The 116,540-nt window shown below is 39.8% G+C and overlaps 1 protein-coding gene across 1 annotated transcript; it reads right to left on the bottom strand.

The window, feature by feature from the left end:
- Nucleotides 1–12,782: 12,782 nt before the first annotated feature.
- On the bottom strand, nt 12,783–111,882 carry LOC139708116 (proteasome adapter and scaffold protein ECM29-like). The gene is made up of 12 exons (XM_071620094.1): nt 111,544–111,882; nt 111,033–111,195; nt 93,113–93,172; nt 92,535–92,624; nt 83,188–83,254; nt 81,451–81,542; nt 80,659–80,725; nt 80,094–80,285; nt 76,088–76,299; nt 61,388–61,431; nt 14,079–14,271; nt 12,783–12,854 (listed from the first exon to the last, which is right to left on the bottom strand). Exons 1-12 carry the CDS (start codon nt 111,648–111,650, stop codon nt 12,783–12,785), a joined length of 1,359 nt encoding a protein of 452 aa, XP_071476195.1. The 5' UTR covers nt 111,651–111,882.
- Between the last annotated feature and the right edge of the window lie 4,658 nt (nt 111,883–116,540).

Genomic DNA, 116,540 nt, shown 5'->3' with positions numbered 1-116,540 from the left:
TAAGGTATGTAAGTTCATAGATACTCCGAGGGCTTGTCCACACGGGCAATTTACTCCGACCGGCTAGTCGTGGTAGCGAGATACTCCTGAGAAAAGTCAGGAGTATCTCGTTTGGAGGAAGAGGTCGTGGTAAGTTCCTCCGATCGGAGGAAGTTACCACGACCTTGTTCAGACGGGCACTACTCCGACCTATCCTCCGAAGTTACTCCGACCAAGCTTCCTCCGACCCTTCTTTTGAAGTTACTCTGACCAAAACTGCCTCCGTCTGAACGCAGCTATTATGCGTACCGGTAAGCTTGCCCGACATAACAATTCATGGAATTTGTCTTCAAACAATGAATGAACTTGGGGGCGTTTCATCAACGAGTTCGTCGGAGGTTTTCACCGACAAATTTGCGATCAGCCAATCAGACGCACGGATTTCAGTAGCTTTTAACAGTTGTCAGTGTAAATCACTGACAAAAAGTTTCATGAAACGGTCCCCTGGTGACCAGAATGGTCCGTCAATCAACTGTTGGGGAAGCATCCATTTCATTGTTTTGCATTGAATGCATTAAAAAACTGTTTTATTCATATTGCCAAATACCAGGTTTGCTGTCAGGTGGATGTACTGGCAAGCAACATTTACAAGGATTACATGAATAAATATGACAGATGCTTATCTCATTGAATTTAAAAACCAACATGCCTCTTGGTACAAATGACCTTTTTCTGCTCATGCGCAAAGTGGAACTATGAACTGGCTTATTAACTTAGCTCTATCACTTCTGGTTCTAGAGAAGAAGACTTTGAAACATTCCTTGTTGTTAAATGTTCCTTTCCAGGCCCACCCTCCCCCTCCCCGGAGCATGGTGCCCATTTGGGGGAAAAATGAAATGCTATCCCCCTAGGGATGCTACCTGCCAAGTTTGTTGAAAATCCATTTAAGGGTTTTCAAAAAGATGAAAATGTATAATTTAAGACCAAATTTGGACTCTTCCCCTAGACACCAAGGGGGCACCCTTGAATCCACTGCGAACAAACTTGACACTACAGACATCAATGCACTAACTCATAGTATTAACTTAGCTCTAGCAATTCTGGTTCTAGAGAATAAGATTTTTAAAGATTCTTTATTTTTGGGGTGTTGGGCCCCCCTGGGGGTCCCACAACCGAGTACGGAGATAGCTCATGTGCTCATGGGTACAAATGACCTTTCATCTTTCTCATTTGGTTAGGCACTTCACCCGATTCAAAGCAACATGATACATCAGCTTGCCCAACATAACAATTCATGGAATTCGTATTCAAACAAAGAATGGACCTAGTGACCAGAATGGTTCGTCAATCAACCTCAGAGGAGCATTCATTTCATTGTTTGGTATTAAGTGCATTAACAAGCTTTTTCTTTTAACATTGCCAAATACCAGGCTTGCCGTCAGGTGGATGTACTGGCAAGCACCTTCTACAGTATAGGGATTACATAATTATAACATCAAAGATGCTTATCTCAGTGAATATAAAAACCAACCTGTCTCTCAGTACAAACATGGACCTACTACACATGGACATTCATCGCTCGTTAATTAATTCGTGCACCTGTTTCTGTCAAAAGCGTCACAAAAACATTTTGAAAATGCTTTCCTGCTTTGATCCAGTGTTGTCCACCGACAGCCAGCCTGGATAAAAACAAGACGGCGCTTTGAGATATCTAAAAACTACGTGCGCAGAAGATATTAACTCTCTTAAATCAAGAAAAATGCATGTGCAGTTGTAGTGTGTATTGCGAAATCATCACTAAAGCAATTTCATTTGCGAAATGCCATTACTTTACAAGAAAAAGCAAATAATTAAGCAGATTGACTGTGATTTGTAATCTATTTTCCCCCATTTGTCGCACATTGTTTCAGAGTACATGGGCAGTGACAGTAGACGACATGCTTGTCTTGCCATTCAGGGATGTTACATGCATGGCCGCAAGTGGCCGCTTCAGTAATTACCAATTTTGTGACGCAAAATTTGTCCTTGTTTCAGGTTTGCTGCTCCTCATCATTGGTGTTTATTCAAAGGCAGTTGAGTCTGAAAAGGCACCTCAGCCAAATATGACTGAAATGTGGGAAACCGGGTTCTTTGGTCAGTGATGATGCACGATTACACAATTGTCATTGTCCGAACGTCTGAATGTACTCATTAAGATGCACAAAATCAGGTGGCGGTGGTGAACATTGGATCAAAGAAAGACCTCCGTTCATGGTCCGTATGTGTCCATGGTACAAATGACCTTTTTCTGTTCAAGCGCAGACTGGAACCCCGAACTGGCTTATTGATATTTTACTCAGATCGGAGAAGGTACCATCAAGACTCTCCCCTCTGGTCAAAGCATGAGCCTGGTACCTTCTGTCATGAGATTTTAACTTAGGGTGGGAATCTAGATACTACTAGCTGTGTAAGTTGTGTGACAATTGCTATTTTGAATCTCCTCACTGACCCCTGCAAGACAGATATCATGACTGTCCCTCTCTGTCATACCACCAGTTTACTGTAAAAGTGGAAATTTTCACGCATTTCGCGCAACCAGAAACTAGTGCGAAAATAAAAGCACGCGAATATTTTTGCTTGCCATATGTTCCTGTGCGTGATGTCTTGATTCCGCGGAATTTAAAACACTCGAAACTCTTCTTACCTGGCCAAGCGCGAAAAATTAGTCGCGTGAAAATATCCACTTTTACAGTAGTTACTATAATGACTAGCCCAATCACCACTCGAGGGAAGACAATAATTCCCATTTGGCTCCATGTCATTCGCAATATGATTTGCCTCCATGTGATTTGTGATTTGTGATATAATTCACCTCAATGTTGATTGCAATATCAGTCGCCTTCGTGTCATTCACGATATGATTCCTGGAGTGATCACATGTATGAATCTTCCCCACGCAGATTGTCATATGATGACCATCACTGGTGGAATGTTCAGCCACCACCCCTGGTCGAACAAATTCAGATTAGAACATGCAAAGTGACACAACAATATTTGACCTCAGTTCTCAAAAGCAATAGTTTGAATGCATCACTAAACAAGTGGATATATTGAAGCCCACTGTTCAGAAGATAACATCATCCTTTGCTCAAATTGACCATCTCCAGGCTTCAGTACAGGATATGAAGGGAACCCGACCAGGCCTAAAGGAGGCAATAACATTTTGATCTTTTCCTTTGCGTCGAAGAACATTGCCAGCTCTGGCAAATTCATCGCTTGGTGCAAGTGTAGTGTGCTATGGAAGTTGCAAGTTTGGACATTTCAAATGCAAATGCCATGAACGACTTGTAAAGACTGTGTCATTCCTGTGTGAAAGCACTCGGGATAACAACCAGGGATCGGGGGAGAGGGTCCAGCCCTCATCCAATCAGATATGGACCCTGAGCAACTGGATGATGGATTGGAGTGATGATGCACATATCAAACACACAGTGGTCAAGGAGTTACCAGCAACACAGGAGAAGGGTGTCATACTCAAGTATTTGGATATCCTCCTGCTGGATGACTTGCCAGTGTTGGATCATCAATTCAAGCAGAAGAGTGGTGCCCCCTGCTCTAGCACTAGCATTGCTGAAGGGCAACCCCCAAGCTCAGTTCCATCTTGGCCAACACCCTATGAAAAGAATGCCTATGATGATGATGAAGACAAAGTACATTCGTACAATTATATATACTTCTTTACAGAGTCATATCACCATCACTGTAGTGTTGTAGACCACCACTGTGGTCTAGCGCCCCCTGTTGTTGAAATGTAAGTGAACACCGAAAAAAGGCAGAATAAACAACCAGAAGTGAAATGTCAAATTTGCCGTGATATCTCTCTTTATTGGGTCATCCAAGCTGGTAGTCCGTAGATTTGTTAGCCGCTAACACGAATTACACAACTCTACAATGGCGACGAGGAGTCTGTAATGTGCTTATGAGCCCATGTTTGCTGCAGATTGGTGGGCCCCTACGAATGTTTCCATTACATGATAGCAATGAAGATGTTTGTAACTCATCCCTGTAGTCCCATGCTTTTTCCCATGCTCATTCGCTTTGAAAGGCTAATGGTGGCATTAGACATCTCCTCAGCAAAACGGAAGAGAGCACTCTTACTCCACTATGCTGGACCAAAAGTTGACGAAATTTTCGATACCCTCCAAAACGTTGGTGACGATGATTATGACATGGCAGTTGATGCCTTAAACAAGTACTTTCAGCCAAAATCCAACTCAATGTATGAGGTGTACATCTTTCGTCAGGGAAAGCAAGAACCAACCGAGTCCCTAGATCAGTATGTTACTCGGCTTCGCCAACTCGCAAAGAATTGCAAGTTTACAGACACTGATAGGGAAATAATGGCTCAGGTCATCGCTCACTGCCAGTCTCCGAAGCTCAGAAGGCAAGCCCTCAGCAAAGGGGATGATCTTACACTGACCAAATTGTTGGATATTGGGCGGGCTTTGGAAGCCAGTGAGGTACAGGCCAGAGTTTTCGAATCATCTGACACCACTCACAATGCTGTCAACGCTACCAGAGGTCGCAGTCTTCAGCGGAATAGGGGCCTCAGACCTCCGAGGGCGAATAAGTCATCCCAATTCAGAAGTTACAGACAGGACGGCCAGAAGCAACATGTCCATAAGACCAGGCGTCCACTAGGGCGCGGACAAGACGCGGACAAGCCCCGGAATGCAAATTTGGTATTCCGCACTCCTTCGGGAACCTGTCCGCACGTTCCTGAACGTGTCCGCTCACTGTCCTAAACATGTCCGGGCGTTTCCGCACCTTCGGGAGAGAGAAAAATTTCCGCGTCCAAATTTTGATCGAGACCAAAATTTGGACGCGGAAATGAACTTCCTGACACCTTCGGCGACTTGTCCTGACGTTGTCCTGAGGATGTCCCGCTTGTCCGGAACCCTTCCGCTCCTTCCGCACACGCTCCGGAAAGAATCCCACGGTGTGGGGAAGCTTCCCGAATGAAAGCGGAAGACACCAGGAATGTTTTAGGACAGCGCGGAGCCGATGCGGATCTATATATGCCAGTGTCCGGAACCGATGCGGAAATTTTGTGATCCAGACACGAAAATGTCGACACTTCATGCCAATGAAACGCAAAATGAGCAAGAAGGGAGGCGAGGCCCCCATGCAAATATCACCATCACAGGCACACCTTTCGTCTAGTGATGAAGAACAGGTAAATCTAAGGAATTTCCGGTCCCAGAAGGCAAAGAAGAAGGTAGTAGAGACTGTGCCAAAAGCAACCAGAAAGAAGTGAAATCAGCCCCCTAACTTCCTAGTAAGTTTGTTTTGATTTGATCTTTTCAGAAATTATTTTTCATCTGAGTGACTTTCCTGGTTCCTATTACTTACTATAGTACATTTTCCTTTATGTTGTTTTCGTATTTTATTTGCAAACAAACTAGGTTGTCCCATGTGACAGCCCAGCTGAAAAATCACAAAAGTAGGTGGAAGTACACTCAGAAAAAAAAAGCATAGAATTTTTGGCTAAATGTTAATGTATTATATAAACATGAACAAGTTGTTATTCATACGTAAATGCTTTCTACTGATACAACATATTAGAACAAAAGACAAATTTATCACACTACAAAGCATGAATTCAATTGCAAAGATATACCTGTGGTCTCATTACAATGTAATATCGTTGAAGCCCAAAATAATAATGAAAGGTAAAGATGATGGAGGAAAATGAAGAATTTTCTGTCATTTCAAAACTCAAGTGAAATGAGAGAAAAAGCAATAAATCATGAACTCGAAAAAGTGTTACATTTTTGTCTTTCTTTTGCTTTGTTTTTTGCTGAGTGTATATATTTAAGTACACATTAAGCATCACAAATCATTTCAGAAATATTCTTTAACTAAATGATTTTCGTAGTTGTTATTACCTAATACTTTTTCTTCTTTTTGTTTTAGTTGCAAACAAACTCGATGGTCCAATTTGACAGCCCAGCTGAACCCCCCCCCCCAAAAAAAAAGTAAAATAAAGTAGGTTACAAATATTTCCCCATTTTTACACTTCATTAGCAATATGCTAGTAAGCTCTAAGTATGAAAAAAAAAATTCTCGGACTTGAAAATGTTCAAAAGTGATCAAAATAAGAGAGGGTTAGAGATGCACAAGGGTAAAAATCAGAGAAAGAAAAACAAATTTAATGATTAGGATCATTTTGGCATGCTCTACAGAAGTATCAGACAAAACATACTTCACGATGGATAAAGCACATGTCTAAAAAAAGGGAAAAAGAATATATATATATATATATATATACATATACATTTATATATATATATATATTTATATATATATATATATAGTAACATAAGTAATAGTTAGTAATATAAGTAACAAAACTGCAACAAAGTTCATGCCGTATTCACCAACGGTTTATATCTTGTGAACAAATAAATCGTTGGTGAATACAGCATGAACTTTGTTGCAGTTTTGTTACTTATCTTTTTATCTTGCCCACACGTGGACTACCTTATCAACATGATTATATATACATATATATGTATATACATTTACATTTTTATGCATATTATGTATATATATATATATATATATATAGAGATATAGATATATATATATATATATATGGTTCAAACAGTTTGCGAATATCATCCATGTGACTGTAGGCAGAGAAAAAATTGTTCTCCCAGATGAGACAAATCAGAAATAAAAAAAAATGAGTCGTCAGCCGACATGCAGACAATCCTATTCTTCGACTTTTGGTGATCACATTTATAAGTGATATTGACCAATCATATTAATATAATATCAGCCGCTACTGCGGAAGCAAAACAAGGCGCATCAATGACGGCTAGCAGTCAAATGAGGAAAAGTTAAAGTCAGCGCCAAATTTATACCTTTCCATTTTCCTGGTATTGTCCGCAGTTTGTCCGCATGCCTAACTTTTGTTGTCCGGAAGGCATCCTGATTGTCCGCGTTCATTCCTGGTGTAATCCTAGATGTTTCCGCGATGCCCGGCTACGATTAGCATATTCCCAGGTATTTCGCGCTCTTCCGGAGTGATTCCTAGGAATGTCCGCAGTCAGTCCGCGGACAGTCCGCGGACAGTCCGCGGACAGTCCTAGGAATGTCCCAGGACAAGCCGATTCACAAAGTTATTCCGCGTTTGTCGTGGACAGGATGCCGAAATAACAGATTTTGCTTCCGCAACCCTTCCGGGGCTTGTCCGCGCCCAAGTGGACGTCCGCCCTAACCAAAATGCCACACGTCCTCAAATGACACCAAAGCCTTCTGGGACATGCTATTATTGCGGAGGCCCATACCCCCATCAGGAAAGCAGTGCAAGTCGTGCAACAAGATGGGCCATTTTGCCACAGTATGCCGTTCCTCATCACGGAGAGGGAAAATCAACAATGTAAAGGATGGTGATGATGCGACAGGACCCAGTGCCAATCAACCAGATGATGAATATTCATTCACCATTCGCGACAAAATTTATAGTGCTCAGAACGGACACAAGCACTTACCCACTACACAGCTGACGATTGGTGACAAAGGAATGGAGGCGATCACAGATTCTGGGGCAACAGTAAATATCACGGACGCGCCCACATTCCGTGACCTGAAAACCACGCACAAGTTCAAACTGCATAAGGCCCATTCACACATTTTTCCATACGGATCAAATGAGCCCATTCCAGTCATTGGCGTTGGAAATGTGCCTCTCCAGACGAAACAACACACATGCTGTGACGCAGAATTCTTTGTTGTGAAGTCACACACAGGCAATTTGCTGAGTTTTGAGACTGCATCCATGCTCAAATTGATCACCACATACCTGCCAACATTTCAAGATGAAATATCTTACTCGAGGATTGCAAAAATCTTATTTTTATGTTAAAAATCTTACTTTCAGTCAAATCTTCAGAAAATACACATGAAAGGTATATCTAAATATTTTTTTAAAATCTTACTTCTCTGACAGAAAATCTTATTTTGCTATTTCTAATGTAAAAAATCTTACTGAATCTGATAAAATCTTATTAGTTGGCAAGTATGTCACCGTCAACCAGGTATCTACCACTCTGACTGACGAGATCTTCACGAATTATGCGACTCTATACCAGGGCAAAAGAAAGGTGAAGGGCAAACAAATCAAGCTGCACATCGATCAAGAGGTGAAACCAAAGCAACAGAAGCATCGTCTATCCCGTTTCACACAAGAAAGGATGTGGAGAAGGAACTAGAGAGATTAGAGAAAGAGGACATAATCGAGAAAATCGATGGACCTACCCCCTGGATCAGCCCCATTGTTGTAGTACCGAAATCTGACGGACAGGTACGCATTTGTATTGACATGAGAGAAGCCAATCGTGCCATAGAACGAGAGAGACACCCAATGCCAACGCTGGATGAACTCATAGAGGACATGAATGGTGCCACAGTTTTCAGAACTCTTGATCTCACACCAGGCTACCACCAGTTTGAGTTACACAAAAGCAGCAGATAATCACAACATTCAGCACTCATGTCGGCCTCAGGAGATACAAGCGACTGATGTTTGGGGTCATTTCGGCTAGTGAAATTTTCCAGGCTGCAGTGGACTAGATGGTGTAAAAAATGTGTCAGACGACATAATCATCTACGGAAAAAATCAGGCTGAACATGATTATCGACTGAAAGCAATGCTAGATCGACTCAACTCTCATAATGTCACACTCTAGAGAAAAAAATGTCAATTCTCACAACCCTCTGTGACGTTCTATGGCCATGTCTTCAGTAGGCATGGATTGAGCCCAGACCCAAGGAAAATCGAGGCCATAATCAATGCTGACGCCCCTCAGAATGCCAAAGAGATGAAGTCACTACTAGGCCTGGCATCCTACATAACCAGATTCATCCCGGACTATGCTGCACTTACAGCACCCCTTCGAACGTTGACTCATCAGGATGTACAGTGGACTTGGGGAGAGCCGGAAATCAGAGCATTCGAGAGACTGAAAGAGGTACTGACAAACACACAGACAATGTCATACTTTGATCCAACCAAACCCACAGTACTACTGGTGGATGCGAGCCCCAAAGGCCTAGGTGCGATGCTCTGCCAAAACAACCCAACCAACTTCGCATGCAAGTACATCCTTGACAGACACCGAGACCAGATACTCCCAAACGGAGAGAGAGATGCTTGCTGTTGTGTGGGCAGTGGAATGATTCCACCTCTACTTATATGGTGCTCAATTCCAGGTCATCACAGACCATAAACCTCTGCCTAGGATCTTCGAGAAGCAAGCCCCTGTGTCTGCCAGAATCGAACGGTGGAGACTTAGACTGATGCCATGTAACTGCAAATTGGTGTACAGACCTGGCAGAAATGAGGAAAACCCAGTCGACTATTTGAGCAGACATCCAGACAAAGTAGAAGCACACTCACCAGACAGAGATAGCCAGTACCTGAACTATGTCTGTAGCCATGCAGTACCCAAAGCAGTGACGCAAGCCACATTGGAAGACGAGAATCTCCAACTTCTGATGACAGCCATCGAGACTCAAAGACACGAACATTGGAACAGGCCAGAACTGAAGCCATACCAGTCAAGCAAAGAGCAATTTTTGGTGCATGAAGGCGTGATCCTCAGAGGAAACAGACTGGTACTCCCAACACAAGGCAAGTGCCAAATTGTGTCTCGCCCACTCGCGTACAAGAAATTAATATTTTTCTAACTCCCAGAAGTTCATTGATCCGCCTATGACCTTTGACCTTGTGGTGACCTTCAACTCCCCAAGGGACATTTACCATCCAAGTTTGGTCACAAACGGACAAAGGGATCAAAAGTTATGAGCCATAATCGAAACGCGCCATAAAAACTTAACAACGGGCCTAAAAATTTGACCCCTTTCTGTGACCTCTGACCTTGTGATGACCTTTAATTCCCCAAGGGACATCTACCGTCCAAGTTTGGTCACAAACGGACAAAGGGATCAAAAGTTATGAGCCACAATCGAAACGCGCCATAAAAACTTAACATTGGGCCCTAAAAGTTTGTTGACCTCTTTCTGTGACCTTTGACCTTGTGGTGACCTTCACCTCCCCAAGGGACATCTACCATCCAAGTTTGGTCACAAACGGACTTAGGGATCAAAAGTTATGAGCCACAATCGAAACGCGCCCTAAAAACTTAACATTGGGCCCTAAAAGTTCGTTGACCCTGTCTGTGACTTTTGACCTCGTGATGACCTTCACCTCCCCAAGGGACATCTACCATCCAAGTTTGGTCACAAACGGACAAAGGGATCAAAAGTTATGAGCCATAATCAAAATCAAAAACTTAACATTGGGCCCTAAAAGTTGTTGACCCCTGTCTGTGACCTCTGACCTTGTGTTAAACTTCAACTTCCCAAGGGACATCTACCATCTAAGTTTGGTCACAAACAGACAGATACATCGAAAGTTACAAGCCATAAACGAAACGCGCCCTAAAAACTTAACATTGGGCCCTAAAGTTCATTGACCTCTGCCTGTGACCTTTGACCTTGAGGTACCCTTCATGTTTGGTAAAATGTGTAACTTTGTATAAGCACTCTTCCCTCCAAGTTTGATTGAAATTGAAATCCTCAGTAGAGAGTTATTCAAGTTTTTGTAGCGTTACGGACAGACGACAGACGGACGGACGACGGACGGACGGACGACGGACAGACAGACGCCGCAGGCGATCCCTTAGTCTCCCCACACCTCCGGTGGGCTCGACAAAAATTGGTCAACAAGGCAGTAGACCTGGCCCATGCCTCACACCAAGGAATAGTGAAAACAAAGAGCCTCCTGAGAGAAAAGGTTTGGTTCCCAAGGCTGGATCAGATGGTGGAAGAGAAGGTGAGATCATGCATACCTTGCCAAGCTGCCGTATCAGATGGAGCTGAGAGACCAGAACCCCTCAGAATGACGGACCTCCCAGATGGACCATGGCAAGAAGTGTCGGCTGATTTTCTCGGTCCACTAAAATCAGGTGAATACCTGTTAGTTGTAATCGACGAGTACAGCAGATACCCGGAAGTTGAAATAGTTTCTTCGACATCAGCCAAAGCAACTCTTCTTGCGCTTGACACACTATTTGCTCAACAAGGTGTGCCGGTTACAGCCAAAAGTGACAATGGACCTCCATTTAGTGGTTATGAGTTCAGCGCATTTGCCGATCACCTGGGGTTCAACCATAGGAAGGTGACTCCGTACTGGCCTAGAGCTAATGGAGCGGTTTAACAGAGCCCTTGTGAAAGTCATCAGAACAGCTCATACTGAGAGACGAACCTGGAAGCAGCAACTCTTCAAGTTTCTAAGAGCGTATCGAGCCACACCCCATTTGACAACAAATTTGTCACCGTGCCAAGCCCTGAAAAGACGAGAGATGAAGTGTGAGCTGCCACACATCACACTTCCCCTGCATAAAGTGGACTCAGAGAGCAACATGAGGAACAGAGACAGCAATCAAAAGAAAAGGATGAAACAGTATGCTGACAAAGCTATGAACAGCAAACACAGTGAGGTGAAGCAGGCGATGTCGTACTGGTCAGGCAGCCAAAGTCGTCAAAGGCTAGCTCTCCATTCGACCACAGACCACTGATTGTTGTCAGCAGAAAAGGCAACTCTGTCGTAGCCAGGAGAGGTAACTACGTCACAAAGAGGAACATTTCGTTTTTCAAGAAGGTGAATGCTGAGGTACGCCCGGATGACAACCCTCCTGACTCTGATGTTGACGACATCGCAGATCAACGAGATGACGACATCGATGCCCTACCTGCTGATGACGACGCAGAATGCCAGTTTGATTCCACGACTATGAGATGTGAGCACCACAATCCAGTAGATGACGTCAACTCCCGGTTCGATCCTACGACCATGAACTTTGAGAGGTTGCAGTATTAATTTTTTGTAGGTTTCAGACCGTTTGGTTTTACTTGTTTGGTGTAAGAAAAAAAAAACATAAGCAAAAATTTGGTGAACTAAAGAGTTTGAACATTCAGGAAAACTGAATGGAAACTATATGAAAGTTCATGCTGGACTTACGATTGCATGATATCAACTTTGGACTCCACATTCCGCAGTCATTTTACGCTATGCTGATCCGGTAGCTAATATCCAGCTCTGTATACCACAATATTGAACTCTGAACTCTGAACTCTAAATTATGAACTTTTTTCTGTGAACTCAAAAATTTGTTTTATTCACCAGACTAAGATTTATTTTTTACACTCTCAAAACATGGTGCTTATACTGGACAATTACTGGACTGTGAAGTTTTTGGAATGTGAAGTCCACCCTTATGCTGTCAAGTGTTTCAAGCGTTTAGGTGTTTTAAGAGTTATAGTGTTTTAAGTGTTCCAAGTGTTTTAAGCCAAAACTTCTGGAATTCTGGAGTTATCTGGAAAGAAACTTTCGGGGAAAAAAAAAGAAAGAAGAACAAAAAATCATTTGAAAAACATATTTCTGATAATGTGCATTACAGGCACAGCACAGATTTCATACGCTTCAGAAAGAATGGTTTTGCAGAAGTTTTAATACAAAAAAAAATAATAGGATGTTTGGAATTAAAAGAAAAAAAAGAAGGGAAAGGGTGATGTAGTGTTGTAGACCAACACTGTGGTCTAGCGCCCCCTGTTGTTAAAATGTAAGTGAACACCAAAAAATGGCAGAATAAACAACCAGAAGTGAAACGTCATGATATCTCTCTTTATTGGGTCGTCCAAGCTGGTAGTCCGTAGATTTGTTAGCTGCTAACACAAATTACACAACTCTACAATCACCCTGTGATCAGAAACATCACCTTGAACATGGCAGGATGGAATATGAAAATGATGTGGGTCCTATTCATCTGACAAATGGCCACACGAATTTGAGGAATTTGTTCATGTTGATGGTGATATGTTACTTGGCATATACCTTCTTTGGCAGCACAATTCATGTATAGACAATTTGGCGGCCATCTTGAACATCTCAAAACTCTCAAGAATGCGAGTGTTGAATCCATCAGATTCAGTTTCAGCATCCTTGAAAAAATATAACACAATCATTTTCAAATCATTCACCATTTTTAAGGAAACAGTTGTATTATAATTACAATTTTTGGTGGCCATTTTGGTAACCTCAAAACCCTTAGGGATGCAAGAACTGCCTCATCCAGATTCGGTTTCAGCACCCTCCACTAGGTTAACACCATCAAACTTTTCAATGTTTCATGATTCATAAGGATTCATATGGGAATTTTAATTTTTGGTGGCCATCTTGAATATCTTGAATATTTCCAGAGAATCTCTATTAGGTTATACATGCATACACCAAGTGTAAAAAAAAATTAATCCTGCTGGCATTGCATAAACATGACCGAAATAGTAAAATTTTGAAGTGTTGCCCTTGACCTTTGACCCCTTACCTTTGACCCCATGAACCCTAAATTCTCTAGATAATCACTGCCAGTCATTACATGTATATATACTATGTTCCATGAAGATAATTTTCCAAGGTACAGAGAAAAAAGGTGAAGTTTTAATATTTTTACTTGACCTTTTGACCTTTGACCTTTGACCTCATGACCCAAACTTTCACCAGAGAATCTTAATTGGGTAAAACATGCATACACTAAGTTTCAAGAAACTATCTTCGGGCATTGCATAGATATGGTGGAAATAGTGAATTTTATGTATTTGACCTTGACCTTTTGACCTTTGACCTTGAGCATGTGCACCCGAAAGTTGATAGGCACAACTTCACTCCCTAATACACATACATGCCAAGTTTCATTAGGATATCTCAAAAGGTTTTGATAGTTACCCTGTCCACAAAATTCATTACGGACGGACGGAAGGATGGACGGAAGGACAGACGGACAACCCGAAAACATAATGCCTCCGGCACCACTTTGTGGCGGAGGCATAAAAACCTACTACCATATATTGGATGGAGAGTAAAACAAGGTTCAGCCTCTGGCACCCAGACTTCTTCACCTGATGATTCTTTTCCAGTGCTAAAAGTACAGTCTACCTTAAAAAGAATAGAAAATGAAACATACAGTAGGTAATAAATGACACATGTCACTCACTTTACTGATGATTGGGTAGAGGATTTCAGCTAGCTCCACAAATCTGTCGGTGTTGTACTCCTGCAGCACTGCTGCAAGACAGTCTAGAGCAGAAATCTTGTAATCAATCCTCTCTTTGCGGCTCTCCTTGAAAAGGGCAATGATGACAGAGTCAACTGCAGGCTGACTGTCAACCTCATTTTGCAGGGTGGTCCTGATATGTGATACAAAAATATGAACAGAAGAAAGACAGAAAGAGAGAGATTGATTAGAATATGTTGGGTGATCTGGAAATGATCATGGATCACCTTCTGTTTCTGTACAAATTTCATTTCTTAACCAGCTTTTATTTCATTCTTCCTGTACAAATTCTTGTGTATCCACTATCCCCCAAAGTTCAATCTCTAATGACTTAAATCTTACATCATTTATTTTTCATGATATAAGGATGGTACAACTTTTTTTTTCTCTGTGATCACTCAATTGTAAAATCAGCATGACATCATTTTCTAAAATCACATCATTGTCTACATCTCCATTAAATACTGATCTTCATTTTGCAATGAAACCCGGTAGGTATATATTTCATATGATGATTTATGTGTATAATACAAAACAAGAGACCTGGGGGGTCTTGCCCTGACCCAAGTACTGGATCACAAGTTCACCTTCCATGCATTCTTGAAGACTATTACCTGATAACATAGCAAACTTGTGGGCAGCTTTGTAGGCCTGGGGGGGGGGGGGGGCATGGTGTCCATTTGTATATTCTATCACACTGGTAAAATACCTGCCAAGAACACTGTATCTAGAAAATCTGACTAAGCAGTTTTAAAAAAGCAAAAAGAAAAAGGATCAAGAAGTAAAAAGTGGCCCCTGATTCAGTTCCCGCCAAACCTCTGGATCTACCATATACATGTATAACGTTGAAAGTACATTTACTAATCAATTGGTGCATAATAAGTGTAAATACATTCACTAATGTACTTACTCTGAGTATTTCTGGTTTTAAACAAGATACTCTTTTTTTTTTTTTTTTTTTGATTCTCTAATATTGGGTTTTGGAGTATTTCTATATATTGCCACCCAGGTGATATTGCCTGCTAAGTTTGGTGACAAATTACTGAACAAGTAATAAGTTTTTCAGAAAATGTGAAAATTTGGTCCACCACCCCTCTTCAGCCCATCCCCGATCTGTAACGAAAAAACTTGAAACTACAGTCACCAATCTAACTTACTCATAACACGACCTGGTAACCTAGATTATCAGCTAATGTTTGAGAGAAGACTTGTAAAGAATCCTTTAAAATAAAGGAACATTAGAGTAGAAGCTCACTTGTATTGGAAATTTATATGAAATTGGTGTTAACTTTTGATCTCAATACAAAATATTTACTCCCAAAATTTTCAGCTGTTAGTGCTACAGCCTTCATCAGCAGAGTAAAAAGACTTTGCTTTGATCATGTGATGGTCACAAAGCGGGTCATAGACTTTTGGAAGTTTGTAGCGCTCACTCCTTCGATGTATTAAAGGGAGTATTATCTGTCTTTTTGATGGAGTTGTAGAGTCTTTGATGGTACTGGACTCTTTCTTCTTGGGTTGGCTGATCTTATCAAAGGTCCACTGAGGATAGCCACAGTTTGAGAGAGCCTTTTTTGATGTGGACTACTTGAGGGTGCTTGTACTCCCTTTAAGGACATTCCTCAGTTAAAGTGAAGTCCATGTCATTTTCTTCAAACTTTACATACCGTAACTTTGACCCATCCGCAGCCCAAATATGTAAATAAAACCACAGGTTCATTTGCTTGTTTTTCTTCTACGGGACTTTGAAGAATATGACAATCTGCCGTCCAGTACCAAAATGATAGTGTTACAGGATCAAGACCATGATTGGCAACAAAATCTGCAATGACAAACTTAAATTCCCATAATTCTTTCAAAATCCACATTATTTTCTCCAAATTTGCAAGAATTGCAGAGAAAGGTACCCAAAATGAGGAAAAGGTTTTAAAGTTGGGGTTTACACTCTCATTCTTGAGCAAGCAGACCCTCAAGCGGCAGAAAACACCAAAATCTCTCAAATCCTTGTCATGGACATTTTCTGTTAGGGGTGAGCTAAAGGACAAGGTTCATAAAACTTATGCTGTACCTTCAAAACCCATGTCATTTCTACAAAACTTGACCAAACTGTAGAAGAAGGCTTACTAATTCCAGAACAATAATAAAAAGTGGGGGTTCATGAGCTCGTTTTTGTGCTAGCAGTGCCCTCATGCGACATATATCATCATACGACCCCAAAATCTGGTCAGGAACATATGCAGGGATGCCCTGACAGGGTGGGTTCATTGTAAATCTCATGCTGTACTTTCAAAACCCATCTCATTTTCATGAAACTTGACCGAATTGTAGAAGGCTTACTAATTCCAGAAAACAATAAAAATTGGGGGTTTGTGTGCTAGTTTTTGTGCTGGCAGCACCCCATATGATAGAAATCATCCTAGGACTCCAAAATCTGGTTTTAAACCTATCGCATGGGTGCCCTGATTAGGTGGGTTTCATGAATGTCATGTTGTACATTCAAAACCCATGTCATTTTAATGAAACTTGATCAAATTGTAGAAGGGTTACTTAATGCAGAACAATTGTAAAAATGGGGGGTTCGTGTAATCTCTTTTGTGCTAGCAGCGCCTCCTTGTGACAGAAATCATCGTAAGACTCCCAAATCTAGTCAGGAACCAATGCAGGGATTTCCTGTTAGGATGCATGAATATCATGTGGTTCACTAAAAACCCATGTTTTTTTGTTTTTTTTTCAAAAAAAAAAAAAAAAAACATGTCACAATTGCAGTGATAGGGTGGAAAAATAGTCAGAAAGAAAGGTCCATTTGTGTTTTTGTTATTATTTCCCTTGCACAACCATAATGATATCATGTGGACGCAGGCGTGGCAAACTCCACATTGACATGCTTGCTTGTTTGTTTTAACCCGTTCCATACTGAATTCTGAAATCCCTATAGACTTAATACACAGGCCACCAGGTTCCCGTATGGAACGGGTTAATTGTTTTACCCACTTGCTGTAACCATGTGCAGAAAGTGATACTGGAGGAAGAAGAATAAACATAAGGAAATGGGAGTTTTGGCTTTAGTCTGACGGTCCTCGAAAGGAAAAACAAATCTTACGAGATATGAAACTCGTCACACTGAAGACGAGTTAGGTGATACGCTTGGGGTCATCAGATGTCGGTCATCCGTGATTGACAAAGAAAAGAATGTAATATAGCACCTTGAAGTTATAATGAGATACTTAGTTGAACTTTTTTGGGCCTACATTATTCAGATCACATTTGTTTTTCTGTCACACAAACTAAGTGGAAATTCTGTGCGTGTGCGACTAAGTCGATTTACGGACTTTTTGAGTACGTACAGTGCATAATAGTACAGGCTAGGGTTTGGAAGCCAGACTAAAATTGGCCGTGCATTTAGCCCAGTTTGCGTTTACACTGAGAAAAAGGCCGGGCGCGACCGCGGCTCGGCCGCGGCCGTGACCACCTCCAGAGCGTGGCCTAATGCGAGGCCAATTTTAGCCCCGCATTTGGCCTTTTGCGCATTTACACCGAAATGAAGGTGGACTGTAAATGGGGTCCAAGTGATCCTCGGCACGTACAAATAAAACATGACAATTAAGTGTTTATAACCATCCTGGCTTTAACAGTGGCCTTTTAAAACATGACCTTTGACCATTATTTCATAACCAATATGACTCCCTCTAATCTTGCTATCATAATGATCAGTTCAGAGAGCTCTTACAGCTATATACAAGCCTGTGAGATTTACCAGCAGTAAAACCAATGAAGCCTCCGATACTGAACAAGGGATATAGAGCAAGTGAGTCTGTTTACATGAGAATGTGATTTATCCTGGACGAAAGTGATACCTCAATTAAAGAGAAAAGGGCAAAAGAAAAACGGGCCAAACGTACGGCTCCAGCGAAAGAGACATCGCCTTTAACCATGTAACTATAGGTCACTTTGAACGTAAGCTTATACGTGAATGATAATTTATGACGATCTCACGTGATCGACACACATTCAAAGGGGACAGTTAGAAGTGGAAGGAGTGCTTAATCGTGTCATTAATTCCTAATCAATGACACCCCTACTATAGGCATATCATAATTTCTCATCTAAAATCAATGGCCTATAGGACTCATGCACCATTACTTGTATCGTGCATAAACTTTGTTTTTTAAGCTTTGAGTGAAACCTGTCATAACATAATTCTGTAATTCCATCAGCAGTGATTGACATAATAAAGAAGAGAGATATATCACCGTATTGAACGCTTAGAACCTAACGGGGGGGGGGGGGGGGGGGGTATTATAGCATGATACTCGGTTCTTTACTGCACAGATGCCAACAACACCCATCACCCACGGCCACGCATAGAGAAACAGCCATGGCGAAAATAAAACTTTGCTTTCTCATAGGCAGAATGACACAGAACCCCGTCAAACACACTTCACTTTAATTGGCAGGGATGGACATGAAAAAATTCATTACTAATACTTAACAGCGTATGCATTCCATTCATGTGGCGCGAGATACCTCTATAGCAACATAAAGCCTGTCTTCAACTCCGTTGGTCGAACAATGACAACCTGAAATTTCAAAGAGATGAGCGAGACGCTATATACACCTGGCCTAGAGTTAATTTATTCAGTTCTCATTCCTACTTCAAGTTGGGTTATGTTATTGTCATCATTCCCATCTGCAGTATAACAAAACCAAAGTGAGGGAAAAGGGGAGAGAAAAACGAGAGGTGGCAGAAGTAAAACTGCATGCACAACTGCAATCCATATCATTGCGTGTGACAAGTGAAGCAAATGTATTAGTTGTTATAGCAGTGTTTTATGAGCATAAACAGGCAAATAGACAGACAATGTCAAATACAAAAACCATCAATTTAATGTCAGAGAAGATGGTAAACAAGATGCATTGAAACTGTAACTAAATCGCTGCTCTTCTACTCGGTCACGGAACGTCCAACTTTATATTCAACAAAAAAAAAATGTTAGGGGAAAGAAATAAATTTAGATATAACATTCTTGAATTAAAAACAAGAAAAAGAAAATGTCCACGTCAGGATTTAAAAAAAAAACGCCGCACGAACATGCATTATATTCTAGATGGGAATACGGTCTTGATGCAAAGGTCCAATGATTGAAATGAAATGAAATGAAATGAAATGAAATTTATTAATATTCCACATGGTGGACATTATATGATAGAATATACAGGGTATAACACATAGTGGACATTATATCAAAACTATACACAGTATGTTACATGTATATACAAGATATAGTGATATTCTGAGATAGAATAACACCATATACAAATGTGGAGGGGACTACTTAGAAGCACTGCTTGTTAAATGTAGTCCCCCTACAGATTATAGACAAAATGATATCAAAGATAAGGCTGAGTGAAATATAACAAAAACACCATAATTATATACACTATTTACAAGGGCACATGAACCGTACTATGGATATACAAACAAGTCATGTATATGTTACAAAGCACAAGTTTATGTATAAAGTGTTCACAGTGTACATTATATACAGTGTACCATTAGAATAATGAATGAAACAGAAGATAACCTTCCGAGTATACTTAATGAAGTACTTCTAGAAAACATTGATTTAAATATACATACGTTTAATTACCATAAAACTGTTTATCATTTATCAAGAAACACATTTTTGAGCTTATACTTAAAGCTATTCAAGCTCTGAGCTTGTTTTAGTGAACGATCAAAGGAATTCCAAAGCTTAGGACCAGTAAACATAAAATTTCTGTTAGCAAAACTGGTTCTATTTTTAGGAAGATGATAATCATTCGCATACCTTGTTGAGTAATTATGTATAACATTATTTTTTCGAAACATTTCCTTAAATACAGCAGGAGTAGCGTTAATTTCTACATTGTACATAAAACAACCCAGCTGAAGACGATATAAATCAGTAATCTTAAGAATACGGTTTTCTTTAAACAAAACATCAGTGTGTGATCTATAAGCGGTATTGCATATCAAACGCATCGCTCTTTTCTGCAAGAGGAGCACCCTGTCCATTTTAGTTTGTATTGCATTTCCCCATGCCATTACGCCATAATTGAGGTAAGGAAGAATAAGAGTTGAATATAACATAAGAAGCACTGACTTGGGGAGAATCCGTTTAACGTGATTAATGATGCCAATATTTCTTGAAACTATCTTACAAATATTATCAATATGACAATTCCAAGTTAGCTTATTGTCAATTGTAATACCGAGAAATTTTGTAGTCTTGACTTCTTTAATAACAGAATTATCAAATATCACTTGGTCAGGAAGTTGTTTAAGTGAGTTACTGAATAACATGTAATTGGTTTTTTGTTTATTTAAAGATAATTTATTTGCCTTTATCCAATTTGTTACATGTGCAAGTTCTACATTTAAAACTTCTACTAACTTATTAGGATCACTGTGAGTATAGAATACGTTTGAATCATCAGCAAAAAGGATAAAAGAGAGAACACTCGAAGAACATCGAATATCATGTACATAAATAGAGAATAGCAGTGGACCAAGAAGGCTTCCTTGGGGAACTCCACACGTGATTGGTACCGTAGACGAATTATATCCATCAATGGTAACAAATTGCTTTCTTCCAGAAAGATAACTTTCGAACCATTCCAGAGCCTTACCTCTAATACCATAGTGCGCAAGTTTGTGTAACAGAATGTCGTGATTTATAGTATCGAATGCTTTAGAAAAATCTAAGAACAAACCGATAGTATGACAGGATTTTTCGATTGAAGCTGATATGGTATTTATCAAACTTAGAATGGCATGAGTTGTGTTATGTTTTTCTCTAAAGCCAAATTGGGAGTCAGATATGATGTAGTGAGATTCAAGGAAGGTAGTTATCCTTGAATGAACAATTTTCTCTAAGATTTTTGATAATGAAGTTAACAAAAATATTGGGCGATAGTTGCTGATACATAATTTGTCTCCTTTCTTAAATATTGGAGTCACCTTTGCGAGTTTCATTTTAGATGGTACTTGACCAGATTGTAATGAAAGGTTATATAAAAACAATAAAGGATCTGCTATACAATGTATAATGTCTTTGATAAGGACATTGCCAATGTCATCATAGCCAGGGGCTTTGTTTGCTTTGAGCTGAAGTACAATTTTGATTAATTCTTGCCTGTCAATTGGCTTGAAAAAAATTGAGTGGTCGTTTGGTGAGGAAAGAAATTCGTAAAATGATTTATCACTTGGAGTAATAATTTGTGCTAAGTTTGAACCTATCTTTGAAAAGTATGAGTTAAAAATCTCGGCAATTTCAGACTTGTCCTCAATGATAGTATTATCAACTTGAACTTTAGAAATGGGATTTACAGCCTTCCCTCTATTCAAAACGGTATTTATTACTTTCCAAGTGTGCTTGATATCACATTTGAATTGACTCAATTGGTCCGCAAAATATTGTTTTTTAGCTAATCTGAGTGTATTGGTAAGAATATTTTTGTACGAAATATATTTCATTCGAGAGGTTTCGTCACGGTTTTTGATAAAATTAACATATAAAGTACTCTTGCGATTTATTGAGCGTAAGAGTGTTTTGGAAACCCATGGTTGCTTGGGGATTCGTTTGTAATCCTGTGTACGACATTTCCTTAAGGGAATGCATGCATCTAGGCAATTATTCAAAAGATAAAGAAAGTTATCATATGCTTGGTCAATATTTTCATTTGCGTCATACACAATTGACCAGTCCACAGATTGAAGTTTTTCTTGAACGAGAGCGATATTTTCAGGGGTGAATTTACGACGAAATACATGCCTTCGAATTGTACTATGACTCCTTGGTCCAATATCAAGGTGACAAAATATCATAAAATGGTCTGATATATCGCTCACCACTATGCCAGATTTTGGAAAAGGTTTTAGGTTCGCAAAAATGTTATCAATAAGAGTAGCAGAATGACCAGTAATTCTTGTTGGTTTAGAAATAAGAGGCAGAAATGAGGCTTGTAAAATGTTATCAAGGAAGTTATCACAGGCAGCATTACTGCTTGACAAAAGATTTATATTGAAATCACCCATGATGATGCAATCCTTATTGTGGAATGCACCGTTTCGACAAATATCGTTCATAATATTCATAAAATCATCATAATTAGATTGAGGAGGTCTGTATATAACTCCAAGCAGAATGTTTTTGCCCTTACAGACAGAAATTTCAATAAATAATGATTCTATTACATCATTCATATATTTCAGTTCTTCCTTTATAGCGTAATTATATATTCGGGGAACATATATAGCTACTCCACCACCTGGTCTATTTGATCTGTTGTTAATGACAATATCATAACCAGCAAGAACATTAATTGGACCTGATGCTGGAGTTTCAGCAGACCACGTTTCAGAGAGGCCTATGATAGGCAACATGGGCAAATCAATATTATCAAGAAATAAGCGAAGCTTTTCAAAGTTTCGATTAACACTTCTTATATTCAAATGGAAACAAAATAATTCAGCTCGTTCTAGCGTTCGTAGATATTCTCTAAGGGTAGCTTCTGTAAAGTATGGCGATTGAGCAAGTTGACACGCTTCATCGTGGCTGTTAAACTCAATGTTAAGTTCATCTAGATTGTCGGCTAAGATTCTAGTTGCAGTCCTATCAAACTTGGTGTTTCTAGCAGGTACATTTTGGTCTTTTTGAAATAAAGTAACAAAGTCATCATCTGTTAAGAGATTAAAAGGAAAAATATTGTTATCCAGCATTTAGAGGTAGGATCATAGTGGTAGACAACAAACAAAGGTAATACGTATATTTACTGTAGCTTTGACAAGTCCTCTTTCCTGTTGATGACACTGATGGCGCCTCCGTCGTTTTTCTTCACGTAGATTCGCCCGTTGTGGGTCCACAGGTATTTGTATCCGGCCAGCCTCCTTGCTCTGTTTGTTTCCTTCAGCAGCTCCCTGGTGGACGCAACAAGGTTTTCGTTGACATAGATCCTTCCGTTGCCCTTAGAGTTGCTGCGGAGCCCGAGATCTTTCGTGGTGAAGTGCTGTAGCTTTCTTCGGCCGTCGTAGATCATGTTTCGCGAGCGTCGGTTGGTGAATCTCACGATTATCGGCCGTGGCCCCCGCTGATCATCCTCTTTTCCTATTCGATGAGCAATGTCGATGTCGCCAGCGCTCACATCTTCGGTGATATTCTGAGCAATCTTTAAGACGATCTTTTCAGGGTTTTCACCCTTTTCTTCTGGCACGCCGGCGATTTCAGGTTGACCCGACGGTGGTACTGGTCGAGGTCTTTAATTTGGTGTGTCAGATCGTCCATTCTTTTCTCCAGCTGCTGATTTTTTTGTTTGAGCTCGTGATTTTCTCCCTCCAGTCGCTCAGTGATCTTTTTCATCTCCTCGAATTTGGCATCGAGAAAAGTGATAGAGTTCAAAATGCCCTGCTGGCCCTCCTTCACCTCCGAGACCGCTTTCTCCAGTTGAGAAAATTTGCCGTTAAGAATACGTGAGAGATTTGCTACTTCATCCCTCAACGCGCTGAGATCCACTTCCTCAGCAGATTTCTTCTTCGGAGGCATCTTTTGATGATGTCACAAAGCTCCTGACACTAAGCGCGAAATAAAGGGATGGTTGCTATGCGCGATGAGGTAGTGATGGAAGAGTACGCAGGAAGGATGCGTGGCATACGCACCAGGTAAGTTTTGTTTGAAAAGTCTCAAGCAAAATATCTTCCCAAAACAGCGAAAATGAGTGAAATAACCGTACGATACGCGTAGTAGAAGCACTTAATGCAGATGTCAATCAGAATAACTAGATTCTCAGTCAAAAACGCCGTCATTTGATGTAAAAAACTCACAACAGGCAAAAACTGAATCTGCATATACCGAGTGTCACTTGGGAGCTCCTCAAAAACACGTCTTCCTATGTTGACCACCTAATGATTGTCTCATTACTTTAAAGCAATCTATGATTCCCTTACCATCACCAGTACCACACCACAATGACGTCTCTAAAATCAATGGTAGCAACATTTAATCTTTGCATCGTGCATTAACTCCCTTTTCCTAAACTACCAAGTGGAACGTGTCATATTATATTGTGTATTTCGATCAGTAGTGATTGACTTTAAAGAAGAAAGATAATGCAAAAAATTGACGCTTACCACATTGCTTATAGGGCTATTCAGTTTGGTACTGATCTGTTCTATTCTCCCAGATGCCAACAACATATATCACCTATGGCTAAACTAGTGAAACAGCCATGACGAAAGTAAACGACAGAGAACCCCTGTCATAATCACTACACTTGGAAAGGTGTTGCCGAAATTCCTCATTATGAAGCAAATATCAAGTCACTTCCTTCCCTGCCTGTCATTAACTCCGTTATTTGGTCAAACAATAACAACCTGGAATTCCAAAGAGATAAGTGAGACGCCATGCACCTGGACTAGTGTTAATTAATTCAGTTCCCATTCCTGTTAGTTATGTAACGTACACGTTCCTAAATATCCTGCTACAGTATAACAAGAACAAATGAAGAGAAAAGGAAAGAGAAAACGAATGGTGGCAAGCGGGGTACTGATTCACGGGGCAATTTACAACATTACGTGTGACAAAATTAAAGAAGCAAACCCAACCTCCAAACTCCAATACAAAACAAGGGAAATAGAGTAGCTGTGTTCATGACATCAGAGTGAAGCTGAACTGCAGAAAAAAAAGAAATAAAAGGAAAAAGTCCTGCGGGACTCGATTAACTTCTCTCCTTCCGGTCGGGCATTATAAACACGCAGCGTGCTAAGCGATTCTGCCACACGGAAGATCCGAAGATCTTCTGCGAAACTTAAATCTATCTATGTATGCTATACACAACACAAATTTACACTGATATTCAGTTTTTTGGCGATATACGTCAAGTGACTGATAGCGCTATTCAACTTCCCACGATTCGATCAATATACAGTTGCAAAGATAAATCGGGAATCGTTTCGACCAGATTCCATTCTCATTTTCAGTATTCGACAACGAAAATAATGTTAAGTAGCGACTTGAAGTAATATTGAGAAATATTCGTGAAGTCCAATTCTTTATACAGTCCTACATAATTCAGATGAAATTGTTTCTGTCATGCAACCAATTGAAAATTTCGTGTGGTGTCGGCGTGTCCAAGTAAGTTGATTGGAAAGGATATGTGAATGAATATTTACCAATAGGTCTTTAGATCGTAAAAGAAAATCAAACATGGCCATGCGGTCTTTTAAGAGTCATCTTCACTTTAACATTTGCAATTTCAAGTCCATGTTGCCAGTCAAAGCAATGTGGTCTCCAACACAAAACAAAGGGATATTGTGTGTGTGTGTGTGTGTGTGTGTGTGTGTGTGTGTACGTTTACATGAAAACGTGATTTCTACATGGACGAAGGTGAATACTCCATAAAAGAAAAAAACCAAAAGATGTAAATATTTTTGTTTTGTGCTCTTATGGGGTTCGAACCCGTACGTGTGCAACCTCACGTCTCTTGTGACGTCGCCTTTATCCTCTCGGCCATCTATGTCTTGACGATAAAATATGAGGAACGTAAGCTTATACGTGAAAGATGATTCAGGAATCGTTTGGTCCACATTCCATTCTCATTTTCAGTTTTTAGCTGCAAAATTATCAACCTGATGAGGAGATTTGAAAAAATAAAATGCATGTTTACTGCAGCGTATTGTCTGAGCTACCACATACCTAAGTTTCAGAGGAAATGGAGCAAAATCAGCTGAAATAAAGGTGCTTAAACGTTGTCAAGTCAATGCATGGTTTAAAAAAAAATCACCTCCCACAGACATAACACGTCAACTTGTCTGATTTTGAGTCTTTACCTTTAATCACAATTTGAAGTATGATGGTAAGTCTTCTCGAACTAAGAGTGTGGAACGGAAGCTTCTACGTGAAAGATGAATCATGACGATCATCCGTGACCGACACATCTTCAAAGGGATCAGTTATTAGAGGTGGAAGCCCTCGTGCCAAGATATTGTCTCAGCAATTCCAAAGCAATGATACCCTTACATTTAGGTATACCATAATTTCCCTCTGAAATCATTGGTATTATTCATGTACAATTGCTTGCCTTGTCCATAAACTTTGCTTTACAAACTTTCAGTGAAAGGCGTCATAACATAATTCTGTAACTCCATTAGCAGTGATTGACTACATAAATAAAGATATATCAAATTGAACGCTTAGCGCGTATAACTAAGGGGGATTTTAGCCTGATGCTGTGTTATTCACTGCTCAGATACCAACAACACTCATCACCTACGGTTACGTATAGAGAAATAGCCATGACGAAAATAAGGTTTTCCTTTTCTTTGGCAGATAGACAGTCACACAACCCCTTTGAACACACTATAATTGACATGGAGGGACATGAAAAAGTTCATTACTACTACTAAACAGTGATGCCTTCTACTCATGTGGCACAAGATACCTCTATAGCAACATAAAACCTGTCTACAATTCCGTTATTGGATCAAACAATAACAACCTGGAATTTCAAAGAGACGAGCGAGACGCCATACACCTGGCCTAGAGTTAATTTATTCATTTGCCATTCCTGCTCCAGTTGAGTTATGTAAATTATTTTCCGACCTGTCTTGTGCAGTGTAACAGGAACAAACGTAGAGAAAAGGAAAGAGAAAACGAAAGGTGGCAAGCGGGGCACTGTATACCATGGGCAATTTACAACATTACGTATGATAAATGAAGCAAATCCAACCTCAAGTCTCCGACAAAAAAAAAAGGGAACTTGAGTGACTGTGTGTCGTGGGGTAATGACATCGGAATGAAGCTGAACTGCCAATAGAAAAACAAAGATAGAGCAGAGAGAAAAAAAATAATAGCGTCCTGCGGGTCCCGAACATCTCGCCCTAAGGTAGTGCATAATGACCATGCAGCGCGCTAAGCGACTATAAAGCCACACGGCTGTCCCGAAGATTGGATGTGAAATTCATATCTTTATATCATTTACAACATGAAAAAGTTCATTACTACTACTAAACAGTGATGCCTTCCATTCATGTGGCACAAGATACCTCTATAGCAACATAAAACCTGTCTACAACTCCGTTATTGGGGTCAAACAATAACAACATGGAATTTCAAAGAGATGAGCGAGACGCCATACACCTGGACTAGAGTTAATCAATTCAGCTCCCATTCCTGCCAGTTATCTAAGGCTGCGTTCACATAGAAGTATACTATTCGGGTATTCGGGCTCGTTTTTCGAGGGCACGCGAATAGCTAGAATCGAACGATAGGACTTCCTCACACCGGTTCACATAAGAGGGCACTATTCGAAAGTACCGAATAGCTGCGAAAAGTATAGCAAAGTGGGAATCAAGCTTGTTCGATTTTCTTGCAGCGTATACCGCCTCTCGTTTATGAAATAATGACAATTATGGTCTGGATTTGCCCTTTAGCAAAAATGAGCATGTTGACTGACATTCTGATGCAGTTTAGAAATTGTTAATGAGATTTGCTGCGATGTAGGAGGAAGAAATCCTCACTACATGGGATGGTGAGTTGACGGTGCGGGTGATGGTGTATTCGGTGCTCGAATACCGAATACCGAATACCGAATACTTCTATGTGAACGCAGCCTTAACGTACATGTTCCTACCTATCCTGTTAAAATATAACAAGAACCAATGAAGAGAAAAGTGTGACAAAATTAATGAAGCAAACCCAATCTCCAAACTCCAATACAAAACAAGGGAAATAGAGCAGCCGTGTTCACGGGTTACGTATACTTGATAAAATAATACGATAAATCGGAGTAAAGCTGAACTGCTGAAAAAAGAAAGAAAAAGAAAGAAAGATAAAACTCCTGCGGGAGTCGAACTTCTCGCCTTCCGGTATGGCGTTATGAACACCCAGCGCGCTAAGCGATTACGCCACACGGCTGTCCTGAAGATCCTATGCGAAACTTAAATGTATGATAATACTCTCGTGACAGTGCTGACTGAGATGGCGCTATTCAACTTCCCACAAGTGGCCGCGTGGATTCGACCAATATACAGTTGCAAAGAACAATCGGGAATCGTTCCGTACAGATTGCATTCTCATTTTCAGTTTTTAACTACAAAATTGTCGACCTGATGAGGAGATTTGAAAATATAAAATGCATGATGACTGCAGCTTATTGTCTGAGCTACAACATACTTAAGTTTCAGAGGAAATGGAGCAAAATCAGCTGAGATAAAGGTGCTTAAACGTTGTCAAGTCAATGCATGGTTTAAAAGAAAATCACCTCCCATAGACATTACACGTAAACTTGTCCGATTTTGAGTCTTTACCTTTAATCACAATTTAAAGTATAGTGACGTCATCAAATTCCAAAATCATGACATGGACTTGAAAGGCAAATGTTCAAAGTACAACATATCTGAATTTGGGATAATATTGAGGTTAAATAACAGAGATACGAGCAAATGAATGTCAGAAACAGTACCTCAGAAAAATTAATTCCACTTTTTTGATTTCAGACGACGATATGATGACGTCATAATGTATTTAGGGAAATATTGATACTTGAAATGTTATTTACAATTCATATGCTTTTGTAATACGCAATAAAAACATAGGGTCACCGGACGTTTTAAAGAGCTATGGCGAAATAAACAAAGACATGTTTTTCGCTACATTTCAACATAGACGCGAACACGAAATTTCAACTTTGACGCCAGCGCATTCCTTTGTTATAGGTTAAAATTGATCGGAAATCAATGGATATTGTTACCTAATGTATCAGGAATCCAAATCTCTCAAAAAATGTGCATTTTCATGTTGCTTACCCAAAAATACGCGGACGGACGCGGACGCGCGGAACGCTTAAAATTGTCTGAAACTTCGAGATTTCCCATTGGAAAGTTGTTTTGAGCCTTTTTAAAGTTTGACGCGCGCGTAGGCGCACGTAATGATGTCCTAGGTAATTAGCATCAAAATGTACGATAGAGCGTGACCTGAACTTTATGTCCACCGAAAATGATACAGAAATGACCTTTAGTTATGAAGTTATGATCGATCATGTAACATGGTCCGAAAATCACAAAATGGCGCCTAGATGACGTCATAGATATGTTACTGTCATGAAAACCTTATTGTGGCTAGATTTTGTCATGAGACATGTTGACTGAAAATGTCATGTTATTCCGTAATGTCATTCTTGAGATATTGATGACACAAAATTGTCCAGAAAGAAAGAAGAATAAAAAAAATAAAGAGAGATTTTGACAATCACAATAGGTGATACGCTGATAGCGTATCACCTAAATATAATGGCGTTGATTGTAGATTGCATTTGTTGGTTGTTGCAATGGTTGGTAAAGTGCGTGTTGTAAACTATGGAGATGTACCTTGAGTACCCCCCTGAAAAAAAAAAAAATAATCATCTGATTCTCCTTTTGTTACACTAGATTTGGTAATAAAAAATTAATATCTGAATGGTGAAAGTGATAAATACATGTTTGGTAATGCTTTCGTGAACCTGTTTTTTGTAACCAAAAATTAAAAAATAACATTTTGCATTAGTAATGACAAGTTTAGATCTAATTCAGATTTCAACAGAGATACTCAGTGTTTTAGTTGTTAAACCTAAAGATGAAATGTGTGTCATATATTTGTTTTTGCTGTTGTTGTTGTTTTTAACAACTACTTAAGTAGTCTAGTAGACTAGTAGTCCCCGACTAGGGCCTATAGGCCCTAGGTACCTTAGCACTCAAATTGACCATGTTGATGAACAGATAATGAACTGCATGTCACAAAACAGATTTATGGATTGAAAATGGAAACAGCTCAGTTCCACTTCCAAGCTTCCCGATTCCGTCGATCAGTGTTGTGCTACCATGACCATGGAGGGTCTATCATGCGGCTCTGACCCCTGAACTTTGCGTAGTATGTACAGATTGTAACGCGTACAGTCGGCAAGCGAGCAGAGCGAGGTTGCCCAGTGTGGCCGTGGTGGGGAGCTGTCGGGTATCCGTACATACTACACTCTAGCTGGATCTACTAGCAGCTGCTCAGCTCAGATAGCTCAGCTCATCACTCGTGCGTGCACTTCTACAAGGTTTGTATGCTCTTTGTTACATCACTGACCAACCTGTGCAACTAGGATGCGCACAAACATAACTGAGGAACTTCCTCAATACAGCACAGCAGTTTCTGATGACTTGTGTAGAACTTCAACAAGTTTGGTGTAAGGGTTAACCCTAATACTCCCGGTGGGGGGCATTATGGCCCCCCTGTTGAATTGTTGTTGGTGCTTGCGAACGCCTTAATACTACTTCGAAACAAATGCAAAATTCATGGTAAGCGGACCTATGGTACGGGTGTCAGATTACGTAGAAACCAAACACATGTCGCTGAAATTTTGCTATTTCTACACATGACTGTATATAAACATGTGGACAAAATCAGAAACTTTTCCAAATTATGTAAATACCTTTCTAGAAAGTATCGTAATTTTCGTAAAAAAGATTTAAATGTTAAGCGCTTAGAAACTACTGTAATAAGCGCTATATAAATGTACATTATTATTATTATTATTATTATTATTCTCAAATAGTGTGAAACAAATGCCACACACACACTGACATACACACTGACACATACCCTCTTGCACATAGATGTATTACACACAGCCAAAAAGTTTGAAAAAAATCAAAGAAATAAATGAGAAAATTGGAAAACAATAAAATACATAAGAAATAAAAATCACAAACTTATATTTTCTTTAAGGAATTGATAAGGAAGTCACAAAAGACATTTGTACCACAAAATTGCTATTTCTGAAGCTTTATTCAGTGAGAAATAACTAAAGCTATATTTCTCGCATAATTAGCATAAATCAATTCATATAAAATGAAGGAAAATGATTTTCGTAAATTCAGCCATACCTAGCTCTGTAGATTGTTTCCTCCTCTACCCTGTAGAGCCCACAAGTGTCAAAATCGCCCATTAATGTCAAAATTACCACAAATGCCATGACACAGCAACCACAAATGTCAAAATAACCACAAATCTCATAATACATCGATCACAAATGTCAAAACTCATTGCTTGCATTATAATTATGACAAAATAGCGAACCAGACTATAATTTGATCAATGTTTGCTTGTCTGTCCGTCTGTCTGTTTATTGGGAGGAAACTTGGTGGGGGGATGAAGGTTGATCCCAGAATTATCCGCAAATGTCAAAACTCATTGTTTGCATTATAATAGTGGGAGAAATAATATAATGAAATGAAACGGATTAAAATACAATCAAATCAAATCAGTGCCTCTGTTTTATGTGTATACGGATATAATAATTGCCTGTTTAGAGCAAGAGTATTTTATTCATTTGTTAAAAGCCCTGTCACACCTTTCTGAGAAAGCCTTGCGTGTGATTTGCAGAGAGATTTTTTTGCTACCCAGAGATCCCCGCAAATGGCCTGCACATGACAGTACCTAGCACGTACCTCGCATGTAGTTGCCCGGATGTGCACACGCAAATCCTATTTGCCTGCAGCCATGTTTAGGCCCTGTCACACCCTTCTGGGCAAGCTACGCGGGCTTGTTGCATGCGGGGATTTTCCTGCATACAGGACAATTTCTGAGGGCACACAAGGATTTGGGCGAGTTTTGCATGTGTCGTACAATGTACCTACTGGACGGGTGCTACTTACAAAGTTCTACTTGCAGGTATTCTGTGTGACCTGTGTGCCAGGTGCGTGGGGGTTAATAATCAGTGAAAGAAATTCTCTGAAGGACTATCTATTTGGCAGAGGTCCCAGAGAATGTCACTATCCTGGCTGCAGCCGACTCTCAACTAACTAGCAGAATGGCAGTAACTGACCCTCGGCATGCACGTAATTTGCTCGTAATCGCTCCATGCCTGCAAAACTGACCTGGTACACGGATGTACATGTAGGCAGTATCGACACCGTTCTTTGCCAGTAAAACACCCGTATTATGCTGGTTAAATGTCGTCTGTGTGGACCTCTCTGCTGGCAATCTCAGCAACTCACCCGGAACAAGTTTTGAGCATGCTCAAGACTTGGCTGCTGGTAAATCGACTTGCGTGCGCAACTACAGGTGACTACAGTACGTGCTAGATACTGTCACTGTGCAGGCCATCTGCAGGGACCTCCAGGTAGTAAAAATTGTTCCCTGCAAGTCACAAGCAAAGCTTGCCTGGAAAGGTGTGATGGGTCCTTGAGCATGCTCAAACTTGTTCTGGGTGAGTCGCGGGGGTTGCCCGCAGAGGTCCACGCAGAACCCCAGTAGAAGGGCCATAGTGGTAGCACATCGCAGGCAACTCCTACGCAACTTGCCCGTAACTAGAACGTGAGTAGAACTAAGTAACACACATCCAACAGGTAAGAGGCACGTGAAACTCGCCCAAATCCTTGTCTGCTTGCATAAAATCATTGAGCGTGCTGGAAAATCCATACACGCAACAAGCCCATGTAGCTTGCCCAGGTAAGCTACGTGGGTTTGTAGCGAGTAGGAATTTTCCAGCACGCAGAAGAATTTTCTGCGGGCGGACAAGGATGTTGGGGAGTTCCATACTTGAGTCTTACCTGCTGCTAGACGCATGCTACTTACCTGCTACTTGCTTGTATTCTGAGTGACCTGCATGAGAGCTTTGAAACCGATCCACTTTCAGTTACGAGTGACATACGGGGAGTGCAAAGTACCCGTGTTACAGCTGCAAAGTACCTGCGTGGAAGTTGCCTGCGAGGTGCTGTCGCTAAGGGCCTCCCACTAATGTTCTGCATGTAGGCATACCTCTGCGAGCAAACCCCTGTGACTCACCTGGAACAAGTTTTGAGCATGCTCAAGGCCTTGTCATATCATGTCAAGCCTTGCGGGTTGATTTGCGGGGGAAATTTCTTGCTACGCGGAGATCCCCGCCGATGGCCTGCACCTGACGGTACCTAGCACATATCTTGCATGTAGTTGCCCGGAGGTGTGCATGCAAGTCCGATTTACCTGCAGCTAAGTTTTGAGCATGACCGAAACTTTTTCCGGATAAGTCATGGGGATTGCCCACAGAAGTCCACGCAGAACAGGCAGTAAAGGCAGTAACTGACCCTCAGCATGCACGCAATTAGCTCCAGCAGCTCGCTCTTCACCAACAGAACTGACCAGCTACACGGATATTGGTAGTTTTGTCACCGTTCCTTGTCAGTAAAACACCCATATTATGCCTGTTAAATGCCCGCAGATGACACACGCTTCCGGTGCATAAGCATTGATCCACGGGCACCTTACGTACTTTAAGCGGGTCAACTGTCTGTGACTTGGAGCAGCTACGGGCCTCCTACTGGTGTTCTGCGTGGACCTCTGCGGGCAATTCCTGCAACTCATAGGGAAAAAAGTTTTGGTCATGCTCAAAACTTGGCTGCCGGTAAATCAAGACTTCCATGCGCACTGCTGGGCAACTACAACATGCGAGATACATGCTAAGTACTGTCGCGTGTGGGCCATCTGCGGGGATCTCCGGGTAGCAAATAAATCTCTCCGCAAATCACACGGAAGGCTTGCCCGGAAAGGTGTGACAGGACCTTGAACAAATGAATATTGCTCTAAACAGACGATTATTATATCCATTTACACATAACACAGAGGCACTGATTTGATTGGATTGGATTTTGATCCGTTTTATTTCATTATACTATTTTTCTCACTATTACAATGCAAACAATGAGTTTTGACATTTGTGGGTAATTCTTGGATCAACTTTTGTGGTTGCCATGTTATGACATTAATGGGCGATTTTGACATTTGTGGGCTCTACATACCCTCATGTAAAATTTTGTGACAATCGGGTGATCCACAACCGAGATCGGGGGGGGGGGGGGGGGGGGGGGGGATAATAGCCCCTGTCGGTAATAACAAGACTAAAAATACCCCGTGGCCCTGTTTCATAAAGCTGTTCACAGAGTTACCCACGACTTTAAGAACCACTTTAATATGGCAAGACAAGTGGGTTTCCTAATCATTGTTAACTTTAATAGCTAATGTTGAAATTTGGAGATGATAATGATTATTCTTGAATTGTTAACACACGTTTTTGGTTGAAAGTGTATTTTTGCCCCAATGTAGATGAAATATTGACAAGCGTACTTTGTTAAAACGTAAGGAAAAACAAGAGACCCGGGGGTGTTGTGCTCCCCGGAGTTTCGCATGTTCACATTCCATGCATTTTTGCAGACTCTAACTGAGAACATTTGAAACTTGGAGGGGGGCAGCTATGAAAGCTGGGGCATGGTGTCCATTTGCATTTTCTATCACACCGGTAAAAATACCTGCCAAGTACACTGTACTTTAATAGAAAGTTGGACTTAGCAATCAAAAAAAAAAAAAGACTTAAAGCTCTATTATTTCTTATTCTAGAGAAGAATAATTTTGAATATTCCTTAATTTAGGAGGTTTGGGCCCTCTGGGGCCTCAAAGGGGAGTATGGTGCCCATTCAAACACATTGAGATCCTATCTCCCCTCGGAATGCTACTTGTCAAGTACGGTGAAATCTATTGTTGTTTTCAAGAAGAACTTAGGCCCCTAACGACTCCAAGGGGGGGGGGGGGGAGGCACCCCTGGATCTGCAATGAACAAACTTGGAACTACAGTCATCAATGTACTAACTCATGGTATCAACTTCGCTTTATCACTTCTGATTCTAGAAAAGAAGATTTACAAATATTCCTTAATTTCAGGGGAGGTTGGGTCCCCTAGGGGCCCCGCATGGTGCCCAGTTGAACAAATTAAGATACTAATCCCCTAGGCATGCTACCTACCAAATTTGGTGAAAATTCATGAAGGGGTTTTCAAGAAGAATATGAACATGACGTACATGTACACTGTAGGTCCCCATTTGGACCCATCCCACCCCCTCCCCTGGGTCCCGGGGGGGGGGGGGGGGGCACCCCTGATTCTGCCATGAACAAACTTGACACAACAGTAATCAATATACTAACTCATAGTATTAACTTAGCTTTATAATTTCTGGTTCTAGAGGAGAAGATTTATAAAGATTCCTTAATTTGGGGGATTTGGGCTAGGGTGGGGCAGGGTGCCCATTTGAAGGAATTGAGATTCCATCCCCCTAGGCACTCTCCCTACCAAGTTTGGTGAGAATTGGTCATGGGGGGTTTTCGAGAAGAAGATGAAAATGTACAATTTAGGCCCCATTAGGACCCTCCCATCCCCTCCCCTGGGTCCCAAGGGGGGCACCATTGATTCTGCCATAAAAAAACTTGAAACTACAGTCATCAAGAAGATGAAAATGTACAAAGTTTACGCATGATGGACGCTGGACGCTGGACCCTGGACGAAAAGTGATCACAATAGCCCACTCGAGCCTTTGGCTAAGGTGAGCTAAAAATGGGCACACATATTGGCACTTCACAATCCAGTCGTTCGTAAAGTCATGTGTAACTTTACAAACAGCTTTATGAAACAGGCTCAGGAGTGTTTGGGTTAACTTTAAGCCAACAGGGATACTACATCGGTGCTTACTAGCGCTGAAGGACAAAACTGAGATGGATATGACTGGTTCCGAGTATACAATTTGTAGGATTCCTTGCCAAGGGAAGACATTCAAAAGTGCTTGTCTGGAATCATACACTGGTGAAACAGAATGCTTACTTGGGACCAGATTCCTTGAACACAGATGCCCAGGCTTCACCTCCTCTGAAGTTTCAAAGCACATTCACATCGAATCTCCAGGCCACCATGTGGACCATAGATCAGGTGGAGGTTCTGGACCGAGAATCTTCATATTTTGAAAGGAGTCTACATCAGGGCCTACCAACCTTCTCTTGATAAAGACGGAGGGGGGGGGGGTGCTACAAACTTCTGAAAGTTTATGAAATGAAATGCTTATTGACTGTCTCGTGATCAAGGCGAAGACGGGTCATTCCGCTGATGAAGACTGCCGCATTGACAGCTAAAAATTTCTGAGGTAAATATTTTGTATCACGATCAAATTTTAACAACAATTTTGAATCCTTAAAAGAGACCTCCAGATGATTTTCAGACTCTTACATATGTGACCGTGCACCACAAAAGGAACAAAAAGTCGCACCCCTTGATTTTACGTGAGGGCTCAAAAAAGGTGAAATGGGTCAACTGAGTCAATCTTGAGTTTTTCATATTTTCTGAAAGAGCTATCCTTGTTCTACATTATTGTTTAGTTTGGGATCATAACATGCATGGGAAAGTGTGCTTTCAGAAGTTTTTCTGCAACTCTTTTTTTTTGAGAGAATAGAATGATCAGGTACAGTTGTATGTCTTAGGGTCCCCTTTTCATTTCTTGAAATCCTTTACACACTCTTCACTTTCAATTCTAATAACTTATGAAAGAATAACTCTACTGCTTTGGAAGTTCTCATTAATCATGGACAGAATGTGTTAATAGAACATGCTCAATCCCTTCATTGTTGTTGTTCCTGTGGTTAACATCCTGTGTTTTGTCCCTTTCATTGTACAGCCAGCACGGCTTGGTAAAGATTAAGCGCTTGAATAGACAGTTTACTTCAGAGCCTCTTTTCTCGGTTCACATTTTTCCAGAGTGTGTGCTTTCTTTCTAGTATTTAGATAGGTTAGGGGAGTCCATTTGAATTGAGTTTTACATCATTTTAAAGCTTAGAGTCTGCTCTTTAAAGGGAATTTCTCCCCTAAAATTTGAATTTGAGAGGTGTGAGAGCATGTCCTATAGCAGTCACACGTGCCAAATTTCAAGCTACTGTATATACTGTTATTTTCGCATAGAGATATTTTTGCGAATGAGGAGGTCACAGGCATTTTCGCGAGATATTGTTTTCGTGAATTGACACCAATGCCAATGTAAATATACTATTACTCTAGCATCTGGGGACATTTTTCGTGTGTTGTTAAATTGTGATCCAACTGTGATTAGCAAAATTCGTGAAAATAACAGCTTATACAGTATGCTCAAAGACTGAAGGAGTTAGCTGAATCGATCCACAATATTTTTGCATGCTTTTTAGTGAAAAAATGCTGTTACCATGGCTATGCATTGTTCAACATCAACAGAAGATGTGTTCTGCATATCTACAAACTGCATGATAAAGTTACATGTGCCAAAATTCAAGTCAACTACTCAAAAAGTCAGGAAGTTAGGTCAATCCACATTTTTGGGTATAATTGGTATAAAAAACTGCTGTTGCCATGGCAACAGATTTATTCACACACAAAAAAGTGTCTTGCAGAACTATACATTACATCGATTGTATTTCCCAGATTTCAACTGAATTGCTATAAAACTGAGAGTAGTTTGATCCACAACTTTTTTCAAAGATTAAAAAAAAATTGCCATTACCATGGCAATGCATGACGCAATGCTAATGAAAATGGTCTCTTGCACATCTTCTTTTGACAGCGGTCACACATGCTAACTTTGGGGTTATTTGCTCAAAAAAATGAGAGAGAAGTTTGATCCACAAGTTTTTATGAAAATATGCCATTACCATGACAACACATTATGTGACACAAACGAAAAGGTGTCTTGCACATCTACTTTTGATAACAGTCACACATGTCAAATTTGGGGTCAATTACTGTAAAACGAGGAATGTTCGCGTGCATTTTAATTTCACGAATTTTGCCAAGATTCGCGAAATTAAAATGCACGCGAAAATTCTTGTCTACACTATTACATGCATTGAATGCCAGTGGCATTTCGCGAAAATTTCATGCCGCAAAAAGAGCCGTCGGCTGCAATTCCCGAAAAATTCATGCCGCGAATATTGTTTTACAGTACTCAAAAAACGAGAGAGTAGTATGATCCACAAGATTTTGCAGTGGAGCGACTGACCGACCGACCGCCCGCCCGCCCGGCCACCTGACCTCAGAGTGATTCCTAGATATATCCCCATACACATTATGTGTGGATGGGGGAGGGGGGGGTACATGTATAATATACAAATATCAACTGCTTCAGAGGGGGATGGTAAAACTATTTGCATCGACGTGATTTCTCAACAGTGCTATGCCTGAGACGGAGTTGATGGGCATGGCACTGTTGAGAAATAACCGAGGGCGGATAGTTTTACCATGACCCGAAAGAAAGCAGTCGATATTTGTTTAATATCCCTCTCGAGCATTTTACTAGAGTGATGACAAGGTTCCCTTTTAGAAATGTGTAGGCTTAATGTTAGTTCTAAACCGTGGCAGTGCAGCAGTGCATGCAGCGCGAAGCGAACAACACCGCTGCGCTGTGTAATGTAATAGGCCACTGTGTATTCACTACCAACACTATTCGCGATGCTTTGACAGTGAAAACGCCGTCCTTAACTTGTGGTTTCGTTGTGAGTTAGTCGTGCAAAAGTCGTGCTTTTGCACTTACATTATTGTCCCCGTGGTTTTGCCGTGATTGCGTTGTGATTAGGTGGTGAACGAGTTGTGAAAATGTGCTGGAATCAATGTGAAATTACCGTGGATTAGTAGTTGTTACGTCGTGAAAAAGTCGTGCTTTTCGGGCAGAACAGTCACCGACATCCTGCCTTGCACCCTTGCCGGCTAGAGTGACTCTTTTGTTATGCAGCGTGAAAATCGAACAAAAGACACATGCTATTCATGGTGATAATCCGCCGATTGTTACATCGGCTTTTGTCCGCAGCTCTTGGGCTCCAAAACCACGACTTTTTCACTACTAGTTCACGGCCGAAGAACGATCAAATCATGCTGTTTCAGTGCTTCTGTAGCGTTGCAAAGTTTGATAATCTGCTGATAATCTTGGTTCCAGCACCTTGTTTATCCATTTCGATACAACAAACGAAGCTCTACTTGCATTGTTCATGTCGTTTGTATGGTTTCGTCGATCGACGCGAGCACCTAGAATAGCATGAAAAGACGTGCAACGAAGCATGTGTGTTCGTCTTTGTAAATCCCTGCGTACGCTACCACATTAATTACGACAAATCGCATGCGTGTTCACGTACGTTACCATGCAGGTTCTTCAATGCGTTATAGCACGGCAGGCGCGTACGACGTGTCGTGTTTACCAAGACCATAAATTAAAGAAGTGCAAGGTGCCTGAGCATGACGTGAGACATGTCGTTTAATATTCATTCAGCTTCTAATTTTATCGTATCGTCCTTATTTCTACATTGGTATTGAAAGCCTAAAACAAACAAAATTGTAAAAGCAATCATTCAATTTTACTAGTGTTTTAGCACCTTACGGAGCCGAATGTTGCCGTTAATCATTTTCAAATGTAAAAGCAAACAACCGACATTCATTTTAGCATCTTACGGAGCTGAATATTATCCTTAGGCCCTATTCATTTCCGAACGTGAAAGTAAACATCCGCTATTTATTTTAGCACCTAACTGAGCCGATAGATACCGTCAATCATTTCCAAATGTAAAAGCAACAATGTGTTATTTATTTTAGCATCGTACGGAGCAGAATATTACCGTTATTCATTTCCAGATTTAAGAGCAAACATCCAACATTTATTTCATTATCGCATGGAGCCGAATGCTACTGCTGTCCACTTCCGAAAGTGAAATGAATAATCTGACAATTGTTTAGCATCGTATATACGGAGCCGAATGTTACTGTTTTCATTTTTGAACGTCAAAGCAGAAATCAGACATTATTTTCCCATGCAACGCAACTGAATGTATACTGTTATTCATTTTGAAATGCTACAGCAAAATATTTGACATTTATTTTAGCATCGTATGTTGCAGAATGTTACTGCTATTCACTTCCATCGAATGTAGGCCTAAAAGCAATCATCTGATATTTATTTTGGCATCTTCCGGAGCGAATGTTATTGCTCTTTACTTTCGAAAGTAAAAGCAAACACCCGACATTTATTTAATCATTGTACGGAGATGAAATTATTGGTATGCATTTCCGAACGTTAAAGGGATCATTCGATATTTATTTTAGCATCTTCCGGAGCTGAATGTTATTGCTATTTACTTTCGAACGTAGAAGCAAGCCTTCGGCATTTATTTAATCATCATACTGTGTTGAATATTATTGTAACTCATTTCCGAACGTCACACAAACATTCGACATTTATTTTACCATCTTCCGGAGCTGAATGTTATTGCTATTTACTTTAGAACAGAAAGGCAAACATCAGACATTTATTTCATCATCATACGGAGTTTAATATTATTGTTATTCATTTCCGAACGTCAAAGGGATCATTCGACATTTACTTTAGCATCTTCCGGAGCTGAATGTTATTGCTATTTACTTTCAAACGTATAAAGCAAACATCCGGCATCTATTTCATCATCGTATCCGGAGTTGAATATCATTCTTATTTATTTCTGAACGCCAACGCAAACATTCGACATTTATTTCAGCATCTTCCGGAGCCGAATGTTATCCTTTTCATTTCCGAATGCAAAATCAAATATCTGACATTAATTTTAGCACCGTACGGGGCCGAATCTTACCGTTATTCATTTCAAAAAGGATAAATGTATAAGCAAACATCCAACATTTGTTTTTAGTATCATACGGAGTCGAATATCCCCGTTATTCATTTCCAAAGTTAAAGCAAACATCTGACATTTGTTTTTTAGCATCTTACGGAGCTGATTGTTACCGCTGTTCATTTTCAAAAGTATAGGCAAACATCAGACTTTTTTTAGTGGGCCACCAAAAACTTAATTTCTGAGATTTTAGGGGCCCGACGTGTGTTTTTGGTGGTCCCGGGCCACCGTTAGTGTCGAGCCCTAACATATACTTTTGTCATGACGTTGAAAATTTTTTTAAATGCTTTTGATGATGATAATGATGGATCGAGGGCGCTTGTGATAATGATGAAGACGAGGTGTTACGATAATGACAGTGAGGCCCCTATATAGCGTGCGGACGAAACTTTAACGCAGAGCAGTGGCAAATTGAAAGTCTCTTGCAATTTCTCTTTCAGATATAGAACCTTGTTGATAACACAGCCTACAGACAGAACAATTTCCGTAGTTTAAATCATGAAGCTTTAAAACGCTGATATGGATATTCTCATAAAGAAAATTATATATCTGCTCAAGAATCAGAAGTGCTAAGAAGTTGCCGCTCATTTCATCCAATCATTTTATCGAGCGGGATATCGTGAACTATGTCATAATAGTGTATGTACAGTATAATACGCAGGGCGAGTGATTGTGTCTTGGCCCGTTCAAAATATGACGGAGTATTGTTACAAACAACATAATTATACGACGTATACTGCACGGGGAAATAACTAAGCGGCACTCGTTAGTGATTATAGCAACATTCCGTATCATTAACAGCAATATTACGATTCAGTGCAAGGTAAATTATCGTAATAACGGCATCATGAATTCCGTTATCAACAATAATGCAATTCTGTCCTTGATAAAATTTGATAGAATTAATACGGGATAATCTTCATGTATATTATTCTTTGTGGATAGATATATCAGATTATAAGTGCCCATGCATGTCCAGTCAAGTAATTTTCATTTGTATTCACGAATTCACAGTCTACGTCGATATAAAACAATTTTTCAATCAGTTGAAATGAAAACAATACGAGGCAAGAATTTCATTTATTGATATTTTCGAGTAATATAAACAACATGATGACAATGCAAAACCCTTACGATCTCACGTTTTACCGAATTGCATGTAATAAACTACTTACGAGATTAAAGTGAGTTAAATTTTGAACTGTGAAATTACTCTGAATACTACTTCAAGGATTTGGTGATCAACAGTAAATAAGTGTTAGTCGTTTTCTGACGACGAAGTGCACTATAATGTCCATGTTAACTTCCACATCGAACCAGGGAGGTGGAAAAGATCCATCTCCTGACCGACCCATTATATCGGCACAGCTCGGTCATCGTTGGTCATGCATGCGCAGCTCAGCAACTCAATGCCGTTCCCCACCTTTTGATATCATCATCAAGCACAAAAGCTTCCAGCCGCAAGGAGTTAATGAATATCCGGGTCATTGTTAAACAACCTACGATGGGGCAGGGAGCACCTTGGCTTTTATGTCAAGAAACAGTTTGTATACGTTTGTAATTAAATGCAAACAAAATAGAAAAAAAGAACATCAGGCTTTACAAATCGGGGTTGGCCCCTATAATTATCTATGAACAGTTCTTTTTATTAGTGACCCGACTGATGTGTCCTCTATGGTAAGAGCTTAATTTAAGAGAGTACCTATGGTAATTGTTACTTATCTACGCGGTTTTTTATTCATATAGCGTAAGCAACATCTGGCGGAAACTCCATGTAACGATTGTATTTTTTTTGGGGGGAGGGGGGGTGGGGGGTTAATCATACCCTCGTATGGAACAGTGTCCAAAGATTGTACATGTAACAGGTTTCGGCACTATATCCATATTTACGTGTGCGGGAGGGGAAGAGCACGTAATCGAGGGGGAGCTGGAGCATAATAGAGAGCACAGAGCTTGTGACAGACCATCACGGGTGCATTTGTATTTTTAGATATGATATTCAACACCGCTTTTATGGAATTCATCATGTACACATATATCTTTTTTTATAGAAAATGTAAGAAATTTAATACTCTGGGACAGTGGGCATGGCTATAAAATCGTGATTTTCTGTCACCTCGTGAGTACCGTGCGCGTCTGTCACTGTGTAAGAACTTTATAGATGATGATCACAGGTGCGAGGAAAGTTCGTATCGAGATCTGAATTTCAACGATCTAATTCACACTTTGTTACAATATTTTTATTCTTTTTCCAAAAAAAAAAAGAAAGAAAAAGAAAATGTGTACTGATCGATGGGAACAATGAGAATGGCTACAACCACCTTCTGATGGACGTGTGCGTCTTTCACTGTAACCAACTTTATGTGAGTGAAGAGAAGTAGATTGTGTGGAGAAGGGGGTGTCCCCCTCTCACACGGGGGAGCTTTTGCATTTTTAGAAATGAAATACAACAATCTGGTAGACACTTGGTGGAATATTTGAAATATTTTCTAACGATGTTTAATATTCAGAACAGGTTGGCAGGAAGCCTACAATGTCTTCTTATACACGCATACAAATGAGCAGGTTATAAAACTCGGTAGATTTGTAATCCGCTAGCAAACTTTTTCCCACGTAAGAAAGACACAAGACACAAATACTTGGCGCGAACAGCATGTTAAACCCAAGAAATCTTGCTCTTTAATTGCTGCCCCGCGGTGACTTGTGAACGGTCGACCAAACTGCGTTCTTGTTTTTTAATCCATCATTTAAAAAGAACGTTTCAACGGCATACGCTCCACACCACTGTGAGGCACACGAACGATAGTTTTAACTTTATCGATTTATCGATAAGCAATTAGCAGGTTACATTTGTTCTTATTAATGGTTTTAAAAAAAAGAAATATTACTCAGTTGCCTTGGAAATTCCCGAAATTATTGTCTGAGTATAGAGCAAGTTTGAAGGTTCACGACGAACGAACGCTCTCAGGCATGCATGCATCATGATTAACATGGAAGCACATGAAATAAACCTACTCGACGGTTATTACATTTCAGACTTCGAAGAAAGAAATGGCAGAAGAATACACGCCCTGTCTAGTAGTATGCGCGCATTCCTTACGTGCCAAACATAATAAACAAGACACACCGCAAGTTCATGAACTTTAGTTTCTGAGGGCCGTGGGAAAGGCAATGAATTAATATTCGAGAAATTATAGCTTCAAGTTAAGAATGTATTAAACTACAATGTATTAAACGAACGCTAACAGTATTCTGATTGTTTGTTTCCCACCCCCTCTCTCTCCCTCAAGCCAAATACTGTACACTGTATAAGGGGTCGTAAACACAGAGTTCTGTGGTCGTAAACAGTGGGCACTGCATTATGAGCGCACTTTAGTAAGGACATGGCGCCTGTAGATCATGGGACCAGCTTTTGACCAATCACAGGCTTCAAAACACATAAGCCGAAAAGCGAGATGGCCACTCTCTTTATACGGCCCTGGTTCACGCCAGAGTACTGTATCAGGTAGGTGCACGCATCACTTTGTACAAGTGCTCTGCGCACCTGCACGCACCGCTCACTGGTAGTGCGGACGCACGTGGCTGCATGCCAACGCATTACTCTCATTGACTCGTGTTAGCTATATACAACGTAGTGTGGCGTGGTAGGGTACGTTGATATTAGAGGTTTACCCGAATGTAGTTTGTGACAGTCATTCGGATTCCGCCACACGCCATGGGAGAAATGAGATGTTTATCTGAATTTTAAATACCCTCATGACAAAATACGAACGATCACGCTTCCTACATAATTTATATGTTGATAACTCTCGCTGTACATCAACATTTATCAAGTGGCATATTACTATACACAGCCCAGTGGTAGTAAAAATCACATTCGTGCGCTTCTATACTCTTTGGTAAAAACAACACGGCGTCCGATCGGGCTAACATGCCAATGACCTTGATCAGGGCTCCACACTAACTTTCTGGTGGCCCGAAAAAAAAAAAATCAAGAAAAACTTAAGAAAAACTACATCGGTCCTACTAAACAAAGAAAAACAAATATCAAATATTACTGAAGTGATACAGGTACACATGTCGAAAATAAATGAATCGAACATTCAATCATCTTACTGTTATTCTGAGTTCTTAGATTTAGCAAATAGGCTTATAGATTATTATGAATGTTATTGCAATTTACTTTCGAACATAAAAGCAAACATCAGACATTTAGTTTATGGGTGCTGTTCGTTATTCCGACGGTTCGCTATTCCGAAGGTTCGTTAATCCGAACACACACAAAGTCACCCTAGGATGATACCTAGAGGTTCGTTAATCCGAAAATGAAAAAGGGTTCTTTAATCTGGACATTAATTGTGGCGTTATTCCGAAGGTTCGTTATTCCGAAGAATAGTCAATCAGAAAAATGAAATTCGGAACAACGCCGGGAACCTTGGGAATAACGAATCTTCGGACAGAAGAGCCTTCAACGAACCTTCGGAATAACGAGCTGCAATCTATTAATCATCGTACGGAGTTGAATATTATTGTTATTCATTTCCAAACGTCAAAGGGATCATTCGGCATTAATTTTTGCATCTTCCGGAGCTGAATGTTATTGCTATTTACTTTCGAACGGAAAAGCAAACATCCGGCATATATTTTATCATCGTACGGAGTTGAATACTATGTTGTTATTCATTCTGAACGTCAAAGCAATTAAACATGAAACGTTAATTTTACCATCGAATGCATCTAAATGTTACTGTTATTCATTTCGAAATTTAAAAGCAAACATCCGAAAGTTATATTAGCTTCGTACGGAGCAGAATATTAATGCTATTCACTTTCCAACGTAAAAGCAATCATCATGACATTATTTTATTTTAACATCTTCCGGAACCGAATGTTATTGCTATCTACTTTCGAAAGAATAAAGCAAGCATCCGACATTTTAATCATCGTACGGAGTTGAATATTATTGTTTTTCATCTCCGAACGTGAAAGTAATAATTCGACATTTACTTTGGCATCATCCGGAGCTGAATGTTATTGTTATTTACTTTCGAACGTAAAGGCAAATATTATATCCGGCATTTATTTTATCATCGTACGGAGTTGAAAATTATCATTATCCCTTACCGAAAGTCAAAGCAAACATTCGACATTATTTTATTTCAGCATCTTCCGGAGCCGAATGTTATCCTTATTCATTTCCGAACGCAAAATCACATATTAGTATCTGATATTAATTTCAGCACCGTATACGGAGCTGAATCTTACCGTTATTCATTTTCAAAAGTATGAGCAAAGATCCGACATTCATTTTTGTATCATACGAAGTCGAATATTACCGTTATTCATTGCCAAAATTGAAAGCAAACATCTGACATTTATTTCAGCATCTTCCGGAGCTGAATGTTATTGTTATTTACTTTCGAACGTAAAAGCAAATATCCGGCATTTATTTTGTCATCCTACGGAGTTGAAAATTATTATTATTCATTTCCGAAAGTCAAAGCAAATATTCGACATTATTTTATTTCAGCATCTTCCGGAGCCGAATGTTATCCTTATTAATTTCCGAACGCAAAATCAAATACTAGTATCTGACGTTAATTTCAGCACCGTACGGAGCTGAATCTTACCGTTATTCATTTCCAAAAGTACAATGTATGAGCAAAGATCGGACATTCATTACTGTATCATACGGAGTCGAATATTACCATTATTCATTGCTAAAATTAAAAGCAAACATCTGACATTTATTTTAGCATCTTACAGAGCCGATTGTTACCGCTGTTCATTTCCAAAAGTAAAGGCAAACATCCGACCTTTTCTGGTGGCCCGATCGGGCCATCAAAATCTTCATTTCTGAAATTTTGGACCACAGAGCCACCGTTAGTGTCAAGCCCTGCCTTGATACTTCTGAATATTCGGAAAGTCATTTTCAGTACCATTGATGTTCTATAGACATTTTCGTTACGGCGACAGGAACGGATTACAAACTCCATCGAAGTGAAATTTGGAGTGGAAATCGATGCAGATTAAGGGAGAGTATACAGATGTTTTGAGTGAGGCAGGGTGTTTACTGTTTCTCCGAGTTTACTGAGTTCACGCTTTGCGTTGACATTGCGTTCACGGAGGTCTTATAAAATGTTTTACGTAAAATACAAATGATTTTGTTGCACATTTTTACCATGTGATTTGCGACGGAAAATAAGCGATCGATTAGATGCATGTTTTCAGAATATACCTAGAGTCTGATCATGCACTTTCGCTAAAGCTTATATTTTTTTTTTTCCGTCCTCACTATGTGCACTTCGCAGTCGAAGCGATTATCGTGTGCCCGGGCGGCAAAACGCGATGAACTGAGGGAATTAAAACAATGAAGTAATCTAACGGTAAGCCATGGTAGTAATCTAATCCACGCGACTATAGAAATTTGCGGACGGCTTGCTGCGCTATAACAAAAGCTTTCGAGAGTCCGATCAAGACACCCTCGCCAGAACTGTGCTTTTGTTCCGATTGTTACATTTTCTAAAGAGGGCGAACAAAGATCTATTAACATGACAAAGGGGCTACCTCATTATCTACCTCATCGATTTCACAGTGATATCACAATAAAACCACGACTTTTTCACGACGGAAGCACAACCAAAGGACGACTAAATCACGGCGTAAAGACGGCGTTTTCACTGTCAAAGCATCGCGAATAGTGTTGGTAGTGATTCACCGTTGTTGATTCCTCCGAGCTATATACAGCGTAGAACTACGTGAGGAGGTCTAGGACTAGAAGTAGGCCTAAAGCAGCTTCGTTATCTAGATCATCTTAAAAATCAGTTTTAGTTTTCTTAAATAATTCCTAAACTGTACCTGATATGTTGTACTTCTGCTGCAATTTACAAAATTCCTCCGTTACTTGAAGCAGTCACTTTGTCAATTCAGCTGAATTGCATTGATCACAGACATACCACACACAAGCCATCGCATACCACAGATTTCTGTGATGCCATCGGCACCGTGCTAGCTAGTATTGCTACTATGCGCACTGCATACATTCTAATGTGAGAAATTTAGATATCGATAACAGAATCACGAGTGCGTGCAGATCGTGGATTCCTGAATGTACTACATGTGTATATCATGCTAGATAGTAAGCCTTTGCACTGCATTCAGCTTCTCGTAGATTTCTAGTAAAACTACCCCCTTTCCATGCTCTGTACAATCATATTGCAAGAAACTTTACAGGATGGATATAATAAGCACTATATTGAACAGTATTTAAATAGTAGCCATGACAAAAGAAATCATGGGCATACATGTACAATATTGTACATACTCGAGCTGGATTTGAACCTACCGCCTCCTGATCACCGGACAGGCGTTTTATCCACTGAGTTTCCGCCCCACAGCCAGTGCTGGTTCTTGTACAACCCTTACAGCATGCAGCAGGTACTGCATAATCATCCAATGGACGATTTCGAAAGGTGGGCGCTGTGACATAATGTCATACTTTGCTGGATCCCATGTGGTATACAAGATTAAAATATCACTGGAGGTGATTAATACCCCCGCCCCGTGACGACAGTCTTACCCAAGGAATGATCTTTCCTTGATCTTCTGCCATTTAAATGCCGTTACCATGGCAACGCAGCTTCCGACACGTCCGAAAAATATGTCTTGCACATCTTCCCACCAAGACTATTGTGTGTGCCACATTTCATAAGCTTTTGTCAAAAACTGAGGAAGTAGTTCAATCCACAAGATCTTTCCTTGATCTTCCGCCATCAATATGCCGTTACCATGGCAACGCAGCTTCCGACACGTCCAAAAAATATGTCTTGCACATCTTCCCACCACGACCAATGTGTGTGCCACATTTCGTGAGCTTCAGTCAAATACAGAGGAAGTAGTTCAATCCGCAAGATCTTTCCTTGATCTTCTGCCATTTATATGCCGTTACCATGGCAACGCAGCTTCCGACACGTCCGAAAAATATGTCTTCCACATCTTCCCACCAAGATCAAGGTGTGTGCCACATTTCATAAGCTTTGGTCAAAAAACTGAGGAAGTAGTTAAATCCGCAAGATCTTTCCTTGATCTTCTGCCATTAATATGCCGTTACCATGGCAACGTACTTTCGGGTACTGTCAAAAAGTGCGTCTTGCACATCTACAACCAAAGGCACACATCTGTACCAAGTTTCATGGAAATTGGGCAAAAACTGAGGAAGTAGTTTGCAACACAAAATTTTCCATCATTTTGGCTCATAATATGTGAGCTGTTACCATGGCAACATACTTTTTGTCACTGTCAAGAAATGTGTCATGCTGACCTATATCCTAAGACAAACATTCAATATGAATTCCATGAGAATTGGAAGAACACTGATGAAGCAGTTTTGCCATGAAGCATTTTGCCCTATATTTTACCAATAACATGCCGTTACCATGGCAACGCACTTTTTGCCACTGCGGAAATATGTGTCTTGCACATTAACATATTCAGATGAACATCTGTACCTAATTTCATAAAAATTGATCAAAAACTGTGGGAGGAGTTCGCGACGCAAGATTTGTACCCATTTTTGCCCATAATATGCCGTTACCATGGCAACGTACTTTTGAGTACTGTCAAAAAAGACGTCTTGCACATCTACAACCCAAGGCACACATCTGTGCCAAGTTTTATGGGAATCGGTTGAAAACTGAGGAAGTAGTTCGCGACGCAAGATTTGCAACGGACCGACCGCCCGACCGCCCGACCGACCGCCCGCCCGCCCGTCCGCTGATTCCTATATACCCCCTTCAAACTTCGTTTGGCGGGGGTATAATGATTAAACTTGATGAGGGGGTGGTACAGTGTAAGTGCATGAGTAGAAGCTGACGACGCTCGATATGATGACCGCCTCTGCACTACGTCTCACTGCAAATGCTTAGATTGCAGTCAGCATATAATCTATCAGGAACTGGTTAGAAAATAATCCTTCTTGTAAGGAAATGAAATCCCTGCAATTATTTCTATTAAGGATTTCTTATTATTTTTAGAAATTAATGACAAACAATGGAAGTGTTTCAGCTAGATTTGTCTTACAAAGCTGTTCATGGTTCAGATTAAGCGGCGGAAATAACACATGAAAAAATTTGTCACATCAAGTTTTGTTGCACTCAGCGGGGTTCCCGCTAAAGCGGTTCCTGATTAACGGGTCAGCACTGTACTTGGTACATACACTCTGTACATTCAGAATTCATAGTGATTGGGTTGAGAAATAAGAATGTTTTAAAAATTGTTAACAAATCACAATGATCAAAGATGATGACATGGAAGCAGAAACATACAAAGAAAGCATGCATAGATTCCTCACAGGTGAACTTGTTAAGCAAGTGGTATTGTACTGGTATTACATAGCTATATTTCTGAAATATGTGAGCCTCCTACAGCTGTATGTCATCATCCCTGTTCAGTGTAATTTGTACAAATTTTTACTTGTTTTTGGTTTTGAGTATTGGTTTCTCTGCTCAAGGACCACAATAAATTTCACAAATCTATAGGGGGCCCACATGTAGCTGCAATTTATGTACTGCATGATGTCAAATTATTAAAATCATCTGGACTTCCCCTCTAATTTGGGGGTTTTGTCTGTCTCCTCCCATCCCATGGCACTGCGATGTGCTCCAGGGGACCTCAAGGTGGCGGTCATTTGCACAAATATCAATTCTATCAATCTACTTATTATTTTAGACATTAATGATGGGCAATGGAAGAGTTTCAGTCAGAATTTGTCCCAATAAAAGCAGTTTATGGTTCCGATTAAGCGGTGGAAATACACACACGACAAAAAGCTTTGTTTTGTTGCACTAAAAGGGACTGTACAGTACTGGTTGAGGTGAGGATTCAGGTTTATAACATTTTTTTTTTGAGATTATGAGAAACTTCTTATGAAATATGAAAGAGCATGTAATTTAAAGAAGGATTCAATGTTTATTTAATGAAAATTGGCCTTGAAATGGCCGAGACATCCAAAAAAGTGATCCTATTAAAATTGACAGGCCACGACTTTTATTCATGACGCAAATCTCTCGTTTGAAGAGGCTACACCCCAGTAAATAATGCCAGTGCATATCTTGGCAATCAATGACTTAAAGTCAAAGATATAAAACACCTGTTTCTTGACCCTGGCCTAATCTAAGCATCAGTCATCGCCACAGCGCCACAGGAGGGGGGGGGGGGGCACCGCGAGAGGAGGAGATTGTTTTGGTTTTGGCATGGGCTATGTAGCTCCATGGTGCGTGTGTGTGTGTATGTGTGTGTGTGTGAGTGTAGACATTCAGCGTATGCAGACAGAGCATGCCTGTACTGCAGTGACCGGAACTATTGTCATTCCATTTTGTCTCTCCCCTTCTCCCTCCCCCATCTCTCCCCCCCCCCCCCTCTCTCTCTCCCTCTCTCCCCCTCACTCTCCCTCTCTCTCTCTCTCTCTCTCTCTCTCCCTCTCTCTCTCTTTCTCAACGATCCAGTCAGCAGGCTGATTGTAACCAGGGAGGTAGTCTCACCTCCCCGTTGTAACTCACTGCCAAATAGCACTGTAGGCGTGTCTTCATCAGCCCGAAGTTTCAAAATAGCGCGCTATCTTGCGGTTACCAAACTAGTCCGATGTCAAAATAGCGCGCTATCTATGTAGTGAAGACGCAGATAGCGCGCTATTTGATCGGGAAAATTTCCCCCAAAATCTTGGTCTAGTTCGTCAACTAGAGCGCTAATTCGTGAAATAGCGCGCTATCTTGGGTGCGTCTCCATCAGCCCGAAATTTTCTCGATCCCTCCACGCTTCTGGTTAGCCAGCTGGCAATGGAAAGCGCATGTACAAGCAGCTAGTGATTGTGTGTAGTACATTACATGCACGGTGTATTCAAGGATCACATGTGTGTACTATAGGCCTACTGTTGTTGTCATCTGAACCAGGGAGGTGATTTCTCTCACCTCCCTATTAAAACAGAGCCGTGCATACTGGCTGTTCTTTTGTAAACTTCTTCTTCTGGTCCACTCTACCTTAGCTGAAGATTCTTGCAGATTGTGTGAATTTTGGATTTGTTTAAACATTTCAATTCGTTAATTTCATACACGTGTATAAGATGCCTCACTGGACAGAAGAAAGAGCAGCGTTATTAATATCCCTTTGGAGAGAATTTGCTGTACTGCTCACCTCCCTGGTTGTAGAATCGTACATACGGTGATATGGGAGATTTTGAGCGGGGAAATCCACTTTCGAACCGCGAGCCAGGCAGAGTAATATTGCAAGTGCGCATGCGTCAATTTTCGGACTAATTTCCCGAAGCAGGCTGTTCGAGCTGATGAAGACGCACATTCGCTGTATCGGGCTATTTTCTAAGACCGCAAAATGTCCCGCTAGTTTGAACTTCGGGCTGATGAAGACACGCCTTGTGTCAGCACCGGCAAACTGGCAATGCTCTCCTTCTTATTCCTGTATTTTCTTTATTTACGGGTCAATTTTTTTCGTTCGAAATGTAAAATGGATGACCATAGAATTTCTCAATAGAATATAAAATTGAAAACTTTAGAAAGGATAGAGAAAATTGAGTTCACTTTGAATGGTCTGCCACAGGCAGATATCCTTATCATGCTCTTACGTAATACGATGCTGCTTTCTCAATGATCCAGTCAGCAGGCTGATTGTAACCAGGGAGGTAGTCTCACCTCCCCGTTGTAACTCACTGCCAAATAGCACATTGTCAGCACCGGCAAACTGGCAATGCTCTCCTTCTTATTCCTGTATTTTCGTTATTCACGGGTCAATTTTTTTCGTTCGAAATGTAAAATGGATGACCATAGAATTTCTCAATAGAATATGAAATTGAAAACTTTAAAAAGGATAGAGAAAATTGAGTTCACTTTGAATGGTCTGCCACAGGCAGATATCCTTATCATGCTCTTGCGTAATACGACAGCTGCTGGAGTCATCAAACCCTGGCTTGGCCTCCAGGTTTGTCACGCCTGAGCAGAAAGTTTATTTGCAATGGACAATAGTTACGTTCAGACGGTAGGCCCTAACCTCGAGGTTAGGAAACCTCGAGGTTTAGCTCTTGCCCCCTAACTACGACGTGTGTCCACACGACGAATCGTAACCTCGAGGTTACGAAACTTCGAGGTTAAGCTTCTGCCCCCCGTAACTACGAGTGGGTCCCACTCGATGTTAAAACCACAAAACCGGAAGTTTAAGCCCACATTGCTAACAAGGCGTCTATTTATTCTTTAGTCCAACCCTGTCGGACTCGCTTACAGGTACTCTTTTTCTCTGTCATGATATGCAGAGATAGCACTGCACTGATGACTTTATGCCTTTATGAAGATATTCGTCGAAAACATTTCTTTTTTAGGGTCGGAGAAGAATATAGAATACAGTAGCGAGTTCGACATGTTCAGTTTCAGAGATCAAGCGCATGGGAAGAAAAGATGATGTTGTTGTGTCGTGCGTCATAGGTTTTTCATGTGTAGTGTATTTGTGGTGTACGTTTGGGAGGTTGACCCGGAAGCAGAGGGAAATTGTGGGGGGGCTGGAGTTTACGGCGAGGTCACTCTTAACTTCGAGTTCGTTGTTTTTTGTGTCCACACGGTGCTTAACTACGAGTGGGGACCCCCCGCGGCTCGTGGTTAGAGCGCTAACCATAAGATTTCTCGTGGCTCGAAACATCGAGCAAACCTCGAGGTTTGCTAACTACGAGTGCGTCTTCACGGTCCCTAACTACAAGCTCTAACCTCGAAGTTTCCTAACTTCGAGGTTAAGGGCTCCCGTCTGAACGTAACTAATGCAATGGACTTCGACTCCCAACTCCCAAACGACAAATATACGCACCCCACTTTGGGGAACCCCAGTTGGGGACTCGCCTCAAACGAGGGATTGACGGCATGGGGATCTCTTTGTTTTTCCTCATTTGTAGATATGTCAGTCATTTCAAAACTGATTTTCATCAATTAACTTTTGATTCCCCCTAGAAAAGTATGCTCTTTAACATTTCATAGAGTGGTTTCTAAATATCTCGCAAAACGTTACAAACTGAATCCTCACCTCAACCCACACTGTATAGTCCCTATAAGTAGGGTTCCTGCTAAAGCAGTTCCTGATTAACAAGTGAGCACTGCAGTAGAATTTTAGCATTATAACCTGAACTCTGTTCCATGACCTAGAAAAATTCCCAAAAGAATCACTATCAGGCAGTACATAGTACATACGTGTATGTATGTTTCATGATGATACCATTTTCAAGATATAGAGGAAAAAAGTGAAATTTCAGCATTTTCATTCAACCTTTGATTCCAAAGCCCGAAACTGTCCAAGAGAGTATTTATCTGGTAATACATGTATACACAAAGTTTCAGACAAATACCTTCAGGCATTGCATGAGTATGTGAGAATTAGTGAAATTTTGAGAATTTGACCTTGACTTTTCACTCCATAACCCAGAAAGTCCCAAGAGAATCGCTGTCAGGCAATACATGCATATGTACTAAGTACCAGGAAGATACCTTGAGCCATTTCTGAGACATGGAAGAAAAAGTGAAATTTTAGCATTTCGCTTGGCCTTTGACCTTTGACCCCACTGCCCAAAACTTTCCCTTGAGAATCTTTATCGGGTAATACATGTATACACTAAGTTTCAAGAAAATACCTTTAGCTTGTCATTGCATAGATATGGAGGAAATAGTGAACTTTTGAGAATTTGAGCTTGACCTTTGACCTTCAGTATGTGCACCAAAAATTTGATAGGTACAACTTCATCGAGTCATATGCCAAGTTTCATTAGGATATCTCACACAGTTTTGAGTTTATGCTGTCCACAAAATTGATTACAGAAGGACAGATGACGGACAACCTGAAAACATTATGCCTCTGGCAACACTTCATAGCAGAAGCATAAAAAATACACTTTCTGTACCAACACTGAGACTCGAGCCTTTGAAATGTTTGTGAAAATGTGAACTTACGATCGCCATTAATGAGGCCAATACAATTTATGCCTGCATGCAAAGTATACAATGTCAAGTTGCATTTACAATTTCATATCAATATGACTTGTCCCACAACATTATACTTCCATGAATGGCAAGTCTGCACTCATGCAAGCAGTGCCTTGGCATGGATTATCAATTATTGGTACCCACTGCAGTTGGTCAATGACAAGGTACAGTATTATACAGATACTGACTTACCGGAGGTGGAATATAACATCCTCGCGGAAAGTTACATTTTTGTTCAGGAAAAATATGGTATTACGTGACAAAAATATAACTTCCCAAGGGAAATGAAATGTTATATTCTACGTAAAAAGTCAATATCTGTATTATTATGTGACCTACAGTACAAGAAAAAAATGCAGTATTAAAAGCAAAACGACTTCTCCTTTTTCAAACCAACAGTCAAATTCATGAACGCGCATGACAACAACGCGCTAGTGGTATTCAATCGAGCCATACGAAGATCTAACTATTCGCGTACCGGTAATGTGTTCTTCCGTGGAGCACGATAACTGCAATATCATCGCCCGTAATCACTTTCCTAGAACAGTCGCTATTCAATCATATGTAGGGCCTAGTTTTGTAGCGGTAGAGCTAGATTTTGTAATGACAGTTGTAAAAATTGTAGAAGACTACAACTGCCGCTTTTGGTCTAAAGCAAGCTTGTTGAGATAACATTCATTTGTGCTGATGTATGAGAATGTGAACTTTCTGACAATGTAGGGCCTAATTTCTTGTTTGCAGACACTGGTACGACAGCTGTAGACCAAGAACCTGACCCTGGTCCAGGTCCTGCGCTAGTAGCATAAATAGAACTATCACTATCTAAGATACTTACTCAGTTTAGGCGCTGGTGATGTAATGGGAAATCATTTGGCTTCCCTGTCATGACTGTCTAACATTAACTGGAGTAGTAGGCTCTATAGCTTCCAGCGCATTTTCCAATTCTTTCTCTCTCAAGCGAAGCGCAGCTGCTCATCAAAGCTGCCATACCAGTTACAACAGTTTGCCGAAAACAAGTCTGTTGCAATTTCGTAATTCGTGCTTGTATGTAGTGTGTGTAGTGCATGTGTGATTCTCATACCACTTGTGCACTGTACTACTGTGATACATCGTGCATGGTTGACTTGACTGATCGCGATTGCATTCGTGTGTGCAAAGCGCCTCTGTGTATGTTGCGCGCATCATAACAATTGGTTTTTTGATAACGTCATCCCTCCAGATACAGTATTCATCGCATAATCGGGCATCTGATAATCGGGATCCTCGCTTAAATGATATACGCTTCCCAGAAACATTTCCAACGCACGTTATTTTCACTGGATAATCGGGCGGGGACCTCTGATAAACGGGACAATTTTTCTTCAAGCGATCTTTGATTTTGTTAATATTTTACACAAAAAATCTATCAAAATACCACAACAATATTTCAAAGATTCCGTATCAGTTGTCGTTTGCAACAAACTTACAAAGCAAGCTTCGGATTGGTGTGTTTTGACCTCCGTCCATCCAGTACATGTACATGCATAGCCACGAAAGCGCCGTGTATAAGTATCCATGCCATTGCAAAGCACATGCCTTCGCGAACAATCTTCTCCCCTACATAAGCAAAGCCATGTGCTCGCTTGCAATTCCTACTCGACTCACATCCAATAAAAAACATGCCTCGCTCATACAGCCCAGGCTGTGTGCGTTGTTTAATCTCAGTCATACACTCTGAGGGCAAAGTCCATTGTTATCGGGCGCCTTCGTATCTTGTTATCTACTGTCTTTGGTTTCAACTTTCAATACAGTTGTACACTGTGATCTGTGTGTACGTCACAATCTTCCTCAGTTGTGACTGGGCAAAAGTTACGTGATTGAAATGAGGGCTATGAACAGTTACGTATTCAGTGAAATGGGGGAGAGAGTGGGAGGGAGAGCGTGAAAGATGAGAAGGGTTCAATGTACAAATGTATGTGCGAATACGTAACATTTTATGAATCTAGACTATGCGAGCTGACATTGATTACGTGTACACGCGTGTTTGACAGAAGAATCGAACCCGGTTGCGAATACTCTACATCATTACGAGAATGCAGGGAGAGCTGGAGGGTCGCGCCGAGGGGTAGCGTGTTGTGTATTCATGTACATGTACAGTACGTCAGTATGCATGTGTGTGTGCACTACATGTACATGTTGTATGCCGTTAGTGTATGGTGAGTACTCATCGCGAAATCGGGCACCTCGCTTAAAGGGGCCGTGTTTGCTACTCCCGACCTGTCCCGATTATGCGATGAATACTGTATAACGCCATTTGTTTAACGTAGTTGCTGTTATATTCCATGGTTGTACGTAATTTACGTCATGTTATAGAAATATAACGCTTTTCATCCTTGTGACCATGGTCACGTGACAGCATTTTGACCAATCACACATTCCCCAGTCGTTTTTCCCAAAAATATATTTTTTACATATTTTTCGGATATTTTTTTAGTATTTTTCGGATATTTTTTTAGTATTTTCTTTAAAAATGCATATTTTTGTGATATTTTTTGGAAAAATACTCTAAAAATAGCATATTTTATTCATATTTTTAAAAAATACTCTGAAAATAGCATATTTTTGGGGTATTTTTTCGAGTCTTTAGATGAGATGAATATTTTTTCTATATTTTTTCACCATTCCTATAAATGTTCTTGTCAGTTGGTAAAAATACTCTAAAAATAAGATATTTTTTTGGTATTTTTGTCAAATTTGACATACAATTTGTATTTTTTCTGTATTCCTTTTCAGCGTAATTAAAACAAATTAATAAACAAAGCATTGAAAGCACCGCGAGAGGAGGAGATTGTTTTGGTTTTGGCATGGGCTATGTAGCTCCATGGTGCGTGTGTGTGTACATGTGTGTACGTGTGCATTACACATTGTCAGCACCGGCAAACTGGGAATGCTCTCCTTCTTATTCCTGTATTTTCGTTATTTACGGGTCAATTTTTTTCGTTCGAAATGTAAAATGGACGACCATAGAATTTCTCAATAGAATATAAAATTGAAAACTTTAGAAAGGATAGAGAAAATTGAGTTCACTTTGAATGGTCTGCCACAGGCAGATATCCTTATCACGCTCTTACCTAATACGACAGCTGCTGGAGTCATTAAACCCTGGCTTGGCCTCCAGGTTTGTCACGCCTGAGCAGAAAGTTAATTTGCAATGGACAAATACTTCGACTCCCAACTCCCAAACGAAAAATCTTTAGCGAGGTATAGCACCCCATCAGCTTCGTGGAAGTGGGGTCTCGCCTCAAACGAGGAATTGACGGCATGCCCAAATTATAAAGGCTTTAAAAATAGCAAGAAAACATATTTTTACAGTATTTTTGGGCTGCAGCAGCACTATGTGACAGAAAATATTCAAAAAATATATCGTTTACATACAGTATTCGGTGTTCCAAAACTGTATGAAAAAAAAAAATATTTTCAAAAATATATTTTTACTGTATTTTTCTTATATGTTTTGGATATTTTTAAATACAAAAATATTGTAAAAATATATTTTTTGGGTGATTTTTGGAATATTTTTACAATATTTTTGTGATATTTTTTTTTCGATCAGGGTTGGTATCTATATACACTAGGTCATATAATATAATGTAATAATTCTTTTGGGTTTGTATGTCATTTATCCTTGAAACCATTACAAGAGAAATTCGGTTCCTGTGAACGCTATATGCAACTTAAATGAGCTGTGGCTGTAGTGACCATGCTGTGTATGTGTTACAGATATATGAAAAGTGTATACAGTCAAACCTGCCTTAGCTGCCACCTGTCTATAGCGGCCACTGAAAAATCCCTGCAAGAGAAAAGCCCTGTTAAAGGGTGTGCACTGTTCTGGTTGAGGTAATGATTTAGCTTTTAATGTTTTGCGAGATATTCAGAAACCACTCTATGAAATGTCAAAGAACATGCAATTCTAGTGGGTATCAAAAGTTTATTTGATGCACATCAGTTTTGAAATGGCTGAGATATCCAAAAACAAGGTGAAACAAAGAGATCCCAATTAAAGGCGTGGCCTGTCGCCTTTTATTATCATCACTTTTTTTGATATCTCAGCTATTTGAAAACCAATTTTCATCAAATAAACATTGAATCCTTCTTAAAATTACATGCTCTTTCATATTTCATAAGAGGTTTCTCATTATCTCACTTAGAAATGTTAAAAACATGAATCCCCACCTCAACCAGTACTGTACAGTCGCTTTAAAGACCCTGTGTATAGCGGCCACCTGTCTAATGCGGCCATCAGCCACAAATTTTGTTTCCCGCAGTAGATTTTAGCCTGTCTATAGTGGCCACAGACCCGATGGAGCCGTAGCCGAGCGGATAATTCAGCATGTTTTTCTGCTTTGTAGCCGTGCCAGTCATTCATGGGCAATGCTCAGTGATTGCCACCGCTGCATTCATCACTCATTCAGTCATAAATGCACTAGTCTAGAGTTGGACTGTGTATTCATTGACTTTATACCAGGCCTATTTTGTTATAAATCAAGACAAGAAGTTATACTGAATACAAATTTTTATATTTTTCAGTCTAACATTGAAAAAAAATTGTTCTAGAAAGGCTGCAAAATGGGTCGATTTCCCCTCACTCACGGCCTCGGAATCCGTCTAGAATTCAGCCACTTACTTGATGAGTGACACATTCCCCTGGTGTAAATGCACCGGCTCTTTGTATATGAGTTTGCGTGCAGTCACGGTGAATGAATTTCAAGCAATCTGATACTTTTATTGATGCAAAATGGCTTTAGACAATCTCGACATCAGTTTTGAGGATGAAGACAAGAGTAATCTTGAAACCAGCGACAAATATGATGAAGATTTGGAAGAGTGTGGGGATGTGAAAGACGATGTGCTAGCGGCAGAAGTAGGCGGTGGTGCTGCAGCCCGGCTAAGCTAAGGTATCAGCATTAGCCTGCTCCCTGGCAGGCCAGGGTTGAGGCAGACGAAACGGGACAGCTGGACAAATGGGCGATTATGTAGGGCCTACTGTCGTATATCCATGTAGACATCTCAAATGGCGTAGAACAAAATTACATCAAACTCACAGGACATACTTAAATTACTTATGCATTAATTAATTACTTAATTATTACGATTACTCATGTGAATTTGAACAAAATGGTTTGAGGGAAAGCAACACTTAATACAAACTCAGTCTTCGCGACAGGTTGCGGCGTACACTGTCTGCACAATCTAACATGTTAGAATTGAAGTTAGCTTTAACGTTAGACCTGTTCTACTGACGGTGTGAGTGATACCAAAGATCCTTAATGGTGATTCCGCCACTCTTGGTTGGAATACAGTATTCATTTGTCATCTTCTTAAATAGGGTTGTAGACGGATCTTTCTCTTCTCGTTGGGCTTCTTATCTAACGATAGTAGGCCTAACAGTGATAGTACTAACATTAGTAAACATGGCCATTTTCGAGCGAGGAGGCCTAGCTGGCTAGTAACAATACAGACAATCTTCTTGTATTTATTGCCATGCAGAACTGACTAGCCAAAATGCTCTAAAAAGGGTATTTCAGCCTCACTGAATCAGATCTAGTTGAACATCTAAGCCTACCTGATTGATGTTTGACTTACCTATTTTATGAATTATTCCGATAAAGTGTGTGTGTTTTTTTTCTTGCACAGAATCTCACAGCTGCCTTCCAACACACAGCGCCATTCAAACCCCCAGAACGCAGTGCAAGTGGTCACTGCATTTGCAGTACGGCATAGGTTATGTGCAGGCCCATGCACAGCGACCACACCACAGCAGTCGATTCGAAGGGTTTTGAACAGCACTGTGTTTTGGAAGGTAGATGTGAGATCTGTGCTTAATTCATAAAATCGGTGAGGTAAACATAGATAAGGGATATATTAGGCTTGGACATTCCACTAGAGTTGATTCAGTGAGGATAAAATGCCCTCTTAGTATAAGGCCGCCTGATCTTAGGATTGATTTCTGCGCAAACACTAACATGCACATACGCCGTGCAAGATATTTCGCAGCAAAGATGGTTTAGAGCAGAGCTTTGGGTGCACTATTATGTTTGTTTTGCAGTTTGCCGCTGGGCTGTCAGTCGTACTTCATTCAACAACGTACTTCATTCCACACTGACGTCATCCAAAAGGGAGCCGAAATCGTTGCTGTTTCTCGGTCGGGAAAGGTCTGATTAAGCCTTTGGGTATCTAAAATGCCATATTGACATTGTTCATGCTCTTAGCTTTCTATTGCTGTATGATTTGCTGTATTTCAGAAATTTCAACAGGCAGTCGGTTTAAGCTTTCTTCAAGACTGTACACATGCTACTGTGCTATAATTTCATGAACACCAGCACTGTTCAATGCATGAAACACATGTGTGTATATGTATACACACATACATGTAAGTACTTACAGATGTATACAATGATGATACATGTACACGTAGGCAATGTACACAAAGTTGGATAACCTGTCTATAGTGGCCACCTATCTATAATGGCCACTTTTTTCGTCTCCCTTGGGTGGCCACTATTGACAGGTTTGACTGTAATAGCTACCGTGTACGACGTGAAAGACACACGCTCTTCTGCGAGTTTAGCAAGTTCCCACATACACATACAGCTCAACTGGTGATAAAGCGATTAAACTCCAAAGTCATGCAAATATCAATCAACTACTTTTATAATAGTCTTGCTCAAAAACTTACTTGCATGATATGCAGACAGTAGATATTGCTTTCAACAGTTCATCCTGGAAAGAAAGAAATATGAGACACAAAGCTTACTGAAAATAAGTTAGATACAATTGTACAATCATATACATGACAGCAAACATGGGTCAAACCCACTAAATCGGCATAAATTCTTATTTGATTTGGTGTCCCCTGACTCTTCTGCCGGCATTTTAAAGAAATCCCAGACTGCAGAACATGATTCTTGCATCTCATCTATTCAGTGGCATGTGTTTGAAAGTTGAAAGCATATTTACAGGGAAATGAAAACTGAATAATGTATTATGGCCTGCTGAGTGAGGGCTTTAACCCTAACTAGGCCGGGGGGTCTTCGAGGCCCCTCCCTCGACGTTCCGCGCGATGTGTCGCATTCGCAAAAAGCTATCGCCGTGACGTTTCATGACTTTTTTCTTTCGAGTCTCCTGCATCTTTTGACACCAAATTTGCGACGCCCGGGCGCGCGGTTCCGAAGTTACGCACAAATATGTACATGCATGTCAGACCAAAAATTGCTCAAAAACGTGAATTCGTGTACAGTTTCAATGCAAACTGTGCTTACAGGCAAATTTCATAGAAGCATGATTATTTTGGTGTTTTATTGATTAAAATCAATGAATAACATACATGTATTTTCTTGTTCGGAGCGATGTCGCGGACAAATTTCATCGAAAGAACAATGTAAAACATAAAGTCGAAAAAACAAAGAAATACATAAGAAATTCAAAAAACAATAAAATACTTAAGAATTTTTTCTGATATCACAATTCTTTTGTTACATTTGCTAAGGACACTAAAAAGAATATTTACACAAAAAATGTGCCTGTTTTGAGCTTTATTTTGTGATTTATACCAAATAACCTGATTTCATGCATCATTATGCATAAATTAACATAATTTAGCATAAATAATAAGTTTTTGAAAAATTAACTCCATGGTATTTTAGATTACATCATAGGCAATGTGTGTGCCAATTTTCGTCGCAATCGCGCGGTCGAGATCTGGAGGGGGGGCCTGGGAGGCCCAACCCCGGCTCTATCAACTATCTAATAGCCCGGCCTAATTAGGGTTAACTGAAAAACCCCTGCTGCTAGAAAAAAAAAATCTTGCCAGTGTAAAGTATTGACAATCAAAATTCAAAAGATATTCTTCTAAAAACTATGTTTATACATACACTTTTGATTGTTCATCACAGATATGAAAGATTGTCTTGTTTGTGCTTTGGATTCCGTCATTCACCACCCATAACTTGTCTAAAATTTTCTGCAACATACATTGTTTCAAGGTTGTATATAGTGGGCATAAAAGGTCAGATATTTTGTTTAATTAACCATTTTCTGTTTCACAGTAGTCAGGGATACAAGAACTGATTACATCAGCACTGATAAACGAGAATATTTTCTGCCATGTACTAAAATCATTTGGTCAGAAAAACAAAGCTGTGTAACACACCTCACCATGGTTGGTGGGTTTTCAGAAAAGCATGTGCATGGGGCCTTTCTCTATTTTTAGGTGCTGACTTTCACAAGGTAACCAAGACCCCGTTTACAGTGCGGGGCTGGGCCGAGCCCAGCCTCAATTGCGGGGCCAAGCCCCGCAATTTTGTCCGTTTACACTGCCGGGCTCAGCCACGCTTTTAATTCAAACCTTTCAATATTTTGTCGTAGTGGCGCTCTGCTTGTAAACAAACGCAATTTGGTATAGTCTGGTTTTCAGACCCTTTGCCGACTGGATTCCGTGGCGACGAAGTCGCCGTTCGGGCAAAGGCCTTTGCCGAAGGAAAAATCCTTTGCAGGACAAAACCACCTTAAACTATACTAGTTTTCGACGTTGAGGGGGTTAATATCCTGAACAGCGAAATAGTACGGGCAGAGGGTTTGGAAGCCAGACTAAAATTGGCCGCGCATTTGGCCCAGTTTGCGTTTACACTGAGAAAAGGCCGGGCTCGGCCGAGCCGCGGCCGAGACCACCTCCAGAGCGTGGCCAAATGCGCGGCCAATTTTGGCCCCACATTTGGCCTTTTGCGTGTTTACACAGGAATGAAGGCAGGCTCGGCCGTGGCCGAGCCGCAGCCGAGCCTCGCACTGTAAACAGGGTCCAATAGAGAAACAAGGAAAAATTCCAGCTTTATACGCAGACATATGTCATTAAATAAATATTTTGAAACATACATTATGAAACATACATTACCAATTTGATACATTCTTTCCAGGAGTGAAGGCTGTGCATAGTTATGACCTCAAAATGACAATCATTTCATTTTGAGATTTTAGAGAAATATCTTTGAAACATTTCAAATCTATACATTAAGCTGATCAAATTTTGAATGAAGCATTCTTTTTTTAACTTATATCCCTCACTCTAGGGCCACAATGCATACTGCTGGCTTTATTTCCCTTTAAATCTGTTTCAACTTCATTAGCAATTGCTACTGAGTAGATGAGGTGAAAGAATCATGGTCTGCAATGTCTTAATTCTTCTGAATAAAAATGTGGACAGTATAATCAGAATTACTGAAATTTCAGAATTATGCCAATTTAGTGGGTTGAACCCTTATGTTTGTTGAAGACATGCTATTCAACATTATAAAACTATATATAAAAAAACTTTCTTGAAGCCTCAAACAATGGAGGAGGTTTTATTTGGTTTCTCTTCAATCATTGCTAAAAAAAAATTGGGCAATTTCTCACATCTGACAGTCTTTTCATGCTTATCACGACACATTGAAGCCTCAGAAAATGATGAGAGATGTGAAAACAAACAGGGAAATGATTGATGGCTGCTGATTGTGCATGCTTAACTCTGGCTTTCATGTTGCTCCCAATTCAACACACTGCTTGCAATGTAGCCTGATTGGACATGTGTTTCACTGGATCTCATCTTCTTGAGAAAGAAGTCTATAACTGTGTCTCGTGTCTATTTTCTTCTTCTTTTCCCCATCCTTATGGGTAAAACTGTGGGACCTCCAGATATTTCTTTCTAACCTTCTTCGCATATGTAGTCCAGGCTAGGCTCCATAGAAAGTGCACTTAACCTTGTTTTTCGATATATACAATGTTTTTTGATGGTTTCTTGTCAATTCGAGGGTGCTGATTCCAAATCCGATTGATGCCACTCGCGTAACCTTGAGCATTTTCGGCAAAATGCAAAAATCCAAAATGGCCGCCAGATATGCTGATTTGGCCATGATAATCCCATTTATGTCAATTTTATGACCGATTATTCCATCAAACTTTTCAAAATTCTTGTTCCTTGAGTAATTTCATTTGCACATGCAAGAAAATTTTCATTTAATGTAGGTACATCTGGTATTTTAAGCTTATTTTCAATTCAAAATGGCCGCCATTCCTATACTCATGATGTACTTTACGAATGGCGAAAAATATGCATAGAAATAGAAGACGAATTTGCTGTTTTTCCAGTCACATTCCTACGCTGTTATCAAGTTTTGCATGTGTAATGCAAATCTTATGAGTGCCACTTGCAACACAAGCAAGCAAACAAACAAACAAACAGAAAATACATTCTTTGTAATCTTATATGTTCTTCTTAATACAAAAATTCAAAATGAATGCCACTCATATACACCTGTACAATATGAACGATACAATGTGCACGGAAATAAACGAATTTTCTCTTTTTTCTGTCATGCAGCAACACTGTTTATCAATTTGGGTGCTGATTACAAATCAGAAGAAATCAGAAGGTTGTTTAGGGCTGTTTTATTTGTGATGCAATCATCCAAATCTGGTTCCTCAATCTGGATTTTCACAAGGAATTCGGGAAAAAGCCCAACAAAGCTTGAATTGATGCCAACATCACGATCGTTTAACAGGAATTGTTAGACAAGAACATTTGATACTTACTTGCCTTGAGATGTTCAACATTGTAAAATTTACTCTGATTTACTGAAGCTAAATCTCAGATAACACAAATGAAATTTTCCAAATAACTGTCTAAAATATCGAACTACCTAAAATAACTCTAATCTAAAAGTGATATTATACAAACTGTTCAATCCCCTCTTCTGAGAAAGAACATGAGGCAGGGGAAAGTTGAAAAAAAGGGACCACCCCACTTCCTTCCCTCAAATCTCTGATATTTAAAAAAAAGTTTTTCATGTTCACCCAGAGTATATGATTTGCTTGAAAATACAAATGACACATGACCTTCTGTCTGATCTGTATAAAGTAGATCAGATTTACCACTGGTTCTGTGATGGCGTGATTTTTCACCTACAGTGTATTTGCTCAAGGTTGGTTAAAATGTAACGGCATGAACTTGTTTACTTGCCACTGTAAAATTGGTTACAGCTCGGTATTCCGAAGGTTCGTTATTCCGAAGGCTCTTTAATCCGAAGATTCGTTAGTCCGAAGGTTCATTTTCCGAATTTCATGTTCGGATTAATGTATCTTCGGAATGACGAACCTTCGAAATAACGTCACAAATGTTCGGATGAACGAACTCTTTTTCATTTTCAAATTAACGAACCTCTAGGTATAGGGAATTCGTGTGTTTCGGATTGACGACGCTTCGGATTAACGAACCCTTTTTTCATTTTCGGATTAACGAACCTCTAGGTATAGGGAATTTTTTGTGTTTCGGATTGATGACCCTTCGGAATAACGAACCCTCGAAATAGCGAACCTTCGGAATAAGGAACAGCACCCGTAAAATTGACATATTTTTGTGTCTGGAGATGAGTACACTGCTCTTACCTTTCCTTCAGTGATGAATTGTGAAATTATTGAATATTTACCAATGTTAGTACAATGCAGGTGATTCATGATGAATATAATGGTTAGAGTCCATATTGGTCAAGGGGCTTGTTTTACACCTGTTTGCCCCCACCTCTGCTGCTGCCCAGCCCTGCCCGACCGCGACCCCTGCAATCCTGCAATTGCCTTACAAGGTACTTAGGGGTCGATCGGTGATCTTGCCATAGAAAGAAGGTAAAGATGTGGGGACTTGCTTGAGCACTCCTGTACAGAAGATCCAAAGCCCAACCATCCACAGAGCTATCTGACAATAGACATACTGACATTGTAGCCATGATAGGTGAAAGGCTTCATTGGTCTCGCGATAGATGGATTTTACCACCAGTTTTCTCGGAGTGATTGTCTTTGCGTATGATGTCTAGGGAGGCTCTAAGATTTCTAAAGTGCTGCCTCATTCTGGAAGCAGTGCTATAACAACTTCACACTGCTTGTCCGTAAATTTCAGCCCTTGCAGCTTCAGGATGTCGTAGACCAACTGACTTAGGACTCTGAATGATGGCCTCCTCCAGGGTGGCTATAAACTAACTCCACTCCTTTTAACATGGTGACATGATAATCACTTCATGAAGGAAGTTTGCTCGCGCAGATGATCTTACCCTTTCGTCTCATAGAAGGTCCTTGGATGACATTAGCCGAGTACTGACCCATCTCAAGACAATAGAGGAGTAATTCTCCTTCTGGAGACTTTGCCTCAACCTTTACAAGATTACCATTAGGCCCATGCCTCCCATCTTAGCAACCATCTTGGCAACGCTATATGTTCAAGGAAGCCTTCTGTGGCAGGCATAGGCTAAGGAAGTTTACCCTCCTTAACTGGTGCTCAATCACTCTCCCTCCTTACGCTTGAAGAAAAGGATGGCAAGTGTCCCCAGTGCCGTCTACGCATACCCTGATCTTATGGCTTCCAATCATGATAACCTGATAACCTGACCTGGGGGCATTTCATAAAGCGTTTTGTCTGACAAATTTGTTCTCAGCCAATCAGATGCAATGGTTTTTAGGCTTATAACAGTTTGTCCAATATATTTATATACATATATATATATATATATATATATATATATATACACATATATATATACAACTGTAGTTATCTGACAAAACGCTTCATGAAATGCTTCCCCGCCCCCCCCCCCCCCAGGAATCTGCCATCAATGTGTCTGAAATCCCACAAGCCAATCTAGATCTCCCTCCCCCCTCTCCCCATCACTGACAGCTTTGACCCCAAAACCGGATGGTGCAGATGCTGGTCTGAGGCCATGGACCATCCAAGTTAGATACAATACTGTCTCTGGCATGGCAACAAAGCCAGACGGCTTCAACGGGCTTTCATCCTGGTCCTATGGCAAAAAAAAAATCACCCTCTGACCCTTGAGGAAGTCGTGGAAGTGATGAACATCATCAGATGTGGTTGCAACTAAGGCAATTGCAGGACTGATATGCATCTTTAGCCCTAGAATCCTGCAAATATGGGGCTGATGTCGCCTGCTGCCAAACATCAAATTAAAGAGATCTTTGAAGACAATAAAAAATAACAGTTTTGGTTTTAAGACGAGAATGAATGACCTCATGATGTCAAAGTATATATAATAAACACATGGGAAGTGTGACAGAACTGAAAGAGGTACTTCACATTGGTCCTTAGTTTTGAATAGTTTGAAAGGCATTGCGTTTGGACAGTTTTGTTTATTAAATACCTTCACCAGTGTTTGTTGTTGTTTTAATTCAAGAAGAAAATCAAGTTTGCTCGATAACATCAAAGCGGTAGTCTTAAATTAAATCATATAAAAGTGATGTAAGTTATGATCCATTTCAAACTCACCACAGGACTCCCCCCCCCCCCCCCTCCCATTCCTTGCACCTTTTCTGTACCCTTTTAACAATGGTTTCAGTGAGATACATGTTAGAAGCCTTGCTTTCTAGCTTCTTTCCCTCCATTTTCAACATTATTTGATAAATACTATGTATCTAGGTTGTTAATATTGTGTGAGTATTACATTTTTATATGCAACCTGCATACAGAACAGGATGGTATATTGATTTTTTTTTGCGTGATGTGTAGTGCACTCATATTCTTTGATGAAACACAATAATAGATAAAAAATTGTGTTCAACATTGTAAGGGTTACCATTCATAATTCCTAGTAATAATCCTAATTTATGTGGTAAATAAGGGCTTTTGCATCACTAAAGAATAACTTTTTGTTAAGAACATCCTTCAGATATATGATCAGCACTAGATCTTAATAAACAATGTAGCTGGATGTCAGAAAAAAAGAAACACCCAGCAAATTGGCTTTCTATTTCCACATATGTTTTTGCCATTCATATTGTACAGAATAAGAGTGACGACCATTTTGAAGAATAAAAATACATGTAGGCCCTATATATTGTAAGTGGCACCCAATATATTTGCGTTGCACACGCAAATAACAGCGTACAGGTAGGTACGGGACTGGAAATACAGTAAATTTGTTCTATATTTCCGTGCATTTTTTTTACCATTCATATTGTACATGAGCATAGGAATGGCGGCCATTTTGAATTGAAAATGAGCTTTAAATACCAAATAAACCTATACGAAATGAAAATTCTCTTGCAAACACAGATGGAGTAACTCTAGGAAAGGAAATGTACAAAGTTTGGCGGAATAATTGGTAATAGAATGCGCCGTATTCTGATTATCACGGCCAAATTAGCATATTTGGCGGCCATTTTGAATTTTTGCATTTTGCCGAAAATGCTCAAGGTTACGCGAGTGGCATCAATCGGATTTGGAATCAGCACCCTCGAATTGACAAGAAACCATCAAAAAACATTGTATATATGAAAAAACAAGGTTAGGTGCCTTCTAGCCTGGACTAATGTAGTTGCTCCCTTTGAGCAATTTGGCTAAAGATGAGCTAGAGATATGATTTAAATTTCTCTACCAATAGACCCTTACAAGATGATTTCCTGCAGATTATAAACTAATTAATAATGTGGTGATCATAGCTCAAACCTGTGAAAAGTTATTGAGAGCTTGCAATATGCGACAAGTTCACCTAAATAACATATGTGTGGTGTGAGTGAATGCAGTAATGCTAGAAAAAGACATCAATGAGAGTTTGAGGAAAATTGCAAAATCTATTCAAAAGTTATGAATTTTTTAAGTTGAGTACTGCCATGGCTGGATGAGAAGACTACTGCAGTTTGATATGTCACATGCGCAGAACGATATAAAGAAAATATTAGGAAAATTTAACATATTTTCACTTTTCTCACATAAAAGAGCACTTAACTTGCATCTTTCAGAAGACAAAGGAATATCATGACTGTTACCATACGTTTGTAAAAAGTCGAGGGAATGTAAACTTTTAAAAAAGTGGAATTCTTTTCATATTTTCTTTATATCCTTCTATGCATGTGACACCACAAACTGTAGTAGTCTTCTCATCCAGCAATGGCAAGATGGAAATTTCAAAAACTCAAAAACTTCTGAACGGATTGTCTGATTTTCCTCAATCTTTCACTGATGCGTTCAACTAAATTGCTGCATCCACTTGATACACATACAGGGTGAACTTGTCCTTTACATCAAGGAAAGTTCATTGACATTTTAAAACTACTGTCATCAATGTAATTCCTCATAGCAATACCTTTGTTTGATGATTCTACAGAAGAAGATTTTAAAAGATTTCCTTAATTTGGGGACCTTGTCCCTCCCCCCCCCCCCCACCCCCCGGCTCATCGTCTGATCCACTATGAACAAACTTGAAACTACAGTTACCAATCTAAACTCATAGCACATCAGCTTATTACTTCAACCATTCCTAAATACCCCTATTCCTATTTAATTTTCTCTTATCGGTCACTCATCGCAAGCGAAGTTTATTGCTTCTGACTATTCACCGAAGTGTATCAGATCGCAGTATGATGATATCTGACTTATGTTGGCCGACTATCGGGTCAGTGTCAGACAGGTCGGGTGGTGATCCGATGAGGCAAGATCTTCCGATGAGGATCACACGCGACATGTCTTACACTCACCTGATAGTCGACCAACGAAGTCGGATTCATCAAACTGTGATCCGATACACTTCAGTGGCTGGCTGGAAGCAACTTACTTTGCCTCCGATGAGTGACCGATGAGAAAACATCTCTGTAGAATGGGGGCAGGTATATTGTTCGGAAATGACAATATACCAGGAATGAATGAATGAATGAATGAGCAGTCCTCAGAGAATCTTCAATGTCTCCAAACAAGATTCTTTTTCTGCCCATCGACAAAGAACAGACAAGTTGGTAATCCACCTGTGACAAATCAGTCGAGTGGAACATGTTTCCCCTTTCCACGGTCAACGGTCAACAATGCAAACTATCATCTACATAGGACGTTCTAGCGGCACATTAAAAAAGCATATTCTTGTCCGCTCGATTTTCGCTGTGCAATATGTGAACGTATTGAACGAAAAGCTTAGGCTAATGCATTAATTCCCCATAGGCTACTGTTGTTAGTGGCCGTGCAATGATTATATGTGACCGTGCATCACAAAACAAACAAAAAGTCGCAGCCTTTGATTTTACATGAGGACTCAAAAAAGATGGAATGGGTCAACCAAGTCAATGTTGAGTTTTTCATATTTTCTGAATGAGCTATCCTTCTACATTATTCTTTAGTTTGGGATCATAACATGAATGGGAAAGTGTGTTTTCAGCAGTTTTTCTACAACCCTTTTTGGGGGGAGAGTAGAATGATCAGGGATATCTTAGATGCCCCTTTTCATTTCTTGAAATCGTTTGCACACTCTTCACTTTCAAGTCTAATATCTTTTGAATGGATAATGCTACTGCTTTGAAAGTTGGCATTAATCATGGACAGAATGTGTTAATAGAGCATGCCCAATTTCAGCTTAATCTGATCATCCCTTCATTGTTGTTGCTCTGATGGTTTACATCCTGTGTTTTGTCCCTTTCATCACAGCAGCTATCGTATGGCTTGGTAAGGATTAAACACTTGAATAGACCCTGTACTTCACAGCCTCTCTTCTCAGTTCACACTTTTCCAGAGTGTGTGCTTTCTTTCCAGTGTTTAGATACATGTAGGTTAGGGAAGTCCATTTGAGTTGAGTTATACATCATTTTAAAGCTTAGAGTCTGCTCTTTCAGAATCTGCCCTTAACTAAAAATCCATATCTGGCGACTTTTTGTTCATTTTGTGATGCAGGGTCACATATTATATTGGATGGCAATGAATGACATACCAGGGAATATTGCACCAATTTGGGCCAGTATTGCACAAATTGATAATGAGTGCAATATTGGCCCGAGCGAGTGCAATATTCATATAATATTGGATGGCTATGAATGTGATACCCTGGAATATTGCACGAGTTAGGGCCACTATTGCACAAACCGAAGATGAGTGCAATTTTGGCCCTAACTCGTGACATATTCCCTGGTATTCCCTGAATTAATGCCATCCAATATAATTATTATCATCAACAATCATGTAGAGAAGGCATAAACGGCACAGAAATACTGTAGGCCTACTTCTAGTTGTCTTTGAAGTTGACTCAGCAGTCCCATCCCAGCACTGAAAGGGGAAGCCCCTAAAACTGCATATGAAGCCAGCAACTAGTAAGATGTTTGCGCGCTTGTGAATTGTAACAAAATTTTGTGCACTAGAAGCAAGCATTTGCACACTCAGCAAGCACTCGCGCAACATATGACACAAAATACAGTGTATTATTGAATGGCCAGTAACAACGGTAGCCTATGTGGAATCAAAATGTTGGCCTATGCTTTTCGTTTCATATGCTCTAATATTGAGCGGTAAAAATTGAGCGGCCAACAATACCTGTTTTTAATGCGCCACTAAAACGTACTGTATAGATGATAATCCCTGGTATTCCATGAATTAAAGACATCCAATATAATTATCATTTATAATAATTATCTAGAGAAGGTATAAACTGTAAAAAAGAACTGTACTTCTACTAGACTTATGCTTATACCCCCATTCCACAGAGATTTTTTCTCATTGGTCACTCAGTTGATGCTGCACTTGAAAAAGAGCGACTCGCAATGTACTTGCAAATAGCAAGATGTTTGCATGCTTGTGAATTGTAACAATTAGAGTTCGCGCACACGCAGTGTAGTACAGTTGAACATAGACAGTGTTCGCGCATGCAGCAAGCGCTCACACAACGGACGAGACAATGCAATACAGTGTGTTATTGCATGGCCACTAACAACAGTAGCCTATGGAGAATTAATGATTATAAATAATAGTTACATTGAATGGCCTTAATTCATGGAATACCATGGAACACTGCACTTGTTAGGACCAATATTGCACTCATCTTCAGTATGTGCAATATTGGCTCTGACTCATGCACTATTCCCTAGTATCACATTCATTGCCATCCAATACAATATAAATATCTCTCGGATGTGAAATATGAATAGAGCATGTGCTGCAGTTTCGCAAACTCGATTTGTTGTACATTATAAGGGCGAGTCTTATAGTAAAATAAGAGCACTACAACAGTGAAAGAGGTAAATTAGACAAAAATACTTGCAGTTTTGATGCAGAAAATGAATAAATAACATATTGTACTGTACTGTATTGTACGTATTAACATATTGTATCATCGGTTGCCAAAGGGTCAAGCTTATAGCTTATTATTGGCAACCGTTTTGTATGGTAATTCATAACACATGTACTGCAATTGTCACAGCTGTATTTGTAATCAAAATTGTTGAAATTGTAGAAACTAGCTATAATGAGTATCATATTTGTATATATTATGTTTATGTTGATAAAAAAAAATTGTAAATGATGCCATACAGAGAATAAATAATTCGAATCAAAACAGCGAATGAAGAAACTCAAATATTTTGATGAAAGTCATTTTCCTGGTCAGCATAACAGAAATAAACATGAATTTAAGCCACAAGGCAGGCACTCTTGTCTACATTTTGGGAACCTGGCACACTAGGTTACTGTATATGAGTTGACGCTACAGGAACCTTGCACATGTATACCAGGTTCCTGTAAGGAAAATTTAGGCCAGAATTCACGAAGGTGGTACAATTGGTACCATGGTTTAAACGATGGATTAAGACCATAGTTTTTTTATGGGGCACCAAGTGTCGCATGGCCTATTTCGTTACAAAATCAGGTATTTCGTAGACGAAATGATCACTTCGTTACGAGGTGTTATATTTCGTAATGAAATGAACATTTCATTGACGAAATGGCCATGTGACACTTGGCGCCCCATAAAAAACTACGGTCTCTGTCCATGGTTTAAACCATGGTTTCAATTGTACCACCTTCGTGAATTCGGGCCTTTAGGTTTGACAGAAGATTTGTAAAGATTCCTTAAAGGGGACCTCTAGATGATTTTCAGATTTTTACATCTGAACAACTCTGAATTAGCTATACTGAGTACAGAGTTTCAGAATTTATAGTGATTGAGATGAGGAATAAGAATGTTTTCGAAATTTATAACAAATTGCAATGAACAAGGATGATGACATGGCAGCTTCAACATAAGAATGCAAGAGTTGGGACTCAAGGAAGTAGAACAAAGAAGAAGGCATGCAAAGATTTTACACAGGTGAACTTGTAAGCTAGCAGTATTGTAATGGGAATTACTTTGCTACAATTTTGAAATATGTGAGGCTCCTATGTCGTCATCATCATTGTTCGGTGTAATTTGTTCACGGTTTTTCTAAGACCCTGTTTACAGTGCGAGGCTAGGCCGCGGCTCGGCTGCGGCCCAGCCCACCTTCATTTCAGTGTAAACGCGCAAAAGGCCAAATGCGAGGCCAAAATTGGCCTCGCATTTGGCCACGCTCTGGAGGTGGTCTCGGCCGCGCACGGCCGAGCCTGGCCTTTTCTCAGTGTAAACGTAAACTGGGCCAAATGCGCGGCCAATTTTAGTCTGGCTTCCAAACCTTCTGCCTGGACTATTTCGCTGTTCAGGATATTAACCCCCTCAACGTCGAAAACTAGTATAGTTTAAGGTGGTTTTGTCCTGCAAAGGATTTTTTCCATCGGCAAAGGCCTTTGCCCGAACGGCGACTTCGTCGCCACGGAATTCATTTGGCAAAGGGTCTGAAAACCAGACAATACCAAATTGCATTTGTTTACAAGCAGAGCGCCACTACGACAAAATATTGAAAGGTTTGAATCAAAAGCGCGGCCGAGCCCGGCAGTGTAAACGGACAAAATTGCGGGGCCCGGCCTCGCAATTGAGGCTGGGCTCGGCCGCGGCTCGGCCCAGCCCCGCACTGTAAACGGGGTCTTAGTATTGTTTCTCTGCTCAAGTAATACAATAAATTCCGCAAATCTACACATGGAGCTGTTGATTTATGTACTAAGTGATGCGAAATTATGAAAATCGTCTGGAATGCCTCTTTAATCTGGGGGTTTTGTCTGTCTCCCCCCCCCCCCCCATCCTGGGACAATGTGCTCCAGGGGAATGCCAAATTGAGGAATGGTGACCATTTGTACAAATACATGTATATATTCTATCACCCTAGCAAGAATACCTGCCAAGTTTGGTGAAATTTCACAATGTGTTTCAAAGAAAATGAAACTGTAAAATTTAGGTCCCAATTTAGATCCCCACGGGGCCTCGAATGGGACATGCCTGTACATACCACAAGTAAACTTGAAACTGCAGTCATCAATGTACTTACTAATAGCATTAACTTGGCTCTATCACTTCTAATTCTACAGAAGAAGATTGTTAAAGAATCCTGGAGTTTGGGCACTTGGGACATGATGTCCACCTGAACAAACTGCGATCCTATCCCCCTAGGGACGTTATATGCCAAGTTTGGCAAAAGCTATCATGGGCTCTCCAGGAAGAAGGTGAAAATGTAAAATCTTTACGAACGACGCACTATGCACACCGGATGCTGCATGACGAATGATCGCAATAGCTCACTTAAGCCTTTAGTTGGATGAAAATATTGAATTAAAGAGTCTCATGCAAATTACTGTTTATCTACTTCGAACCTGCTTAGCAAGTGGGATCACCACCGGAAATTCATAGCTGAGATATCAAGCCTTGAAAGTGATATGTTCAGCATAAGAAGCCCAATCATTTCATGCAAATGTATGTCTATTTTTGTCCATCCTTCTGACTAAATCCTTGCTACATGAGCCAAGTAAAATAAAAACCACAACCAGAATTTTCTTTAATCATGCAAACAAGATGTACATGTAGGCCATACAGAACAACACAAACCAATGTACATGTGTTGTATATAATGCCCCTAGTACCCTCATAAGGGCATTAAAATGGTAAACAAGAGACCTTTCACTCGCAAGGAAACTTCTTAAAGTGCCCTTTGCAAGAACTTCTAAATATATGGGTGATTGTTAAAATATCAAAATGATTAAAGAATAAACCAATCCAATCAGGAATTCATCTTTTCTCTCACTGCAATCATTTTACATTAATTTCCTTTTTGAAGGAAACTTCTTAATTTAAGGCATATAGATACATGTATGCATTGGCACATACTTTTTATAAAGCTACATTTACATGTTACATACACAGTAGTTATATTTAGTCATACAGAAGAGCAGCAATGCTCCCGGTAGTAGGAACTAAAGACTCTGTTAAAACGGGGGCCTTAACCCGTTGAGGACAAGTCCCGAGTTATTCGGGCAGGTGTCTATGGGAAATGTGTGTTGTAGCAAAATCAGTCCGTCCTCAATGGGTTAATGTGTTGATTTGCCCATTTAATTGACTATTTGAGAGCTTCAAATGATTACAGTGGAAGTTCCTAATAATCAAAGTGTATTGCAGCAATATGGTTTTAATGAAAAGGGTTCTCTTAGAATGTGGACAAGAACAATACATTATAATGTCTTAGAACAGCATATTTGACCTACCTTCCCATTCCATGTTCTGCCTTGAAGCCCATCCAACAGGGCACCAAGAAGAAGGCTTAGCTGGGAAGGCTGTATCCTAGAACCAAGCTTAGTTGCAACTGTGCTCATAGCACGGGCTGCCTGAGCCTTGCGTGGCCATGACTGTAACCTCAGGCACTCCTTGGTTATAGTCACAATCTCAGTCAGGTATAGGCGGATGCCACCCTCTGTGCCTGGAAAAGGATGCAATGATGATACCCTAGACATGTCAAAGGATGAATGTACACTGTTCCAGGTTGGATTTTGGAGTAAAACTTTTACTACAGTATCCACACAGGGTGGTGATTTGGCTCAGTTGGTAGCATGTCTGCCTCCAGATCCCCCTCCTCGGGGGGTCAAAGTGGTCACACCCTATGTATTCCTATGCATGGTGCCAAAAAGTGGGGGACCTGAAAAACCTGTTATGAGGAGAATCAAATAAAAACAAGATGTCAGAGACAATTTCAGGGTCTGTACATCAATGTTTGTGTATGACAAATCTTATGTCACTTAACAGAAACTACCTACATTTTAGCAACCTTTGAGAGAATGATAAATCACTGAGCAAAGTAATCAAGAGTTTACACAAGGCAAGCACCAAGTTGCGTCTTGCATCCATATAGCAATCTGTGAGTATAATTTTTTAAAGGACAAAGAACATGAAATATAAATCAAGAAAATCATATAAGGTGTCAAAGCAGAGGGAAATGTCTCCTGAACCAGTTTTTAAATGTAACTTATTAAAAGATATTCGCGCCACTGAGAAATTGCGAATTAAAACTGATTGATTCACTCCAGTGATTTTTGCCCCAGAACAGCTGTCTTTTTTGAGCCCTAAATTATTACGTCATGCAAGGCTCTTCACAGCTGCTGTGCGCATTGAACTGTTATGGCGTGTTTACACCAAGCATGATAAGGGCAACGGGTCGGGTTTTTGCTATGGTGTGCCAAAAGGAACCATGTCTGGTTCTGTTACAATATCACTTCTACGCTAATAATTTTGTTACAAGATTAATCTTCTACTGGTGATTTTGTTGCTGTTGATTTTAACATAAGAATAACATTTTGGTGATTTTGTGCTGAATTACTATATTTCTTAACAGAACCAGACATGATTCCTTTTGGCGCACCATAGCAAAAATCATGACGGTTGCCGCTACCATACTCGGTGTAAACGTGCCCTTACTACCATCCCTTTGGTTACTGATACTCAGTACACAAGCAGCTATAGGGTTATTGAGCACCGTACCAGTACTAGCTCCTATAGCTAGTACAGTGGATGCATTCTAGCTGGCCGGTCGCCAGCAGCAAGCTAGCAGCATGTAGCAGCAGAAGCTGTAAAGTGAGTTTTAGACGTAGGGCCTACGTCTCACAAAAGTATCAGAGTTCTTTACTGTACAGTAGGTAAACCTATTATATTTGTACAGACCTCCATACAGACACACTAAGCGGTCTACGGACAAAAGCCAAACCCAAGGTATTAAAGTTATCCGAATGTGAAATATATTTAGCTAGATTCCTGAAATTTCCACCGTTCAGAGGGTGTTTTGGGAGCACATTTTTTTTTTTTTTTTTTACTCTTAGGAGTATGACTAATGTTAGTCTAGATCTCTCACGTTAGCTCTATCAAGAGATCTACAGATCTAATGAAGATGGATGTGCAAATTTTTTGAGGGGATTACCCGATAGGCCTAACATTACGTGTTGATGGGACCTAGAACTAGATCAATATAACAAGAGATTTAGGCTGTCCAGTTCATAAGCTTACATTAAAACTGTGAGCACTTTGTTTATGTACCTCACAACATTTGATGTGTAAAGCTGATGCAATTCTTTAATGTTTTCTGTTTTTGTGGGCAGATATTTATGTAATTATACATGTGTATTGTGACTTGGGTCACAGCGACTGATGGCTGGAGTGAATGAAAACAAACTCAGGTCACCATGTAGATCTTAGGTCTAGCCATTTTGAGAGGAAATTATCCATTCCACTTTGATAATTTACTTCTCGAAATTCTATGCTACCGTAAGACATTTTTTTTTTTTACATTTCTGATTACAAAAACAATTCTATTCTACTTGACAAATTACGACAAAGAATGGTTGAGTCAGCCACGCTGAAGCCTCTCTTATTTCATTCATGTACGCTAAATGCCTAAGCTAAATAAAGCTAGAGCTCACATACTCGTTGGCCTATAATGTGTAATCAATAGGTCTAGAGCTCCACTGGAGATTCTAGTTGTCTTCATCTGAATTTTTTTAGGAAATGTGAAACTGCAAAAATAAAAATGAAACATTCACCTAGATCTAACATTAGGTCTGTATTCAATGCAGGCCTACCTGATTTTAGTTTAGAATCTAAACGTCCTATGCACGAATAAGTACCTAGGACTCTGATACAATGTACTCGCTTCCAGTTTCAAGCACAAGTTACCAGGCACCGACTGTTTGAGAGTCGAGATTAAGGCACAAAAGCACATTCCAAGTAAAAGTCCAAACGGACAACATCGGTATTCTTAGTTCTAAGCAAGATAGATGCAATAAGTAAAAATCTACACAAATTACAGTGTATATGGAACAATGTTCATGTACCTCCTTTTTTTTAGGAAGATACCTCGCTGAAATGTGCCTATGTATCATGTAGAATTCACGCTTTGAACCACGGCGCTGTGTAGCAACAGCACATCAGCGCAGGGCTGATTCGTTCCTTGCGTGACATCATAATTTTGGTCCCCAAATTTTTGCCATCAGATTGGGTTCTGGCGGTCAGAAAAGGGTCTTAAACACCACATCTCCATCGTTCTAGAGACTTTTTCACATTCTGAAACTTGATAATTCATATTCCTTGAGACTTTAGCTTTCCAGAAATGTATAATTCACTTTATTTATGGAAAAATTCTACCCATTTAACCAAAATGCCTACTCAATTATCTGTAAATATAACATCATAGATACCATAAAATTGGGTTTCTTTATTCTACTCTGTTTTCATGTTAAGTTAATCAGTATTTCACATTACAACATGGTAACACTGCAAATTCGCAGTTTCTTTTATTCTCCTCAAAAAGACTAGGCTATGAGGATTAACTCAGCCAAGTTCGCATATTTTGCTCAAACGCACAACCCCACCCAAACTGATCGATAAATTGCCAAATGCACAGTGCAATGAAAGCATCACTCCCCATTCCATTCCTCTCATATGTACATGTAGCTTGCTTTATATGGCGATGAAGTATCAAGTGGTGTTACCTATTGGATTTGTGAGTAAATTCTAATTTTTTGTCCCGGTCACTGGTTTGTGTGCAAATGACATTACATGATACTTGTAAGCTTTAATAACAAAAATCCCTAAAAAGATACATAGATTTGAAAAACAACGTTTTCCAAAAGCATGCCTGTTTTGCGGTCTCAAAATAATGTGGCACACAGGGGGTTTACACTGTGGTGCATTAAGAGTTAAGTGCCTTGCCAAAGGATACTGTTACTGGGCTGTGGGTTGAACTTCGAGCAAGAATGGAAGCTTGAGGTCTTATCCGCTCAGTCATGACAGCTTCTCCATTCGAACTGTTCCCCATGTCATTCTATCTAATAGTTTTTAATTGACCTCTACTCTTTCTAACGCATACCACTACCATTGAATATTCATAGTTGAAGTTACAGCTGGAATACAGTAGAACTGATCTTGAAGTTGAACCATTTTGTTTATATGAAGAATTGTGCATTTTCATTTCTATCCGAACAAACACATTATCGCACATTTCTAGCTAAAATTCTGGCCAGAAACAGAAATTTACGATAAAAATATATTGTCCATAGACCTTGATGCTTCACTTACACTATGTATCATTTCATGCACATAATTGTCTCTCTTTTTTCTATTTTTTATTTACTGATCTGAGCAAATTGCACTGATATATATGGACATCCGTAAATAATATTTTGGCTGAAAGACTTGAGATTTGATGTGATATTATCTGGCTTTAAGCACCTGGCGTTGAGTCCAACCAGACTTCCTCCCAGACACACTCTTTCTCATCTCCCCTGCTGTCTGTCTGTTTGGTTTGGTGCATGGCCAAGAAGGCCAGGGGCAAGGCCATAGCAGCATGCCTTTTTAGGATGTCTGGGTTCTGCCTGGACATAGCCTGCAGGGCTGCTCCGATTGCCTCATGAAGTCCTCCATCTTTAAACAAAACAAAAGGTTAACAACAGAAAGATTTACCCTGCCTGATGTAACCAAAATCATAGCTATAGCTGCATGTCTGAAATACTTGTGAATGCTTTTGTTGCCATTACAATGTAGACATATTACACTAGAGGTGTCTTGTCCTTTAATAATAGTCTTTAGCACTACTTGCAGTAAGAAGTACACATGCAATTCAGCATGACAAGATTCAGGACAACAAATATTCAAAAAAGACCTGTATGCTTTATCTGTGTGATATGATCGTATACAAACAAATACCTTTTGACTTAGATTGCAGGAAATCTTGTTATTTATATTAATAGTAATTCTGTAATGCCACTGTTTATTTTCTGCTGCTTGCAAAACTCACCATCTTTCTCCAAGTACCATAACTTCAACCGAGAGATTAGTTTCACGATGCTGCTATCCTTCGCAACCTACACAGAGTAAAATGAAATATATATATCTTGAGCGGATAAAAAAAAACTTAATTTGTGACCACGAGGGGAAGGATTAATTATCTTGTAATACCATAGCATGCCACCATAACAATTATAGCATAATGAGCTTATCACGATTTGTTTGTCTCATGTTCAGTTTTTCTAGCTGTAAGTACTTTCTGAGACTAAGAGGATATACTTGTACATCTTCAATCAGAACAAGTACATTGTACATTGATGAGAATGCTGCAGAGAATCTTATGAAGCAGTCCTCAGGGCACACAATTCACCATTTTTTTTTTTTCTATTTGGTCATTGCAATGATTGGCTACTGTAAATGTGGAAATTTTTGCGGTGTTGAAATTTTCGCACATTTTGCCCAACTGCTTGCACAAAAATAAAAGCATGTGAATATTTTTGCTTGCCATATGTTCTAGTAGTTGAGGTCTTGATTCCGCGGAATTAAAAACATGTGAAACTCTTCTCACCTGGCTAAGCACGAACAATTAGTCGCGCAGAAATATTCTCTTTTACAGTAATTGCATTACTGGCAATGATTGAGTTTGTTGATATTTCTGTTAGCTATTTCTTGCACAAAAATATATTTAACTGTCTACTCAGTTGCATTCCCTTCTGGTTCTGAATTAAATTCTGTTGCTCCCCTCAAAAAGAAAAAAAATGCAAGAAAGCTTGTGGATGCTTGGCTTCTGACATTTACTGACCTTCACTAGATGACCAATGGCAATGGCATTGTGTTTTCTCACTGCCATACTCTTGTCACTCAAGCCAGATAGGAGAGATGCCAAAAGTTTTCCTGCATGAGTGAAATGATTTTTAATCAAAACTACATTTTATGGTGACTGGTACATCTACAGCTGTATGCCTCCACAATATCACATAATTCTCAATATAGGTCTTAGTACATATTTCAAATGTGATATGACAATTTCACATGATTGGAAAATAGTCATTATCTGGTAAATATACACTAATTTTCATGACAAAGCTTTGAGATGTAAAATTTTCTTGCAGAAAATTCTATATACCATGTTTAAATACACTGCCATGTGTGGACATTCAATCAATACAAGGGTGTAGAGAAAATAGTATAAATTCAGCACAAAATAACAACAGTGTAATTATAGCATTTTAATCTGAACATTGACCCTTGGTCTTTGACCTCATGACCAAAAATTATAAAGAGAAACAGTGTCAGACAATTCATGTATATGTACAAAGTTTCATGAAGATACATGTACCTTGAGCCATTTTGGAGAGATCATGGAAAAACTGAAATTTCAGCATGTTCACTTGATCTCTAACATTTGACCTAATGCTCAAAAGCTTTCCCTTGTAAATCCTAACCTGGTAATACACTTGTACATGCATACACTAAGTTTCATGAAAATACCTTCAGGCATTGAAGAGATATATAGGGAAATGGTCAAATTTTAGAATTTGAACTTGACCCATAACATTTAACCTTGAGTGTGCACCCACAAGTTGATAGGCACAGCTTTGTCCACTGATACAGGTACATATACGCCATGTTTTGTTTTATTGTACCTCAAACGGTTCTTGAATTACACTGTCCACAAAATCAATTATGTTGTAGACTGAGGGACTAACAACTTAAAAGCATAATGCCTACAGTGCCACTTTGTGGCTGAAGCATAAAAATTGTGATACTGCTTTCACGTAATTACTAACCACAAACTCTCACCATGCCTGTCAATCAAGGATTCAATGGAAACAGTGCCATACAGCTGTACCTACACTTATCTTTCCCAAGCCTCTGAAAATGATTTAGAATCTGTCACATTTAATCAAAATCTCAATTGATAATCATAAGAATGAATAATGAAAATTCTGACTAGCAGACCCACACAAAGTTTGAGAGCTGTGAATAAGTTTGTTCAACAATGATACATGTATGTAAAATGACCAACTACACACTGACTCCAATATCTTTTCCTTGGATGCCTGCTTGGCAGAGGTGTAACAAAAGCTACAGTTGTATAAAGTATGCATGTACCATTACAAATGGTGAATGAGACAGGCCTTGGCAAGTACAGGGCAAGGTTGTTGTGTTGTTGTTGTTTTTTTGTCTTGTCTTGCTGTAAAAAACCTAAAAAATCTAGACAGGGTGGAACAATTGATACTCATTTAATCTTGAACCAACAAGGCAGTGAAAAACAGTTTTAAGCAAAGAGAGATACCAAGGGAGGTGCCATTGTTAGAAATTAACCATAACAATGATCATGCATAGAGTTCTCATTTCATGGTGCTGAAAAAGTGACATATATATGTAACTAGGACAATGTCACAAAACAAACTTGTCCGCTTCTAACTAACAATTAGCAATGTCACTTTAACAACAGAATTTGCACACTTCAATTAAAGAAAAAAAAATCACACTTTCTCATGACTCGTATGGATTTATGGTACACATTCATTACCTGCATGTGCACCAAGTTCTAATGGGCACTGGTGACTCAAGAGAATGAGAAGATTTGCACAGCCAGCCTGCCATAGTAATATTTGACACAGAAAACAAACATATTAGTGACTGAACAGCAGATAACCATAAAAAAAAACAAAAAAAAACAAATGCGACCAGTTTTATCAAATGCAGCTCACAGTGACAGGCACCTTGCCCAAAAAGTCAGCACTTTAACAAGAGTACCAACAAATGATATCAACTTGGGTTTCTTGCCCGTATGGATTTTAACAAGATGCTCACATGGATTTAACGAGATATGTCTGTTATTGGGCTGCATGCATAAAAAGAACCAATTGCTTGTAAGCATTTGCTTCAAGCACAAGCATGAGTTTGTCAGGCACAAGCACAAGTTTGTTAAGCAAAAGATCAAGTTCATGCAATTACTTACTAAATCCATATGCATAACCTTTTGCTTGTCCTGCACAAGCAATTGGTTGCCATTTCAACAAAAGGGATATCAAGCCTGTGCCAAAACAAACATTTTCTGACATAGCAGAAGAACTACAAAATGACACTCAAAATGCACACACAGACTCACACACACCTATATTCACCCGTATTCACACATATTCACGGCAGATTCCCATCACTTCCCAGACTGCTGCTTACAGTAGCCCGATCTGCCAGGTCGCACGTGGAGAGAGATCTCCATACTCTCCACAGATGTCAGACATCCTACCCGTTTCTCATCACATTTTGCATGCTAACCACTGGAAATTCCCCTTGTTGAAATGAAAAAGTTTTTGATACTTCTTAGGAGAAATTTCTTGTTGATTTATACCACTCCTGCACAACTCTGGTCTTTCTTTTATAAATATGAAAATGATGCTTAAAAGTGAACGTCCCATTAAGCGAAAGGTCAAGCTCGTTTTACACAGCTTGGAAAAACAAAAGCAATTGCTAGCAAGAACAAGCAAAAGGTCCGTTTTATGCATACAATCTTAAGCAAATGCATGGTATCTAAGCAATTGCTTGGGGGCAGCAAGCAATTGATTGAGTTCGATCAAAAGTTTTTGCTTGAAAGGAATTGTTGTTTTTATGCATACAGATTCAAGCAAAAGCGGCTAGCACCAGCAATTGCTATGTACTCTTTATGCATGCGGCCCATTATCTACACTTTTTTAAAGGAGGAGAATTCACAACAAAAGTGCATAATATTAAATTTGTTTAAGGTATCCTATGTCTTTGTTGTTGTGAAGGTTGACAGCATGAGAGCTCCTTTCCAGGAGAATGTAAACTCTGCCAACTGCAACAGCTCAGAGCTTGATCTGCGCTACGTCTTATTGTCTAACGCCGACAGCAAATGTTGACACTGCAGTCAGCATAATGTGTCGGAAACTGGCTAGAAAATAACCCTTCTGGCAAGGAAAAGAAATCCCTGTGATTATTTCCAAGGACTTACTTTAAGTTATTATTTCTAAGCATCAATGATGGACAGTGGATATATTTCAGCCAGGTTTGTCCCAATAAAGTAGTTCATGGTTTCAATTAAGCGGAGGAAATAACACATGAAAAATTTGTTACATCAAGTTTTGTTGCACTTAAGCGGGGTTCCTGATTAACAGGTGAACACTGTATGTTAATGTTGGATACAGATAGTACTAGTTTAGAAGCGCAAGCAGTGAACATGGCAAGAACTGTCTACATGACTTAATTCACAAATCCGATTTGCGCTGCAGCTGTCAAAATCAAAGTTAACTCCCCACAAATACTCTCACACTTTTCCAAAATCCTAACACATACAGGTAGGACTTGAAACAATGCATGCTGGACCTTCAGTCCCAATGAAGAAGTCCTCTATGTCAGATGATCCATGTGAATATTCTATCTTATCAGGCAGATTTCATGGAGATTGTTCTTTGTAATGTTCATTAGCACATCAACTTTTTTTTTGTTTTTAATATGCATCACATACACTCTGTATTGGGCTTTCTGTTGAAGTGGCTGCAAAAAACCACCAAAACAAAACAAAATAAAACAAAAACATTGTTGTAAAACAATAAATAACAGCGGGCCCAATAGGCTACCTTGTGGCATGACACAATTAAATTCTCTCAAATCAAAGTTATGACTGTTAAAAAAAAATGTTGATGATTAGTCAGATAATTCCTGAACCATTCCAAGGCCTTCCCACTTATATCATAGTGGAACAACTTAAAGTAATATATCATAGTTGAAAGTGTCAAAATGCCAAACAAAGGGATGGATGGACAATCTGAAAACATACAGCATAATGCCCCTTGCACAAAAAACTGTAATGTGTATTTCATTAGTCTACAAAAAAACAAAAAAGTTTACATATCAGTGTTGGGAATTTCTTTAGTGAGGTTTTCTCAAACTGTTCTAAAATTTGTATTGAAAATATTTGCAATGACCACAGAATTATCAATAATCTTATCATTATATCTTATTTCAGAAATGTACCAGACATTTTGATAGGATATATTCAGTGGTTGTTTTGATACATTCCACATACTTTACATAATATCGTATTTGTATCTCTGCAATTGCTAATATTTTTTCTTTTCCATAAGTAATATTCTAGTAAGAGAATGCATATATATAAAGTATATTTCATTTGTGCTTGCTCAGTTCTTTTCATTTAACATGCATAAAAATCAATTTTCCTATAGATAGAGCCAAGAAAAGCTTTGGTGTTGCTTTATATTCACCCATTTATCCTTTCTTTCGTAGATATTAAAATCCAAATGACTATTAAAAATATCCAAAAATTATTCAAAACAAATTAATATCATCACTATCAAACACCTATTCCAAGTTGGCATTATCTAAAGGAGCACGAAGGGAAGACACATTTTCTTGGGTTACTCTATGTCTTGCATAATGCTGGGGCGGATTGCTATTCAACTGGTCAAGTTTAAAGTGCATCATCACTAAAAAATTTTAAGTCATATCACAAAAAATTATTAAAGAGTTCAAATGGGCAAAAAAACTTTACAAAAGATATTATCAATTAAGGTACTAGACAAATGAATAGAGACACAAGTGGGCTTAGAAATAAGAGGAGCGAAAGAAGAATAGTTTACAAAAATGTCTCAAGAAACTCTACAGAGATATTATCCATTGTGTGTTTTACAATCACAAAACAAAAAGAAATCTGTACTAACAAATAAAGGGCCTCTATTAAAGCAACTCGGTGAGTAATGATAGAGAATCTTTGTTATTAGAATTTGGAGGTCTATTGAAAGTGCCTTTCACAATGTTTTTATTACCAGGAACACTCATCACATTAAAAAGTGACTTGACAATGTCATCCATTTTACTCAGCTCTTCACAAACAGTGCATTCAAAACTGCTTAAAACTAATTTCATTAGTTCCCACATGATACATTTTCTGTTTTTAAAATTTCATATTTTACACATCCATACCAGGAGAAATTTTGCAAACATCAAATTCCTCATGAACTTGCAGTCTTTGCTAATCTGCAGTATTTGCTAACCACCATTCTTTTATTGATAGCTCAGGATAGCCACCTTTGATGCCTTATATTGCTTTGCAGCAATAAAATATTGTGCATGGATTGAACAGCAAAACGTTTTTAGCCACATTTTTCAAGACAGGGGGTATAGTAGGCTTGCTTTAGAATGAAAAGGGAATGGACAACTTGGAATGACATTTCTGTATTCTGTTTGACACTCAATTTCAGAACCTTTTATCGAATATCTCTCAGGATGTAGAGCTTTCATGTGGTAAATTCCTTATCATATTGAAAGCTTACATATCAGACCAACAATACTGCAGATCAGAAAAAGGCACAGAAATTCATCTGCACATTATATGCATAACATGAAAATGATTAATAAAACTTTACATCAAACTACATCCAAATATCTTTAAATGTGCATCAACTTGATACTTTCATAAAATTATAAAATATAATAATGATTTCTATAAAATTAGTAAAAGTTGATTAACATTTCAGCAAACCAGAAATGTAATGCAGCGTATGTGTACTGCGTGGGAAAATGTTCGGTGATAAATTAATTTTGTGTGATTGTTGTCAACCTCCAAAATCTGTTGTAAATAGATATTTTGTTATTTGTTCACTGTTAGCATTATTTTGTAAGTTTGTCATTACCTGCCATGTGTCCAGAATAGGACCATGGACCCTGGTATTGTATATGTCATAGGCGTAAATCCCGGGGGATGGGGGGGGGGGATATATCCCCCCCTGAAATGGAGGAGGGGGGGATGGCCTGTACAATATCATCCCCCCCTGAAATTTGAGAAAAAAAAATTGAGGAAGCAGAAATGTGATTGCATCAATTTTGGCATATTGCATGACGTTCGTACGCCCGCCTTCAGACAGGTAACAGAGCTGAACAGTATTCTATCTTGTAGGATAATGTATACATAAGTTTCTCGAGCGCTCGCTCGCTTCGCTCGCTCGCGAAGAAAGTAATATCGACATAAGGTACTGTATGGTCCAGACGTTGACAACGTCAAATAGCATAGGCTTACATGTAAACATGCTATGACGCGAGCAACTCGGGACCATCTGCAAATTATGTACGAAAACAAACAAACAATAACAAAAAATATACCGCCATAATTGAATCCCCCCCCCCCCTCCATTTCCCGAATCATTCCTGAAACAATGATGACTCTGATACATGTATGGGCATACCCAGGGATGATCAGGGCGTCGAATCTTATATCTGGGGGGGGGGGGGGCAAATGGGCATTTGCCCCGCCCCTACGGAAATGTTGGGGGCAGACAAATCATTTGTCCGCCAAGCAATTCCCGAGATGAGTACAAATCTCGAACTTTCTTTATGGAAAATTGTCCAACTACCGCCAGAACTATGCACCGGATCGTTGAATTGCAATCATAAATATGTAAAAGCTCCGCTACTGTGTCCCTTTCGATAGACTCTGTACACTTTTGAGATACTGGGTCCCTTTCGATAGACTTTGTACACTTTTGAGATTGACGTATTTCCGTATATATATTTTATCAAAGAGTGTGCAGCAGATCTTTCACTTACAAAAGCTTACTCATATGCAGAGGCGTCGATGGAGGGGGAGGGGGATGGTTCCCCCATAAAAGTATTGGGGACGAACATATCATTTTGCTCCTCCTCGTAACTCCCGAGATGTGGAAATGTTTTTACTTTTTTGATAGAAAACTGTCTAAATATTTCACCCACAGATGGCTGAATTTCAATTCTGAAAATACAAAATCTCCCTCGCGTTAGAGGGGGATAGGCCTAACCCCTTCCATACCCTCCCTGTTCAGTCCTTTCTACTTAATACACTTTAGATTGACAGATTTTAAAATGTTTCATCTAAAGTGTGCACCAGGTCTGTTACTTCAGTTTAAAAAACTGCAAATGTTCCGGGGTGGGAGGAGATATCTAGATACTTTCAATTAACGGAGGGTCAACCCCCCCCCCCCCATAACAAAAAATAATATACACTTCTGGGATTGAAATTTTCCCAGATTACATCATAAATATGTTTACGAGATATATTCATCTGAAGTCTAAAATGCAAAAGCACCCTCGTATGCAAGGGCGTTGATCCTGGAGGACGGGGAGCGCGGACGGGGGAAGAGGGGAGGGGCAAACATATCATTATGATCCCCAATGATTCCCGAAATGAGGAATATTTTCGTGAGTTTTCTGATAGAAAACTGGAAGGGTGGTGTTAGCACTCGCCCACGCCTTCTCCCTGCTCGCCCGTAGCCTCCCCCCCCCCCCCCCCCGCCCCCATGCATACAAGTAGACTGTGGTTACACTTTGAACATAGACAGTTTTCCAAATATATATGCCACAAAATGTGTGCACCAAAACGTTTAAATGCAATCAGAAAATATAGAATCTCCCTCATGTAGGAAGGAGGAATAGGGAATAGGGCTTATCCCCTTCCACCTTCTCTGATTGACAAATTTCCAGATATTCCAACAAAAATGTGCACCAGATTGTTGAATTTCAGATCTAAAACTGAAAAAAAGCTCCCTCGAATATGGGAGACGTATCTTGCCACCCTCCCATTGCTTGGTCCCCTCTATAGACTTAGTATACTTTGGGGAATGACAATTTCCAAATTTTCCACAAAAAGTGTGCTTCAGATCACTTTATTTCAATTCTAATAACGCAAAAGCTCCGTCTTGTGTTCCCCCTCTCACACCCTCCCCCTAAGCTCTACCTCGCTAGACTTTGTACATGTAACACAAAGATGGTGCACACTCGGAATAAGAGCTAAATTCCATGATTTTAACACTTCCCTGAAAAAGCCCTATTTATTTCTTCAATTATCATTTTTGGGCTCGGTCGCGTTCATGACATTCAGTGGAAGAATTAATACAAGAAGTTTATTCAAATGATACCATTTAAGGCAAATCGTTCAATAATAATCTACATCGAAAATGTTCTGCTACCTTAAACAAGTGGTACTGTTTCAAGTCGATAAAACACGTAAAAACACGCATCAAATTGCACCATTTGCAACATCAAAATGCAAAAAGTTCTCACCGTGGGAGGGGGAACATCCACCTCCCACACCCTCCCCCTCCCCCCTTCCCTCGCTCGCTCCGCTCGCTCGGGTTCGGTCCCGTTCATGATATTAAGTGTAAGAATCAATACAAGAAGTTTATTCAAATGATACCACTTTATAGCCTAATTGTTTTATGTCAATCGACATCACAATATATTGCTACCTTAAACAAGTGGGACTGTTTCAAGTCGACAAAACACGCAAAAACATGCATCAAATTGCACCATGTACAACATCAAAATGCAAAAAGTTCTCACCGTGGGAGGGGGAACACCCCTCCTACACCCTCCCCCCCCCCTCTCTCTCTCTCTCTCTCCCCCCTCCACTCGCGTCGCCTTCGTTATATTCAGTGTAAAAATTAATACAAGAAGTTTACTTAAATAATACCATTTTAGAGCAAAATTGTTTAATAATAATCGACATCGAAATATATTGCAACCTTAAACAAGTGGGACTGTTTCAAGTCGACAAAACGCGCAAAATCATGCATCAAATTGCACCATGTACAACATCAAAATGCAAAAAGTTTTCACCATGGGAGGGGGGACACCCCCTCCCACCCCCTCCTCCTCGCTCGCTCCGCTTGCTCGGGCTCGGTCGCGTTCATGACATTCAGTGGAAAAAAGTTCTCACCGTGGGAGGGGGAACATCCACCTCCCACACCCTCCCCCTCCCCCCTTCCCTCGCTCGCTCCGCTCGCTCGGGTTCGGTCCCGTTCATGATATTAAGTGTAAGAATCAATACAAGAAGTTTATTCAAATGATACCACTTTATAGCCTAATTGTTTTATGTCAATCGACATCACAATATATTGCTACCTTAAACAAGTGGGACTGTTTCAAGTCGACAAAACACGCAAAAACATGCATCAAATTGCACCATGTACAACATCAAAATGCAAAAAGTTCTCACCGTGGGAGGGGGAACACCCCTCCCACACCCTCCCCCCCCCTCTCTCTCTCTCTCTCTCACCCCCTCCACTCGCGTCGCCTTCGTTATATTCAGTGTAAAAATTAATACAAGAAGTTTACTTAAATAATACCATTTTAGAGCAAATTTGTTTAATAATAATCGACATCGAAATATATTGCAACCTTAAACAAGTGGGACTGTTTCAAGTCGACAAAACGCGCAAAATCATGCATCAAATTGCACCATGTACAACATCAAAATGCAAAAAGTTTTCACCATGGGAGGGGGGACACCCCCTCCTCCTCGCTCGCTCCGCTTGCTCGGGCTCAGTCGCGTTCATGACATTCAGTGGAAGAATAAATACAAGAAGTTTATTCAAATGATACCATTTAAGGCAAATCGTTCAATAATAATCTACATCGAAAATGTTCTGCTACCTTAAACAAGTGGTACTGTTTCAAGTCGATAAAACACGTAAAAACATGCATCAAATTGCACCATTTGCAACATCAAAATGCAAAAAGTTCTCACCGTGGGAGGGGGAACATCCACCTCCCACACCCTCCCCCTCCCCCCTTCCCTCGCTCGCTCCGCTCGCTCGGGTTCGGTCCCGTTCATGATATTAAGTGTAAGAATCAATACAAGAAGTTTATTCAAATGATACCACTTTATAGCCTAATTGTTTTATGTCAATCGACATCACAATATACTGCTACCTTAAACATGTGGGACTGTTTCAAGTCGATAAAACACGCATCAAATTGCACCATTTACAACATCAATATGCAAAAAGTTCTCACTGTGGGAGGGGGAAACCCCCCTCCCACACCCTCCCCCTCGCTCGCTTCGCTCCCTCGCATCTAACCGCTCCCCCTAAGATCAAATCCTGGCTACGCCGGTGATAGGCCTCACTTATTTAGTAGGCCTTCACAGTGATGTCGCACAGGCGGAGCAAGAGCTGAAATACCACGATGTAGTCATTCAATTATCTATGAATATTTCTTTTTCTTATTCGTTGTGTGATAGGAAAAAAAAATCCCAAATTTCACCAAAAGTGTGCACCAGATCGCTGAATTTCAGGTCTGAAAATGCAAAATCTTCCTCGTGTGGGAGAGGGGATACCCCCTCCCACACCCTCCCCCAGCTAGGTCGCTCCGCTCCTTCGTACAGATATTCCAACTCCAAGTCCCTCCCCCACCCACTATCATTAAAACGGAACGATGCCCCTGGGATGATTGCTTTATTGACTTAAATCAAGAAAATTGAAGAATACAGCATAGCTACAGGAAAATATCTACTACGTTATTACATACAAAGAAATCGATATCCATATTACCATTTTATTGAATTTATTTGGGCATTCTTCAGGGCTGCGCTACGTTTTTGAAAGGGGGGGGGGTATCAAAATCGCCCGTCAGTCAAGAACTAAGAACATCAAAAGACAAGAGAAACAACAACAAAAAAGTCTTCATACTTTTAAGGTCTGATTTTCCGCCGAAAGTCGGCTGACAAGCAAAACAAACAAAAACAAGAACAAAAAGTCTTCATATTTTTGCTGCCACTTCCCTCCCACTTTGCATGCAAAAGAGTGGGACATTCGATCCCTGTAAAGTGTGTGTCTGTGGGGGGGGGGGGACCAAGCTTCTCCCTTTCCCCCCTCCCCCCTCCCCCCCAAGGGCTGCGCCGGTCTGGTTATGGGCTTGCAATCGTGGTGATGGTGACTATCGCCGATCATCCCCCCCACTCCTCAGTACGGATTTACGCCGTTGGTATATGTCAACATGTCCTTTGTTTTTACTTATCAATAAAGACATGATTACAACAACATGAAACAGGTTCATCATCGCCATTGTGGATGGTGACTCACTCACCTTTGTTGCTACTCCGATACCACTTCTTATAAGGTCATTCACTCTTGGAGCAAGCTCATTTAGCACCTCAGCATCTATATACTGCACACACTGTTGCGTACAGAGAATGAGAAGAAAAAATCAATAAAAATGTTTGCGGTAAGATCAAGATCACATGAATACATGCCTTAAGAGAAAAAAAAAAAAAACATATCTGTATTAAATGTAGGAGGACATGTTTGGAGGACATGAAAAGTTCTGGTAGTGCTCTGCATTATATAGAAGCTGAAAAATTCCTAGACTACTTTAGAAGCATGATTTATACCCCATTATCAGTACTTTATACAAGATTTTCAATTTCAATGGAAATACAATTTTGTACATGTTTGTACACAAGGCATTACTTTAAAATATAACTTGGAAACAACAGACATCTACTATATATTTGTATTGCAAGGATGACAAAATACTCTTTCTTGCTATTGAAATCTAGTATACTTTTTGACTTACTAGTAATATGCTACATTCTTTGTTGATTACTTAAATTTACCACAACCAAATTTATTGAATAACCAAAGATAAATAGCCAATCTCTTTACCATTTTTACAGTTTCCATCATTGGTGAAGACTTGCTTGCTGCTATCCGTGCATTGTCCAGCTATCAAGACAAATGACATAAAATAAATCATTAACCATGAACATAAACAAACATTTTCATTCATCTGTCAGAATGATGAGGTCCTTTCAATCATATTCTATTTAAAGACTCAAATTTTTTGGGCACCAGGATGATTACTTAGGATAATCCATGCATGGAATTTCCTGTGGTAGTGTGGACAGTAATCTAAGTAGCTTTAGTATGGACAGTCATTAAGGAAGTTTAGTAGTGTGGACAGTAGTTAAAAACCCTGTGCATAGTAGCCACCTTTCTAATGCGGCCAGCAGCCACCAATTTTGCTTCCTATGGTAGATTTTAACCAGTGTAATAGTGGCTACAGATCCATATTGAGCCACAGACAAGCCAATAATTCAGAGTGTTTTTTTGCTTTGCAAACCGGCCGTGACAGTCATTCATGGCTATTAAATATTTCAGTAATTCCCAACGATGCACTATATGTCTATAGTGGCCACTTTTTTCGTCTCCCTTGGGTGGCCGCTATAAACAGGTTTGACTGTGTGCGTCGCTGTGTGCGTTGCACACATTTACATAGTCCGGCTTTTGGAGACACGTCTCGCAGGGTTTAGGGAATGTTTTGTCCATACGTGCATGCTCCATTGTTGTTGCTACAATAGATGCGCTCATTGTGTAGTGTATGCTCTTCGTTTGGCTTTCTATCTGAGATTTTCTGCCGCCGTGTTTGACAACGAAAGTGAAACAAAAAGTGAACAGCAGCGCTAAGTTCCAACGTGAAAACAGATACACGGGGAACATTGTTTGAAAACATCACAGTCACAAATAGCCACACATAATAATCTTGCAAAATGCAATTGGAAACTCAACTGTCATTTGCAGCAAAATGATATAATCGTGTAAAAAGAAAGTTACAATATTCTCGAAACTGTGTGCTCGTAGTAAATATCACAGCAGGTTGACTCCCAGGACAGCAGAGGAGAGGAAAGGAGCAGCCATAGATTACCAATATTCAAATACTAAACATCAAAATTGCACCTAGCTATTATTAAAGTAGTCATGTGGTTTTTTTAAAACATAATAAACACCACCGCACAATGCAATACAAGCATGGCTTGAAAAACAAAAAAACAAAACAAAAACAAAACAAAACAAAACAAAAACAGGAAGCATGGCTTCGCCAGCTGTAGCAATTTTTTCTGCCTTTGTAAGGGTCCCCAATTATGAAAAAACAAATCAAGCAGAATGAAAACGCAATTTAAGAAGTGGATACTAATGCGCCCCACCCACTCCTGTTACGTGTGTACATGGGCATGGCGTGTGCATGCCATTTAATGCGTGCACCATACACACATAAACCAGGAGTCCTGGAATTATCGTATCCGCCATCTTGAAAGACGTACTGTCAAACAAACCCAAACGAAACGCATTGTGCATTTTGGCTCCATATGTGACCCACTACAACAAAAGGATCCGAAAGTCGGGGGAGGACAATTTTCTGAAAATGACATGGCATTATTCCCTTTCTCTTCTACTTTAATTTCATATATAACACAAGTCATAAAAGTACTCTGTTGCGGAGATATCGATGATTTTATTGCCGTATGTCAAGTGGTTGAGGAAATCAGATTTCGAGAAAAACGCCCTTAAAGTTTTCCTTCCGACGGTAACATGATCAAGGGGAGGCAAGACAGTTTCCACCGCTTGACAATAGAAGGATGCTCCTAGCGACCTCCAAGATGTTCATTCAAGCCAGCGGTCTACGCACGACCAATCAGTAATCAGGATGTCACGTACTGACCAACAAGATCACTCCCTCGTTGCTAGGGGCGGAGTCTAGTTGCGGCGCTAAATCTAAATCTTCGGACACGTTTCTGTTACGTTGAAAGTCGGAAAATCATGTCCCAGAAAAACGCTAATTTCTTGCCTTTCTTTTGATCATTTGGCTTCGAAATTTCAGCAGATGACAGACAAAACATAAGACTACAAAATTATGCCAAAAACAGAAATCCAATTGTTTTGACCAATTTTGATGATGTGACTTCAAACTCGATTTTCTCGGCTCAGCCGTCAGCGACTTTAGGATCCTTTTGTTGTAGCGGGTCACATATGCTGAGTTCCGACAAAAGGTGCCGAGGAAATTTGACTCTCTCAGTGAGCCAATTAGAAGGCGCTGTGGTTGCTAGAGGCAGAGCTTAATCTTGACTGGGTGGGTGATTCTCACCTCTCATCGCCACTCTGACACTGTCTTTGAGCAAGAGGTGAATCTTCAGAGCCCGTTTTCTCGCAATTCTGTCAGGCTAACACATTAAAAAATGCATTTTATTTTGCTTTATATGCCCACTTACGGTGCCAGAGAATACAAGTGTTTTATATCAATGTAAAGCTTAGGAAATGGGCCATGAGATTCAATGAAAAAACGAGATATGAAACTCGTCACACTGAAGACGAGTTAGGTGATATGCTGGGGGGCATCAAATATCGGTCACGGGTGATCGACAACGAAAATGTTAAATAGCCACTTGAAGTACAATTTGTAATATTGAGAAACATTCGTGAAGTCCAGTTCTTTATTCAGTCCTACATAATTCAGATCAAATTGTATCTGTCATGCAACCAAGTGGAAATTTCATGCGTGTGTCGGCGTGTGCAAGTAAGTCGATTAGACAGGCTATGTAACTGAATATTTACCAATAGGTCTTCAAAATGTAAAAACCCCCCCCCCCAGAAATCCAACATGGTGATAAAGTCTTTTAAGAGTCACCTTCACTTTAACATTTGTATTTTCAAATACGATCTTTGACTATTATTTGCATAACCAAGAGGGCTATGTCTCATCTCGTCATCATTACGTAATATGATCAGTTTGACAAACTCTATAAGCCTGCAAAATTTTGCAGCAGTCGAAGCAATGTGGTCTCCAACACAAAACAAAGGAATATTGTGTGTGTGTGTGTGTGTGTGTGTGTGTGCTTATGGGTGCGTTTACATGAGAACATGATTTCTACATGGACGAAGGTGTACTTACTCCATTGAAAAAAAAAAGAGTAAAAGATAGAAGTATTTTGTTTCGTGTTCTTGTGAGGTTCGAACCCGCACGTGTGCAACCTCACATCTCTGGCGCCACAGACGTCGCCTTTAACCTCTCAGCTATACATGTATGTTTCGATGAGAAAATATGAGGAACGTAAGCTTATATGTGAAAGATAAATCAGGAGTCATTTCGTCCACACTCCATTCTCATTTTCAATTTTACGCTGCAAAATTGTCAACCTGATGAGGAGATTTGAAAAAATAAAATGCATGATTACTGCAGCCTATTGTCTCAGCTACAACATACTTAAATTTCAGAGGAAATGGAGCAAAATCAGCTGAGGTAAAGGTGCTTGAACGTTATCAAGTCAATGCATGGTTTTTAAAAAAATCACCTCCCATAGACATAACATGTAAAACTTGGCTGATTTTGAGTCTTTGCCTTTAATCACAATTTCCAGTATGATGATGTTATCAAATTGCAAAACAATGACATGGACTTGAAAGAGAAATGTTCAAAGTACAACATATCCAAATTTGGGATAATATTGAGCTAAAACAACAGAGATACCAGCAAATGAATGTCCGAAACAGTACCTCAAAAAAATAAATTCCACTTTTTTGATTTCAGATGACGATATGATGACGTCGAGTTTTCCTCGAAATATTTGATACTTGAAATGTTATCTACAAGTCATATGCTTTTGTAATATGCAATAAAAACATAGAGTTGCTGGACATTTTCAGGAGCTATGACGAAATAAAGAAAGACATGTTTTTTCACTATATTTGCACATAGACGCGCGAGCGGAATTTTAACTTTGACGCCAGTGCATTCCTTTGTTATGGATCAAAATCGATCGGAAATCAATGGATATTGTTACTTAATGTATCAGGAATCCAAATCAGTTGAAAAAAGTGCATTTTCATGTTGCTTATGCGCTGTGCGCGCAAAAACGTGCGGAGGGACGCTCACGCGCGGAATTTTTTGAAATGCTTAAAATTGTCTGAAACTTCGAGAAAACCAGTTGGGAAGTCGTTTTGAGCATTTTAAATTTTTGATGCGCACGTACGCGCACTTGTCATGGTGACCTGGTTAATTAGCATAGTACAGGACGATCAGACGTGACTTGAACTTTATGTCTACCGAAAATGGTAAAGAAATGGCATTTAGTTATGAAGTTATGATCGATCATTGAAAATCACAAAATGGCGCCTAGATGACGTCACAGATAAGTTATCGTCATGAAAATTTTACTGTACTGAGATATTGTCATGAGATACATTGTATGATGACTGAAAATTTCATGTGACTTGGTCAAGTCATTATTGAGATATTTTGTTCACAAAATTCGTCAGAAAGAAATGGGAATTTCGAGCAAACACAATAGGTGATACGCCGTTAGCGTATCACCTACTTAATTTTCAAAATTCCTAACTTTTGCCTGAAACCATTGTTGCCGGTCACAAATCCTCATGAAGAAGAACAAGAGGGAGGCGCCAATCATGGTCCACAGAAAAGAAGATCTTGCAAAGCTCCTGGTGAAATAATATTATCAATATTCATATTATCTTTTGTATAAAAAATAGATCCTCTAATGATTCATTGGGTGATTTCAAGTTCGGTGCTAGTGCTAGTGCTATCTCAGCACTAGCACCAGCGATAAAACTGAACATGAAATCACGTCAGTGTTGGGAGTTGACCTCAAAATTATGACCTATTTCCGGTAGTTGGTGCTTGGCTCGATGTTGAATGTCGTCTGCTCTACCGAGCTCCGTCGTTTGTGTGAACAATCTTCGTGCTTTTTTCCTCATTGACTAACACTAGCCCCTAGGGATTATCCTCTCCATCATTTCAAGCTCGGTGCTGGTGTTCGCGTTGCTGTGCGAGACCCGCATTTACTTCTATAATAGATGCACGTTTTATGCGCAAAGTCTATGCTAATACAATGGTCGCCCACATAACGTACACGAACACTCTAGACATGGCTACATATATCTGAACCTGGGAGCAAAATTAAGATTGCTGTACTTTGTCGAAGGGATGAAATTTGTGGCATTTTATACTGTCTTCCTCATTATGTATCTACAACTAAGCAGTCATGGCTGCATCTTTTAATATTTGACTGTAATTACGCGTTATAATTTTTTTTCATTGTACAATTCCCACAGACTTTGCGGTGGTGCGATGCAAGCACATAGTGTTGGGATCGATAATTCTGATTGGTATCGCTTCGTTAATCTGACCGTTGGTTTTAGAGCTTTAAGGCAATTGGATGGGAGATACAATCTGTAGCACTAGCATTTATAGCAATAGCACCAAACTTGAAATCACCCATTGTTACAGTAATTATAGCACTCATTCCAACCTTAATGATAATAATTCTTTGGAAACAGAAAATGACCCATTTTCTGTAAGTTCAATATCTTTTGGTCTAAATGAATTTAATACTTCCGCAAAAAACTTGTTTTGTTCATCACTTTCTATTTCTCATCTTAATAGTCGATCACTAAACCGTAATTTCGACGCCTTGAAGGAAGTGTTTGCACACGATTTTGATTCAGTGTTCAAGGTCATAGTATTATCAGAAACATGGAACATCTGTGATGTTGACCAGTTTTGATTATCAGAGTATAATTTAGAACTGCAATGAAGGAAGAACCAGAGGGGAAGTGGAATTGGAGCTTACAATGTATATTCATTCATCGCTTACAATGTAATTAGACATGTATGCCTAATTTATCATTACATAACGTTGAATCCATGTGGCTGATAATTTTCATTAAGAAAATACCCATAACATTTGGTGTAATATATAGAAAACCAGAAAGCAATTTTGAAGAATTTAGTGATAAGTTACACAGTCTTTTCCAAAACATGAGTGTAGACAGAAACTCCTGTGTTGTAGTTGGAGACTTGAATATTAATCTATTAGCTAATTGTGAAAGAAGCTGGGAATTTTTATGCATGGCAGAAAGGTATGGTTTACATCAATTTATTACTAATCCAACAAGGATTACTAAGACAAGTTCATCTCTAATTGACCACTTTTATACTAATATTTCCTCCTATCCTATTCAGGCAGGATGCATTGAGGTTGATGTTTCTGATCAATTTCCAGTGTACGCTGTCTTTGTCTACCACAATGATAATTTCCTCTAAAAAGTGGATAACAATCTTTTCCCTTTTAATCTCTTGACAGGTGATGACTTTCTAACTTTGTTTCACATAGATCGAAATGTACCTGCAAGAAACACAAAGTTTGGTAGGACTGCAACTAGAATCCTAGCCGACCATCTTGATGAACTTAACATTGAATTTAATAACTATGATGAAGTGAGTCAACTTGCTCAAATGCCATACTTTACAGAGGCCACGTTTAAAGAATATTTGTGAATGCTGGATTATGAACGATATTTGTCGAAACCGTGCATTCCAAAACAAGGATTGCATCATCATGGGTGATTTCAATCTATTGTTGAGCAGTAATGCTGCATGTGATAACTTCCTTGACGACATATTACAAGCTTCATATCTGCCTCTTACATGTATTTCTAAACCCACAAGAATTACAATTCATTCTGCTACTCTTATTGATCTAAGATTTTTGCTAACCTTAAGTCTTTTCCAAAATCAGGCACAGTGGTGAGCGATATCAGACCATTTTATGATATTTTGTCACTTTGAAATTGGACCTAAGAGTCAAAGTACAATTTGAAAGCATGTCTTTGGTCACAAATTCACACCTGAAAATATCTCTCTAATTCAAGACAAACTTCAATCTGTGGACTGGCCAGATGTGTATGATGCCAATGAAAGTATTGACCAAGCATATGATAATTTTCTTGATATTTTGAATAATTGCCTCGATGCACGCATTCTTTTAAGGAAATGTCGTAAACATGGTTACAAATGAATTCCCAAGCAACCGTGGGTTTCCAAAACAATATTACATTCAATAAATTGCAAGAGCACTCTTTATGTTAATTATATTGAGAATCGTGACGAAAATTCTCGAATAAAAGATATTTCATACAAAAATATTCTTACCAATACGCTCAGATTAGCTAAAAAGATTTATTTTGCAGACAAATTGAGTCAATTTAATGTGATATCAAAAATACTTGGAAAGTAATACATACCATTTTGAATAGAGGGAAAGCTGCAAATCTCATTTCTAAAGCACAAGTTAATAATAGTATCACTGAGGACATTTCTGAAATTGCCGACATTTTTAACACATACTTTTCAAAAATAGGTTCAAACTTTTATTTAATAGCAAAAACTGTTACTCCAAGTGATAAATCGTTTTACAAATTTCTTTCCTCGCCAAATGACCACTCAATATTTTTCAAACCAACTGACAGGCAACAGGAAATCAACACTGTATTACAGCTCAAAGCAAACAAAGCCCTTGGGTATGATGGCATTGGGAATGTCCTTATCAAACACATTATACATTGTATAGTAGATCCTTTGTTTTTAATCAACTTTTCGCTACAATTTGGTCAAGCACCATCTAAAATGAAACTTGCATAGGTGACTCCAATATTCAAGAAAGGAGACAAATTATGTATCAACAATTATTGCCCGATATCTTTGCTAACTTCGTTATCCAAAATCTTGGAGAAAATCGTTCATTCAAGGACAACTGCCTTCCTTGAAAGTCAAAACATCATATCTGACTTCCTATTTGGCTTTAGAGAAAAGCATAACACCACTCATGCAATTCAAAGTTTAATAAATACCATATCAGCTTAGTCCACTGCCTGGACTGTTTCGTGTGATCATTTACCTTGCGCACACACCGCTACAGCACGCGTATGCCCCACCGTACGCCCATGTATTAATTTGCCGCGTACGCATGCATCTCGACCTCCAAAACAGTCCAGTCTGGTTTGCCAAATGCTTCGAGTCTCCCCGAAATATTTCGGGGTGAGGCTCCGCCCATATTCATTCCTGATTGGTCAATGAGATCGCGTCAATCATTTCCACCAGGCAAGTAAAAAAGTCGATCGATCTCTAATCTTATAGTCTTATTGCAAAACAGGTACATTGCATTTAGCAATATAACATACTAGCAGCACCCGTGGAAATCCACGGGTCTGAGGGGTTTTATTTTTTTTCTCATAATACGATTTTGCACATTTTTATTGAAGAAATAAAAAGAAAAGTCTTCTCATTCTTTCGTTAATTGTGCTGTCTTCTAAATGACCACCCTTCCCAGAAATTTTATAATACATTTTTGTAGTATATGCCAGGCGATCCGGTCCATTGGTAGGGATCATTCCCGCCACTACTTGCTTTTATTATAGAACTTGAGTTTCGAGGGGTTATTTGCACCCGTTGAAGTCCAACAGTTGTCTTGTTGCCCCTCACCCCTCCCCCCCCCCTCACGCACACACACATTTCCACCAGCGCAGGGAAAAAAAACAAAAACATTCAGGGAAAAATTACCAAAAACGCAAATGAGATTCCCCGAAAGTTCTGCCCACAGGTTGTTCCCGTCGAAACGGGAAGATATAAACACTATGACTTTGATTACCCCCTGCTCTTGCATCCACGCGGGCACCCGCGGGAATCCACGGCTGGTCTCAAGGCCTCGGTTTGTTTTGTGTTTTTTTTTTCATGTTTCTTTTCCCCACGTTATGAGAGAAAAATAAGATATTTTCGTCTTCATAATTTTGCTCCCTCCTTTTTGTTTTTAATCACCAAAACTTGGCTTGATATATCATATTAATATAGAACTACATCTGCTTCAGATTGTACATTATCATAATTAATATTAGGCCTACAATCATTGCTCCTATTATTGTTATTATTATATCATTATTATCATTATCCTTATCATTATTATCATTACTATTATTATTATTATCATCAAGACATCATTGTTATTATTTGGGGAGGGGGAGATCATAGTCATCAGGTTTATTAAATAGGCACCCGTGGGAGTAGGTTCTCACGACCTCGTATTTTTTTTTTCTTTAATATTTTTCCCATGTTGAAAAGAAAGAAGAATATATACATCACTGCATTCGTCTTCATTTGCTCCCTCTTTTTTTTTGTCACCAAAACTTGGTTTGATATACCATAGAACCACACATTCTAGTTCCACTTGCAATTTTAAAAATAGGCGGTCGGCAAAGCGAAGTTTTCCTCTACGTCCGCTCATCTTATGAATATGTATGATTACAGCAGCTCTGCAGTAAACGAATGGACACAGCTCCGCGTGTAATCTGATATGTAAGGGTACGATCGGCAAATATATTTAGCCGCGTCCTAAACAGTCTGCGTACAATGACACCGGACTTGAGAGCAAACGGCGAGCAAACTAAATGACGTACCTGAGCTGCATATAGTATTCTGCAGTTGTGCAAAATACAATTACATAACAACGTTCGTTGTTTTCATTATTGGGGACGCCAATAATGGCGAACTGTACGTAAATGCCCTTGTAGTCCATATCACGCACACACAGATTCGTGTAACCATCGTCAATACATTCAGTACACGTAACAGGCGGAGGCAAAGGTACATCACAGAACTATACACACAGTGCAGAGTGTGTATAGAGTTCTGCGAGGTACATTGTGTGTGTGCGTGCGCGTCCGCCGGAAGATGTCAGAGATTTCGCTGCACCATCATCTTTAGTATCCCCCAGTGTCTCTGCAAGCTAAAAGACGTAAGATCGAGAAAGCAGGAGGCCAGCGCAGGTGCCGTGAATATTGAAACGCTCGGCTCTTTCGTCACGCACAAAAATGCATTATGCATGTAGCTAATTAATTTTTCTTTTTCGTCCTCGACGTCGACACGGAGGCGGAGAGGGGACGAAACCCGCGCCATTCGATGTAGGATACTCTCCTGCGGCCGACGGCACCGGTCGCAACTGCCCGGAGCCGACGGCTCGGGAGGAGATAGAGAAACCAGCAACGCCGAAATAAAACAGGAAATACATAAGGCCGCGACAACAACAACAACTTCGAGTATTATAGTATAGGATTACGTATTTTACGCCAATATTTGTATTATTCTCATCATATATTAATGGAATTTCCAAATCATATTTCTTTCAATTGAAAATTGCTCAAATAATATATCCTAGAGATCATAAGAAGAGAATGAAATCAGAACGTGCATAAACCATGCATGAGATTAAGACTAACTTATACTCGTTCCATAACTGTTATGTATTAAATTATAAATATCACAATTATTAACGTTTTAAATCTATTTTTCTGCAAAAAAAAAAAAAAACAGAAATTACAAATGAAAAATCTGATAAATATGAATAGAACAGATATTCGCACATTTAAAGCATCGTGACTTTTCGTACATGTTAATTTCGAGGTGGCTTTTACTTCTCGATCGGGGATCCCTGGATCGCGTGTACAGCTTGTGCAATGTGCTTTTCGTATTGATTCCGAGTCTTGCGTTTTCCGACCAAAATCTGTGCAGTATTTCAAATATTTCCTCCAAATCTTGTTTATAATATGATCAATGATGTCAACATCAGCGTCTCAGCGTCGTTTACTGACAGCAATATTGAGAAGAGCATTCAATGTGCTGCTGAGAAGCTTGGATATGTTGACGGTTTCAGGGAGCAGCAGCAGAACCAGAACCTAGAAGTCCCTACTACACCTGTTTCTCCGTGCGTGGTCATGATTTGTTTATCTCCCTGCCGACTGGTTTCGGCAATAGTGTGGTGTTCCAAGCTGCGCCGTTATGCGTTGATTTTCTTCGCAAACTAGTTCTACATGATGGACCAGACTCTCCGAAAGTTGTGGCTCTTGTTGTCATCGGACCAGATGAGCAGGGCTATGGATCTTACTTGGCCTGCGTGACAAAGTGGTAAGCTAATCATTTATCCAGTTTCTAAAAATGATTCGTCAAGGCAACTTTCATTGAGTGTCTCTTGTCTTGAATTACAAACTGTAACTGTAACGTTAGGCCCCTAATTGAATAACAAAAAAAGGATTGTAAAACTAAATGTAGTTATATGTCTGGCCTCTAGGCCAGGTAGGGTAAACACATGTAAGGCTTCTACTACTACTCTTGTGAGTGTTCCTACTCCTAGGTGTACTGAGTTACATCCTGTGTAATAAATTGTTAACACCGTAACTGCACTGGTTTAATTGTTTTGTACTGTACAGTAACTACTGTAACTTTCTCGCATACAAATGCAATTACACAGAGGCCTACTGCCTTAGTCTGTGAGCCACAGCCTGTGTCTCGGTGGCTTTGCTCCTCTACACAGAGGAGCGACCGAGACACATGCTGTGCTGTGGCCCACAGACTAATTCTTCATGTGCATGTACATTGAGAAAAAAACTCAAATAGGAACATGCTTCAGTATGCAAATGTACTCATACTTGTTCATCTATAGATTAAAATTATGCAGTCTTATGGCTACGCGATATGCATTGTACAGACTGCAGGCATTATCAAAATCACATGTGCAATGTAGAAAATGTTTTTTTATTTATCTTACTGTTTTTTTTTCTTATTTTTCAAATAGGGGGACCGCATCTGGAGACACCAAAGCATTTCGAGCAGCGTATGGAAAATTGGGTGAATTACGATCGAAACTCAAGTCGTCAGTTCCCGTTGTTGCTCTGACAGCCACTGCAACCAGAGATGTGCGTAGCGGTATCATCGAAAACTTTGGTCTTCGCAATTATGTGTGGGTAAATCAGTTGCCGGACAAGCAAAATATAAAACATGTTGTCAAGTCTGCTGCAAGAGATTTAGATACAATGTTCAAGTGGCTGGCAGATGACTTGAAGATCCATGGTGCATGTTGTGAAAGGATGATAAGAAAAATGTGTAGTGATGTGTACGCGACCTTTATGGCACTACTTCCAGAAGGTTGCCACAGGTATGTTAATAAGTTTATAATATGTACCACCGGAACACGGAAACTGATATCCAAAAGGAAATTGTGGACAGCATGTTGGCACCAGATGATGAAATCAGAGTTCTGATAGCTACCATTGCGTATATAACTGGCCTGGGTGTTGATGTAAGCAACGTACACAGTACGGTTTTGTGTGGATGCCCATTGATCTAGACGATTATATCCACTTTTTAAAAGCACTCAAATTTCAGGCCTTATCAGATATACTGGTAACGTGAAGAATCATGTACAGCTGTACAGCGTAGCTCAGATTTTTTTTTTTAAACTGAAAAATGTTACGTATACATGTAGCTTGTACCTTTGGGCTTTGAAAACTGTCTGTTAGAGAATTCATATAATTGTTTTAAAACAAGAATCCACTGTGAGTGTTTTCCCTCCTTAAGGTTTGTAATGGTGAGTGGTTGGTACATTGGTTCCTGGTGTACAACGTTGTACCTAAATTTTTGCAGTTCCATGCTACATGTACAATAATTTTCTTTTTATCACTGCAATTACTGTACCTTGCTCTTATTCATATAGAAGCAAATACAATGTACATTTGTACACACCTACTTTTCATACTGTACTTTGTTTTTTAGGCGTGAATATTTTCATTTCATTGGACATGTTGATGGGTACATATCGTAATCACAAGTGATACAATTATGGAAAAGTTGAAATATTTTAGTTCAAGGTTGTGTTTTTGTGATGAAGTGAATTACATACAAAAGTATGCCAAGTGGGGATGGGCTGTGTGTTTTGGGTGTTTGGGTGGGTGTTTGAAAATTGAACTGTTATGCCGTTTGTCTGCACATGTAATTGTACATCGCATGTTCATCTTATGCATACATACAAGTGTACACATGTGTAGAGTATGTTTTTGAGTTGTACATGTACAACTACCAAGAATTTGTTTACGTATACTTTCTTTACATACAAAATCATTCATGAGAAGTACAGTATGTTCTTTGGCCCAATTTGATAAAAATAAAACTAATTCTGTTAATGCACATGAAACATTTGTACCTGTAGTTTGAACTGTGAAGCAATGAATTTATTTTCTTTTTTGAACTTCGAAGCAATTATTATTTTTTGACCAAGAATTGTTGTAAAAGACAACAAATTAAAAAACAAAATCTACAGTGGGACCTGGAAGATTTCTTTGTCATAACTTGTTACCAGTTTGTGTTAATCCTGTGTTTTTGATGTGTAATGAGAGTCTACTACACATGGTAATCAGACTGAAATGTGACATATCAAATTATTTCTCTGACATCAAAATTCAGAGTCAAACAGTTTACAATGTATTTTGTTTGAAATAATGCACTGTTGAACAATGATCATGAACTATCATGAATATACAGTAAATGTATTGTATATTACAGTACTTGTACATGTACATGTACAAATTATAGTGTATAATGAAGGAGTTTCAAGAGCAGGGAGAAACAACTGAAATATGCCTAATATTTTATTAACTATAGAACATTTAATTTCAGTTCCTTATGAGTACTTGGTGGCACAGAATATCCAACTTTAAAGACACTTATACACCTGAGGAATTATTTTGAACCTCCTTCCCAGAGTGACAACTTTTTGAACTCATTATTGACAGTTGGGAGTGGGACGCTAGCTTTGAAACTTCCTTGGTAGTCGGTACAACATTAACAGTTTTACCATCATGGCCAAATTTCTATAATGAAGGCTTAAGAAATAATGTGATTAAAAAATGTACAAATTATACATATGTTCAAATTACACTATCCGTAGTCCATTTGTTTTCACTTTGCTGTCTGCTGTTACTGTACATGAAATGATGAAGACTACACAGTGTATTTAACAGTACATATATTGCACATGTACAATGTACATGTACACTGTACATTGTACATTTCAAAGTACAATAGTGATAAATTGATGTATTTCCTGACCACACCTAAAAAAAAAATCTAAACTTATTTACCAATAATCGGCTACCATAAACGTGGAAAAAAAGTAAAGTCTACTACACTGTACAGCTGTATGTACAAAGTACATGTACAATGTTTTAATTTGGATGTGACTTGTAATAGGGGGTTTAATCAAATGGCTAACATGTGAGAGTGTGTGTGTGTGTGTGTGTGTGTGTGTGTGTGTGTGTGTGTGTGTGTGTGTGTGCATGTGTTTGTGTGTGTGTGTGCACATGCGTGTATGCGTTTGTGTGTGTTGTGTGGGCCCACTCATTTCCCAAGCATAATTTCACGCTGATATCCCCCTTAAATGTTTGTGAATTGGATACAAACACGTTGCTCTGTCAGACTGTCTTTTGATATGAATACTTATTTAATAATGTATACATGGAGCTACTATTTTGAGCAAATACAGGTATGGTTTGCAAAAAAAAGGAAGATATATACATATATATATATATATTATATATATGCAGAGGGGCAATTCAACCAAAACTGTTCACTTCTGTAATGCCAGAAACAAATGGACCAATATCTCTGTAGCAGAAATGCCCTTAAGACGTCTTCATCTTAGTTTACTAAATTTAGTTTTATTATCATGAAGACTAACAAACGAAAGACTGAGATACAACAGAGATATTGGTCTGATTGTCTCTGTTACAGGCATTATTAAAAGTGAACAGTTTCGGTCTAACTGCCCAGTAGGCCCTACACATGAAGTGGTAATAAAATAATAAAAGATGTACAAACTTAGCGCAATTCTTTAAATTTAGACTGCTCTCTACTAACATTTGGGCAAAAGAACAAACAAAAAAGGCACTTTCTGGTTCCTAATCATGTACTTCAAAACTTTGCACTCCAAATTGTGTAATGTATCCCCTTCACCTCCACCACCCCTGAATATGCTTGATATCTTGTATACCATAGTTAAGCACCAGTTCATAGAACCCACATCCCACAGCCCTGAGCTTACATTACAAAATTACACTGTTATTTAGTGGGCCAGATAATAGTGAAAACAGGTGCATACAAGTACCTACATTGTATGTCAATTAAAGAATTTCTTTAATTTCTGAATATTTCATCACACAATATTATTAATGAAGAATTGATGACAAAATTATTCCCTTTAATGAATATGATTGGCACAATCCCCCCCCCCCCAAAAAAAAAAACATATTGATCCCCTTGACCAACAATAACATCGCCAAACAAATCTTCCAACTTTTCTTGAAGTCCGCATCTCACGACCTTCACAGAGTTCTTTGCAGTTTTATGTCGTGTTTGGACGTTAGAAGTGGCACATCTCAAATCATACATCAGCGAGCTGGCGATTTATAGCTCGCCATTTTCAATCTAAAGAATAATATTCAAGTCATCATCGAATCTGGGCACAACAAAGTCCAAAACACCATGTGAAAGTAGGTCCTACAGAATGATGACACCAAACGTAACTTTCAGCCAGTCAAAAACGTTGCACGAATCAGCTGTGCAACAATGCATGGTACAGATTCACTGAAGTACTGAGTATCGCATTGCATTGTTATCAAAGAGTTGGCTCTATGATTGTGATAATGTGTGTTGTGCAGAAATGCAGGCATCTCCGTGCACATAATTATTATGGTACATTGTACATGTTGTAGATCGCACTGTATTCACGGTGCAATGCACACAGCTGGCTGCAGATCGATCGATCCCAAAGAACTCTTTTCTGTGATCGATCCCTTAGTTTTCATGCATACGCAATGAGCTTGCGAGAGATAGGGCATTACGTAAGCATACCTAATATGACCTTTTGACCCTACGCACTGTCAAACCATTCTGGACGTTTTTTTCGGACAGGTTTGTTGGCATCGAGCGGTTACAGGGGATAGCGCAATAAGCTGTGGAGCAGCGCGTGGATGCGTAATGATAAAAATCGTCCAGAATCTGGACTATATCAGCTTCAATTGAAAAATCCTGTCATACTATCGGTTTGTCAATATATATTTCTATAAAGCGTTCAATAGTATAAGTCACAACATTCTGTCATAGAAACTTGTGCTCTATGGTATCAGAGGTAAGGCGCTGGAATGGTTTGAGAGTTATCTTTCTGGAACAAAGCAATTTGTAACTATAAATGGATATAATTCGTCTACCGTTCCAATCACATATTTGTGTAAACGACATTCAATGTTCTTCGAGTGTTCTCTCTTTTATCCTCTTTGCTGATGGTTCTATTTCATTTTATACTCAGTGATCCTGATAAGATAGTAGAAGTTTTAAATGTTGAACTTACACATGCAACAAATTGGATAAAAGTGAATAAATCAATGGACAAAAAAACCCATTATATTTAGTAACTTGGTAACACATGTTCCTGACCAAGTGATATTTGACAATACTGTCATTAAAGAAGTCAAGACCACAAAATTTCTAGGTATTACAATTGACAATAAGCTAACTCCGAATTACCATATTGATAATATTTGCAAGATACAATACTATAGTTTCAAGAAATATTGGGATTATCAATTGCGTTAAACGGATTCTCCCCAAGTCAGTACTTTTTACGTATTCCACTCTCATTCTACCTTACCTCGATTATGGTGTAATGGCATGAAGAAATGCAGTACAAACAAGAATAGACAGAGTACTGTACTTCTGTTATAGAAGCTGTGTTCAGACGGAGGCAGTTTTGGTCGGAGTAACTTCGGAGGAAGGGTCGGAGGAAGCTTGGTCGGAGGAAGGTCGGAGGAAAGGTCGGAGTAGTTGCCCGTCTGAACAAGGTCGTGGTAACTTCCTCCAGTTGGGGGAACTTACCATGACCTCTTCCTCCAACCAAGATATTCCCAAGTTTTTTTTTTTTCAGGAGTATCTCGCTACCACGACTAGCCGGTCGGAGTAAATTGCCCGTGCGGTTAAGCCCTCTGAGTATCTATGACCTTACAAACCTTATACGACCTAGGTAAAACTTCCGGAGTCAAATGTGAGTACACGTGCGCATGCAGTACAATTTTAACCTAGTTGATCGCGACGGAGAAGCTAGCGCTCAGAAATTCTCATCAGCAAGAGTGGAGAAGATAAATGCCGCTGGTAAAAAACAATGGTATGGTTGACGTGTGCGGCGCTACCACTTCCGGAAGTTACACCGACCCTCCACGGTGATCCCCACGAAGGCCGTGGTAAATTGGTCAGAGTTTCTTCCCACGACCGTCGTGTGGATACAGGGTCGTGGTAAGATAAGCATAAATTTGAATTCTAATTGCTGTGCCTTAAGATTTTACTCCGACTAGAAATATGTCTGAGCATGGCTAGAAAAGAGCAATGTGATTGATATGCAATAACACTTATAGATCACCTCCTGATGTCTTGTTTAAAGAAAACCGCATTCTTAAGATTACCGACTTCAGCTGGGGTGTTTTATGTACAAAGTAGAAAGTAATGCTACCCCTGCTGCATTTATGGAAATGTTCCAAAGGAATAAAGTTATACATGATTACTCATCAAGGCAAGCGAATGACTATCATCTTCCTAAAAATAGAACTAGTTTTGCCAACAGAAATTTTATGTTTATGGGTCCTAAGCTTTGGAATTCCTTCGATCATTCATTGAAGCAAGCTCAAAGCTTTAATAGCTTGAAGTGTAAACTCAAAAAAATGTTTCTTGATAAGTATTAAAGGGGATGACTAGTAACTGATCAGTGGGAATCAGTGGGAATGCTGGGGGTGAATGTTCCAATATTTGTGGGATTCATTTAAGAGTACATTATACATCTATTGCTGTGTGAAAATTATTTGCTTCAGAATGGTCTCATATTCAAGTAATGTGCAGTTTAATGTTTCCAGGTTAGCATGCCTGTATAGTGACGGGGTGATCGTTAACGGCCCGCTAACTTTAACAAGGCTTTTCTCTTGGGGTATTCTTCAGAGGCCGGATTTGGCAGGTGGCCGCTATTAAAAGGTGTGTGTAATGCAAGTTTGACTGTATGCATCATTAAGCTCTGAATTTCACTTTTTCTGATCTCACCTTTTCCTGGGTATTCTCATCACTGCCCACATGAAGACTAATGTAGTTCATCAGCTGAGGCTCCAGACCACTCAGAGCCTCTAGAAGGGCAATCACCAGCTGTGGGATGTGGGGCTTGATGGCATCACCAGCATTACTGCTCATATCCACCAGGGTTGAAAGACTAAAAAACATTTGGATTGCATAAAGGTGAGAAAGACTGCAAGAGATATCAAAGAGAAACTAGGTGTGGAGTGGGAAGGAGAGGAAGGAAGCAAGATCAAACTTGGCATCCATGCAAAGAGAGGTAACGATAAAAATAAAAGAGAAATGTGAATTGAAGTGTCAGCCTAAGAGTAACATTAAAGAAACATTACGGAGTTACTCGGAAAACACACAAAGAGCATTAACTTTGCTCCCAAAGTTGGTATGTAATACTTCTCAATTGTTTATACTCATGTATATTTCAAAGAAACATTTAAAAAAGACATTTGGTGCTAGGAAACAAAGGGAAGGAAGAATATGTCATTACCTGAATGTTCTAACTTCCTTTACTCTGCTGGGAAGTCCCTTAAGAAGGCATGGGAGGACAAGGCGGATGGCATGCTGACCGATTTTGCCATAGCCTATGTCACACATCTTGACACACACCTTTGAAAGGAAATTAAGAGATGACACTTATTTTTGTTGTTGTTGCAGTCCCTCCCTCCATACAAAACATGTGGTAGATTATGAGAATCAAGAGTGATTTACTTGTCTACAAGATACAAACAGCTGCCTGTCTAGTCTGTCTTTGTATGCTATTGTTACAGACTGTGCTCGAATCTCAAGTACATCTAACACAAAGAAACTGAAAAAAAAAATGTACTCACTGCACCCATCTCAATGCACGGACTGTGGCATGCACTGCCGTCACGTGCATCCTTCTCAGCATGCATCTATGTACCTCTCTTCCACAGACATCTGGGCCCCCCGACCAGGGAAGCAGCATAGTCACGGAATGATGTGAGGGGATTGCAGGTAGGAGAACAGACAGCAAACCAGCTGTACAATGTATCTCACAGATAAGAGAATCACTCCTGATTCTCATGAACTACATTTAATACAACTGGCCAGCTGTCTGTCTAATGTATGCCAGACTAGTATATATAATAGGAGACGTGGCTGTCTATGGCCTGACGTAGTGAGTGGCCAGGACGATGCTACAGCCACAAGAGCCCCAAGCGTGAAGGAGGCCTCTCCAGGTGGCATAAAATGAAAAGGAGTTTGCAGTATGCCCATAGGCTGCTGCCTGTATCTCATGGGCACTCAGTTATAGAGTTCCCATGAGGTGCGAACTCCCTGCAAGTTATGGGCATGTGGGCACGGCCCCCCTTGACATTGCAGTGGGTCCGGTTGCCATTATGGCAGCGACAATCTAATTAGAGATTGGATTCTGGCTCAAAGGGTTCTCTCGTGGTCGTGGAAGGTTGATCCTTTCTCGCTGCATTTTTGAGCGTGATAAATACCATTTTAAAGTGCGACTGGACACCAAGTTCTGTCTTCCTCTACAGAAAAGAGGTTAGACAGTGGCTGGAGGAAGAGTTAGAGTGGTTTTGATGGAGCCTTCGGATTTTTGGTATGTAGCCAGGCCTGGGGATCAAATGCACCCCCACACATTCACACCTGATATACCCGAGCATTACTGACAGTGCGTGAAGGGTTCTTTTATGTTGTCTGGAGGCAATAGCCATCAGGAACACTGTTTTAACAGTGAGGCCCTGCATGGATGCCTTAGCCATTGGTTTGATTGTCCATGTGAGGGCCTTGAGTACCTTCAGATGGCTCCACAGGGGCAGCAATTATTGTGTTGGTGGTCTCTTCAGGAAGAAAGAATTAATATGCCAGTCAAGGCTGGGGGTGTTCGTCCCATCCCTGAACCCTGCAGGGATTGCTGCTACAGTGCAATCTTGTTATAACAAACATTAAGTTATAATGAAATTCCGGTTACAATGAAGTAAAAATTCAGGTCCCAACATTATCATCTCTATATTTTTTATTGCCTATTTGTTCAGTTATGATGGAATTTCAATATAACGAAACAAAACTGCCGGTCTACAGAACTTCATTGTAACAGGAGTCAACTGTATTGCTGACTGATAGCCTCTGACTGTTGCAAGGGCAAGAACCCTGTCAGAGAGGTTGGTAAGAGAGTCTGCCACCTTGTTTAGAGGTGCAGTAAGGGGATCCACCATCTGAGGTACCTTACCAGGTGGGGATCTTAAGTCTCCCAGTTGAGTCACGGTGGCTCCTGATCATAAGATTGGCAATGATGAAAGATAAACTTTGCACATCTACATATATTGTAATACAGTGATGACATATGCCAAAATTCCAGTGACATACTCAAAAAATGAGGGAGTTAGGTCAATTTGCATATTTCTGTATGATTTGTAATTAAAAGTACTGTTGGCATGGCAATACATACATACATACAATACATACATATGTATACTAACACTCACAAAAGTGCCTTGCAGGATGACATATTATAGTGATATGCCTGAAATTCCATCTCAAATGCTAAAAAATTGAAGGAACAGCTCAATCAAAATTTTGCACAATTTGTACAAACACTGCTGCTGCCATGACAACTGATTTCCTAACACTCATAAAAAAGGTGTTCTGTGCAACTGCACATTTCATTGATCACATGTGCAAAATTTCAATTGAACTGCTTTGAAACAGAGTAGTTTGATTCGTGTTTCACGAAAATTTGTTGTTACCATGGGAATGCAATACCCTATATTGATGAAAAACATGTCTTGCATATCTACCTACAATAGCAGTCACAAATGACAAGTTTTATGTCAACTGCTCAAAAAATGACGGAGTAGTTTGATCCACAAGATTTTGCAACAGACAGACCGCTCGATCGCCCGACTGATTGCCAGGCCACTTGACCGCAGAGTGATTTCATTATACCCTCATACTCATTAAGTGTGGGAGGGGGTATAATAAATGTGCTTGTCATTCTCCCTGAGGTATGCCACAACACAGGTCACAACCCTGGTGAAAAGATGCAGAGCCGGTTTGAGGATGAACAATAGGACTTTCTAAAACTGTATATCCTCCCATCGAAGATCCCGGAGGAGAGCCTATGGGTACATGTATCATACAGGTAGGCATCTTCCAAGTCAGTTGAGACCTACAATGTACAATGCATTCCCCCCACTTGAGCACGGGGAGGATGAATATGAAATCTCCAATTGGAGGGAGGCCAACTTTACATATTGGTTGATCCTCTTGAGATTTACAGTTGCAGGATATCTAGAAATTGTCAGAGTGCTTCGGAAAGAGGAAGACAAGAGATGCAGCGCCACAAGTGATCTCCAACTTCATTATGGCGGTAATCTCCTTGGCTACAGCCTGTCACCCAAAGGCTGGCATGTTGGGGTACAATAGGCGGAATACACCCTCGTGACAGTGGTAATGTTGTGATATGCTCTTTATCACATACAATTGTACATGCACAATGTAGTCTGCCCTAACTACACTGAGTACAAAGGCACTGTCAATGATTGCCGCCCAGCAGAAGAGTAGAATAGAGTACAGAGAAGAGTACAATGTACTGCCCCGAGGGGGGGGGGGGGAACCATCAAAACCCACCTTGGCCCTTGGCTGTGGGGCTTAGGCTGGCTTTGTCCAGGCCTCTGCCTCCAGCTAGATGTTGTCAGTATCCCCTGGTGTAGCTGGTATTACTCTAAAGAGTTGGTGGAGGTGCAATTACATCAAGGGAAGTACAGGGACACGGCGGCAGTCTGTACGCACCACGGCCCCTCAGGACTGGGTTGTGGCACAGCTGGAATGCAAATTTGCAGGCCTGCTGGTATTACACAATCTACTCCCTGAGTCTTGGGGCAAAAAGAGGTGTGGGCCCTCCCAAGGGACCCCCTCACAAGCTGCATGCTGTGGTGCTGTGAAAACTTAAGTGTCTGGAACATGAAGTTGTGGCATCTGTGGATGGCATACAGCGCTACCCTACTGTCTCCACAACTGCTCCAAAATGGCGAGGAGCAGTGTGCTAAGTAGCAGGGGTGTTAGAATACGTGTAGAGACAATTTGAAATAATCTGAAACTTATGTAAAAAAAAAAGGTCTGAAGTGCATTAACCCGTTGAGGACGAGTCCTGAGTATACTCAGGCAAGCGTCTATAGGAAATGCGTGTTGTAGCTAAATCAAACAGTCCTCAACGGGCTAAACAGTGAACATTTCAAACAGTGAACAAAAAAGTCTGAAAAGTAGGTTTTTGGCAATAAAAAAGAAAAGGCAACTCCAGACTAAACTCTGAATTCTAACATTTCTGTAAATAGGGTTTGGTCTTTAGCTGCTACCCTTAACTCGTCAGCCTGGGCACCTATGCTGGCTAAGGCACTCGCTTAGGCTGATAGGTGCATGGCAGATGTGGTAAGTAAAGCCATGTATGACCAACACAAACTGCTTTTGTTGGGAAGGGATTCCACTTCCTACGTAATCCCTGAGTGCTAGCAGTTTGAGGAATAGCTGCTCAGGGGTAAAGTAGTGCTCATAATCCACCAGCTGGAACAAGAAGGACTGATGGACCACCATGGAACTGTGTCTCAGCTGAAAGGCGGTCATACTCATGCCTAAGTCAGTGGTGAGTAGGCCATCCAGGATGCTTCTGTCTGCTTGCGGAAGAGGAAGGTAGCCTTTTGCAAAGGTAGCTCGCAATAATTTGTGGACGTACAGTCGTAACAAGTGTTACAAGCACCATTTCGAAAGTAACATCTCAACACTAATAATGAGCCTCATGCATATTTAGTATACAATGCTAATGAATTATCTTAGAACGTCGACCAATGAAAATAGAAGAATGATAGGGGAAAGTATAGAGTGTTTCATTCATACCAGAGGGGGATATTTTTGAAAGCTATAAGTAAGGAGTTTCAATTGAGCACCATGCACCATGTTTTATCTTTTAAACAATCAGTTCAAATAACACCCTACTGTAAACGTCAATATTTTTCGCGCGATGAATTTTTCGCGCTGAGCGGCTCGAAAACATATTCGCGGGTTCTTAAATTCGCGCTCCGCAGCGGGTTAATACACAGTTGCTGTTTTCATCCAGCGATGCCAGCAGCGTATGAAAGCGACGCAGCGAGCGGCGCGGGCGCGAGTGTGAGTACAAGCGCTCAGCTCACCTCCCTGGTAGTACACTGTACACGTATTTTACTCGATACATACATGTACTGTAGTACTATACCTGTAGTCGAGGAGATGTATATGTAGCACACCAATCGGCCATGGGCTCGGTGCGTGCGGTGCGTGCGATGATACTGCTATATGCATAGACATGTCTGTACTACTAGACAGGGCAGAGCCAGGCAAAAACTGCCTTTTTTTTCAGTCAAGGTATTTCTCACTTGATTCTGGTACTTTAGACCATACTTAACAAAATAAGCTTCTGCGCCATCTTGAAATCTGCCCCGAATCCAAGATGGCCGCCAAAAATCCAAAATGGCCGCCCAG

Source organism: Diadema antillarum, unplaced genomic scaffold (genome assembly GCF_040938485.1).
Source record: "Diadema antillarum isolate AM-2024a unplaced genomic scaffold, OU_Dant_1.0 seq00001306_RagTag, whole genome shotgun sequence".
NCBI classification, from domain to species: domain Eukaryota; kingdom Metazoa; phylum Echinodermata; class Echinoidea; order Diadematoida; family Diadematidae; genus Diadema; species Diadema antillarum.
Note: the sequence above shows the minus strand (reverse complement) of the source record. Positions and strands in the feature narration are given on the sequence as shown.

What these genes read in the sequence shown, in the direction of transcription:
- LOC139708116 (XM_071620094.1), bottom strand. Translation starts at nt 111,650, where the DNA reads ATGTGTGACATAGGCTATGGCAAAATCGGTCAGCATGCCATCCGCCTT. An exon ending in GTATCGGAGTAGCAACAAAG is followed by an intron (nt 83,255 to 92,534) that starts GTGAGTGAGTCA and finishes TTACTATGGCAG; the next exon opens with GCTGGCTGTGCAAATCTTCT. An exon ending in ATGGTACTTGGAGAAAGATG is followed by an intron (nt 80,286 to 80,658) that starts GTGAGTTTTGCA and finishes TTTTGTTTAAAG; the next exon opens with ATGGAGGACTTCATGAGGCA.